Source organism: Schistocerca cancellata, chromosome 2 (assembly GCF_023864275.1).
Source record: "Schistocerca cancellata isolate TAMUIC-IGC-003103 chromosome 2, iqSchCanc2.1, whole genome shotgun sequence".
Classification (NCBI taxonomy): domain Eukaryota; kingdom Metazoa; phylum Arthropoda; class Insecta; order Orthoptera; family Acrididae; genus Schistocerca; species Schistocerca cancellata.
The window spans coordinates 1,140,318,489-1,140,423,105 of NC_064627.1; the positions used below are offsets into that span (position 1 = coordinate 1,140,318,489).

The 104,617-nt window shown below is 42.6% G+C and overlaps 1 protein-coding gene across 1 annotated transcript; it reads left to right on the forward strand.

The window, feature by feature from the left end:
* The first annotated feature begins 17,443 nt into the window (after window positions 1-17,443).
* Window positions 17,444-69,927, forward strand: LOC126161278 (UDP-glucosyltransferase 2-like). Its single transcript, XM_049917017.1, has 6 exons — window positions 17,444-17,617; window positions 33,210-33,385; window positions 50,520-50,979; window positions 60,908-61,130; window positions 64,016-64,235; window positions 69,642-69,927. The coding sequence occupies exons 1-6, from the start codon at window positions 17,510-17,512 to the stop codon at window positions 69,925-69,927; spliced, it is 1,473 nt and encodes a 490-aa protein (XP_049772974.1). The 5' UTR covers window positions 17,444-17,509.
* The last annotated feature ends 34,690 nt before the right edge of the window (window positions 69,928-104,617 follow it).

A 104,617-nucleotide genomic window follows, 5' to 3' on the forward strand; every position in this document is an offset into this window, starting at 1 on the left:
ACACATTCCTGGGGTCAGATAAATCACATGATCACACTGACAGAACCACAGGCACATAGACACAGGCAACAGAGCATGCACAATGTCGGCACTAGTACAGTGTATATCCACCTTTCGCAGCAATGCAGGCTGCTATTCTCCCATGGAGACGATCGTAGAGATGCTGGATGTAGTCCTGTGGAACGGCTTGCCATGCCATTTCCACCTGGCGTCTCAGTTGGACCAGCGTTCGTGCTGGACGTGCAGACCGCGTGAGACGACGCTTCATCCAGTCCCAAACATGCTCAATGGGGGACAGATCCGGAGATCTTGCTGGCCAGAGTAGTTGACTTACACCTTCTAGAGCACGTTGGGTGGCACGGGATACATGCGGACGTGCATTGTCCTGTTGGAACAGCAAGTTCCCTTGCCGGTCTAGGAATGGTAGAACGATGGGTTCGATGACGGTTTGGATGTACCGTGCACTATTCAGTGTCCCCTCGCCGATCACCAGTGGTGTACGGCCAGTGTAGGAGATCGCTCCCCACACCATGATGCCGGGTGTTGGCCCTGTGTGCCTCGGTCGTATGCAGTCCTGATTGTGGCGCTCACCTGCACGGCGCCAAACACGCATACGACCATCATTGGCACCAAGGCAGAAGCGACTCTCATCGCTGAAGACGACACGTCTCCATTCGTCCCTCCATTCACGCCTGTCGCGACACCACTGGAGGCGGGCTGCACGATGTTGGGGCGTGAGCGGAAGACGGCCTAACGGTGTGCGGGACCGTAGCCCAGCTTCATGGAGACGGTTGCGAATGGTCCTCACCGATACCCCAGGAGCAACAGTGTCCCTAATTTGCTGGGAAGTGGCGGTGCGGTCCCCTACGGCACTGCGTAGGATCCTACGGTCTTGGCGTGCATCCGTGCGTCGCTGCGGTCCGGTCCCAGGTCGACGGGCACGTGCACCTTCCGCCGACCACTGGCGACAACATCGATGTACTGTGGAGACCTCACGCCCCACGTGTTGAGCAATTCGGCGGTACGTCCACCCGGCCTCCCGCATGCCCACTATACGCCCTCGCTCAAAGTCCATCAACTGCACATACGGTTCACGTCCACGCTGTCGCGGCATGCTACCAGTGTTAAAGACTGTGATGGAGCTCCGTATGCCACGGCAAACTGGCTGACACTGACGGCGGCGGTGCACAAATGCTGCGCAGCTAGCGCCATTCGACGGCCAACACCGCGGTTCCTGGTGTGTCCGCTGTGCCGTGCGTGTGATCATTGCTTGTACAGCCCTCTCGCAGTGTCCGGAGCAAGTATGGTGGGTCTGACACACCGGTGTCAATGTGTTCTTTTTTCCATTTCCAGGAGTGTACATTTTGTCTGCGGTAAAAGTGGTGCAATATCGGCGGTAGCAGTGACGAATATTTTCCCGATTACTAACTAAGGTTCTTGAAGCTACATATTGAAAACGAAACTGCGAAGAATGATGAGGGGTGTGGTATTCCTGAAGAATGTCCATCAAACTTAGCATGGGCAGAGGTCATTGCTGGCAACCAGAATAAAATAATAATTGGATTCTTTTACCTACCTCCCAATTCAGATGATATAGTTACTGAAAGGTTCAAAGAAAACTTGAGTTTGATTTCATACACGTACCCGACTCATACGATAATAGTTTGAGGTGACTTTAATTTATCCTCAATATGTTGGCGAAAATACATGTTTAATTCCGGAGCTACGCATAAAATACCATCGAAAATTGTGCTAAAGGCATTGTCTGAAAATTATTTCGAGCACTTAGTTCATGAGCACACGCGAATAGTAAACGGTTGTGGAAACAGACCGGACCTCTTAGTAACAAATAATACTGATTTAATAAGGAGCATCAAAATCGTTTCAGAGATTAGTGAACACAAAGTTGTCGTAGCGAGATAGAATATTATATTCCCAAATCCTCGAAAAACAAGCGAAAAATATACCTATTAAAAAACGCAGATAAAATTTCACTTGACACCTTCCTGAGGGACAATCTCCACTCTTTCCAAATTAATAATAAACGTGTAGACCAGATGTGGCTTGGGTTCTAAGAAATAGTATCGGCAGCAATTGAGAGGGAGCTGATCCTCCTTGGTACACAAAACAGGTTAGAACACTGTTGCTGAAACAATAAAACAAACGTGCTAAATTTAAACAGACGCAAAATCCCCAAGAATGGCAATCTTTTACAGAAGCTCGAAATTTGGCGCAGACTTCAATGTGAGATGCTTATAACAGTTTCCAAAAACGAAACTTTGTTTCGATACCTGGTAGAAAATCCAAAGAGATTCTGGTCGTATGTGACGTACATTAGGCCCAAGGAACTATCAAAGCCGACTCTGCACGATGGCAATGGAGATACTACCGAACACAGTGCAGCCAAAGCAGAGTTACTAAACGCAGCCTTACGAAATGCCTTGACAAAAGAATTCGAACTAAATGTTCCAGAATTCGAATCGAGAACAGTTTCCAACATGATTAACTTAGAAGTAAATATCCTCGGAGTAGCGAAGCAACTTAAATGAATTACTAAAAGCAAGTCTTCTGGTACAGACTGTGTACGAATTAGGTACCTAACGAAGTATGCTGATGCATTATCTCCGTACTTAACAATCATATACAATCTTTCGCTCGACGAAAGATCCGTACCCAAAGATTGGAAAATTGCACAGGTCACACCAATATTCAAGAAAGGTAGTAGAAGTAATCAGCTTAATTACAGGCCCACACCATTAACGTTGATATGAAGTAGGATTTTGGAACATACATTGTGTTCAAACATTATGAATTACCTCGAAGGAAACGGTCTATTGACACACATTCAACATGGGTTTAGAAAACATCATTCCTGTGAAACACAACCAGCTCTTTACTCGCAGGAAATGTTGAGTGCTATTGACAAGGCAGTTCAGATCGATCTCGTATTTCTGGATTTCCGGAAGGCTTTTGACACTGTTCCACACAAGCGGCTCGTAGTGAAACTGCGTGCTTATGGAATGCAGGTATGTAGTGCCTGTTACTTCGGACGTGTCCAAAACAACAGGCACGACAAAGCATGTCTATGTCAAGAAGGTGACGTTCACCAAAGGTCAATTCTCTCAGTGCGGATGCACACCAAGCCCGAATTCTTGAGGGAATAACCTAACCTAACCTAACCAAGGCTAGGAATTGAGGTCACCTGTCATCGGTCAAAAGGCCGAAAGAAACAGTCCACAAGAAGGTTATGAGAAGTGATCTACAAAATATTGATGTCGACCTGTTGCTGAATCTTATAATATTTTATGAACTGAAACATAATGAGACAGCTGAACAGAATTATCTCCATGCGCCAACCTACACCGATTCAGAACTCGCATATTTCTCAGATGACGGCAAGAAAAGCAGGAGGCTGTAGTACACTACTGGCCATTAAAATTGCTACACCACGAAGATGACGTGCTACAGACGCGAAACTTAACCGACAGGAAGAAGATGCTGTGATATGCAAACGATTAGCTTTTCAGAGCATACACACAAGGTTGGCGCTGGTGGCGACACCTACAACGTGCTGACATGAGGAAAGTTTCCAATCGATTTCTCATACGCAAACAGCAGTTGACCGTCATCGCCTGCTGAAACGTTATTGTGATGCCTCGTGTGAGGAGCAGAAATGCGTACCATCACGTTTCTGACTTTGATAAAGGTCGGATTGTAGTCTGTCGCGATTGCGGTTTATCGTATCGCGACATTGCTGCTCGCGTTGGTCGCGATCCAATGGCTGCTGGCAGAATATGGAATCGGTGGGTTCAGGAGGGTAATACGGAACGCAGTGCTGGATCCAAACGTCCTCGTATCACTAGCAGTCGAGATGACAGACATCTTATCCGCATGGCTGTAACGGATCGTGCAGCCACGTCTCGATCCCTGAGTCAACAGATGCGGACGTTTGCAAGACAACAACCATCTGCACGAACAGTTCGACGACATTTGCAGCAGCATGGACTATCACCTCGGAGACCATGGCTGCAGTTACCCTTGACGCTGCATCACAGACAGGAGCGCCTGCGATGGTGTACTCAACGACGAACCTGGGTGCAAAACGCCATTTTTTCGGATGAATCCAGGTTCTGTTTACAGCATCATGATGGTCACATCCGTGTTTGGCGACATCGCGGTGAACGCACATTGGAAGCGTGTATTCGTCATCGCCATACTGGCATATCACTCGGCGTGATGGTATGGCGTGCGATTGGTTACACGTCTCGGTCACCTCTTGTTCGCATTGACGGCACTTTGAACAGTGGACGTTACATTTCAGATGTGTTACGACCCGTGGCTTTACCCTTCATTCGATCCCTGCGAAACCCTACATTTCAGCAGGAAATGCACGACGCATGTTGCAGGTCCTGTACGGGTATTTCTGGATACAGAAAACGTTCGACTGCTGCCCTGTCCAGCACATTCTCCAGATCTCTCACCATCTGAAAACGTCTGCTCAATGGTGGCCGAGCAACTGGCTCGTCGCAATACGCCAGTCACTACTCTTTATGAACTGTAGTATCGTGTTGAAGTTGCATGGGCAGCTGTACCTGTACACGCCATCCAAGCTGTGTTTGACTCAATGCCCAGCCGTATCAAGGCCGTTATTACGGCCAGAGGTGGTTGTTCTGGGTACTGATATCTCGGGATCAATGCACCCAAACTGCGTGAAAATGTAATCACATCTCAGTTCTAGTATAATATATTTGTGCTATGAATATCCGTTTATCATCTGCATTTCTTCTTGGCGTAGCAGTTTTAATGCCCATTAGTGTATTTGTAGACTTTCAAAAAGCATTTCACTCGGTCCCTCACAGACGCTTATACTAAAATCACATATGGTTTCCAATGAAATTTGTGTCTAGGCTGAGGATATCTCGATAAAGAGCACGCAGCATGATATCTTGCATGGAGAGTCCTTACAAGATGTAGAAATAACTACACTGAGTAAGTGTTTTCGTAACATTACTGTTCATGTCGCCTATTAAAGACATGGAAAACATTATTAATAGTAACCGCCGACTTTCTGCGTATTATGTAGCTGTTTATAATGAAGTTATGCCGGAAAAAGGCTGTCCAATTATTCAGGCAGATATTGGTACCCTTTCAGTGTTGTGCAAAAATTGATCACTTTCTTTAAATGTCCATAAATGTAAAGCTATGCCTTCCACAAAACGAAAAACCTCTTGTATCCTATTACTTCAATATTGACAAGTGACACCTGGAATTAGATAACGCGTACCGGAATGTGATACTTTGTGTTGTGAAATTGAAAGATGACGAAGCCTCAGTCGTAGATAATGCATATGCAGGCTTCGGTTGTTTGCTATGATACTAGGAAAATGCAGTTAGTTTTCAGTGAGGACTACTTACAAATATTCGTGTGATCTGTTGTATAATATAACTTAAGTGTGCGGAATCTATACCAGATAATAATGTCAGGGCATACACAGCGTATACAGAGTAGCACGAATGGTCACAGGCCGACCGGTGTGGCCGAGCGGTTCTAGGCGCTACAGTCTGGAACCGCGCGACCGCTACGGTCGCAGGTTCGAATCCTGCCTCGGGCATGGATGTGTGTGCTGTCCTTAGGTTAGTTAGGTTTAAGTTGTTCTAAGTTTTTTTTTTTTTTAATGGTCATATATTCGATATTCGAACTGTCTCTGAGATGCTGAAACCTGAACTGGATGTCGCTGGAATATCTTAGACAACTATCTCGCAAAGACGTACACAAACAAGTTCAAAATCCAGTATAGACCGTATAATGAATTGCTCCAATAAGAACCACGAAGTATTATCTGAAGCCATTTTCAAAATCCTTCTTCTTGCGCATCTTACGCGAATAGGATACAACTGAACCGTAACACGTATACAGGGTGCTCCATTGATCGTGACCGCGCCAAATATCTCACGAAGTAAGCGTCAAACGAAAAAAGTACAAAGAACGAAACTTCTCTAGCTTGAAGGGGGAAACCAGATGGCGCTATGGTTGGCTGGCTAGATGGCGCTGACATAGGTCAAACGGATATGAACTGCCTTTTTTAAAAATAGGAACCCCAATTTTTTTATTACATTTTCGTGTGGTACGTAAAGAAATATGAATGTTTTAGTTGGACCACTTTCTTCGCTTTGTGATAGATGGCGCTGTAATAATCACAAACATATGGCTTACAATTTTAGACGAACAGTTGGTAACAGGTAGGGTTTATTAAATTAAAATACAGAACGTAGGTACGTTTGAACAATCTGTTTCGGTTGTTCCAATATGATACATGTACCTTTGTGAACTTATCATGTCCGAGAACGCATGCTGTTACAGCGTGATTACCTGTAAATACCACATTAATGCAATAAATGCTGAAAATGATGTCCGTCAACCTCAATGCATTTGGCAGTACGTGTAACGTCATTCCTCTCGGCAGCGAGTAGTTCGCCTTCCGTAATGTTTGCACATGCATTGACAATGCGCTGACTCATATTGTCAGGCGTTGTCGGTGGATCACGACGGCAAATATCCTTCAACTCGCCCCACAGAAAGAAATCCGGGGACGCCAGATCCGGTGAACGTGCGGGACATGGTATGGTGCTTCGACGCCCAGTCCACCTGTCATGAAATATGCTATTCAGTACCGCTTCAACCGCACGCTAGCTATGTGCCGGACATCCATCATGTTGGAAGTACAATGCCATTCTGTCATGCAGTGAAACATCTTGTAGTAACATTGGTTTAACATTACATAGGAAATCAGCATACACTACACCATTTAGATTGCCATCGATAAAATGGGGGCCAATTATCCTTCCTCCCATAATGCCGCACCATACATTAACCCGCCAAGGTCGCTGATGTTCCACTTGTTGCAGCCATCGTGGATTTTCCGTTGCCTAATAGTGCATGTTTTTCCGGTTTACGTTACCGCTGTTGGTGAATGACGCTTCGTAGTCGTCATGCAATTCCTGGTGCATAGAAATATGGTTCAGGTGCAATCTATGTTGATGTAGCATTCTCAACACCGACGTTTTTGAGATTCCCCACTCTCGCGCAATCTGTCTGCTACTGATGTACGGATTAGCCGCGACAGCAGCTAAAACACCTACTTGGGCATCATCATTTGTTGCAAGTCATGGTTGACGTTTCACGTGTGGCTGAACACCTAACTATCCGGCGAACGGTCCGGACACTTGGATGATGTCGTCCAGGATACCGAGCAGCATACATAACTCACGCCCGTTGGGCATTTTGATCACAATAGCCATACGTCAACACGATATCGACCTTTTCGGTAATTGGTGAACGGTCGATTTTTACACGGGTAATGTATCACGAAGCAAATACTGTTCGCACTGGCGGAATATTACGTGATACCACGTACTTATACGTTTGTGACTATTACAGCGCCATCTATCACAAAGAGAAAAAAGTGGTCCAACTAAAACATTCATATTTCTTTACGTACTACACGAATATGTAATAAAAAATGGGCGTTCCTGTTTAAAAAAAATGCAGTTCATATCCGTTTGACCTATGGCAGCACCATCTAGCGGGCCAACCATTGTGCCATCTGGTTTCCCCCTTCAAGCTAGACGAGTTTCATTCATTGTAGTTTTTTCGTTTGATGCTTATTTCGTGAGATATTTGGCCCGGTCACTATCAATGGACCACCCTATATAATGAGGAGCACTCGCTGCCATTCATTTCACATTAGATTGCAGACTACAGGTATGAATGAAATTATACAATGAAGAGATGTTACCACCTAGAAACAACCAGCAAGTTACGTATTACGCAGTGTGGAGGTGTAACCACAGAGGAAATGTTTTGCTTTTTTTAGCATTGGTTCTTCATACTACGCTCCTAGTATGTCTTTACTGGACAGCTGACAAGATGCCTTCATAAAAGGCCGCGTGGTTTAGCCTGATCGTTTACGGTTGTGGTAACTTTAACGAAAAAGTAAATATGGAAGCATAATTAATTGTAGTGCTGAAATCTAGTAGAATTAGAAAAACTGATGATAGCATCAGACCTGAACTGTCATATATCTGAGGCCAAACTCTTGAATCACGGTCGCTAATTCTATACAGGATATCACAAAAGGAATAGCCAATATTCAGGTATATGACAGCAACGATCATTAGAATCAAAAAATGTGTAACGTGTAAGTGCTCTAAAATGCAAGCATAGCTTAAGAGCCATGAGTACTTGTTCGGTGGAAGAGATGTGTTTCACAGTAGCGTAGATGAACAACGGCTCGTAGCTCACAAGGAATGAGTTTTAGAGCCCAGTGTTTGCATGACTTTTCGGCTTCGAATGATCGACCATTCCTCCTGGAACATCCTGCAAATAACGTAGACAGTTAAATTTAGCGTAATGATAGACTGAAACAAAATGAAACGCATTTCAGTTGTTAAGAAATTTTTAAAATGGTGTGACAAATGTTGGCAATACTGATTACTCCTGCATTCTAAAGCATGTAAATTTTACGTCAGTAAAGATTCACTGGTGATTTTAGAAAGCAGCGTGTTGTACAAATTAAGAATTCAATATGACGTAAAGCCCTGAAGTGTTGTATGTCAACCTCGCTGTAGCCACTCATAGTCATCGTAGCATTGAATCGAGGGGGCTTTAGCAACACATGGAGAACCTCCCTCATTGTGATCTGGACTGGGTGAAAAAGGCATGAACTGTCTGTAGACCATAACGAACAAATTGATTGCCACCAAATGTCAGGCCTGCCGTGTGACCGAGCGGTTGTAGGCGCTTCAGTCCGGAACCGCGTGACTGCTACGGTCGCTGGTTCGAATCCTGCCTCGGGCATGCATGTGTGTGTGTGTGTGATGTCCTTAGGTTAGTTAGGTTTAAGTAATTCCAAGTTCTAGGGGACTGATGACCTCAGATGTTAAGTCCCATCGTGCTCAGAGCTATTTCTTTTGAACCAAATGTCAGACTGGCGAAAGACGTACAGCTACCTTGCTTTCACAATCGCAAAACCGAAAAATCATATGTAAGCTATTTAATTAACTTTCTGCAACTTTAAGGGAAAGTTCAGTATGCTACCTCCGAAATCTCTGATTACTGGAATCGTAACAGAAAACGGATGACAGACAGAAAAAGAAATCTTGTTTCTAATCTGAAATCATGACTCTGGATGACATGTTCTGTACACTAATATATAAACAGCCGCTAATAGTGTAGGTAGTGTACTTCACAAACATGTTTACTTCATTGTTAAAATAGTTTCCCGGCCGTGGTGGCCATGCGGTTCTAGGCGCTGTAGTCCGGAACCGCGCGACTGCTACGGTCGCAGGTTCGAATCCTGCCTCGGGCATGGATGTGTGTGATGTCCTTAGGTTAGTTAGGTTTAAGTAGTTCTAAGTTCTAGGGGACTGATGACCTCAGATGTTAAGTCCCATAGTGCTCAGAGCCATTTTTTTCTAAATAGTTTGAGTACAGACAGAGATTAATGTTTTATCTTTTTTATAAAATTTAAGCTACTACTTTACTTACCAATCTGTAAACGGTCAGCCTGCACACTTACACACGAACCAATAAGGTATGTGCAAACTGCTAAGTGATTCGTTCCCCAACATTTCGCCGGAAAGGATCAAAATTATCTAAGACAGACGTAAGAAACTAATGCTGAACTTTCCATGATTTATCTTATCGCAATCCCGATATTTCTGGTAACACAAGCGAGAGTCCTAATGCCACTGCTTACACTCCGCCTCTCTGTTTTCTTAATTATTTATTGCTTTATCAATGCCCTGCGCATTTTCCAAGATCAGGTTCTTTGTGGCAATCCTTTAAATGATTGAAGCGATTTCATAAATTCACTGTAGCTCCATTCATTGACATATGGTCACGACACACTACAGATACGTAGAAAAACTCATAAAGTTTTGTTCGGCTGAAGCCGCACTTCAAGTTTCTGCCGCCAGAGCGCTCGAGAGCACAGTGAGCCAAATTGGCGACAGGAGCCGAGAAAGCGTATGTCGTGCTTGAAATGCACTCACATCAGTCAGTCATAACAGTGCAACGACACTTCAGGACGAAGTTCAACAAAGATCCACTAACTGCTAACTCCATTCGGCGATGGTATGCGCAGTTTAAAGCTTCTGGATGCCCCTGTAAGGGGAAATCAACGGGTCGGCCTGCAGTGAGCGAAGAATCGGGTGAACGCGTGAGTGCAAGTTTCACGCGTAGCCCGCGGAAGTCGACGAATAAAGCAAGCAGGGAGCTAAACGTACCACAGCCGACGGTTTGGAAAATCTTACGGAAAAGGCTAAAGCAGAAGCCTTACCGTTTACAATTGCTACAAGCCCTGACACCCGATGACAAAGTCAAACGCTTTGAATTTTCGGCTCGGTTGCAACAGCTCATGGAAGAGGATGCGTTCAGTGCGAAACTTGTTTTCAGTGATGAAGCAACATTTTTTCTTAATGGTGAAGTGAACAGACACAATGTGCGAATCTGGGCGGTAGAGAATCCTCACGCATTCGTGCAGCAAATTCGCAATTCACCAAAAGTTAACGTGTTTTGTGCAATCTCACGGTTTAAAGTTTACGGCCCCTTTTTCTTCTGCGAAAAAAACGTTACAGGACACGTGTATCTGGCCATGCTGGAAAATTGGTTCATGCCACAACTGGAGACCGACAGTGCCGACTTCATCTTTCAACAGGATGGTGCCCCACCGCACTTCCATCATCATATTCGGCATTTCTTAAACAGGAAATTGGAAAACCGATGGTTCGGTCGTGGTGGAGATCATGATCAGCAATTCATGTCATGGCCTCCACGCTCTCCCGATTTAACCCCATGCGATTTCTTTCGGTGGGGTTATGTGAAACATTCAGTGTTTAATCCTCCTGTACCAAGAAACGTGCCAGAACTGCGAGCTCGCATCAACGATGCTTTCGAACTCATTGATGGGGACTTGCTGCGCCGAATGTGGGAAGAACTTGATTATCGGCTTGGTGTCTGCCGAATCACTAAAGGGGCACATATCGAACATTTGTGAATGCCTAAAAAAACTTTTTGAGTTTTTGTATGTGTGTGCAAAGCATTGTGAAAATATCTCAAATAATAAAGTTATTGTAGAGCTGTGAAATCGCTTCAATCATTTGTAATAACCCTGTATGTTACAATGTTTACGAACACTGCTGTACTCTCAGACCACTTTGAATTTTCATCTTGATTTAAAGTATTCAAGAAAGCTCATGTCTGTGATTATGTAGAAACGTTCTAACGGGCAAGGTAGTGTTGGCCTATGTACTGCAAGCAGACGAAAACATTTATCAGGCTTTGCTGAGTGAGTAAATATTTCAAATGGCTGTCTGTTTTTGAAAAATAAGTCGTTTTATCTGAACAATTATTTTTTGTAACTATACAAGCTTCACAGGACTTTAATTGGCACTTTAAATTATCCCAAATTATCCGTTGTGGGTATCTGAGGCAAAAAACAAATGTCTTGTCACGTTCGAAGGAATCTGCAGTGTCAGGATGACTCGCGCATCCCTATCAGCTAAGTGTTAGCTGTCGCGGATTAAGATGAAGAGGGAAGCCGTTAAGTAATCGTAGATAACATGTTCCAATAAAATACTCTGCTCGTCTGTATCACACAGAGAATTCCGCTGCCGTACGTTGTGGATCTACAATTGTGACTTGAGGCTGTCATACAATACAACATGCGTTCATTTTACCGCCGAAGCCTGACTACAATGAACGGTAAGTCACAATTGCTCTCCAGCTTGGATTTGGTTTGATGTCTTTCATATATGTTCCTAACCATTTCTGCGTAACTACTACACGCAACAGCTTCTTTAATATAATTACTATATTCTAGTCCGTGTCTCCTCTACCGTATTCGCAGTTTACTACTACTTTTAGCAGATATCGTAGCAGAAATCACAGTAATTTGCCCCTTCCTTTAGTAAGACTTTATCGCAGACTCCTTCCTTAATCTGTTTAGTACCCTTTCATTTTACACCTTATTTGGTCACTCGTTTTTGTTTTTGTTTTGTTTTTTTCCTACAGAAGCACAACGTTTCAAACATTTCTTCTTGTTCTCCGGATTTGAAATTGTCGTCATTTAAATTTCATGCCATGTTACTCCAGACGGTCATTTCGGATACTATTCCTTAGATCTCTATTTATGCTGCCTTCATTGTGTTATAGTAGCTATAAGTCACTAAAATTATTAGAAAAGTGAAGAGAACCTTCGGTATTTAGGCGATTCGGTGTTTTACACGGGTTCAGATAATAATTTACAATATATTCATCTTTTCTCATGGCAATCCAGACAAACTTTGCTATCTGTCCCACTGATAAGCCATGATGGACAACATCCGGATTTGGTTTACCATTACGAGGCAGTAAAATGAAGAAAACGGAGGTTCTATACAGACTGCAGTGTATGCACAGATAATTATACGAGTAGTTATGTAAGGTAAATTAGCGTGAAGCGTTACATAAATCTTATCTTTGGACATCAAATTACAGAAAGATCCTGTTCTTAATTATTATATTTGTTTTATTATTGTCTCGATTTTGAAATCTCACAGTTAAACAAATCATTATTATTCTGAATTTCCTTTCTTTTAAATTGCTTTGGGTGTCCTGTGCCCTTTGTATGAACTCATCTGACTGAAACAGAAGTTGACTGGAATGAAAATTGACACATAAAAGTAACGGAGAATTAGAACAACGTACGTGTAAGGTTAGTGTAAAATACGGTAAGCTACAATGAAGATCTGAAAACGGTTGATGCAGCCTGCGAATCAACGTTTTTAAACCAACACGATAAAAAGTTCCTGCTGCCCCTAGGAATGGATGTCAATGATGGCAGCAGTTAACTGCCTAACATTACACATACAAATCAACCGTAAAATGTAACTTTGTCATATTAGCTTCAAAACGATGACAGGGAGCGCACAACGATGTCTGCATAATTTTCAACACCTGCTATAGTACCAAATCTCAAAGGCTTCGATTCTTTTCATTCCTGGTTTCCCCACAATCCATTATTCACTGTGCTCCGAACATACATTCTCAGAAATTTATTTTCCTAATTAAGGCCAATGTTAAATACCAGGAGAGTTATTTTGGCCATAAATTCCCTCTTTTTCCTGTGCTGATTGCTTTTTGTGTCGTCTTTGGTAACTGCATCGTACTTACTTCTGTTTTCAAGGAAGAAGAAATCCTTCACTTCATCTACATCGTGGTGCCCAATATTGACGCTAACTTTATCACTGATTTAATTTACGCTACTACTTTCATCACTCTTCCATTTACTCTCAGCCCGTATTCTGCACTCATTAAACTATTCATTACATTCAACAGACCCTGCGATTATTCTTCACGTCCCTGAGGACAGCGATGCCATGTGTGAATCTTATCACAGATATCCTTCCACCCTCAATTTTAATCCCACTCTTGAACCTTTGTTTCATTTCCGTCTGCATCTTCTACGTATGGACCAAACAGTAGGAGCGACCGACTGCATCCCAGTCTCGCACCCTTTTTAATTCGAGAACATCGTCCTTGGTCCTTTTATTCTATGGTTGTCTCTTGGTTCTTGTACTTATTGTGTGTTACCCATCTTTATCTATAACTTACTCCTATCTTTCTCACAATTTCGAGCACCTTGCACCGTTTTACATTGTGAACGATTTTTCCAGGTCGACGAATCCTATGAACATGTCTTGATTTTCCTTCAGTCTTGCTTCTACTGCCTTTACCTTTCCTAAAGCCAAACTAATCTTCATCTAATAGATCCTCAGTTTCCTTTTTTACTGTTGTGTGTATTATTTATGTCAGGAGAGTGGGTGCCAGACCTGTTGACATGATTGTCGCTGTTGTTCTCACACTTATTTGCTCCTGCAATCTTCGAAAAATGTGTGGATTATATTTTTCCGAAACTCTTCTAATATGTTGCCAGTCTCATAGATTCTACACATCAACTGAAATAGTCGTTTGGCTTGCACTTCCCCAAATGATATTAGAAATCCAGAATGAGATTTTCACTCTGCAGCGGAGTGTGCGCTGATATGAAACTTCCTGGCAGATTAAAACTGAGTGCCCCAGGCTGTGGCTAAGCCATGTCTCCGCAGTATCCTTTCTTTCAGGAGTGCTAGTACTGCATGGTTCGCAGGGGAGCTTCTGTAAAGTTTGGAAGGTAGGAGTCGAGATACTGGCAGAAGTAAGGCTGTGAGGACCGGGCGTGAGTCGTGCTTCGGTAGCTCAGATGGTAGAGCACTTGCCCGCGGAAGGCAAAGGTCCCGAGTTCGAGTCTCGGTCGGGCACACAGTTTTAATCTGCCAGGAAGGTTGATATTAGAAATGATGGAATGTTTTCTATCCCTTCTGAATTATTTGAGCCCACGTCTTCCGAAGCTCTTTTAACTTCTAATTTCCGGTCTTTTCCAGAACAATATATAGAAGAATAGAAAGAAAATTTCAAGACATATTAGACGAGAAGCAGTTAAGTTTCACGAAGGGCAAAAAAAAAAAAACAAGAGAATCATTTCAGACAAAGCTGTTAGTAGTGGTAGGCAGATTGAAGAAAATTCGACACCATGCCAGCATTTGTGAACCTGGAAACCGCCTCCAGTAATGTGAAATGGAAATCACAGTCCTTGGAAGAGTTTTGCTGAAGTACAGAGACAGACTAATAATTTGCAGCACAATCTAACCCAACATTCATGTATGATCACCGAAGTTAAGGACTGTCGGGCAGGGCTAGCACTTAGATGGGTGACCATCCGGTCTGCCGAGCGCTGTTGGCAAGGGGGCTGCACTCTGACCTTGTGAGGCGAACTGAGGAGCTACTCGACTGAGAAACAGCGGCTCCGGTCTCGGAAACTGACACACGGTCGGGAGAGCCGTGTGCTGACCTCTTGCACCTCCGTAACCGCATCCGAAGATGGTCCTGTCACCAGGTCGCCTCGTGTAACCTCCCCCTCACTTATCGACCTTAATGACAGTGAAAAATTAAACCGCGTGTACCTATTGGAAATTAATTTTGAAAAGGGGTAAAGTTAATAAAGGAAGTAAATGTGCTGCCGTTACGTTAACAATCAACTAGCGGTAATTAGATATTTGAGATTTCGGAGAAATTACGGTCGCCAGTCCTAAGGACAATTACTATAGTAACTGAAAAAGAAAGATTATTACACATATAATTAGCACTAGAAGCGTGGCAACTGAAGGTTGACACGTGTAGTGTGAAAACTGAAAGTTTGTCAGAAGTAATAAATTTCGCTTCACTCTGACTTAATTTAGCAAAAGAATTAATAAAACCGGAAAATCGAAAGTTAATTTAGTGACTGAAGTTAAAAGTGAGCTTTCTTTCTGAAGCACATCGAAATTCAGTAAAACACGGTTAGTCTTGGACTACCTCAACAATCATTTCAAAAGCTACTTGAATCTACGCAATTTAGAAATAAGAGATTTAACTTTGAACTTGAATTAAATGATTCTGAACAATAGTAAAATTTAGTACGTACCAAGCTGAGCTGAAGTCACAGGTAAGCTAAAATACGGTAACAAAACTCGCACTCTTAATTTGTGCTTGTGTAATCTAAATATTGTAGCCAGCTATGAATACTTTAACTGAACTTTGAAATTAAAGCAGTGAAATCGAATTATATTAATTTAATGCTGGCGTTTGAATATCAGCGACACTCGGGTTCATTTCGGAAAAGGAAGGGACCCTGCTTGGCAATGCAATTGAACAATGAGCAACAAAGGTTCATGCTACGTTGCTGTAATTTTGTGAGTTGAACAGTTTGAAAAGCTGAGGTCTGCCATACAGTTCTAAAACTTTACGTGCGTCCAGTCTTCCTTGTCGGTTGATTGAAGGTTTGAAGCCGTCGATCGAGGAGGTGGCGACAGTCACTCATTGTCGGCCGTCGCTGTTGCAGAAGCTGGATGTTGGCGCGCCTTCTTCTCGACACGGTCACCAGACGAAACGGGCTCTTGATGTGCGCCAGCTAATGCTTCCCGTCCGCGACACCATGCCAGAAACTATCATCGGAAGTCGAGCGCAATTACATGCTGCCAAACCCCGAAAGCGCGGCAACTCGCGGGAGCTTCACACAACACACCTGCTCCACTCGCTACTCCAGCCAGACTCTCTCTGCCAGCGCTCCACGCGCCAGAGTTAACACTACCAAAGATCCTACCCACTTTGATTCTTCACACGACCTATCGATGTAATCGTTCGATAGCAGTTTTCCCTAGGCAAGACCCAGTGTAAAAATACAAATAATATTTACGAAACAAACCAATTATACATCGACATAAATGCATATATATATATATATATATATATATATATATATATATATATATATATACAAACAGTAAAACAATTACAATATATAAAGGGACAGAAGTGTCATATCTTGAGGTAACAAAACAAAGAAAAAATAATAGCACAATAGATGGAAATAGGAGGATATGCATTTCCGGCGTTACAGATGGATTAGAGAAAGAAAAAAATAATCGCAGGCGAGTTTTCCTCATCAGGTACAAATTACTCGTACAAATGGGGCTACTCCTATCAGGCTGAGCATTTACATGTACTTGTATTATCTTGATAAACAGTGTATTCCTAGAGATTCAGCCATCAGTGTAATGTAGTGGGGATCCGCAGGTGTATACACTTGAATGCGCGAGGTAAAATATTTTCCTGAAAGCAGTCTTCATTGTTTCATCCGTTACATTACCATCCATTTCAGGCATACAAGTCCAATTCATCTGATAGTGGAACTACATATTCCGGAACCAGCGATATTCTTCAGGTGATATGCGACAGGTATTTAGAAAATAGTTTTTGTGTAACCAAGTTCGTTTACACTTAGTAAACTATGTGATGGGAAATGAAATTTTCTGCAAGAGCAAATTCAACGATTAAGAACCAATAAAAAATAAATGAAAAACACAGGAACCGGTAAGGACTGAATACGTACTCTGTGAGACTAGTGTCAATCGCAATGTGGCTTAACCACCAAAAGATGGACGTGGCTACTTCGTCGTAATTGAGTGTGAGACCTTCTGTACTTTGCTTTGGACTAACTGTCAGATGATACTGCCATATCTAAATATTGTTTAACTTTTACCTTCCGGTAGGATAGTATAAGCGTAAGATTAGCTACAGTTTCGTTTGGGACGAATGTAGTGTATTTGTAATATTGTTTATAGCTTTTCTCAATAATGGAAAATTACTATAATTGTTGTCTGTATCCTTCACGTGTTATTATGATGTGTTATGAGCTTTTTTGAGGTACTTACGTTATATTTAATCATTAGATGTGCGGAATATGTAATAAGTATTGGTTACATAGTATGTACCAAAAGCTGCAATGAAAAATATGAAAATAAATGAAATGTTATTTCAGAGGCCTTGTTTCGTGTAGTTCTCCTATTATTGGTGTCGCCAAATATCGCATCAGCCTCAAAAATACTGGTGATGGCTCCAACTGCGTCTATTAGCCACCAGAAGGCGTTCCACGTTGTGACAAAGGCGCTACTAGAAAGAGGTCATGAAGTTACCTTGTTTACATCGGATCCGCTCAAGGTGAGCTTCCCCAAAAGTTTCTTCAATAACTTTACAGTACATATAAAACTACCCAAAATGAACATCTGGCATGATTTCTGAATGCATAGATTCAAAACTGAATTATCTCTATCGATTATACCACAGAAAGCAACTTTATTCTCAAAGGATGGCAAATATTGAATTTTTTTTCTTCAGATTCCGAAAATAGTTCCAAGCTATAATCTGAAGTACAGATCGGATGTTATCATAACCATATTTATGTTTCTATGGCGAGATTTTCGTATCGGAGCTTACTGTGTATGAATTGTTATAGCGACTGATTTTGATGCTACAATAATACCATTTGCTTACAAGGAATTGTTTATAACATTAAGGACCCTTCAGTTCGCTCTGCAGATACTGGTTGCTTGAACAGAGCAATAATGCTGTAAACAGTTTAAAACAATCAGTTTCTCCAAAACCACTGTTCATTTTCTGAATGACAATTTCATAACCGCAGCACGTAAGATACCGTGCCGTTGCCAACCATATTTGCACTTGACACGTTTTTAGGATTCCGTACCTCAAATGGGGTCTATATAAAGAAGACAGTGTTTGCTTACGAAGCTCCGTCCCAAGTTTAGACATTTGCTCACAGAGATTACATGTGTATTGCCTCTACTCAGACACGCAATTGGAAGCTATGCTCTGAAATGAAAGTAATATCGAATAAAAATTCTCGCGTTTCGAACGACGTCAAGTAATTAAAATTAGGCAAGTTTGCGTCCAAGCACACCTTGGCAATTGCCAATTGGTATGACTGCCTGTGGGCTGCTGGTACGTTCCTTTTATACACTAACTGCCGTAAGTGACGTCACTGGTGCCTGCGGCATCATCGTATATTGGGGTATACTGGCTCAGCGTTCGATGCACCCGCTTCATCGACGCGATCTCTGGATCGCACGCCGTACCATGCTGCAGGTCACGGTCTCTATTTAGGGTGTTATTGGGGACTTTTATTTCAATGACTCCTTTAGTTAGTCAATCCCAGAAGCCGTTTGTACGAGCTACGACGGATGCTTCGCCAAATTTTATCCGATGTCCGCGTTCTGAAGCATACTCAGCTGAAGCAGATTTCTCGGGGTAGTGTAGGTGATAAAACCTCTCATGCTGCTTGCTGTGTTGTTTCACAGTTCGTACTGCTTGATCGACGTAAGACTGACCAGATTCGCAGGGTATCTCGTGGACTGTAGCTGTTCTGACGTCTGCCGCGTGTGTAACTGGTCTCAGTAAGGGAAGGATTTTCGTCGGAGGCCTGAAGATCGATTTCATCTTTTGTCGTTCCAGCAGGCGGCTTATCTTGCCCGACACGCAGCCACAGAATGGCAAGAAAGCAAGTTTCTTTTGCTGCTGCTCATCGGTGATCTAGTTGTGAGTCAAACTGCCTATCGGCTTCTGTCTCGGGTTCTTCGGCCGACGTTCATCTAATGATTTTTCTGACGTTTCGCCAGCACGAGTGGCTGGCATTGTCAAAGCTTCACCCTCCATTGCCGGTGGTGAACTGGAGGCGAGCTCGCGGTCGCAGACTATATGTACCTGGCGCGCCAACGTCCGAGGGCTTCTCCGCGGTCATTTCCGGTGCGGTTCTCCTCTTGCTACCTGCGACGGTCGTTCGCTGCAGTACGGGAAGCCAGGATCCGTTTACCTTAAGGCTTTCCTCTTTCTTGATGAAACTGTTCGCGTGTTTTTGGATTTCTACAGCTTCTCCACATGCCCCAACATGCAATGTCGCTTATGCTCTTTGATCCTGGTGTTAATGGATCGTCCAGTCATTCCGACATAAACTTTTCCGCATGTGCAAGGTGGAATGACTGGACGATCCATTAACACCAGGATCAAAGAGCATAAGCGACATTGCAGGTTGGGGCATGTGGAGAAATCGGCCGTGGCAGAGCACGCACTGAATGAGACCGACCACGTAATAAAATTCGCCGACACGGAAGTTCTGGCTGTAGAGAAGCACTATCACACGCGCTTGTTCAGAGAAGCTGTAGAAATCCAAAAACACGCGAACAGTTTCATCAAGAAAGAGGAAAGCCTTAAGGTAAACGGATCCTGGCTTCCCGTACTGCAGCGAACGACCGTCGCAGGTAGCAAGTGGAGAACCGCACCGGAAATGACCGCGGAGAAGCCCTCGGACGTTGGCGCGCCAGGTACATATAGTCTGCGGCCGCGAGCTCGCCTCCAGTTCATCACCGGCATTGGAGGGTGAAGCTTTGACAATGCCAGCCACTCGTGCTGGCGAAACGTCAGAAAAATCATTAGATGAACGTCGGCCGAAGAACCCGAGACAGAAGCCGATAGGCAGTCTGTCAACAAGTGGCCACGAAAGCCTCAACAATTTTGTACTAGTTGTGAGTCTTTCTTTAAATCACTTCATTTATTTGACGGACGTTACAGCCGTAGATCCTGAAGATTTCGCGTAGGTGGCTCAGCTTAAGAGTCAGGTTACCAACGTCTGATACATTCTTGCACGATGCACCAATGTTTGTGGAACGGTGCCCGGAGATGATGACTGATGGTGTCCAAGAGCAGATAGGTGGGTTTTGTGTAGGCGCTGTGGCCAAGGCGTCCATTTCGTTTACGGTGGACGAGAACGTCGAGGAAGGGTAATACATTGTCTTTTCTTACCTCCATGGTAAACTGGATGTTACTGTTAATGTCCTTGAGGTCTCACGTCCGTGGAGCCAAATGACGAACATGTCGTCAGTATGTCGTAAGAAATAACTAGTCTTCAATGGCCTCGTGTTTGAAGCAACATCCTCAAAATTCTTCATGAAGAGGTTTGCAACAGCTGGAGCTAAAGGACTGCCAATATCAATGCCGTCCCTCTGATCGTAATACTTACCGTTGTATAGAAAGTAAGAAGACGTAAGGCTGTGACTAAATAGAACAACCACTTCACTTACAAAGAACTTGGATACTAAGTCGAAACAGCCTTTGACAGGCACATTCGTAAACAGCACCACAACATCAAAATTGTCAGTAATGTCTTCCTCACTATCGAAGACAGTTAATTCGGTTGATATAATCTGCTGAGTTTCAGTTATGATGTTCGCAGTATCCCATATGTGGAACGAGGAGACTGGCCAGGTATTTCCCCCATCTTTTATGTTGGTGAACCAGTCGTGGATACGACGAGGTGAAATGGCGTCTCACCCTTGTGGATCTACGGTAAAGCATAAGTTGTAGTTTGACTAGGTGCCTGTGGGAGAAATTCTTGACCACTGCGTCTCCCAGCGAAGAGCGTTTGACAAGTTCAGATGTGTCTCTTATTATGCTCTATGTTGGGTAGCATGGGAGTTTCGGATAAATATCTTCGTCCAGTGAGTCACAGGTCTTCCCAATCCTCGTATTCCATAATTACATCTCCCACAACATATCTACTAACTCTATAAAACAACAGTCTTTCCATTGAAAATTGTAGTCGCTTTGTTCTCGGCCAAAACTGGCGGGCACTCAACCTCACTTTACATGACAGAATCCAAAACAGTAACATGCCGAATGTTACTCTGGTTGTCGCAATGCTTCTACTAGACCAATGGTCGAGCTATCAGAACAAGTAACTCTGCTGTTTTAGGCAATGATAGAAGATCACATAAAAGTGGTGATCATAATAGACTTATTAACAATAATGGACAAATGGAAGCTGCTAGAAGGAGGATTATCGTAATTAATAATTTTAGACAAAATGTCTGTAGAAATACAGCGAATAATTATTGACTGTAATAACACTTCCAGTCGTGCTTATTTCGTGTTACTGTTTTCAGCGCATTAGGTCAGTAGACTATCATCAGACAACAGTACAGGCAGCAAGAGATGTGCATCGAATGGTATCAATCAATGATGAGTACAGATAGACGTCTGATCAAGGTGCCTGCCAGCATCCAGTATTACCTCGATGCGCGCATCCTCACTGCCTTAAATATTATCTGATGTATCCTGTTTAGCGAAAATACTAACGACATGAATTTAAGAAAAGCACCATTGAAACTTTTTATACAAGCAAGATCCTAATTAGGACAATCAAATCAGCTGTAGGGGAGGCAAGATCGTAGGTGTAACAATGGTCACAGTAATGCAACCCGAATGAGTTATGGACAAAGTTTGGTTGGTAAGAAGAATAAAGATCAGTCAAGGAATTACAATAACTACAGACAGGTTGTAGCTGGTAGAAGTCACAACAATGAAGGAACGTTATCGTGATGAAGGAGCCAACCATTTGATAGTCACATAGCATTTTTTTTTTCAGCAATGTCTCACTCAAACGTTTTAACATTTGAAGGCAGAAAACCGGGTTAAATGCAGAACCTCGGTGAAAAACAGCTTCGTGAACTATCCATTAATGGTGGTAAAAAATCAAGCCTAAAGTTTTTCACCATAGTTATCATTTTAATTTCTTCGGCCTTGGAAGTGCACCGGCCCAATTGGTTCTTAAAAAGTGAAGCAAGGTTATAAGTTAACGACCCTTCCACAGTGTGGCCATTAGAGATGGAGCAGGAGCTCTGATGGGAAAGAATGGGAGAAGACATCGTCCATGTCCTTTGCAAACGAACCCTCGCAGCATTTATCTTAAGCGATTTGGAAAAATGAAATAGAACCCAAATTCGGGTGTTCAAACGGTGTAAAATGTCTTCTGGCTTATTAGTATATATCACGGTCCTCTGTAAAACCAGCTGTACTGACGTAACAGCTGTGATCGGACTAACGTTTATGCAGCACACCTTAGAGTGGGCACCTTACTCCCAAGAAACATGCACCTGAAGACTAAAAATGGTACCGTGTGCCTACTGGTAAATGCCCTATCATAATCACCAAAGTTGTCATTAAAAATCTTCACATTCAGTTCTAATAGATATGAAAAGGATTTGAAAGGAGACACTGACTTCATCGAACTGGAAGTTTTTTTGTGTCCAGTATAAGACACGGTACACGTTCCTAACGTTTCTACCTTCACGTACTAACGTTCACTCTTATTTTACCTCGACATTAATTTTCTGATGTAATAATAGCTTCATCCGATCTTTGCTAACGACTCGTTTCTAATATCGGTAAGTTCTCAATCCCGTGCACGAAAACTGCAACATTCATCGTTTTACTGAACTTCTTACGGTACGTGGGCACGTATCCTGCATATACAGGGTTATTACAAATGATTGAAGCGATTTCACAGCTCTACAATAACTTTATTATTTAAGATATTTTCACAATGCTTTGCACACACATACAAAAACTCAAAAAGTTTTTTTAGGCATTCACAAATGTTCGATATGTGCCCCTTTAGTGATTCGGCAGACATCAAGCCGATAATCAAGTTCCTCCCACACTCGGTGCAGCATGTCCCCATCAATGAGTTCGAAAGCATTGTTGATGCGAGCTCGCAGTTCTGGCACGTTTCTTGGTAGAGGAGGTTTAAACACTGAATCTTTTACATCACTATGCGTAAAACTTGCCCGCACGCGTTCAACCGTTTCTTCGCTCACTGCAGGCCGACCTGTTGATTTCCCCTTACAGAGGCATCCAGAAGCTTTAAACTGCGCATACCATCGCCGAATGGAGTTAGTAGTTGGTGGATCTTTGTTGAACTTCGTCCTGAAGTGTCGTTGCACTGTTATGACTGACTGATGTGAGTGCATTTCAAGCACTACATACGCTTTCTCGGCTCCTGTCGCCATTTTGTTTCACTGCGCTCTCGAGCGCTCTGGCGGCAGAAACCTGAAGTGCGGCTTCAGCCGAACAAAACTTTATGAGTTTTTCTACGTATGTGTAGTGTGTCGTGACCATATGTCAATGAATGGAGCTACAGTGAATTTATGAAATCGCTTCAATCATTTGTAATAGCCCTGTATGTCTGGCTTCCAACTGCGACTCCCCAATACACTCACTTCCGCACCATGCGCAAATCCTGGGGAAAACCGAGCTTTTCAATCTCTGGCGATTCCCCTGGTGACGATGCTACTGCGCTAGGCCGCTGCATGTAATATACGGATATCGATACTCCAAGAGTAAACTATACTTGCAACTTTACAACGGGGATTTGACAGACTTCATCTGTAATGTAAGTTCTGGCCCTTATTCGCTGCACCGCTTCGCTCCGTTCAGTTGTTTCTTGTTTTGTGGGTCACAGCCACAAAACAGCCTCACATCAGTGTTTTCTTTTCCAAAAGTTTATTTTTAGGTAATTGCTCCGGTTTGTCTGCAACGGTAAAATTTCTGACCACATGAACAATGTTTATGGAAACAATCACTCACAAGTATACTTGACTGAAACTTCCTCGTTGATGGCAACTGATGGGCTATCTCAGGAGGGACGCCTAGCAGTGGAGCCCTTCAAGGAATTCTAACAGCGTTCTCAGCCCTTCCACCCTTCTCCCTTTCTACTCTGGGCCATAAACAGATTTGTAGACACAGCTTGACATAAGCACACAGAAATGTCAAGAAGTAAAGGGTTCAGCAACCAGTTGCAAATAGTGTTTATAGTGTATCTAGATTTGAGTCACTGTGTGGCCTTCTTCAGTGGTAAAAGGCATAATGAACCAGTTACAATAAGGTAATACGTATCCTTATTAAATTTACAGTTTTACATGTTAGTCAATCATCAAATACATACCAATAAATGTAACCATTCAAACCCCATACATGCACATGGACTCAACAGGACTATTCACGTCGTAGGTTGAGTTTCCAAAGAGGCCACTGCTTACGATTAGAACACAACTGTTTTCAGTGTACGTTGTGCCAATCTACGGTGCCTTAACTAAACGTGCGATGCGCTGACAACATGGATTAACTTTATTTTACTATTAGTATATTTTTGATTAGTTTTTCTTTTTTAAAATGTAAATACGCAAAACAAAACTGGTGGTTGTAACTACGCGTAACAAGAGTGGCTAATGTTTCACGGTTATCCATGGTGGTAGTTGTGTGAATTAGTGGCATCCGTTATTGCTGCTCACTTTACAACTGAACATAGCTTTAAAAAATACAAAACATCTTCTTCAAAATACCTAAGTTACAATACTTATTAAAATTGTGTGACATACTAAGCACAGCCGAAGGAACTGGAACAGTCAAGATGGGTGTTGTAAGTTGTCGTACCAGCAGCGATTTGTCAAAAGGACCAGAAATCTTTTCGCTTAAATATTACCTCGTAAATTACATATAAAATACATTGTAATTTACACATCTTCGTGTTACAACTAGTAAACTTTCAACTACATCATGCAATAATGTCGACAATGCATCGTGTTTGTCTCCAGAAGCTTTGTACTCATAAGTGACCTGAAGGAGTATAATCATATCTAGATTGTTATTATAATTTCAGTGCGTCGGTTAGGACCCGACCGATGTGGGCGAATCCCGTAACTGGGAGTTCCTCGTGGCCTGCTCATTAAGCAGTGTTCTGCGTGAAGATGGCTGTTGACAAAAGATTTCCAATTCCTCCAAGAGGTCCATACGCCTTCCCTTCGCGCATTAATGGACCATCCCCGTGTTTGAGAACAAGACTGGTGCACTACGCCCACTTTCAAGATAGTGGGCAGCGAAAATAGATCTCTCTCTAGCTTCATTGCACACTTTATTGAAATGGAGCATAGTGTACCAATTTTGTCCTCAAACGGTTTTAATAAAAATTTTGTTGACTTGGGTATTTTGAACAAGATTTCTTGTGTTTCTTGCACTGTGCTTAGTCGTAAAATGTACAACAGTAACGGATGCTTCTGGTTAGTTCACACAACTACCAACATGTATAATTGTAAAATACTGGTCACCGTTGTTAGTTACAACCACCGTGTGTGTTTTGTATACGTAAGCTCTAAAAATTATAAACTAGAGAAATGCACGACTTGTAAAATAAAGTTAATCCATGTCGTCAACGGATCACATTTTTATGAGGGCGCTGCAGACTGGTATGACGTACACTGAAGCCAGTGTGTTGTATCTGTAGACAACGGCCCCATTGAGAACTCATCGTCTGACATGAGTAATCTAGTTTGGACAATTCACACGAATTTCCTTGAAACGTCTTAACGTACATTTAGCGGTATGTATTTTATGATTAACTCACATTAAAGCTGGTACAACTGCGCATTTGATAAGGCATCCACGTCACCTTATTGTAACTGGTTCTGTACGTCTTTTAGCACTGAAGGAGGCCGCAGAGTGACCGAAATATGGGTATGCAGTAAACATTATTTGCCACTGACTGCTCTGCCGTTTACTGGTTGATGTAAACACAGTCGCTGGGCACATCTGCTTCCCAATGGAATCAATCCTGACAACACAGAGATATAGCTGTCTTTTAGTTACATTTGACGTGTAGTGGTCCAAACTGGTCAATAAATAAACTGAAAATAGACGCTCGCGAAACAACTATTGCATTGTGACACGGTTAAGTCTGCAAAGGAGAGTGTTCAAACCCTGAAACATATTTTGTAGAAGTCACGGTGGAACACTTATTGATATCTACTGAGTAAATGTCTGTATTGTGTCAGCAGTTTCGATGTACTACATCACCACTAGGCCACTAGGTATCACATTAGCATTTATAAGCACTTCTGAGAAAAAGAGAGACATTCTGATAATAGCGTGTAACACCGTCTCTAGCTATAAAAATACACTCCTGGAAATTGAAATAAGAACACCGTGAATTCATTGTCCCAGGAAGGGGAAACTTTATTGACGCATTCCTGGGGTCAGATACATCACATGATCACACTGACAGAACCACAGGCACATAGACACAGGCAACAGAGCGTGCACAATGTCGGCACTAGTACAGTGTATATCCACCTTTCGCAGCAATGCAGGCTGCTATTCTCCCATGGAGACGATCGTAGAGATGCTGGATGTAGTCCTGTGGAACGGCTTGCCATGCCATTTCCACCTGGCGCCTCAGTTGGACCAGCGTTCGTGCTGGACGTGCAGACCGCGTGAGATGACGCTTCATCCAGTCCCAAACATGCTCAATGGGGGACAGATCCGGAGATCTTGCTGGCCAGGGTAGTTGACTTACACCTTCTAGAGCACGTTGGGTGGCACGGGATACATGCGGACGTGCATTGTCCTGTTGGAACAGCAAGTTCCCTTGCCGGTCTAGGAATGGTAGAACGATGGGTTCGATGACGGTTTGGATGTACCGTGCACTATTCAGTGTCCCCTCGACGATCACCAGTGGTGTATGGCCAGTGTAGGAGATCGCTCCCCACACCATGATGCCGGGTGTTGGCCCTGTGTGCCTCGGTCGTATGCAGTCCTGATTGTGGCGCTCACCTGCACGGCGCCAAACACGCATACGACCATCATTGGCACCAAGGCAGAAGCGACTCTCATCGCTGAAGACGACACGTCTCCATTCGTCCCTCCATTCACGCCTGTCGCGACACCACTGGAGGCGGGCTGCACGATGTTGGGGCGTGAGCGGAAGACGGCCTAACGGTGTGCGGGACCGTAGCCCAGCTTCATGGAGACGGTTGCGAATGGTCCTCGCCGATACCCCAGGAGCAACAGTGTCCCTAATTTGCTGGGAAGTGGCGGTGCGGCCCCTACGGCACTGCGTAGGATCCTACGCTCTTGGCGTGCATCCGTGCGTCGCTGCGGTCCGGTCCCAGGTCGACGGGCACGTGCACCTTCCGCCGACCACTGGCGACAACATCGATGTACTGTGGAGACCTCACGCCCCACGTGTTGAGCAATTCGGCGGTACGTCCACCCGGCCTCCCGCATGCCCACTATACGCCCTCGCTCAAAGTCCGTCAACTGCACATACGGTTCACGTCCACGCTGTCGCGGCATGCTACCAGTGTTAAAGACTGCGATGGAGCTCCGTATGCCACGGCAAACTAGCTGACACTGACGGCGGCGGTGCACAAATGCTGCGCAGCTAGCGCCATTCGACGGCCAACACCGCGGTTCCTGGTGTGTCCGCTGTGCCGTGCGTGTGATCATTGCTTGTACAGCCCTCTCGCAGTGTCCGGAGCAAGTATGGTGGGTCTGACACACCGGTGTCAATGTGTTCTTTTTTCCATTTCCAGGAGTGTAGTTTCATTTTCGCTATGAAGAGAGTGAAAAAAATTGCTTCAAGTATGCCACATCCAGATAGAGCCATTCACTGCTATTATATCTCGTGCAGCTACCCTGATTGCGAGGGTACTGATTGCTGCTTTCTACCCTCTTTTCCAGATGGAAAGAGACCTCTTCTATGGCATTAAGATCCGCTGATTTAGTGGGGCAGTAGATGTGCAATAGAAAGCCTGAGTTTTCGTCAAACCTAGAAGGTGCGCGCCCAGCCATTCTAGACACAGTCCAACTCTTGAGCATAGACTGAGGTGGTAAAAATCATGGGATACCTCCTACCATCGTGTCGGATCTCGTTTATCCCAGGTACTGCAGCAACTTGACCTGTCATGGTCTCAACAAGACGTTGGAATTCCCCTGCAGAAGTACTGAGCCAAACTCCGTAATTTCGAAAGTGATGCCGATTCAGGGTTTTGTGGACGCACTAAACTTCTCAATTATGTTTCACAAGTCCGCCGAAATAAAACGTGCGTTGAGGCAGCCACGCAGAAATCATACTGACGTACAGGCTACTGCAAAATCTAAAGTTTTCCTGCCGTTTATTAAAAATGTAACGGAAAGAATAGGGCGGATCTTGACGAAGCGGAATATTACCGTAATTTACAAGCCCACCAGGAAGATACAGGAATACCTTAGGCCTGCCAAGGACGCTCGCAAACCATTCGAAAAATCTGGAGTGTATAGGATCACATGCAGCTGTGGTGATGTTTAGTTGGGTACCACTAAAAGAACTGTTTCTAAACGTTTGGAAGAGCACAAGGGAAATTGTAGAAGAGGAGAAACGGAACGATCAGCTGTTGCGGAGCATGCTTTCCAGCCAGGGAACCACAATATTCGTTTCGAGGAGACGCAAGTACTAGCGGCCACGAGCGGATATTACGAAAGGCTCTACAGGGAGGCGATCGAAATCGCTAAACACCCAAATAATTTCAACAGAAAGGAGGAGGGCGTCAATTTAAACGGTATATGGATGCCGGTGTTAAAGAAGATGTGTACCACTCGTCCACTACTGGGTGATGGCAACGGCGATCGACGACGACGGACAGCGGCCAATTGCACTGACGTTTTCAAAACACGTGACGTCACGCCGCGGCGCGGGGGCGCGCGGACACGGAATTTAGCGGCAGTCAGTAGCGAGCCAGTGGGTGTGTTGGACCTTCCATCGAGCTACGGACCCCCCTGAAGATGTCTCCCGCAGTCGGAGACGAAACGTTGGGAATCACCACAGCATTCATCAGCCGACCACGGCATAACAGCCCGGATAATTATAATGGACAAGATATTTCCGGCCGTGAAAGTTTACATTTTAGTATCAGGTCCAGCAATGCATACCGCTTCATAGCTTCTGCACGCAATACTGCCACCATCTTTATTCGTGCCTACCGCTAACCCATTCTTTTATCACTTCACTGTATCGTAGAAATGGCAGCACTTGTTCACCCAGAATTTTGAAATAAACCTCTGGTTCAGTCTCCCGGTAACCATAATGAGTAGTTCCAAGAAATGGTACGAAAAATACTCTCAGAGCATAACAGAATAACCTGTATACTCCACACATGCGGTTTAAATGCATATGGGTCCCTCGCTACACTTGACACATTGCATCATCTGAAAATAGTGAATCCTCGGACCACGATGTATGCCCCCACTGAGCTATTGTCCGTTTTCTGTGTTGTTTAGTCCACTGAAGACATGAAATTTGGTTGTTTGCTGAGAGCAATGGCCTTTTTCTGGGTACCTAATATCCATTGCAAGCGGATCCTTTCGCAACGTTCGCTCGGAAAATGGATGACATAGAACTGTATCCACTGACAACAGTAATACTTGGCAATCGTCTCCGACAACTGTCTGTTAGAATACCTTTAGGGGCACTGTTCTTATGCCGTGTCACGTGGCCATACAGCAGTCGTTGTAGACAGTTTGTACATTCTGCATTGAAACTTCAAGGTGCTGAAAATGAGTTTTAACTGCAAAATATTCCAAAAAGCGGCACAATTAAAATGTACAGCTTGCTCTTCCAAGTTTGAGGCGTTCGAGAAGGTATTGGTTTCTCAAATAAAGCTGTTTTGTGTCAGCTGTCACATGCATTCACTTCGAATGTCTGCTCACAGCAAACATTTCAAAGATAGATACCCTCAATGAATTACGGTTCTGCCTTGAGAAAACACAATTTTTCTTGTTTTAGTACCCACACATGTTTCGGACAAATTTCTCCATCTCCAGTGGATTCATTTATTCTCTGTTAAATAACATATAAAGAATTTACGCATTGCAGTACATACCAGTTTTTGAAATTACAGTATTTACATTAATAAAAGTTCTGACGCCAATATTAGCAGGAAAAGTAAATGTACACCTCCGTGTTGCATTACAGTGTTCATGTGCCTATTTGACACTTGCAACACAGCTGTAATTATTGCCTTCCAGTATATCATCTGCTATTAATAAGTGTTTATGGATATTTTGCTACGTAACTAGCAAATTTTAGGCCCAATTTGAAATACCGATATAATTTTCTTTTCTAATGATTTTTCGTTTCTCTATTTCCTTTTGTGTGATATGACTGCTCTTAAATTATGTTGTGTTGTCAACACAGATTTGCTATTTTACTATCTGATTAGCGTTTCTAAGTTGCAATGCTATTTTTCGGAAAACGTTTACAAGAATGTGCTGATTTGCGATTAGGCCTTGTGAAATGGTGAGTGGGGATGGGGCAGACTACGTATGTCTGTGTGTGTGCCATTACTTTTGTAGATGTGGCCTCTTCGTGGACTTACTTCCTGGAGGACGACAGTACAAATTCGCGTGCAGCCATCCAGATTGAGATTTCCCGTGATTTCCCGGAATCTCTCCAGACAAATGTCGAAATGGTTCCTTTGAAATGGCGCGGCCGATTTCCTTCCCCATCCTTAACACAATCCGAGTTTGTGCTTCATCCCCAATGACCTCGACGAGACGTTACACCCAGTCTTCTTTCTTTCCTCCTAACAAACGCTCTTCCACTGTTTGTGTGATGTTCACTCGTTCCGACAACTGGTTCTGGCTGTTCTGGGCGGAGGTTTTGAATTCAGTAGTAACATTGGGCTTTGGGTGTATGTTTATTTGCTTGTTAATAGGTTTGTTTGTGGCTTTGTCTGAGTGTGTGTGTTTGTGTTACACGTGTTTTAGAGCTGAGAACAGGTTTTCAACGAATAGTGCTGTATATCCAAAATTGCCGCCCAGAACACCTAGAATGGAATGGCTGAAAAATACTTAGTCGCCCCTCTCCCCACTCACGATTTCACAACGCCTGGTCACAATCCGCATATAGGCCTGCTTATACACAATTTTCGAGCAATAGTTCTGTAACCTAAAAACGCTCGACGAACGGTGAAAGAGCGAATCTGCGTTGACAACACATCATAATATAATAATAGTAATGTTATAAAAAAGGAAACAGAGAAACGAAACAGAAGAAAACATCAGTAGATATTGGATCTAAAATTTGGCACATAACGTAACTGAAGATTTATAAAGGCTTATTAATTGCAGATGACGTACTGGAAGGCAATCACTACAGCCATGCTGTAAATATCAAACAGTCACACGAACACCATTCTGTAATACTAAGATATGTATGCTTCCCGTTAATATTTCTGCCAGTATTTTTATTAATCAGGCGACTGAAAACTTAATAACTCAGGTGTATCACAACGCATAAATTCTTTATATATTATGTAACAGAGAATAAATGAACATACTGAATATGGAGAAATTTCTCTGTAACGTGTATGAGTGAGAAAAATTGTGTTTTCTCGGGGTAAAACCACATTTCCTTATTAGATGTCAGGTAGAAAACGCGGGCATGAAAAGAGCTTCAGCAACAAAATGATAGATAGCCTCAGTTGTTTTAAAGCAAACACCTATCAGGGCATTTAGAACGTTTCTAATGCACTACTAGCGTCATATGCAACCACCAGAAGAGAGACGATAACTTCTTAGTGAAGAATAAGGTACATTACTGGCAATTAAAATTGCTACACCACGAAGATGACGTGCAACAGACGCGAAATTTAACCGACAGAAAGAAGATGATGTGATATGCAAATGATTAGCTTTTCAAAGAATTCACACAAGGTTGGCGCTGATGCCGATACCTACAACGTGCTGACATGAGGAAAGTTTCCAACCGAATTCTCATACACAAACAGCAGTCGACCGGCATTGCCTGGTGAAACGTTGTTGTGATGCCTCGTGTAAGGAGAAGAAATGCGTACCGTCACGTTTCCGACTTTGATAATGGTCGGATTGTAGCCTATCGCGATTGCAGTTTATCGTATCGCGACATTTCTGCTCGCGTTGGTAGAGATCCAATGACTGTTAGGAGAATATGGAATCGGTGGGTTCAGGAGGGTAATACGGAACGCCGTGCTGGATCTCAACGGCCTCGTATCACTAGCAGTCGAGATCACAGCCATCTTATCCGCATGGCCATAACGGATCGTGCAGCCACGTCTCGATCCCTGAGTCAACAGATGGAGACGTTTGCAAGACAACAACCATCTGTACGAACAGTTCGACGACGTTTGCAGCAGCATGGACTATCAGCTCGGAGACCATGGCTACGGTTACCCTTGACGCTGCATCACAGACAGGAGCGCCTGCGATGGTGTACTCAACGAAGAACCTGGGTACACGAATGGCAAAACGTCATTTTTCGGATGAATCCAGGTTGTATTTACAGCATCCTGATGGTCTCATCCGTGTTTGCCGACATCGCGGTGAACGCACATTGGAAGCATGTATTCGTCATCGCCCTACTGGCGTATCACCAAGCTTGATGGTATGGGGTGCCATTGGTTACACGTCTCGGTCACCTCTTGTTCGCACTGACGGCACTTTGAACAGTGGACGTTACATTTCAGATGTGCTACGACCCGTGTCTCTACCCTTCATTCGATCCCAGCGAAACCCTACATTTCAGCAGGATAATGCACGATCGCATGTTGCAGGTCCTGTACGGGCCTTTCTGCATACAGAAAATGTTCGACTGCTATCCTGGTCAGCACATGTTCCAGATCTCTCACCAACTGAAAACGTCTGGTCAATGATGGCCGAGAAACTGGCTCGTCACAATACTCCAGTCACTATTCTTGATGAACTGTGCTATCATGTTGAAGCTGCATGGACAGCTGTATCTCTACATGCCACACAAGCTCTGTCTGACTCAATGCTCAAGCGTATCAAGGCCGTTATTACGGCCAGAGGTGGTTGTTGTGGGTACTGATTTCTCAGGATCTATGCATACTAATTGCATGAAAATGTAATCACATGTCAGTTCTAGTATAATATATTTGTCCAATGAATACCTACTTATCATCTGCATTTGTTCTTGGTGTAGCAATTTTAATGGCCAGTAGTATAGATTTGTGTGGAGCACGAAAAGTCAATAGTTTAATTACAAGTTTCTGTTATAAATAAATTTGATTTTTGAAGTATTCATGTATTATCTTCACAGATAAATCACCAGAATCTAACCGAGATCGACCTGTCTTCTTCATATAAACTGATAAGGGAGATAGACATTATAGGCATGGCTAGCAAGACACCCCTGGACTCTCTCTCTATCCTGGTAACCATGCCATCGCCGGTTAAGGCCCAACTGAAAGAGCCAGCAGTACAGGATTTCATCAGGTGAGTCTATTTCTGCGGTTAAGTTATGTATTTCGGTAAACAGCTTTTAATTACTGACCGTTAGTTTGCATTAAATGTAATATCTTACGCTCGCGATATCGGTTCGGTGGAGATGGCAGAGATACTATTACGTCAAAGAATTTCCGACTGTCTCGTGAAGGACGGGCAGAACGAGCGCAAAATCAACGCCATTGATGCTCCGGACGCAGTAGAGGTTGCCTCAGGGTTGCAGCTCTCTCTGCATTGTTTCTGTGCAAAGTCGTTGCTAAGACCCATCCAGATGCGTGGCATACTGTGTCTTAGCTTTCGTTTCAGGGTCTTCTACCGACGTTTGTTTAGTCATTATTTCTGACGTTTCGCCAGCACGCGTGGCTGAACTTCTCAGAGACAAACTCTCCATTGCTGGTGGCGACTTGAGATGAGCCCGCGAGGACCTGCCCAAAATTTGCCAGAATATTGCCGCAAAAATCAGAAATCATACCTCACACTTTATTTTTCAATGCCACTTTCAAAATAGTCCCCTCTGGTTTGTAAACAACCAGCGATTTTTTCATTGTGGCAATCAATGAGTCATGTTCAAAATTAGTTGGGACTGTGTTTTAATCTCTTCTATAGAGTGAAAACGCGTACCTGATAAATTCAATTTCATTAGGACTAACATTTTATTACGTTCCTTTAATTACATGGTAGTATATCTTTTTTATGGATAATTCCATGGATGTCAGAAATGAAATCATTAGCACTGACTTTACACTGGTGCCAACTTGTAGTATTGGCGCTGTTTACAGCCACATGGACGATGGTGTCTTCTACTGCTATGAATGTTCTTTCCTTTTTCTTTCAATATCATAACCGTGCACAACGAATTCTTCGGCACTTAACACAATGAACGGGAATCTGGTATCATCTCCAATTGTTGTTTGTAGTCCAAAGCACATCTCAACTCAACGATATTATTGTTTGACGAACATCGTTGTAATTCGGCTCATGTTCAATTTATCAACTGCACTACTGGCCATTAAAATTGCGACACCATGAAGATGATGTGCTACAGGCGCGAAATTTAACCGACAGGAAGAAGACGCTGTGATATGCAAATGAATAGCTTTTCAGAGCATTCACACAAGGTTGGCGCCGGTGGCGACACCTACAACGGTCTGACGCGAGGAAAGTCTCCAACCGATTTCTCATAGACAAATAGCAGTTGACCGGCGTTGCCTGGTCACACGTTGTTGTGATGCCTCGTATATGGAGGAAAAATGCCTACCATCACGTTTCCGACTTTGACAAAGGTCAGATTGAAGCCTATCGCGATTGCGGTTTATCATATCGCGACATTGCTGCTCGCGTTGGTCGAGATCCAATGCCTGTTAGCAGTATAAGGAATCGGTGGGGTCTGGAGCGTATTACGGAACGCCGTGCTGGATCCCAACGGCCTCGTATCACTAGCAGTCGAGATGACAGGCATCATATCCGCATGGTTGTAACGGATCGTGCAGCCACGTCTTAATCCCTGAGTCAACAGATGGGGACGTTTCCAAGACAACAACCATCTGCATGAACAGTTTGACGACGTTTGCAGCAGCATGGACTATCAGCTCGGAGACCATGGCTACGGTTACCCTTGACGCTGCATCACAGAGAGGGGCACCTGTGATGGTGTACTCAACGACGAACCTGGGTCCACGAATGGCAAAAAGTAATTTTTTCGGAAGAATCCAGGTTCTGTTTACAGCATCATGATGGCCGCATCCGTGTTTGGCGACACCGCGGTGAACGCACATTGGAAGCGTGTATTCGTCATCGCCCTACTGGCGTATCACCCAGCGTGATGGTATGGGGTGCCATTGGTTACACGTCTCGGTCACCTCTTGTTCGCACTGACGGCACTTTGAACAGTGGACGTTACATTTCAGATGTGCTACGACCGGTAGCTCTAGCCTTCATTCGATCCCTGTGAAACCCTACATTTCAGCAGGATAATACACGACCGCATGTTGGAGGTCCTGTACAGGCCTTTCTGGATACGGAAAATGTTCGACTGCTGCCCTGGCCAGCACATTCTCCAGATCCCTGACCACTTGGAAACGTCTGGTCAATGGTGGCCGAGCAACTGGCTCGTCACAATACGTCAGTCACTACTCTTGATGAACTGTGGTATCGTGTTGAAGCTGCATGGGCAGCTGTACCTGTGCATGCCATCCAAGTTCTGTTTGACTTAATACCCAGGCGTATCAAGACCGTTATTACGGCCAGAAGTGTTTGTTCTGGGTAATGATTTCTCAGGATCTATGCACCCAAACTGCGTGAAAATGTAATCGCATGTCAGTTCTAGTGTAATATATTTGTCCAATGAGTACCCGTTTATCATCTGAATTTCCTCTTGGTGTAGCAATTTTAATGGTTAGTCGTGTAGTCCCCTCGCGTTTGCATACAACCAGCAAATTTCTCATTGGTGCAATCAATGAGTCATGTTGAAAATTAGTTGGGACTTTAGTCTCTTCTGTAGAGTGAAAACGCGTACCTGTTAAATTCAATTTCATTAGGACTAACATTTTATTACGTTCCTTTAATTACATGGTAGTATATCTTTCCTGTGACTGGCCATATGGAAGAAATTTTTTATGGATAATTCCAAGTATGTCAGAAATGAAATCATTAGCATTGGCTTTACACTGCTGCGAACTTGGAGAATTGGCGCTGTTTAGGACCACATGGACGATGTTGTCTCCTGCTGCGATGATTGCTCTTTTTTTTTCTTGTCGAAATTATAACCTTGCACCACCGATTCTTCGGCACTTAAGACAATGAACGGGAAACTGGTATCATCTCGAATTGTTGTTTGCAGTCCAAAGCATATCTCAACTCAGTGATCTGATTGGTTGACGAACATCGTTGTAAGCCGGCTCATGTTGATTTTATCAACTAGAATACGCTAGCATGTCCTTTATGATACTATATCGATGTCACAGATAACATGTATTGTCAGCCTTGTCGCAGTGGTAACACCGGTTTCCGTCAGGTGACCGAAGTTAACTGTTGCCGGGCTGGGCTATCACTCGGATGGATGACCATCCAGTCTGGAGAGCGCTGTTGGAAAGCGGGGTGCACTCAACCCTTGTGAGGCAAACTGAGGAGCTACTTGACTGGGAAGTAGCAGCTCTGGTCTCGGAAACTGACGTACGGCTGGGAGAGCGCTGTGCTGACCACGTGCCCCTCCATATCCACATCCAGCGACGCCTTTTGGCTGAGGAGACACGGCGGCCGGTCGGTACCGTTAGGGCTTCATGGGCTGTTCGGGTGGAGTTTAGTTTTAGTTTCTGTCAGTGGGAATCACTTGATGCACTTTCATGAGCGTTCCTGAGCTGTGCATGATGAAGGTTAACCTGAGTATTGGTCATCATCCACACACTCCATCCAGTCAATGTTATACCGCCTAGACCACTCAAGTGTTTTAGCTTGGCTCAAATCCTGCTCATTTAAAGCCAGGCTTACTATGCAGTGAGTTTCAGCTCCAGTTTCTTGGAGGTTAAAACAAAGCTTAACACAGATCCTATATTTTTTCAAACCAGCCAGCTCGAAATTCTTAGATACAGTAGAACACGGTGTACAGAAAATAAGTAAAAACGTTCACACTAACATGCTTAACATATAACAAGATTGAAAGGACCCACTAAGCGGCGGAACAGTCAACTTCCAGTTCTCCACCAAACGAGGCCATTGAGAGACTTAGACAACATAGTTCAAAGCCACATAATCTGCATAGGCTGCCTGAGATCCATAAAGAAGGTGTGCATCCGTGACTATTGTGAGTAATGTTGAGACAGCTACCTATAATGTAAGTTATTGGTGCCTTTAGTCATTCAGATTGTAGGAAGTGTCCATATCATATCAGAAATTCTAAAGATTTTATTTACAGACCTGAGTCACTTAAACTGAAATGCAACAACTTACTGGTCAGCAGTGATGTTTTCTCACTTTCTACAAAAATGCCTGTGGTGGAATCTCTACATCTCATTCGTGGGTAAAATCTATGAGACTGGCGACGTAACATTAGACTTTCGAAAAAGTATCAGCCATAAAATTCGAAGTAGCAAGGTCAGATAATCGCGAGAGCTATCGCACAATCAACAACTCATGCAGTCAGGGTGCTGACAAGAATGGAAAACAAAACTGAGCATCAGATGACGAACAGTTTGGCCATAGGAAATGCAGAGGCATCAGACAAGCAGTTCAGATGTTGTGCTTGAAAATGGAAGCAAGAATGAAGGAATATCAAGACACACTTATTGGAATAGTCAACCATGGAAATGAGCTAGATAATGTGAATTGCTGCACGATGTTCGAAATTCTGAGAGACACTGGAGTCATCTGTAGCAAAAGACGGGTGATACACAATATGTATAAGAATCAAAAGGGAACAATAAGCCTGGAAGACCAAGAGTGAAGTACTCATATTAGAAAGGGTGTAAGAAAGAGAGTTTTAAGATGTACCCAGGAGCAGATACAGACTCAGATTATAGTATAGCAGTCATAAAGAGTAGGCTGAAGTTTAAGAAAATAATCAGGAAGACTCAATATGTAAAGAAGTGGGAAACAGAACTACTAAGGGATGACGAGGCACGCTTGACGTCCTCTAACCCTGTAGATACAGAAATATAGAATAGCTGAATCAACAGTACAGTTGAAGAGAAATGGACATATTTAAAAAGGACAACAGCAGAAGCTGGAAAGAAAAACGTAGGTGCAAATAAGGTAACTGCGAAGAAATCATGGGTAACAGAAGAAATACTTCAGCTGATCGATGAAAGAAGGAAGTACAAAAACGTTCAGTGATTTTCAGAATACAGAGGTACAAGTGACTGAGGAATGAAATAAACAGGAAGTGCAGGGAAGCTAAGACGAAAGGGCTGCATGAAAAATGTGAAGGAATTTTAAAAACGAAAAAGAAAAGGTTTTCGGAAGGGCTGACTCAGCTGATTGGAAATTCAAAACAACTTTCGGTGAAATTAAAAGAAAGGGTAAGAGTGCAATAGGAATTGCATTATTAAATGCCGAGGACAGAGTGGAAAGGTGAAAAGAGTACAATGAAGTCCTCTTTGAGGGGGAAGATTCGTCTGATGTGATAGAAAAAGTAACAGGAGTCGATTTAGAAGAGCTAGAGGGTCCATCATTGGGGAGAAGTGGCAACAAAACGACTATTCACGTTGGTGTGTATGAAGTGGCAAGAAAACGACCATTCACGTAGGTGTGTGGAATCTATGAGTCAGGCGACATAGCATCTGACTTTCGGAAAAACATCATCCACACAGTTCCGCAGACGGCAAGAGCTGGCAAGAGTGAGAATTATCCCATAATCAGCTTAACAGCTCATGCACCCAAGTTGCTGACGAGAATAAAATACAGTAGAATGGAAAAGAAAATTGAAGATGTGTTATATGACGATCAGTTTTAGGACAGGTAAAGACACCAGAGAGGCAATTCTCACGTTGCGGTTGCTAATGGAAGCAAGACGAAAGAAAAATCAAGACACTTTCATAGGATTTGTATACCTGGAGAAAACGTTCGACAATGTAAAATGTTGCAAGAAGCTTGAAATTCTGAGAAAAATAGGGGAAAGCTATAGGGAGAGACGGGTAATATATAATATGTACTAGAGCTAGAGGGTGTAATAAGAGTGGACGACCAAGAACAAAGCACTCGGATTAGAAAGGGTGTAAGAGAAGGGTGTACTGTTCAATCTGTACATGGATGGAAATAATAGAAAGGTTCAAGGCTGGGATTAAAAATCAAGCTCAAAAGATAGAAATGTCACGATTTTCTGATGACATTGCTCTCCTGAGTGAAAGTGTAGAAGAATTACATTATCTGCTGAATGGAATGAACAGTCTAATGAATACAGAATACGGACTGAGAGCAAGTCGAAGAAAGACGAAAGTAATCACAAGTAGCAGAGATGAGAACAGTGAGAAACTTAAGACTGATGGTCACGAAGTAGATGAAGTAAGGAAAACTGATACGAAGGCAGCAAAATCACCAGTGACAGGCGGACCAAGCAGGACATCAAAAGGACACTAGCACTGGTAAAAAAGTCATTCCTGGCTATGAGAAGTGTACTAGTAGCAAACAAACTAGGTCTTTATTAGAGGAAATAATTTCTGAGAATGTACGCCTGGAGGACAGCATTGCATGATAGTGAAATATGGACAGTGGGAAAACCGAAACAGAAGAGAATCAAAGCATTTGTGATGTGGTGCTACAGTAGAATGTAGAAAATTAGGTGGGCTGGTCAGGTAAGGAATGAAGAGATTCTTCACAGAATTGTAGCGGAAAGGACTATGTGGAAAACAATGACAAGGAGGGACAGCATGATAGAACATGCGCTACGACATGAGGGAATGACTTCCAAGGTACCAGAGGGAACTGTAGATCTACATCTACATCTACATGGATACTCCACAAATCACATTTAAGTGCATGGCAAAGGGTTCATCGAACCACCTTCACTATTCTCTATTATTCCAATCTCGTATAGCGCGCGGAAAGAATGAACACCTATATCTTCCTATATGAGGTCTGATTTCCCTTATTTTATCGTGGTGATCGTTTCTCCCTATGTAGATCGGTGTCGACAAAATATTTTCGCATTCAGAGGAGAAAGTTGGTGATTGGAATTTCGTGAGAAGATTCCGTCGCAACGAAACCGCCTATCTTTTAATGATGTCCATCCCAAATCCTGTATCATTTCTGTGACACTCTCTCCTACATTTCGCGATACTACAAAATGTGCTACGTTTGTTTGAACTTTTTCGATGTACTCCGTCAGTCCTGTCTGGTAAGGATCCCACACCGCGCAGCAGTATTCTAAAAGAGGACGGACAAGCGTAGTGTAGGCAGTCTCCTTAGTAGGTCTGTTACATTTTCTAAGTGTCCTGCCAATAAAACGCATTCTTTGTTTAGCCTTCCCCACAACATTTTCTGTGTGTTCCTTATAGTGTATTTGTTCATAATTGTAATTCCTAGGTATTTAATTGAATTTACGGCCTTTATATTTGACTGATTTATCGTGTAACCGAAGTTTGACGAATTCCTTTTAGCTCTCATGTGGATGGCCTCACCCTTTTCGTTATTTAGAGTCAACTGCCAATTTTCGCACCATTCAGATATCTTTTCTAAATCGTTTTGCAACTTGTTTTGATCTTCTGATGACTTTATTAGTCGATAAACGACAGCGTCATCTGCAAACAGCCTAAAACGGTTGCTCAGATTGTCTCGCAAATATTTGATATAGATGAGGAACAGCAAAGGGCCTATAGCGCTACCTTGGGGAACGCCAGAAAACACTTCTGTTTTACTCGATGACTTTCCGTCAATTGCTACTAACTGTGACCTCTCTGACAGGAAATCCCAAATCCATTCACGTAACTCACGCTATATTCCATAAGCATGCAATTTCACTACAAGCCGCTTGTGTGGTACAGTGTCAAAAGCCTCCCGGAAATCCAGAAATACGGAATCGATCTGAAATCCCTTATCAATAGCACTCAACACTTCGCGTGAATAAAGAGCTAGTTCCATTCCACAGGAACGTTTTTTTCTAAACCCATGTTGAGTGTGTGCCAATAGACCGATACCTTCGAGGTAATTCATTATGTTACAGCGCAATATACACTCCTGGAAATGGAAAAAAGAACACATTGACACCGGTGTGTCAGACCCACCATACTTGCTCCGGACACTGCGAGAGGGCTGTACAAGCAATGATCACACGCACGGCACAGCGGATACACCAGGAACCGCGGTGTTGGCCGTCGAATGGCGCTAGCTGCGCAGCATTTGTGCACCGCCGCCGTCAGTGTCAGCCAGTTTGCCGTGGCATACGGAGCTCCATCGCAGTCTTTAACACTGGTAGCATGCCGCGACAGCGTGGACGTGAACCGTATGTGCAGTTGACGGACTTTGAGCGACGGCGTATAGTGGGCATGCGGGAGGCCGGGTGGACGTACCGCCGAATTGCTCAACACGTCGGGCGTGAGGTCTCCACAGTACATCGATGCTGTCGCCAGTGGTCGGCGGAAGGTGCACGTGCCCGTCGACCTGGGACCGGACCGCAGCGACGCACGGATGCACGCCAAGACCGTAGGATCCTACGCAGTGTCGTAGGGGACCGCACCGCCACTTCCCAGCAAATTAGGGACACTGTTGCTCCTGGGGTATCGGCGAGGACCATTCGCAACCGTCTCCATGAAGCTGGGCTACGGTCCCGCACACCGTTAGGCCGTCTTCCGCTCACGCCCCAACATCGTGCAGCCCGCCTCCAGTGGTGTCGCGACAGGCGTGAATGGAGGGACGAATGGAGACGTGTCGTCTTCAGCGATGAGAGTCGCTTCTGCCTTGGTGCCAATGATGGTCGTATGCGTGTTTGGCGCCATGCAGGTGAGCGCCACAATCAGGACTGCATACGACCGAGGCACACAGGGCCAACACCCGGCATCCTGGTGTGGGGAGCGATCTCCTACACTGGCCGGAGACCACTGGTGATCGTCGAGGGGACACTGAATAGTGCACGGTACATCCAAACCGTCATCGAACCCATCGTTCTACCATTCCTAGACCGGCAAGGGAACTTGCTGTTCCAACAGGACAATGCACGTCCGCATGTATCCCGTGCCACCCAACGTGCTCTAGAAGGTGTAAGTCAACTACCCTGGCCAGCAAGATCTCCGGATCTGTCCCCCATTGAGCATGTTTGGGACTGGATGAAGCGTCGTCTCACGCGGTCTGCACGTCCAGCACGAACGCTGGTCCAACTGAGGCGCCAGGTGGAAATGGCATGGCAAGCCGTTCCACAGGACTACATGCAGCATCTCTACGATCGTCTCCATGGGAGAATAGCAGCCTGCATTGCTGCGAAAGGTGGATATACACTGTACTAGTGCCGACATTGTGCATGCTCTGTTGCCTGTGTCTATGTGCCTGTGGTTCTGTCAGTGTGATCATGTGATGTATCTGACACCAGGAATGTGTCAATAAAGTTTCCCCTTCCTGGGACAATGAATTCACGGTGTTCTTATTTCAATTTCCAGGAGTGTATGTTCCAAAATCCTGCTTCACATCGACGTTAACGATATGGGCCGGTAATCTAGTGGATTACTCCTACTACCTATCTTGAACAAAACTGTAGAGGAAGACAGGGATTGCAATACATCCAGCAAATAATGGAGGACTTAGGCTGTAAGTGCTACTCTGAGTCCGGCCGGTGTGGCCGAGCGGTTCTAGGCGCTTCAGTCTGGAACTGAGAGACCGCTACGGTCGTAGGTTCGAATCCTGCCTCGGGCATGGATGTGTGTGATGTCCTTAGGTTAGTCAGGTTTAAGTAGTTCTAAGTTCTAGCGGACTGATGACCTCAGATGTTAAGTCCCATAGTGCTCAGAGCCATTTTTTGCTACTCTGAGATAAAGAGGTTGGAACAGGAGAGGGATTCGTGGCGGGCCTCGTCAAACCAGCCAGAAGACTGATGGCTCAAAAAATAGAAAAGGAAGACGGGGATACGATCTTTTGTTGCGTGGCAGTTTTTCACTCAAACTTTTTACGCAACATATTTCATAATTTGATCAATGTAGTCATTCTCTTATGCTGCTTCCTAACTGCAGACTAAACTGTGTCTTTGCACTTTGCACTTCTCTTATATTACGGTAAGGGACAGCAGAACTGAGAGTTTACGAGCTGGCTGGCTAATGACGAGGTTCCTTAAAAGGAACGAACAGAGACGTAAGCTTGGTTGTCCAGGGCTGAGTTGTTGTTGTTGTTGTTGTTGTTGTCTTCAGTCCTGAGACTGGTTTGATGCAGCTCTCCATGCTACTCTATCCTGTGCACGCTTCTTCATCTCCCAGTACCTACTGCAACCTACAGCCTTCTGAATCTGCATAGTGTATTCATCTCTTGGTCTCCCTCTACGATTTTTACCCTCCACACTGCCCTCCAATGCTAAATTTGTGATCCCTTGATGCCTCAGAACATGTCATACCAACCGGTCCCTTATTCTCGTCAAGTGCCACAAACTCCTATTCTCCCCAATTCTATTCAATACCTCCTCATTGGTTATGTAATCTACCCATCTAATCTCCAGCATTCTTCTGTAGCACCACATTTCGAAAGCTTCTATTCTCTTCTTGTCCAAACTATTTATCGTCCATGTTTCACTTCCAGGCTACACTCCATACAAATACTTTCAGAAACGACTTCCTGACACTTAAATCTATACTCAATGTTAACAAATTTATCTTCTTCAGAAACGCTTTCCCTGCCATTGCCAGTCTTCATTTTATATCCTCTCTACTTCGACCATCATCAGTTATTTTGCTCCCCAAATAGCAAAACTCCTTTACTACTTTAAGTGTCTCATTTCCTAACCTAATTCCATGAGCATCGCCCGACTTAATTCGACTACATTCCATTATCCTCGTTTTGCTTTTGTTGATGATCATCTTATATCCTCCTTTCAAGACACTGTCCATTCCGTTCAACTGCTCTTCCAAGTCCTTTGCTGTCTCTGACAGAATTACAATGTCATCGGCGAACCTCAACGTTTTTATTGCTTCTCCATGGATTTTAATACCAACTACGAATTTTTCTTTTGTTTCCTTCTCTGCTTGCTCAATATACAGATTGAATAACATCGGGGAGAGGCTACAACCCTGTCTCACTCCCTTCCCAACCACTGCTTCCCTTTCATGCCCCTCGACTCTAATAACTGCCATCTGGTTTCTGTACAAATTGTAAATAGCCTTTCGCTCCCTGTATTTTAACCCTGCCACCTTTAGAATTTGAAAGAGAGTATTCCAGTCAACATTGTCAAAAGCTTTCTCTAAGTCCACAAATGCTAGAAATGTAAGTTTGCCTTTCCTTAATGTATTTTCTAAGATAAGTCGTAGGGTGAGTATTGCCTCACGTGTTCCAAAATTTCTGCGGAATGCAAACTGATCTTCGCCGAGGTCGACTTCTACCAGTTTCTCCATTCGTCTGTAAAGAATTCGTGTTAGTATTTTGTAGCTGTGACTTAAACTGATAGTTCGGTAATTTTCACATCTGTCAACACCTGCTTTCTTTGGGATTGGAATTAATATATTCTTTTTGAAGTCTGAGGGTATTTCGCCTGTCTCATACATCTTGCTCACCAGATGGCAGGGTTTTGTCAGGACTGGCTCTCCCAAGGCCGTCAGTAGTTCTAATGGAATGTTGTCTACTCCCGGGGCCTTGTTTCGACTCAGGTCTTTCAGTGCTCTGTCAAACTCTTCACGCAGTATCATATCTCACATTTCGTCTTCATCTACATCCTCTTCCATTTCCATAATATTGTCCTCAAGTACATCGCCCTTGTATAGACCCTCTACATACTCCTTCCACCTTTCTGCTTTCCCTTCTTTGCTTAGAACTGGGTTTCCATCTGAGCTCTTGATATTCATACAAGTGGCTCTCTTTTCTCCAAAGGGCTAAGTATCAGCCTCATTCAGGCCGCACAACAACAGCGTTCCCCCTGCCCCTCACCCCCCCCCCTTACACGCACACCACGCCAACAACCATATTCCTCGCAATCCGGTCTGTTGACGGGGACAGCTATCTGCCAGAGGAAAACACAGAATTGTTCCATGAATCCCTTTTAAAAGAAAGAAATCTAGCCAGGTATCACTGTCCTGAGGCCACCGTGAGAACCGCTGTTGCCTCAGCGACCAAGTCTCATTAATCAGCTTCAGAATGGTATTGAACAGTGGAAGAAGTCTCCTGGCTTCTTACCCACGCCCCAACAGTATTGTGAAATAATAATTAAATCTGTAGGAGTAGGAGTTCGTTGAACATCATTACTAAAATTTTCCCCGGCTGAACTCGCAGCGTCTGCTTCTATTGGCTGGCGAGACTCCTGCTTCGACGAAAACAGCCCAGCAGCAGAACATTTAGAGAGAGAACACTTGCTGCTGGGCAATGGAAGAGAACACTTACCTCAATGAGAAAGAGTGGTAAATACTAGGCTACCGGTGAGAGGAGCCATGCTGTCGTATAGAACGTTGTCTGCTCAAAAATGGTTCAAATGGCTCTGAGCACTATGGGACTCAACATCTTAGGTCATAATTCCCCTAGAACTTAGAACTACTTAAACCTAACTAACCTAAGTTCCTCACACACATCCATGCCCGACGCAGGATTCGAACCTGCGACCGTTGCAATCCCGCGGTTCCGGACTGCAGCGCCAGAACCGCTAGACCACCGCGGCCGGCTTTAGTTCACTCCCTTCAGGGGACAACTGTACAGTGTTATCGTTTCACAGCCAATTAGTTGGTTCCATTATGCACCTTGATGTACTTTCTGCTGTTAGTACCTATTTTTCCGTATTCTTTCACTTATCTGCTAACCATTCTTGCTGTTACTGGTCATATCTACGATATACACTCATAACTGTGCTTTCATCACGCCCACCCACTTATACCAAAGTTATATTTTAAGTTCCAAACTCTTGTCCCGCTATTAATGTTTAATTAGTTACATCGGTGGGTAACTCATGTGTTGACATTTATGATAAAAAACCTGATTGTTATAGCGAGCACTTACATCCCTCATATCATTAATGTATCTATGTACAAGGTGTGGCACCCAAATTTTCATCCGCCATTGAGTCACCTCCATCAATCCTAGATTGCTAAGCCCTCGTAAAATGTACGATTCCAGTAGGGTATTAACTAGGACGTACTGTACTTAATTCAGTATGTGACATACCTCCCGCCGGAGGTTCGAGTCCTACCTCGGGCATGTGTGTGTGTGTGTTGTTATTAGCATAGGTTAGTTTAAGTTAGTTTAAGTAAAGTGTAATTCTAGGGACCGATAACCTCTGCAGTTTGGTCCCTTAAGAACTCATATACACTTTTTTGTAACATACCATCTGGTGAGCAAGATGTATGAAACAGGCGAAATACCCTCAGACTTCAAGAACAATATAATAATTCCAATCCCAAAGAAAGCAGGTGTTGACAGATGTGAAAATTACCGAACAATCAGTTTAATAAGCCACAGCTGCAAAATACTAACGCGGATTCTTTACAGACGAATGGAAGAACTAGTAGAAGCCGACCTCGGGGAAGATCAGTTTGGATTCCGTAGAAATACTGGAACACGTGAGGCAATACTGACCTTACGACTTATCTTAGAAGAAAGATTAAGGAAAGGCAAATCTACATTTCTAGCATTTGTGGACTTAGAGAGAGCTTTTGACAATGTTGATTGGAATACTCTCTTTCAAATTCTGAAGGTGGCAGGGGTAAAATACAGGGAGCGAAAGGCTATTTACAATTTGTACAGAAAGCAGATGGCAGTTATAATAGTCGAGGGACATGAAAGGGAAGCAGTGGTTGGGAAGGGAGTGAGACAGGGTTGTAGCCTCTCCCCGATGTTATTCAATCTGTATATTGAGCAAGCAGTAAAGGAAACAAAAGAAAAACTCGGAGTAGGTATTAAAATCCATGGAGAAGAAATAAAAACTTTGAAATTCGCCGATGACATTGTAATTCTGTCAGAGACAGCAAAGAACTTGGAAGAGCAGTTGAACGGAAAGGATGGTGTCTTGAAGGGAGGATATAAGATGAACATCAACAAAAGCAAAACGAGGATAGTGGAATGTAGTCGAATTAAGTCGGGTGATGTTGAGGGTATTAGATTAGGAAATGAGACACTTAAAGTAGTAAAGGAGTTTTGCTATTTGGGGAGCAAAATAACTGATGATGGTCGAAGGAGAGAGGATATAAAATGTAGATTGCCAATAGCAAGGAAAGCGTTTCTGAAGAAGAGGAATTTGTTAACATCGAGTAAAGATTTAAGTGTCAGGAAGTCATTTCTGAAAGTATTTGTATGGAGTGTAGCCATGTATGGAAGTGAAACATGGACGGTAAATAGTTTGGACAAGAAGAGAATAGAAGCTTTCGAAATGTGGTGCTACAGAAGAATGCTGAAGATTAGATGGGTAGTTCACATAACTAATGTGGAAGTATTGAATAGGATTGGGGAGAGGATAAGTTTGTGGCACAACTTGACCAGAAGAAGGGATCGGTTGGTAGGACATGTTCTGAGGCATCAAGGGATCAACAATTTAGTATTGGAAGGCAGCGTGGAGGGTAAAAATCGTAGGGGGAGACCAAGAGATGAATACACTAAGCAGATTCAGAAGGATGTAGGTTGCAGTAGGTACTGGGAGATGAAGAAGCTTGCACAGGATAGAGTGGCATGGAGAGCTGCATCAAACCAGTCTCAGGACTGAAGACCACAATAACAACAACAACCACTGGAGACCTAATAACGATAATTAACTAGTGTACTATCTACAAATTATGAGTTACTTCGAATAAATTGTGGAGTAGTGAGCTTTAAGATGGTTTAGAAGAAATGCAGCATTTCCCTCCTTCAATATTCCGGTGATAATTATCATTTAAGTAATACACTTCGTTTGGTGTGGCAGTATCATTCCCTTTAAATTAATTTCCATATTAATATGTGGTACTTCCCTTCTCTATAGGTCTCCAGAGATCAGATTATAGTGTCTTGGGGTAATCTAAATAGCAAAACCGATAACCCACTGGAATGAGCCGTCTAATGAATACAGAATATGGCTTGAGAGTAAACCGGAAAAAGAGAAATGAAACGAGAAATAGCAGAAATGAGAATAGTTGGAAACAGTAGAAGAAGCAAAGTAATTCTGCAAAATAACCCATGACGGACGAAGGTAGGTTGATATAAAAAGGAGATTAGCAAACGCAGAGAGGGCATTCCTGGACAACAGAAGCTACTGGTATTAAAAATAGGCCCTAACTTGTGGGAGAAACTTCTGAGAATGTACAGCATTGTAAGGTAGTGAATCATGGACAGTAGGGAAACCGGAACAGAAGAGAATCGAAGCGCTTCAGATGTAGTGCTGCAGAAGAATGTTGGAAATTAGGTGGCTTGATAAGACAACGAATGAGTAGGTCTTCTGCAGAATCGGCGTAGAAAGTAACATGCGGAAAACCTCTACAAGAGGAAGGGACACGTGTATAGGACACGTGTTATGGCATTGGGTAATAACCACTAAGGTACTAGAGGGAGCTCTAGAGGGTAAAATCTGCAAAGGCATGAGAGATTGGAGTAATTCCAACAAATAATAGATGTCTTAAGGTGCAAACGGAGCTCCAAGGTGAAGGGATTAGCGAAGGAGAAGAAATTCGTGGCTGACCGCACGAAAATTCACAGACGGAACACTACGTAGTCAAACACTAAGAAATTTGCAATCATTAATAAATGATGGCTTTCTTTTTGGCAGACACTAATGTAGGCAACGACGTAGCAGAGCGGGAGGTCAGCTGCGGTTACTGCAGACGTATGTAAAAAAAAAAAAATCTAGAACACTGGTCGCTCTCGACCGCTTTAGCTGCTGTCTGTTATTACTAGGTTGTCATGTGGGCCTCAGCTTATGTGTGAGGTGACAGGTGACAGTGAAGTGATCGGTACGTGCCAGTCGGTTTTATGGAATCACCGCACTAAGATGAAGGATGTAACAGAGAGCTAGGAACTGGAAATCGAGTTCGGACGTGCCCAAGACCACATTGTGAATGAAGTTACCTGGTTTCTATGTACCACTCACAAACATGTAATACGGCGTAGGACTATCGTCGTGCAAAGATTATAACCGAAAGGAAGTGGAGTTGAATGTCAGGGTCTGTCAATGACAATCGCTTTCAACGCCGACAGGAATTACTGCTATTGTTGAACGCCGGTACATCTCATCGAGTTTCGGGGGCGAACATTGCGAAGAGCGTGCAGTGAACATTTGGCGTCGACTACCTGGCCGTTGCTCACACTGAAACCCAGCCTGCTCATATCTGATTGGCCAAACAACATACAAAAGAAACAGTAAATGAATGGAGGCCTGTAGAACGGCGTGATGAGTAATGATTTTGCCTCTCTTCAAACGATTCAAGGCGTCGATTGCACCGACGGAACAATGAGGCGCTTAACACGCAGTTTTTGCTTCGTGTAGTTCAGGCAGGATGTTTATTTAAACTTTCTCAGTGACCGAATGTTGCCCTTCCTTCTACATTTTCATGATGAGTGTGCTATGGATACACATGCCTTCCAATATCATGATATCCATGTTTACAGGGTTCTTAGGCGAAAACGTTACTAATTTTGTAATTAAAGTTTTATACATGGTGCTTCAGCCATCTGTAGCTATAGGTTTTTTGCAACCAGCATCGCCATCAAAAACCACTCGCGACATATTCATATTCTGTCGTTCACTGTGTGTTAACTATTAGTCCAGCAGAAAAAAATTATGGGATCATTTTGTAGGAAATTTAATGTAGTTAAATTTTGTACTGGGAAACATTTTCGGTGGAGGCCACAGCTTTGGACTTATCCAAGAAAATCTTGTTAGACGGTTACTTTTGTACGTTTTTCTTCAATAATTGCGAAGCTTATTTCCAGTGAAAACGTATCGCAATACACAATTTAATTACATTAAATTTCAAACATAAAGGTCCTGTTAATTTTTACTGTCGCACTAATAGTTTGCGCGCAGCTAGTGAGAGAATGTGAAAATCAAGCGCGTATTTGAAGCCGTTGGGGGTTGCATAAAACCCATTGGTAGGGGTAGCTGAGTCATCCTGTATAATGATAGAGCTCTGTCGTTTCGATTGAGATGTTTGTTACGTTCACGCAGGAGAAACCACACCTCAACTGGCGCTCTGAATCGTCCGACAGAATTCCATCGAAAGTGACTAGGACCATTTGAAACAGAGTGTGAAACGTAGCAGTCAACATCCCCAAAATCTGACGGATCTACTACACAAAACAATTAACTAGGGCTTATGATGGACCTGGCATACCTGAAGAAATTTATCGTCTCTTTTCCTCGTCGAACTTCCATAATCTGTGATAGAGGCGGAGTTACACAGTATTAGTGCGATGTCTCCTGTTAGTTAAATTTTTCTCCGGTGTGATTTGCCGTATCTGACAGTTACTTCCGAGCGATCAGTGGCTACGTTTGATCAATAGCAATTATGACTTTGTATAATGTTTAAGCTCTATCATTTCAATTGAGACATGTGTTATGTTTACGCAGGAGAAACCAAACCTTTGACTTGATGATCATCGAGCGTCTGCCTTACCAAGGCTACTATGGACTGCACCACAAGGTTGGTTCACCACCGCTGGTCGGGTTCGTGACGTTGTCTGCGTTCTCGCCTGTGTATTACGCCTTGGGGAACCACATGAATCCAGCCTACATCCCTGAAATCTGGGAGGGCTTCTCTGATCACATGAACTTTTGGCAGCGACTGTACAACACGTACTTTGCACTACGTTTCCACTATATGTGGTTCTACGAAATACTTCCGATACAGGAGACGATTATGAGGGAACATTTCGGAGCGGAACCACCTTCTGTTTACGAAACGGAGCGCAACTACAGCCTACTCATTGTCAACAACCACTTTACCACGGAGTATCCGCGGCCTCATCTACCGAGCGTCATAGAAGTCACGGGACTCCACGTATCGACCAAGGTTGATCGATTACCAGAGGTGAGTATCGAAATCATCAAGGCTACTTATTCATGTCAAAAAATACTGTCGCATTGACTTGCTGTTTCAGGTATGTACTTTTGCTCGCATAACTAGAGCTATCATTTAGATCAACACTGGTTCCCCATACCAGCGTCAGCAAAATCATCTGCCACTGGCGCTTCTGGAGACGCCATTTTATAATGTAGTCGAGTACACCATTCCTGTCACATATCACAGTCCTCACCAAAAGATGCGTTTTACAAACTATGACTAGAAGTCTAAAATCCAGGTTGTATTGATAAACGAAGAGAACATCGAAAGAAGAACAGTCACAGTATGTTCGGTAGGTGCGAAAGTCTCATGGAGAATCCTTTACAGCTCCAGTGGCAGATGCTACACTAAAGGCGTAATCCATCACCGAGTGGCTTATTGAAATTCCAAGTACGCAAATGCCTAGAAAATTTTCCTTCCTCCTACGTATATTTGTTGAAAAGCCCGTGAAGGTAAAATTAGATTCTAACTCATGCAGAGGCTTCCGGACAATAGTTCGTTTTTCGCACCATTCGCCACTGAAGTAGCAAAGGCGTGAAATAACAGTGAAATACAAAGTACCCATTGCCGTCCAAAGGCGTGAAATAACAGTGAAATACAAAGTACCCATTGCCGTCCTTGCACAGCAATGATGTAGATTTATCTGAAGAACGCGTTCGTTCTTCCTGAATAAAGGACATACGCAGGCATTAATATTTGTAGTGAAATTGCTTCACTAAATTTCCTCCACTTTTCGTATATGAATCATTACAGCTAATAGACCATACGTCTATACTAAGATGCCCATGAATCTATATTGTTTCTACATTAGGTTTTTTTTTGACATCCTTGGAATTAATGCGTCATTTACAATTGCACACAATGACATTTATTAAAACACTCCATCTTCAGGCCACAAGTGGCCCATCGGGACCATCCGACCGCCGTGTCATCCTCATATGTGGATGTGGATAGGAGAGGCGTGTGGTCGGCACACCGCTCTCCCTGTCGTTATGATGGTTTTCTTTGACCGGATCCGCTACTACTTGGTCGAGTAGCTCCTCAATTGGCATCAGGACGCTGAGTGCACGCCGAAAAATGGCAACAGCGCATGGCGGCTGGATGGCCACCCATCTAACTGCCGGCCACGTCCGACAGCGCTTAACTTCGGTGATCTCACGGGAACCGGTGTAAGCACTGCGCAAGGCCGTCGCCTCCAGTGACAGTTATTAAGAAAGGTTCTTAATGAAACCCATTGTATAGGGACTGTGTCATATTCTACATTTGGGTTGTACAGGGCCTGAGTGAAAATTTGGAAACAATGCATGCATGCATGCATGCATGCATGCATCAACACAAATGCAGGCCTGCAGTGTGCGTGTTTGAGCAGACAATCTTGTATGTGGGGCAACCGCAGCTATAAGTATTCATCTTGGGTATTAATGACCGCTTCAGCTGTATTTAGTCCTTTATTACTGAATCACTACCGGTCCCGTGGCACTAAAAGTCACATCTTCAGGTGAACGTATGACTGAAACATTAGAGCGGAAATGCTCAGAATCTTTGTATCCAACATTCGTTGTCCGCCGAAACAAAACACCGCTAAAAGACGGCACATCATAGATTGAAAACTGCCAGATTCCAGTATAGTGGATAGGACTAAAACAAATCGTTCCGTAGTGATCATTTCTCCGATCTACACGGAACTGCGTTTGTGTGGGCTTCCTAAGCCAGGTAAGCGAGGTGTACTCATTCGTCCACTTGTCATTCACAGCTCCATCTTACAAAAATTGAATACCTTAGTTAAAAGCAAGACTAAATTCAATTCAAAAGTATCGTATTTCAGACTCAGTGATTAGTATAAATAATACAAAAATTTCTCTCTCTCAGAAGAGCTAAATTAGTATCCTTTGACGTCTGCAGTTTGTATTTCATTATCAATAGGGAAATGTGTTAATATTCTGACAGAGCTGACGTACAGAGTCTCCTTTAGCCCACTTTTGGCTGAAATATTGATAGACCATTTCGGCAAAAAATTAAGTGAAATAGTTTAGAGTGCAAATATTACATACTTATTCAGATACGTAGACGATGAAATGTAAGCGTGGACAGCCACCACAAAACAGCTCAACACATTTTTTCGCAACTTAAACAGTCAATACAAAAATACTTAGTGCAAAATGAAAATTGGTAATAAATACATAAACGTCCTAGATCCAACCATTGACAACAGTACAGAAACCCATTGTTTCGTAACTTATAGGAAACGACATTTACAGACACAGATACGAACAGCCAGTAACTCACAAAGTAGCTTTCCAATCAATGGTGGACGGTCTCATATCTCTCCGCATGTTCGTAGAAGATTTCAAAGCAGAGTTGGACGCTATAATTTTTTTTGCCTCAACCAGTAGTTACAGTCCTCTCCTGATTTACCACATCTTGCATACGAAACAAACATTTAAAATTATACCCTTCCTCTATGCTGCTTCTGCTGCTCCTTTCTCTGTCTACAGGAAGTGGTGTATAATACCATACCTAGCATAAGTATCAGAGCGTACATCAAAAGCACAGAAATCCAGCAACTATAGCATTTCCTACTACGTGAGGAACATCAAAGCCCAGCGTCTTTCCAATGGCAAAGATAAGGCCCAGTTACTAGCCAACAGTGTGGAATACATAATTACTGGTCCTGACAGTGATAAGTTTTATACTGGTCAATGAGACAGAGACATAACATCTATGCTGCCTGAACATAAATGTAGCTAGATTCCACACTATCTGAGCGTGTACTGAGGAAAAGCCACAGCTACAGTCCCTTTTCCTTCACTTAGGAAACAAAGGCCAAAAATACAACCTGCTGGAAGTCCTGGAAATCAAAAAACATCTGCCTCACAATCCCGATTTATTATTAAATGACCAAAGGCAGTGCAATACTTACTCTTCTTAACTTCGCTCAATCCTCTCAGGTTTCCATTATTTCTCGCTCTGTGTAATACTATTCTTCCATTTTTCAGAATTTACTTATTATACTATTATTGCCTATTGTGCCATATTTGGCACTATGTCATAGATGGAAGCATCCGAACTGTATTTCTATGTTGGCCATGCTCCCGCTCGACGCTGCTTCATCTACATCTACATACATACTCCGCAATCCACCATGCGGTGCGTGGCGGAGGGTACCTCGTACCACAACTAGCATCTTCTTTCCTTGTTCCACTCCCAAACAGAACGAGGGAAAAATGACTGCCTATATGCCTCTGTACGAGCCCTAATCTCTCTTATCTTATCTTTGTGGTTTTTCCGCGAAATGTAAGTTGGCGGCAGTAAAATTGTGCTGCAGTCAGCCTCAAATGCTGGTTCTCTAAATTTCCTCAGTAGCGATTCACGAAAAGAACGCCTCCTTGCCTCTAGAGATTCCCACCCGAGTTCCTGAAGCATTTCCGTAACACTCGCGTGATGATCAAACCTACCAGTAACAAATCTAGCAGCCCACCTCTGGATTGCTTCTATGTCCTGCCTCAATCCGACCTGATAGGGATCCCAAACGCTCGAGCAGTACTCAAGAATAGGTCGTATTAGTGTTTTATAAGCGGTCTCCTTTACAGATGAACCACATCTTCCCAAAATTCTATCAATGAACCGAAGACGACTATCCGCCTTCCCCACAACTGCCATTACATGCCTGTCCCACTTCATATCGCTCTGCAATGTTACGCCCAAATATTTAATCGACGTGACTGTGTCAAGCGCTACACTACTAATGGAGTATTCAAACACTACAGGATTCTTTTTCCTATTCATCTGCATTAATTTACATTTATCTATATTTAGAGTTAGCTGCCATTTTTTACACCAATCACAAATCCTGTCTTAGTCATCTTGTATCCTCCTACAGTCACTCAATGACGACACCTTCCCATACACCACAGCATCATCAGCAAACAGGCGCACATTGCTATCCACCCTATCCAAAAGATCATTTATGTAGACAGAAAACAACAGCGGACCTACCACACTTCCCTGGGGCACTCCAGATGATACCCTCACCTCCGATGAACACTCACCATCGAGGACAACGTACTGGGTTCTATTACTTAACAAGTCTTCGAGCCACTCACATACTTGGGAACCAATCCCATATGCTCGTACCTTAGTTAGGAGTCTGCAGTGGGGCACCGAGTCAAACGCTTTCCGGGAGTCAAGGCATATGGCATCCGTCTGATACCCATCATCCATGGTTCGAAAGATATCATGTGAAACAGGGGCAAGTTGTTTTTTGCAGGAGCGATGCTTTCTAAAGCCGAGCTGATGCATGAACAGCAACTTCTCTGTCTCAGGGAAATTAATTATATTCGAACTGAGAATATGTTCGAGAATCCTGCGACAAACCGATGTTAAGGATATTGGTCTGTAATTTTGAGGATCTGTTCTTCTACCCTTCTTATATACAGCCGTCACCTGCGCTTTTTTCCAGTCGCTCGGGACTTTACGTTAGACAAGAGATTCGCGATAAATGCCTCTCCGACAAGAGAAAGGATTTATCTGCATGAGCGCAGTGTAGAAAGAGGGGGAATGAGACGGGGGAGGGGTTAGGACAGCGATGGCGGGTTGGAATGAAAACTGAGAGTAAGCAGAAAGTTGTCTCTGACTGTGAAGGAATGCTTGACTGTGCCTAAGCAAACGTTACTGTGGTCTGTCGCACAGAGGACTGTCATTGTGTACGTTTGGTGTGAATGCAGTATGCATTTACGGAATGTAAGCAACCCGGCTGCCTAGAAATTGTGTGTCACCACTGTATCAGATATCAGTTCTTCAGACATACAGTTCATTGAGGTACTTTCTACTGATAGTTGTGTCTCTGTTCCATGATTTCCCATTCTTATGTCATTTCATTCACAAAACCGTTTCTCTATATTTCACATGCTACGGGAAGTACAGAGATACAACAATTTGTAAACACACTTTAAAACAGAAGTATTCGCCTGATTTAAACTACTCATTGGTATATATATGCCTTCTGTGTATGATATTGGATATAGATATTTCAATACAAGGTGCAAGGTATATGAGTTCTCATTTCTTAGTTAATGAAAATCTTGTGAGGAGTGCATGCGACAGTTAAACCTTGTAGTATTTATTTCTAACACTGGCCTGTATCAAGTACACTACGAGTTTTTGAACTCTATCTGTAATACGAAGGAACTCGAAGGTTGATGATATAAATACTGGATATAATACAACGCTTCAAATCCAAACAAGCTACTCAAAAAGGGAAGGAATCATTCCAAATATTACTTTTATGTTAACTAGTGGATGATATACCAAGCCATTTCGAATGTTTATTTGTAAGTAAGGCATAAAGAGCTCTGTACAACTTACTGTTATCATTGTTGTGATTTTCCTGAGAGTACACAGTGGTGGAAACCGCCTGGTCACGTAACCCAGAGGTCTACTGATTGAAACCACACTCTGCTACTAGTCCAGAATTTTCCGGAGCCATTGGAAAAGAAAGTATGGAAACAATTGATTGTGTCACGGCTGCATTTACATTCGCACATGTACTAACATCCTCACAGTTTTAACAAATTTACAACCTGTGCTCTATTCAATAATTTCTTCTAAACTTTATATAGAATCCAAACAATTGGCAAATTAATGGAGCTGAGCCATGACAATTACTCTGTTGAGGAATCCAGAAGTAAGAAAACTCTCAAGATTGGTCAAATAACTAAACCTGACACTTACTCTGGAACCTAACAGATTTATGGGAATTAAAAAAGTTACTTAAATTGCCTGAAGGCCATAACAATATGAGACGTACTCTTACAAAACCTACAACAAGGATTACCGTAAGTTGTACACAGCTCTTCAGACTTCACTGAACTCGCAAATAAACAATCTAAATGGCTTCGTACAGCATCCACTAGTGAACATAAAAGTAATATTTTGAGTGAGTCCTTCCCTTTTTGAGTAGCTTGTTTGGATTTGAAGCGTTGTGTCATGATATCCACTATTTATATCTTCAGCCTTCGAGATCCTTCACATTAAAGATAGAGTACAGTATGTCATAGTGTACCTGAAACAAACCTTGATAGAAACAAGCAGTAAAAGGTTGCTCTGTTACATGCACCCTGCACAAGGGTGTTATGAACTAAGAAATGAGAAAGCATAAACTGTGCACCTTTTAATGAAATATCTATATCCAATATCACACACAGAAGGCAGATATACCACTGAACAGTTTAAATCAGGCAAATACTTCTGTAATAAAGTTTGTTTACGAAATTTTTGTATCTCTATAGCTTCCGTAGCACATTAAATATACACAAACGGTTTTGTGATCAAGTAAATGATTAACTAATGACACAGCTATCAGCACGCAGTACCTAAAGGAACTAAATGTCTGAAACAGTGGTGACACACAATCTCTACGCATCCGGCTTGTTTACACTCGGTAAGTGCACAGTACATTCATGCCAAGCATAAACATTGACAGTTCTCCGTGCGACAGACCAGTCACTTCTGCTTAGCACAGTCAAGTAAACACGCCATCGATCCCAGTCGGGTTTTCCTTCACAGTCAGCGACAACGTCCTGCTCACTCGCAGTATGCATTCTAACTCGCCACCACTGCCACCCCATTTCCACCCTGCACTCGTGCAGATGAACTCCTCTTTCAGTCAGAGAGAAGCACCATCGATAAGGAGCATGGCCAACGTAGAATAACGGTTCAGATGTTGGCAGCCTAGTCAATAGTGCTGGACACGGCACACCTTGTACTCCACACATTCTGTTGTCAGAATTGTCAGTTTCAGATTTTACTCTGTTTTGTAGCTCTTTCCATGTAAAGAACCTCTTGAAATTTGTCTTTAGTAGTCTTGTTAATTACTAATTTATAGTACTGGGATTGGTAATTTAATGCAAAATGTTATACAGGCACTTCGTTTCCTGTGTTAGTGTGAATGCTTTTCCTGGTTTGCTCCCTTTTACATTTATTTACTTTTCAGCTTTTTCCTTTTGTAAGTGCTCGTGATGATGTGGTCTTAATCCAGTAGAACATTCACAGTATTGTGTTTTTCATTTATTGTTATTCTGTTCTACCAAGAAGAGACGAAAGAATCAGTTGACATAAAATTTTATCTGATGTCTGTATACAGTATACTAGGAAACAAACAATAATAAATTGTATATGTTTTGGAGAACTCAGAGTGCGAAAATAAGTACACACAACTGCTACTTCTAGCAGCAGCAAAGGCTTCAACCCTTCTGGCACTGAGTTGTCCTTAGCTTATTTGAGCCTCTGATTCAGACCCTCCACTCGGCTCTATACCAGAGGTCCGCAATCGGTCATGTTGACTATGCTGCAAGATGGTCAGATCTGTTTTCATGTTGCAAGCAAGGCTGGCAGCCTTTACCACTTCTGTTAGCCGCTCGAAACCAGAGAGAATCTCTTCTGATCCAAAGTGACACACGTCATTGGTACCGACGTGTGCAACCACCTGCAGTTGGCTGCACCCTATGCTCTTCATGTCATCCGGGAGGATCCTTTACACATCTGAAACGACTCCACCGGGTATGGACACGGAGTGCTCATTGGTTTTCTTACCCTTCTTGTCAGCCAAGTCCCTAAGAGGCCCCATAACGCGCTTAACGTTGGAGCTCCCAACTACCAATAATCCCACCCACTGCAATTGCCCGGATCTTGCAGGCTGAGTGGTTTCCTCTGAAACAGGAGAGGCGACAGCATCTGGCTCAGCGACAGTGTCAGCCACAGCACCTGGAACTTGTTTGTCAGACGACTGGGGAGGCCCGACTGGGAAGTCTTTCGTCACCTGCTTCACCCCGGGGGCGACCTCCCGCTTGACCACAGGTGAGGGGGCAGCCTCAGTGCGAGCAGTAACTGGGTTGGCCACCGGTGAGGACCGATCGGAGGGCTCTGGCGTGCTGGACGTCCGTTGGATCCCTACGGCCAGCCCACAACAGTGGCGCCGATCCACTGCAGCCTCAAGCTGTGTAACCGAAGCCATCACAGCCTGGAGCTGAGAGCGAAGTGTCACCAACTCGGCTCGCATCCGTACACAACAATGGCAGTCCCTTTCCATACTAAAGACCGTCGAAAACTAAACTGTGCAGATAAACGGACTATCAGCACGTGCTGGGCAACTCTACTGTAGGCCCTGACGAAAACGCACGATCTGTGTCTAGTAATACGCAGATATTCAAAAACCTAACTATCGAAACACTCAGGTGAAACTAAATAATTCGTCCCTGATCGGGAACTTGTAATATATCACAAAATCGGTTTACTTTCCGACTCAAACGAAAACGCCAGAACTGTGGCTATTAGATGTTAAATTTACACGCAGAAACTTAAGAAATTAAACTATTAAAGCACACCGATGATGTAATAAAATTCGCTCGTGGTTAGGAACTCGTAAAGGACACAAAAGCGGTTACTTCCCTGTTGTTGCCTCTGTCTCGGTCGGCTACTACTGAGTGATTATGGCCACATGACGAAAATCAGCATATTTTCAACCCAAATAATAGTTGGAGGTAAACGCACTAGGCATTCCATTTCGGAAATCGTTAGGAAATTCAATATTCCGACATCCGCAGTGTTGAAAGAGTTCCGAAATTACCAGATTTCAGGTATTACCTCTCACCATGGTAAGGCAGTGATCTACGCTCTGCACTTAACGACCGAGAGCAGCGGAGTTTGGGTGGAGTTGTCAGTGCTATCAGACAAGCAACACTGCATAACATAACAGCAGAACTTACGACAACGTATGTTGTTAATTTGACGCGGTTAATTTGACCTCAACAGAATATGGCAGCAGATGACCGACGCGAGTGCCTTTGCTAGCAGCATGACATCTTCTACAACGCCTCTTCTGGGCTTGTACACATACCTGCTGGACCATAGATACCTGGAAAACCATGGCCCGGTCAGATAAGTCTCAAATTCAGTTGGTAAGAGCTCACAGTAGGTTCCGAATATGGTGCAGAGCCCACAAATCCATGGCACCCAAGTTATCAACTAGGCGCTGCGCAAGCTGGTGGTAGCTGCATGACGATGTGGCTGTGTTTACATGGTACAGACTGGGCCCTCTGGTCCAAATGACTGGAAATGTTTGTGTTCGGCTACTTGGAGACCAATTTCACCCATACGTGGACTTCATATTTCCTAATACCTATGTAATTTCAACGTGCCACAATAGTTCACCATTAGTTCGAAGAATATTCTGGTCAATTGAAGTGAATGATTTAACCACCCAGGTCGCCAGACAAGAATCTAATTGAAAATGTATGGAACATAAGCGAGAGGACAGTTTGTAAACAAAATCCTGTACTTTCTCAGTTATACACCACAGCTGTAGAGGCAGAGTGGCTCGATATTTCTGCAAGGGACTTCCAACCGACCGGGAGAGCGGTGTGCTGACTCCACTGAGGATGACATGGCGGTCGGATGGTCCCGGTAGGCCACTCGTGGCCTGAAGACGGAGTACCCCATGACTTTCGTCACCTTAGCGTGTCTGTCCTGTTGGGCGGTAGAAGCCAGAGTTGCTGAGGCCCAGCATGGAGTTGAGTACGGCTCCCCTGAAATCATAGTTTCCCTCTTCCATTGATGGTAATGGAATCCAGACCACACTGAGCACCAATAATGTGGAACGATAAACCAAAACGTTCCTGCCGTTGCCGAGTTTCGGGCCGCTGCCAGAAGACATTTTTCGCTCTTACACCTGCCATAACACACAACAACTATCTCCCACTGCAATGCCAGTGGGTGAATGTTGATAGCTGCATCATTCATAGGACAAATGTCAAATGTGAAGTAAAATAAAAAATTAATAAATTAAATTTTGTTGCAAGCAGTTGCCCGTTTCATACCGAGTTAATCTTCTGTATTGTAGAACCTACAGAAATTCATAGACGGAGCCGAACACGGCGTCATCTACGTCAGTCTTGGATCCAACGTCCGGAGCAACGCACTGCCCCGGGAGAAGTTCCAGGCTTTTCTGGAGGCGTTCAGACAGCTGCCGCAACGCGTCCTCTGGAAGTGGGAGAACGACACACTGCCTTCCCAGCCGGAGAACGTGATGGTCAGCAAGTGGATGCCGCAACAATCCGTGCTGGGTGAGATTTCATCCCGCTAGTTACATCAAAATTTAAAGATAGTTATCAGTGGCAGAGGGTTAGTGTTTTACATTCCTTTGGCGAAAAGGTCATTACAATGGAATACAAGATTGGACAGAATAAGGATGGGAAGTTAATGGATTGTGTCCTTCTGTAGGGAGTCATTCCGGTTTTCAAGTGAATTGTGTTTGGAAAATCAGCGAACACCTTGCAACGGCACTTTCGCGTTCTCGTCAATACGGTACCAGAACGTTTAAGTTCTACCACTGTAAAGACGGAACACCCGCGGTTCGGAATGTCAGAAAAGTGTAAGAAGTAGTGGCAGGAACACCACCACAAAATTATGCAGCTCTAACACTCCAAACCATCGACTCTCGGAGAGAGATTTTAAACGTGTTCAACCTAATGGCAAAGTATCGAACTATTTTTTTCCGAATCATACAGTTTGTGGGAAAAGCAGTGAGAATAATTACTTTTGGAAACCTTTTATCAGACAAAGCCTGTTATAACAATAAACTGTTTCGCTTGATAAAACGGCCGCCAGCCCAAATCGGGCCCAATGTCTACCCAAAAAGATGAAGTTAGTTTTCAACACTGAATAAACAACTACTTTCACTTACTACGGTCACTTGGCAGTAAATACTATTAATCCAACTTTCTGTTATTTATGGAATTTATCACTATACTTCAGTAATTATTTAAAGAAGACACACATATGTTTCAACAAAGATACAAAAAAAAATAGTAAACTTATAGCTATCATTCATATGACCAAAACTATTATTTAACACGACTAGATTTCATTTCTTTAGGACGGTTATTTGTTAATGTTTAACTAACACCAATATTTGTCTGGCTTTCTTTGACATGGATAAGCAACACGAATAATTACTGTTAAGATTGTTGCAGTTAAATAATTATGTTACTTTACTTTCAGAAATGCTATTGAAAACTTATCCTCGTGGTCACGCAAAGCGGTGGCCGTTAAACTGATACGTGCAAACTTTAGTATTTGATAATGATTTTCAGAATTTACTACCAAAACAGTACTCTTTCAAGTGATTTACTATTATTCGAGCTTCAATAAACATAAGGATACTCGGAATTAATTCCTTTATGTAAGGACCCTACTGAGGTGAATGACATAGGAAAATCACGGTTAAACACAAAGGTACATTTAACACCTATATTGCACTGATTGAAGATGGATGTTTCATACTGTGATACACTTCTAAATAAAGTACTTTGCCTGTTACTGATGTCGAAGGTGGCGTGAGGCGGTGCTGCATAGTAGCATTGCGCAGGTACGGCTCTTGATGTACATACCTCTGTCTTCCTCTTGCTGGCGACGATAAAATTGCAAATTTCTTAGCTATTAATTTATTGCCGTACTGCACCAATCATATAGAACACGTCCGAGGCCAAAACCCAGTCTTGCAGGTAAATTCGGGGCCTCTAGTGCTTGACCAACGTAATGCGTGTTCAACACTTGCAGGGCACCTACCGACTATGTGAGCCACTTGCGCCCCAATTCTCATTCGCGCGCCTCACCACCTTTTCCATTCCACTACAGAACGGAGTTCCGTTCTATCTATGATCCCTACACCTTTTAAATTTACACTTCTGCTTACAAAAACCCTAAGTACGAACCATCTATAGTTGCATGACAGCATATACATACGAAATTGACATAATTAATTAGAGTTGTACTTGAAATATTTATAATTATTTACAAAATATGTTTTAATACATTTATTCCACCAACGTCAAAGAGGTTATTTTAAACAGATAAACTAAACTTAACAAGAGCTTGCTCTCGTTATAGTATTTTCTTAATTTTTCAAAATATTATGGAACAAAAAAATTTTTAAATATACAGATTAATGGCAGTATTATATTTACAATAGCATTAAAACCTGTATCTGGATGTCCGAACGGGATTTGAAACCCATGTCTCTCGAATGCCAGTCCACTGGTTGAAGGCCGCTCTAGTTCACACGGCCTTCTTCCTTTTCTAAGGCGACGTATTGTCAAAGATTCAGCTGTCCGTCTGTCTAGCTGAAATCTTGTCGAAGGAACCATCCCGAAACTAGTCTTGAAAAATTTAGGTAACACTTTCATGACACAGCCCTCCTACTCGGTTCTAGGATAGTCGTATTTTTGCTGACTCATCTATACTGAATTGCTAACTCTCATATGTATGACAGCTGCAGATAAACGATTGTTAAAACTGTTCGAGTTTATCACATAGATAATAGAAGTCACAGATTAAACTCATCTTGGACATAAATATCTTTTATGATACGTACCTCCATTTTACAAAAGTGAAGACGAACTCATTTGTAAATGTCAGTGGAAATCGTACTTGCACTACTGTATTAAGATCTTGATAAAACTTGTAACATTTATTTCTCAATGTTTTCAATACGTCAGGGGAGCTCAAAGATAGTCCCTTCCGATAGAACAAAGGCGATTTCCCTCCTTTTCCAAGGAGGGAAAATGTTCCACCAAGCGTAACACTGTAGTGCAGTAAACAAATATGTGCCTACAGAATCAAACATACGCGAGATATGGATTACGATGGAATATTTTTGGGAAGGACTATGATGGCAAGCCGTTGTAATACAATGCGAAAGATACTGCATTACGAGGGCGCGGCAAAACCTTCTCGTACAATAATGTGCTTACATCCTTTTCACATCGAAGTGAAGGTAATTAAACGAAAACAAAGGTCTATATCTAAATGTATGATTGGGTTCGAAATTTAGTCGGTTCTAAAACAGTTTAAAATGTGTCATTTATCCTCGTGTAGTAGTTGAAGTTCTTTGTAAGCATGTGGAGTTCCACACCATGTCACAGTGCAGTATGGCGTTCTTTGCCCACAGCTCATCCAAACGTTCGCCTCTTCATAACGCAAGGAGGTCTCCAGAGCATGAATGAGGCGACGTACCACGCTGTTCCACTTGTGGTCATACCTTTCTTCGCCGACCAGCCGTTCAACGCCGCCAAGGTTTCGCAGGCGGAGATTGGAGTCAGGCTGCACTACCATGACGTCACTAAGGACAACCTGCTGGCCGCCGTACGAACCGTTCTGGAGGAATCAAAGTAAGTTACTCACGGCTCCAAGGCAATATACTGCCACATATGTTATTTCAACGATGTGACACACGGTTCATCACATCTAAACTTGTGAATAATAATGCTTAATCTCACCGATCCCGAGGAAAAAAAAAATAGCAGCAACTTTTCTTTTCATATTTTGGAGCACACTAATAAACAAACTTGGCATAGATGCAAATGAAATTTTTTTTATGATTTGGTAAGGTATAAATGGAGGTTCACTTACGTGGACCTCAAGTTTCAGTCATCATGAAAACGTACTAGTTTTTGTTTTGTATTTGCTTTTCCGCTTCTTCGATGAAAACATTTTATCCAGCAATACGTGTTTTTCATTTCAAATAGTAATCTGTGCGTGCTAATACACACAGAAGATAGGATTCTTAATTTGATATTTCTGAAGTGTAGGAATTCCAATACAGATCTTCGTTAAGGCTCTCAAATATCTTCATAAACGCAAGACAGTAATAATCACACAATAATTTCTGCCAAGTAATAGTTTGCTACTGCCAGTAAATAAACCTTTACGTTTTGCGATAAATCTTAAAAATAATATTTTTTACAGTACATAAATACATTCCACATCCATCCAATGTCTCTCATATCTTGTAATTGCAGCCAGGTTCCCTGCATATTGAGGAATTCCTTGACTCAACAAATTTTGGCATTTGTCCAACTTTGAAAGACCTAATATTTGAAACTGGTTGCAGCACATTTCTGGTTGCCTTTTTATTCACATTATCTGCATAAGCTACTACTTCACTCATGGAGGAATTCACTGAACAAGGAAGTCCTATTCTCCTAGCTACTGGAACCACATTTTAACGTTCTTATTGTTTATCGATCTGTTTCATCCATCCCGGCAGGACAATCTTTAGTCAAAATGAGAATTCGTCATCTTACCAGTCAATTCCGCACTGATGTCACTAATAAGAGCTTCTAATTGTTCATCAGTTAATACTTCATGCAGTGCTGTAGAGGTCAGAGAAAACAGTTATTTCAGTATCACCTTACAGAAATCCAAATAGAAATTAGCAAATCTTCGTTATAAGCTGAGCTCCACACACGAGATCCTCTAGAAAATGTTTTATTTCATAGTAACGAACAAAATTTGTGCAAATCTAAACTAATTCTCAACTCCCAGAGAAGGAGCGAACGTAGGTAAGACATACAGATTGTCATTCTAAAATTCATGCATAGTAATTAGTTACCTGCCGTTTTACCTCGTAAAAGTAACCATTTTGTGCGTACGACCACAATATATTGGTGTTGTGTTGCTGCCTTCAACAGTGGTGTATGGAACTCTCTCACACTTGTAAACTAGGCTGTTAGCATTGTACGGATGCACATCAAGATCGACGCGTTGTCGGGGCATCAGCAGCCGACCGAACATCTACCAGGGATTAAATCTGGGAACTTATGGCACCTGATGTTTCGCCAAGAACAACGGGGAAATCTTTCAGCAGTACTAAGATTTCGTGTACGTGTGGTCAGGCTATACTGACACCGCGATACCACCAAACAGTTGAAAGCGTCGTCTGCAGAGTAGAATGGCAGTCTTGTTGTCTTCAGTGATACGAGTAGATACGGTAGTTTTTGTATGGAGTGATGGACGTGACCAGGCTATTCCGGAGGTCATTCGCTCACGACACACAGATCCCACCCAAGGCTTTATGGTGTTTATTTGGGGGAAGGGGGCATCAGTTTCAACTCGTGGTCATATTTGTTACACTACTGGCCATTAAAATTGCTACATCACCAAGAAGAAATGCAGATGATAAACAGGCATTCGTTGGACAAATATATTTTACTAGAACTGACATGCGATTAGATTTTCGCGCAATTTGGGTGCATAGATCCTGAGGAATCAGTACCTAGTACAACCACCTATGGCCGTAATAACGGCCTTTATACGCCTGGGCATTGAGTCAAACAGAGCTTGGATGGCGTGTACAGGTACAGCTGCACATGTAGATTCAACACGATACCACAGTTCACCAAGAGGAGTGACTGCCGTATTGTGACGAGCCAGTTGCTCGGCCACCATTGACCAGACGTTTTGAATTGGTGAGAGATCTGGAGAATGTGCTGGCCAGGGCAGCAGTCGAACATTTTCTGTATCCAGAAAGGTTCGTACAGGACCTGCAACATGCGGTCGTGCATTATCCTGCTGAAATGTAGGATTTCGCAGGGATCGAATGAATGGTAGAGCCACGGGTCGTAACACATCCGAAATGTAACGTCCACTGTTCAAAGTGCCGTCAGTACGAACAAGAGGTGACCGAGACGTGTAACCAATGGCACCCCAAACCATCACGCCAGGTGATACGCCAGTATGGCGATGACGAATACACGCTTCCAATGTGCATTCAACGCGATGTCGCCAAACACGGATGTGATCATCACGATGCTGTAAACGGAACCTGGATTCATCCGAAAAAATGGCGTTTTGCCATTCGTGCACCCACGTTCGTTGTTGAGTACACCATCGCAGGCGCTCCTGTATGTGATGCAGCGTCAAGGGCAAGCGCGGCCATTGTCTCCGAGCTGATAGTCCATGCTGCTGCAAATGTCGTCGAACTGTTCGTGCAGATGGTTGTTGTCTTGCAAACGTCCCCATCTGTTGACACAGAGATCGGGACATGGCTGCACGATCCATTACAGCCATGCCGATAAGATGCCTGTCACCTCGACTGCTAGTGAGACGAGGCCATTGGGATCCAACACGGCGTTCCGTATTACCCTCCTGAACCCACCGATTCCATTAGTCATTGGATCTCGACGAACGCGAGCAGCAATGTCGCGATACGATAAACCACAATCGCGATAGGCGATGGTACGCATTTCTCCTTCTTACACGAGGCATCGCAACAACGTTTCACCAGGCAACGCCCGTCAACTGCTGTTTGCGTATGAGAAATCGGTTGGAAATGTTCCTCATGTCAGCACGTTGTAGGTGTCGCCACCAGCGCCAACCTTGTGTGAATGCTCTGCAAAGCTAATAATTTGCATATCACAGCGTCTTCTTCCTGTCGGTTAAATTTCGCGTCTGTAGCACGTTATCTTTGTGGTGTAGGAATTTTAATGGCCAGTAGTATATTTGTGCAGAATAAATTAACCAGTGCCCGGTACATTGGACAGGTGCCATTTGCGGTTAGACAATACAATAATCGCCTCTACCAACAGTTGCTGCAACGCAACGCGCCTCTCATGCTGTGCAACCACCCTCGTCAACAAGAACACCAGATCTCACCAACTGGACGCTGCGTAGCGGGAACCTACCCGCTCTGCAGAGTCAGAAAGAACCATCGCCGAAGTGCAGCAAAGTGTTGAAGGTGTTTGATACAATGTATTACTCAATCGCATTCAACATCATTTTGATTATTTGCCTGTCAGAATACACGTGTGCGCTGCTGCCAGGGGGGGATGCACTGTGTATTGATGTGACTGTTGAGGCACCCGTTTCTGTGACGTGTGTTTCATTTGGGCTGAATTAGTTATGATATACTCCTACAATAATGACCAACCTGTCACAGTACTTTGGCCTTGTCCTTGAGGGTGTTGCAGTTCTTTTTTCAGGGTAGTGTTTAAGAAGTACCCTAATCTGAGGAAGAAATTTCCGAGAATGTGCCCATGGAGCACAGCACTGTAGGTAAGTGAATCATGGACTGTGATAAAACCATAAGAAGAGGAAGAGTAGTGAAACTCTGGAGATGTGATACTCTAGATGGCCGTGCGGTTCTAGGCGCTACAGTCTGGAACCGCGTGACCGCTACGGTCGCAGGTTCGCATCCTGCCTCGGGCATGGATGTGTGTGATGTCCTTAGGTTTAAGCCGTCGGCACACGGACCGTGCTGTCGAACGTTAACGTTGAGCGTGCCAAGTTCAACGTGCTGCTGAACGCTCAGGAATGATGCGACTTGTGCATACGGTACGTGGGCCCCAACGTGGTATACGCGATTGCAACGCACTCCAGCGGCAGTTGAGGGATGTTTCTAGTTCGTAAATCACACTGTTTACTCAACTGGCGCGCGTAAAATTCCCACGTTAGCTCTATTAAAACGCACATTTCCTTCATCGTCCACGAAAAGGAAAGTTCCATGTCCAATCAGCAAGGACAGAGACATATAAAAGTTCCATTATAAACAGTGCGGTACAAATTTGGAATACTTCTCAGCATGAGATAAACATTATTCATCATTTCCACATTTTAGTAAAACCCCAAGGCCAGTGTTACTTAATCACTGTTCCTACCCAGTAGCAGAATCTTTGCAACATGTGAATTACAAGGCGTAAAAGAAAAAGGAACAAAATATCTTTATACAAGTAGCGCAAACTCTCCTGTAGATTAAGCCTATCTAACAAAGTCACCCCTCAAAAAAAGGTGAACTTACATTAACATAAAATCAAATATTATAGTATAAACTTATATTAAACTAATAATGAATTGTCAGAACCTAATAAAAACGCGAATGTTAGGAAATAAAATTTAAGAGTGTCAAGTGTCAAGACGCGAACCTCCGCCCCAACTTTCAAATCAATACAAGACAATGACGCTAATCATTACGCTAAAACAATAACACACACATTACGAGTAATCAAAGTGTGTTACCCGTTGCAGTAAACCTTATCGTAGGTATGTTACTAATTGAAATTTAATTATAACAAATTGTACCAAGAACAATGCGTTTTCGGTGGATCTTCCGTGTGTCGCTGCCTTCAAATAGTCTACTCTCATACGAATATGAAGCTTCTCGTTATTTTATTGGAACGAATCACACAGTTAACAACGGGTTTGCCAGTGATTCTGAATTTGCTGGTGCTCAGAAACGGCACATATACGTATAAACTTCAAATGAATGCCAATATGGCGCCTCACAATTCTGTACTGGAGGGAAACGGCGTGCGTGTGACGTAGGTGGCGTTGTGCCACCTCGTTGGTCAACGCTCAGACGCATGCTCAGAATATCTGACATGCCAGATATTGCTCTGCACGTTCGGAAAGACTCCCGAACGTGCTATTCCACGCTATGACGTCAGAAACTCGGCACGCTCAACGTTCGGAAGACACGGTCCGTGTGCCGACGGCTTTAACTAGCTCTAAGTATAAGGAACTGATGACCTCAGATGTTCAGTCCCATGGTGCTCAGAGCCATTTGAACCATTTGTGGGTGCTACTCGTCGATGAGCAGACTGGCGCAGAAGAGTAAGTCATGGCGGATCGCATCGAACCAGCCTGAAAGTTCTCGGTCGAAAACTACTGCATTGGTCAGTGATCGTATATTCTTCGATTTTCCATCTACTGTTCTCGATTTTAGCGTAGTTAGCAATTTAGAATCATGGTGTTTTTGAGCAAGTGCTTTTTTTTAATGTCATTGTGTATTATCTCCACAGATACAAAAATAACATGAAGAGACTGTCGGCCGTGTTCCGCGAGCACAAGGCGGACTCGCTGGAGCGCGCCGTGTGGTGGATCGAGTACGTGATCCGCCACAGGGGGGCCCCACACCTGCGCAGCGCCGCCCTCCACCTGCACTGGTGGCAGCTGCTGCTGCTCGACGTCGTCGCCTTCCTGCTGGCGGTCGCCGCCCTCACGCTCTACGTCGTCTACTCCGTCTGGTGGCGGATACTTTCCTTCTTCAAAGGCAGCAAACCCAACCAGAAACAGAAGAAACAATGATGTTCTCAAGACAATGTTTAAGCAGTCACTGAAGCTTAGCCAACCTTACTACATTTCTGACCATTTCAAGACGTTTGGAGAGTGAAACCGTTACATGCGTCATATGATAGGCATGTTGTTGTTGTGGTCTTCAGTCCTGAGACTCTCCATGCTACTCTATCCTGTGCACGCTTCTTCATCTCCCAGTACCTACTGCAACCTGTATCCTTCCGAATCTGCTTAGCGTATTAATCTCTTGGTCTCCCTCTACGGTTTTTACCCTCCACGCTGCCCTCCAGTACTAAGTTGGTGATCCCCTGATGCCTCAGAACATGCCCTACCAACCGATCCCTTCTTCTAGTCAAGTTGCGCTACAAACTCCTCTTCTCCCCAATTCTATTCAATACCTCCTCATTAGTTATGTAATCTACCCATCTAATCTTCAGCATTCTTCTGTAGCACCACATTTCGAAAGCTTCTATTCTCTTCTTGTCCAAACTATTTATCGTCCATGTTTCACTTCCATACATGGCTACACTCAATACAAATACTTTCAGAAACGACTTCCTGACACTTAAATCAATACTCGATGCTAACAAATTTCTCTTCTTCAGAAACGCTTTCCTTGCCATTGCTAGCCTACATTTTATATCCTCTCTACTTCGACCATCATCAGTTATTTTGCTCCCCTAATAGCAAAACTCATTTACTACTTTGAGCGTCTCATTTCCTAATCTACAGGTAGTAAATATATCTTATTGGACAAGGTATGTTGTTGTTGTGGTCTTCAGTCCTGAGTCTGGTTTCATGCAGCTCTCCATGCTACTCTATCCTGTGCAAGCTTCTTCATCTCCCAGTACCTACTGCAACCTACGTCCGTCTGAATCTGCTTAGTGTATTCATCTCTAGGTCTCCCTCTACGATTTTACCCTCCACGCTGCCCTCCAATACTAAATTGGCGATTCCTTGATGCCTCAGAACATGCCCTACCAACCGATCCCTCATTCTAGTCAAGTTGTGCCACAAAATTCTCTTCTTCCCAATCCGATTCAATACCTCCTCATTAGTTATATGATCTACCCATCTCATCTTCAGCATTCTTCTGTAGCACCACATTTCGGAAGCTTCTATTCTCTTCTTGTCTAAACTATTTATCGTCCACGTTTCACTTCCATACATGGCTACACTCCATACAAATACTTTCAGAAACGACTTCGTGGCACTTAAATCCATACTCGATGTTAACAAATTTCTCTTCTTCAGAAAGGCTTTCCTTGCCATTGCCAGTCTACATTTTATATCCTCTCTACTTCGAGCTTCATCAGTTATTTTGCTCCCCAAATAGCAAAACTCATTTACTACTTTAAGCGTCTCATTTCCTAATCTAATTCCCGCAGCATCACCCGATTTTAATTCGACTACATTCCATTATCCTCGTTTTGCTTTTGTTGATGTTCATCATATATCTCCTTTCAAGACACTGTCCAATTCGTTCAGCTGCTATTCCAGGTCCTTTGCTGTCTCTTACTGGCATAGGCCACTGATAAAGGACTTTGAAATTTATGTAGCGTTAAATGAAGACAGCGGTGGTGCGAAAATCAGACACCAGTCGTGACTGAATAAACAGTGTAGTCTTCATTGTTTTCAGTAATATTCTTAACTTACTTTTATTTATTTATTTTTCTTTGCTAGAATTTAACTTGCTTCGCTAGTCATTCAGTTTCAAGTACAAAGGAAATGGCTATCAAGATCTCTGATACAATTCACAATTACTTTGTTACCAAACTGTACAGGTTTTATAAATACAAAACAGTTAAAACTCTGCATCAGAAGAAATTTCAAATCATCACGCAGTTAAAGTTCTTTTACAGCAATAATACACTACTTATAAAAGAAGACTGAATTATTAACACAACACGAAACTTTCTTATAAAATAAATGAATTAAATACAGCCATTTTGTCAGATCTTTGCCTTATTTTCAGGTAACTATATGGAAAGAGATAGATACACTTCTTGTCTAGAGAATGGTATAATTTCTCTTTCTGTCACTAACGAGACATATATTCGCCTTTCTGAAGTACTTTTTTCTAATCTATGTGATCAGTTCACAGGGAAAAAAAAATTTTTATAATGAAATTTTCACTCTACACCGGAGTGTACGCTGATATGAAACTTCCTGGCAGATTAAAACTCTGTGCTGGACGGACACTCGAACTCGGGACCTTTGCCTTTCGCGTGCAAGTGCTCTACCAACTGAGCTAACCAAGCACGACACACGCCCTGTCCTCACAGCTTTAATTCCGGCAGTACCTCGTCTCCTACCTTCCAAACTTCACAGAAGCTCTCCTGCGAACCTTGCAGAACTACCACTCCTGGAAGAAAGGATATTGCGGATACATGGCTTAGCCACAGCCCGCGGGGTTGTTTCTAGAGTGAAATTTTCACTCTCCAGCGGAGTGTGCGCTGATATGAAACTTCCTGGCAAGGTAGGAGACGAGGTACGGGCGGAATTAAAGCTGTGAGGACTGGGCCTGAGTCGTGCTTGGGTAGCTCAGGTAGTAGAGGATTTGCCCGCGAAAAGCAAAGATCTCCAGTTCGAGTCTCGGTCCAGCACACAGTTTTAATCTGCCAGGAAGTTTCAAAAAATTTTATATTTCGATCCTTCAGTGAACTATTGTCATAATCATATAAACTGAATTTCTTTATTCTCTCGTAACGACAGACATTTTGATCTGAGAGATGATATTACCTCTCAACAGTCGTTCCATAAAAATTAATCGTTTCAGCGCTTCCGCTGTGTACAAATATGTCTGAGAAGGCGCCCGCAAGTTATCGCGCTTTGGTGGCAAGGAGACGGGAGCCTGATGCTCGATTCTTACATGAGCTAGGAAAATGGGGTAAAGTTTTCGGTTTAGCCTGAACCAGAGGGCGTTTGCATATCCAATCCAGCACCTTAACTGTAGCAGTGTTACAGAGTATTAAGCAAGGTTCGAGAGGCGAACTGGAGCTTGTGCCCAAACAAACTGTGCTAATAGATTAATTTCTTTTGTAAAGGGCCTTAACTGGGCTGAAATAAATGCTCACCTAATGGCTCCATTTGTATGTGCACTGTTAGGATTTTATGTGCAAATGCGTGCAAAAAAACTCATTTTTCTGGAAGGTTTATGAAGCGAGCCGCTTCTGTACTTTAAAGTCATACGATTCGGTTTTTCGCCGGCTCTCTGCTTTGTTATTGCTCGCGTAACAACTAATATGTGAGATAAAATATGTTTCTACGAAAAGAGACCTGAAATACTTTTTACGGATGCTGTGCTGTGGCTTTCTTTGGATCATTAATTTTCAACAAAACAGAACATACTATGTTCTTATTACTCTGGATCTGGCTTTCTATTCAAGGAACATTGTTTCGTTACTGTAACTCGCTGTAAAGTTCAACATATCTTCCTTACTTTACAGTTATTGAAAAGGTTACTGAAAATTATTTCGCTATCAATACTGATGTTACAGTAAACAATGTTTGTTCAAAACATCAAAATTTTGCACAGTAAAACACCAATAAGTACCACGACCAACACGAGAACATGAGATTATTGTCAGAGAAAAAGATGCTTTTACTGTAACGTTTGCGAGACCAGAACTACGCACAGCAAGATTTCTTGTATGTTATGAAGGTAAATTATCTTTTTGCACTGTTAATAATATATCATCCGCAGCCCGCGTCCACCTGTAAAACACATCATAAAATCTGCTGCTCTGCCCTGCAATTCCGAAAGCTGAAAGAAATAATTTTAGTCCACTATTACCTGTCCGCTTCTTTGCGGTATGATTGGTTTCATTTAATGCAGTTTGAATGCGCCGCGGCAACGGCTCGTTCGTTCGTAGCGCAGCTCTGCACCACGAATAATATTTAAACAGCTGAAAATGTCTTAAAAGGATGGGATAAAATACCAGGCAAGCTTGTTACAAATCATAATGTAAGTTTTCACTAAGTAACTCTATTCAAAACATTTAGACAGATTAAATTCTTACACATCTTTACAAATCAATTCCTAATGGCGTGTTTCTCTCAATCTTCACAAAAGAATGCTACACAAGCATTCAATATAATGCCACAGGCTATTCCTACTCCATAGGTAACAGAAGAAATACTTTAGTTGATCGATGAAAGACGGATGCACACAAGTGTGCAGGGAAATACAAGTCACATAGGAGTGAAATAAACAGAAAGTATGAGGAAGCTAAGGCGAAACGTTAAGAAATCGAAAAAAAGTTATTGTTGGGAGGACTCATTCAGCGTATGGAAAGGTGAAAACAATCTTCGGTGAAATTAAGAGCAGGGGCGGTACAAATAAGATTGAAGTGGGGACTCCACTGTTAAATGCAGAGAAGAGAGCGGGTAGACGAAAACATTAAACTGAAGTCCAATATGAGCTGGAAGACTTGTGTGATGACGTGATAGAAGAAGAAACAGGAATCGACAGGCAAGAGGTAGAGGATGCAGTATTCGAATCGCAATTTAATACAGCTTCGGATGACCTAAGCTCAAATAAGACGGAAAGGGTAGAAAACATTATATCGGCGTTTCTAAAGTCATTGTCAGTAAAACGTGTGTAAAATGTATGACACTAGCAACTACCGTATTATGAGCCGACAAGAGAGAGAAATATCGCGCAATCAGCTTAACAGCTCATGTATTCAAGTTGCTGACAAGCACAATATATACCAGAAAGGGGAAAAAATTGAGGGTTCGTTGCATGTCTATCAGTTTGGCTTCAGGAAAGGCAAAGACACCAGATAAGCAGGTCCGACCTTGCAACTCATAATGAAAGCAAGACTGAAGAAAAGTGAATACACGTTGATAGAATTTTTCTCTTTCTGGAAAAAGCTTTAGACAATGTAAAATGGTGCAAGATGTTCGAAATTCTGAGAAAAGTCGGGGGAAGTTGTAGGGAATGTTGGGTAATAATACGTACAAGACCCAAGAGGGAAGAATAAGACTGGAAGACTAAAACTGAATTGAACAGATTAAAAAGGTTAAAGGTTTTGAGACAGGGATGTCGTCTTTCCGTCTTTTATTGCTTGTTTTCAGACGTGCCCACTCCTCTTCAACTGAACTGCCTACTGTGGTATTCCTTATAGCATTATTCACCTCCTTAAGGAACTTCAAACTCGTTGGGTCATTCCTCAGTACTTCACTTTCCCACTTCCTTCCATGCTGGTTTTTCAGCACATTTTTCTTAACCTTCAGTTTACTAGATTGTAAATTATAATATTACAAGTCTAGCTTGAGGTGAAATGGTTTGCTTCATGACCGTTTTCGGCACTAACCATCTGTCATCCTCAGATTCTCAGATTTACAACTTACGAATGAAATAATGTTAATTTAGTTATCAGTATGATTGCATGACTATTAGATACAAGGAACCATGTTATCAGACTCATAAAAGTTTCATATCTCCGAGAAATGTAATTACACATTAGTCTCGTCGACGAAGTGAAAAGTTGCTCCAATTACAATAATGAAGCTTATCAAAGACATAAAATTTGCTAAATAAAATATCCGTAGCATCGATAAGGAGTACAGGAGGAAAACACATCAGAAAGATTCTGCGTCGACGACAGCTCAGAAAGGCTGAACTGGTGTGCTTCAGAGCTCTTGTTAATACAACTTGTCTAGCGAGAATGGGCATCAACACCAGACGATGTTGTTCCCAGCTGGTTGCAAGTGGCAAAGACTGGAACGTTTTATTTTGCTTTTGATTTGAACATAGCTGCTCTAAATTCTGACCACTGCTTTTTAGAAATGTAATTTTACGGTTTATCAAAATTTCATTCTGATGAATACAGCCTTAGTAAGTGTCGAAACCTAGGTCACTGTACCTAACAGTTATGTGCAACACTTTGGCTGTACAATCCTACGTTAAAACTAGTTTACGGTTGCTGAATAACAGGCATGTTTAAAACTGTAATGTTTCGTTGTGTTTGAAACGTTTTCGTAAACGAACTAAAATAATTCCAATACGGCGATGGTTCTAAAGGACCCACTTAAACAGGACCACGTCGTCCCCCATGGCCAACCACCTCCGCTGTCTTTATGTAAATAAGCAGTCGTATTTAAGGGGAGGTTTACTATTTTTGGCCCGAAAAAAGCATGTTCTTTGAGAATTTTTTTCTCGGGCTATGTTATAGATATCAGTGTCAAATTTGGCCATAATGTTTATTGATATTTTCGCTACAAACTGGAATTTGTTTGACCGGAAATGTCGAAGAGAAAAGGCAGACGTGGCGTCGGAACGAAGCAAAATTTCAATGTAGACCTCCACGCGCGGTATGCCACTGGTCAGAAGGCCCGTCTGAAATCAAAATTGAGTTGACGTTAGCGAAGTATATAAGATTCTTTAGGAGTTGTACCTAGCTTAAGTTATTTGAAACATAGGAAACAAAATGGCGGCCATTTGAAAGCAATAGGGTTTTTTTCATCGATTTTTCGACTTCGTCGGCCAAGTAAAAATATTTATAGTTGATGGATCGGAATAAAAGTGGTATCACTCCTAGAGAATTTATTTCGCTTCGCCGGAAACAAAGAATCATGCCAATCGGTTCAGTAGATCTGGTTACCATACCATGCGAAAAAAAAGTCATTTCGAGAAAAACGCGGTTGAAGTTTTGACTACATATAAATGCAATATTATGGACCTTGCGTTCAATCTGCTGTTCCGGATCCATAAACTAGTCCTCCCTCTTCCTCATAGAGGGCGTTCTGCTCGATCTGGGCTATCCTGCGCTGCTCCAGAGCCGCTCGTACGGCCGGTGACGAGCGGTTTTCGGCCGCTATGATCCGGTGTTCGTCCGAATGCTTGACGAACAGCGTCGAATAGAGTCTCAGGGTGACGTCCATTGTTGTCATGCTCTTCAGTATTGCTGAATACCCTTCGCTGAACCTGCTCACTGCGCCAGGAAAGTCGCAATCTCAACAGTCTTCTCACCAGAATACAAATGCAGAATGCAAACACACGCGTTAAAACTTCCTTTTGGATTTTGTGTGTTTCCTCCCAAGCACCGGTACAATAACGCGTCCTCCGCAAGAGCCTCGTAGATCGGATGAATCACTTTTTGAGCGTCTTTGGACAGCGGCTGCTCGTGTTGATGTTCGCCCAGATGTCCGGTAGCCTCTGTAATGCGCCACTTGTACCAACTAGTATCCCCAGCCGGACAATTTTGGTGTTGTGGGTGGTCATTCTTCGAATACTTGTTGAAATTGTTGTTGTTGTGGTCTTCAGTCCTGAGACTGGTTTGATGCAGCTCTCCATGCTACTCTTTCCTGTGCAAGCTTCTTCATCTCCCAGTACCTACTGCATCCTACATCCTTCTGAATCTGCTTTGTGTATTCACCTCTTGGTCTCCCCCTACGATTTTTACCCTCCACGCTGCCCTCCAATACTAAATTGGTGATCCCTTGATGCCTCAGAACATGTCCTACCAACCGATCCCTTCTTCTGGACAAGTTGTGCCACAAACGTCTCTTCTCCCCAATCCTATTCAATACTTCCTCATTAGTTATGTGATCTACCCATCTAATCTTCAGCATTCATCTGTAGCACCACATTTCGAAAGCTTCTATTCTCTTCTTGTCCAAACTATTTACCGTCCATGTTTCACTTCCATACATGGCTACACTCCATACAAATACTTTCAGAAATGGCTTCCTGACACTTAAATCTATACTCGATGTTAACAAATCTCTCTTCTTCAGAAACGCTTTCCTTGCCATTGCCAGTCTACATTTTATATCCTCTCAACTTCGACCATCATCAGTTATTTTGCTCCCCAAATAGCAAAACTCCTTTACTACTTTAAGTGTCTTATTTCCTAATCTAATACCCTCAACGTCACCCGACTTAATTCGACTACATTCCATTATCCTCGTTTTGCTATTGTTAATGTTCATCTTATATCCTCCCTTCAAGACACCATCCATTCCGTTCAGCTGCTTTTCTAAGTCCTTGGCTGTCTCTGACAGAATTACAATGTCATCGACGAACCTCAAAGTTTTTATTTCTTCTCCATGGATTTTAATACCTACTCCGAATTTTTCTTTTGTTTCCTTTACTGCTTGCTCAATATACAGATTGAATAACATCGGGGAGAGGCTACAACCCTGTCTCACTCCCTTCCCAACCACTGCTTCCCTTTCATGTCCCTCGACTCTTATAACTGCCATCTGGTTTCTGTACAAATTGTAAATAGCCTTTCACTCCCTGTATTTTACCCCTGCCACCTTTAGAATTTGAAAGAGAGTATTCCAGTCAACATTGTCAAAAGCTTTCTCTAAGTCTACAAATGCTAGAAACGTAGGTTTGCCTTTCCTTAATCTTTCTTCTAAGATAAGTCGTAAGGTCAGTATTGCCTCACGTGTTCCAGTATTTCTACTGAATCCAAACTGATCTTCCCCGAGGTCGGCTTCTACTAGTTTTTCCATTCGTCTGTAAAGAATTCGTGTTGCTATTTTGCAGCTGTGGCTTATTAAACTGATTGTTCGGTAATTTTCACATCTGTCAACACCTGCTTTCTTTGGGCTTGGAATTATTGTATTCTTCTAGAAGTCTGAGGGTATTTCGCCTGTTTCATACATCTTGCTCACCAGATGGTAGAGTTTTGTCAGGACTGGCTCTCCCAAGGCCGTCAGTAGTTCTAATGGAATGTTGTCTACTCCGGGGGCCTTGTTTCGACTCAGGTCTTTCAGTGCTCTGTCAAACTCTTCACGCAGTATCGTATCTGCCATTTCATCTTTATCTACATCCTCTTCCATTTCCATAATATTGTCCTCAAGTACATCGCCCTTGTATAGACCCTCTACATACTCCTTCCACCTTTCTGCTTTCCCTTCTTTGCTTAGAACTGGGTTTCCATCTGAGCTCTTGATGTTCATACAAGTGGTTGTCTTACCTCCAAAGGTATCTTTAATTTTCCTGTAGGCAGTATCTATCTTACCCCTAGTGAGAGAGGCCTCTACATCGTTACATTTGTCCTCTATCCATCCCTGCTTAGCCATTGTTGAAATACGTTGCCCAAAGTGATACTTCATCTGTTCCACCGAATTGGAATGCCGTCTGATTGCCGAGCAGTAGTACGTCGGAAGTTCCCTGATCTCTTTATCAGTTTTAGTCGTGGACAAGCACATAGAATAATCTTTCGCGGATACAAAGTCGAAATTCCCGAGAAAACTGGTCTTTTAAAAAGGCCGATTTCAGGCAGCTGCATTTTTTTGTTCAACCGTGAATGACAAACATTTCCGTTCCGTATTCGGAAAAAACGTTTCAGGGGTGCATTATTAATACTTTTATGGATCCAAAAATGCAATTTTAAAAAATCTATTTTTTGAACCAAAAATAGTAAACCTCCCCTTAAAAGACACATTAGTAATCAAAGTCCAAATCATATCCGATGCAATTTTTAAGTAAGCAGATTGTGTATTGCAATCATTTTAAACCGGAATCTATAAGTGGTTTTGAATTTTATCTCCTCTTAGTTCTTTTGATTTTTGTTGATGACTTCGAACATAACAGACAGACCTGATCCTAACGCTATTGCTTGTCGGTTCATTGGTGAAGCTGGCTCTTCAACCGCGCAATAACACAACAATAGTCCTTTGCTGTTAAAATAACGCCGATTAAGTTGAACATGAGCTGACTGGCCTTACTACCCAACACATGAAGAATCCAGACTATTTGAGAAATGGCAACCAAGAAAAAAAGGCAGAAAACTACGACAAAAACTGACAGACACTCCAGTGAAAGATGCACTGCAATGCGAACAAAAATCATCCACAAACTGAAAAGAAAATTCTTTAAAGGGAAACGTGTGTGTTCTGCGTAGAAACTATTTTCTAAAAAAACGCCCATGGCCTAGCTAAATCACATGATAAAATTCCTCAGGTAATACGCGGCAAGGAAGTAGGAAGATGAAATAGTGAAGACAGCAGAGGATCAAGTAGGTAAAAAGACGAGGGCTAGTAGAATACCTTGGGTAGCACAAGAGATATTGAATTTAACTGATGAAAGGAGAAAATACAAAAATGCAGCAAATGAAGCACGCAAAAAGGAATACAAATGTATAGAAAATGAGATCGACAGGAAGTGCAAAATGGCTAAGCAGGGATGGCTAGAGGACAAATTTAAGGATGTATAGGCTTATCTCACTAGGAGTAAGATAGATACTGCCTACAGGAAAATTAAAGAGACCTTTGGAGATAAGAGAACCACTTGTACGAACATCAAGAGCTCAGATGGAAACCCAGTTCTAAGCAAAGAAGGGAAGGCAGAAAGGTGGAAGGAGTATATAGAGGGTCTATACAAGGGTTATGTGCTTGAGGGAAATACTATGGAAATGGAAAAGGAACTGCATGAAGATGAAATGGGAGACATGATACTGCGTGAAGAGTTTGACAGAGCACTGAAAGACCTATGTCGAAACAGAGCCCCGGGAGTAGACAGCATTCCATTAGAACTACTGATAGCTTTGGGAGAGCTAGCCCTGAATAAATTCTACGACTTACCTTAGAACATAGATTAAGGAAAGGCAAACCTACGCTTCTAGAATTTGTAGACTTACAGAAAGCTTTTGACAATGTTAACTGGAATATTCTCTCTCAAATTCTGAGGGTGGCAGGGGTAAAATACTGGGAGCAAAAGGCTATTTACAATTTGTACAGAAACCAGATAGCAGTTATAAGAGTCGAGGGGCACGAAAGGATAGCAGTGGTTGAGAAAGGACTGAGACAGGGTAGTAGCCTCTCCCCGATGTTATTCAATCTGTATATTGAGCAATCAGTGAAGGAAACAAAAGAAAAATCCGGAGTAGGTATTAAAATCCATGAAGAAGAAATAAAAACTTTTAGGTTCGCCGATGACATTGTAATTCCGTCAGAGACAGCAAAGGACTTGGAAGAGCAGTTGTAGGGAATGGATAGCGTTTTGAAAGGAGGATATAAGATGAACAACAACAGAAGCAAAACGAGGATAATGGAATGTAGTCGAAATAAATCAAGTGATGCTGAGGAAATTGGATTAGGAAATGAGACACTTAAAGTAGTAAACGGGTTTTGCTATTTAGGGAGCAAAATAACTGATGATGGTTGAAGCAGAGAGGATTTAAAATGTAGACTGGCAATGGCGAGGGAAGCGTTTCCGAAGACATTTGTTAACATCGAGTATAGATTTAAGTGTCAGGAAGCCGTTTACGAAAGTATTTTTATGGAGTGTAACCATGTATGGAAGTGAAACATGGCCGACAAATAGTTTGGACAAGAAGAGAATAGAAGCTTTTGAAATGTGGTGCTAGAGAAGAATGCTGAAGATTAGATGGGTAGATCACATAACTAACGAGGAAGTATTGAATAGGATTGGGGAGAAGAGAAGTTTGTGGCACAACTTGACTAGAAGAAGGGATCGGTTGGTAAGACATGTTCTGAGGCATCAATGGATCACCAGTTTAGTACTGGAGGGCAGCGTGGAGGGCAAAAATCTTTGAGGGAGACCAAGAGATGAATACACTAAGCAGATTCAGAAGGATGTAGGTTGCAGTAGGTACTGGGAGATGAAGAAGTTTGCACAGGATAGAGTAACATGGAGAGCTGCAGCAAACCAGTCTCAGGACTGTATGGAAGTGAAACATGGACGATAATGGTTTTGACAAGAAGAGAATAGAAGCTTTCGAAATGTGGTGTTACAGAAGAATGTTGACGTTTAGATGGGTAGATCACGCAGCTATGGAGGAGGTACTGAATAGAAATGGGGAGAAGAGGAATTTGTGGCTCAACTTGACTAGAAGAAGGGATCGGCTTGTAGAACGCGTTCTGAAGCATCGAGGGACCACCAGTTTAGTATTCTAGGGAAGCGTTGAGTTTAAAAATAGTAGAGGGAAACGAATACACTAAGCAGTTTCAGAAGGGTGTAGGTTGCAGTAGTTATTCGGAGCTGAAGAGGCTTGCTCAGGATAAAGTAGCATGGAGAGCTGCATCAAACCAGTCTCTGAACTGAAGACCACAAACAACAACAAAGAAGTAGGCAATCCTAAGAAGGTTCTTCAACAAGAAGAAGATAGGGATGAAGACGCATTATATCTTAGGTGTCTCAAACCGTTTTCTCACAGCAATCCAGGCGATGAAAGGATTTAATAGATAAGTTGTAAGAAGGGTGCACACCGGTGATGTATTTAAAACGATGTGAAATATCTTTTGTTAAAGAAATTTTGGGCTGTGAAGATCTTATCCGGCGTTCAGGCGAATACTGATAAAGGTTCTGGACATACTTCTCTCTCAAACTGTTGTTACATCAATGATAACACGAGTTACGGGTGCAGTTTTTGTCATAAACCTGTAGGAATCTGTATTAGAATAAAACTAGCAGTGAAACATATATGTTTTCAGTTAATTGTCGTAACTAATCAAATAATAAAGCCATGTGGACCAACTTGCCCCAGCTGCTGGGCCAACGTACCTCTGCTAGCTTTCTCCAGGACGTTTTAATGCACTAAACATGTTTTTTGGGAATAAACTATCAGTGGGATGTCACAATCATTTGGTTGTGAAGGTGCTGGAATAATTTACTATAGTTTGCACATAAAAAGACCAATGGAAACATTTAAAATATAAGCGGAAAAAAAATCAAGCAAAAATTTGGTCAATCTGCCTCGGTCTTCCTTGATCGCAAATATGCGTAATCTGTTCGTTCCTACGCGTGGCAGTGTGCTTGTTTTATACTGCGAGCCGTGTCTGTGATATTTTCCAGTTGCAACTACGTTCTTGTCTACAGCTTTCGTATGTAACACGCTTTTAAAATTTTTTTACGTAAATAGATGGTTAGTATAATCTTCGAAATAATCATGTACACATAGTTTGCTTAATGCGCTGACGTCGCCTGACGAAGTTTGAAGGCACTCATCGACTCAATCTTCCTGAGTAATCGTCAACGCACCATCATGCCTGAATTACCTGTACTTCTTGTTTAGCGAGTTTTTTGTGTGAAATTTTCTAATATGTGTGAATTCCTGATGGACCAAACTGGTGAGGGTATCGATTCCTCGAACCTCCGGCGGGAGGGGCAGCGCAGTCGTTGACATGGCGCCTCAAACTTCTATAAATGTGGCAAACGAGCGTCGAGCTCTGTTATATTTGGAACACGTTCTCAGTATGTCGAGGTACAAGTTTTATTATTACGTAGTTTGATTCTTTGAGTATAATTGTTGTATTGTCATGCAGAATGCTACATTAAAGTTATTCTATCCGTACGTTGTAGATCTGAGTATCCGAGGATGACAACCATTTATTGTCTAAACTGGTCGCGAAATAAACTATTTCACCCCAAGCTTCTAATATTATAAACTAGTTTAGCGCCCGCTGCTTCGCTCGTGTAGACCGTAAAGTCTGCACAACTATTTTGTTTTTCTTTAATCTAATTTGTATGATTTTCTCAAATTGCAACACCTTCTGAACTTTTTACCCTAATTAAGGCTATAGAAGAGTAGTCTTTTCCGAATGTTCTTCTGATCAAAAAGTGATACTGGTAGTTGGAATTCAAGGTTTTTGTTATTCAAGATTTGCGTTTTTATCGTGATAGTTCCACAGAAACTCTCATCCCCTAACACATATTTCTTTATATCTAACCGCGAACTGGAGGACCAGTTTCCATAGATTTAGCTTCAAAACGTTTTTAATACGAAGAAACATTTTCTTAAACGGATTTCATCCTCCATTTCATCCCCTTAGAAGTCGAATTTCGAACGATCCCTTCTTAAACGTCACCTATAGCATAATACACACACGGTCTGATATTTCAGTTTTCTATCCTAGGAGATTTGGGAAAGGTGATGATATGTCAAGTCAGCCAGGACATTTAGGCTTGTCTGCTACTATGTACGCCTTAGAACCCAATTTCCGATTTTGGATCGCCTGTCTATCGTTATGTAATCCAGCTAGGTTCTTCCAGCGTATCTGGGACTCTTTCAAACATACGTCCTCCTCTTGTAATTATTGAACAGAGTATTCCCTATCACTAGGTGAAGTTTACTCCAGAATTCGTCCTCTCTGATTCCTACTACGAAGCCCATATTCTACCTGTTCTCCCTCCCATGCAAATGCGTTCCAGCCCCATTCGAGATTTACACTTTCATCTCCCTTTACGTGCTAAAATACCGGTTCAGTCTGCTCATATACTTTCTCTATCCCTTCATCTCCTGCTTGCGACGCCGGAATTTATACGTGAACTATAGTAGCGGTGTCGATTTCCTGACGATTCTGATGAAAACAACCCTATCCACTGAACTGCTCACAGTAGCTCATTTTCTGCCCTAGTTTCCTATTTATAACGAATTACAACCCGTTTATACCATTTTCTGCTGCTGCTGATTTTACCGCATACTCGTCTGAGGAGAAATCTCTGCCTTCTTTCAGTTTCACTTCACTGGCTCCTACAATATCTCAGCTGTGCATCTGCACTTCCCTTTTTAGATTTACTAGCTTCCCTACCAGGTTAAGATTTCGAGGCTGCGACTCGTACCCTTTCTTTGCTTATTCCATCTCTCTCTCACTGTCACCTCCCCATTGTCATTTTAATCCCTGAGACCCTGTAACCTCCCCCTCACTTATCGACCTTAATGACAGTGAAAAATTAAACCGCGTGTACCTAATGGAAATTTGGGAAAAGCAATCGTCACCGAAGTTAATCTGTCGCTAAATAGGGAGGAAATGGTTACATCTAAATGAAAGGAAAAATGCAAATGAAATTGAAGGAAATTAATTTTGAAAAGGGGTAAAGTTAATAAAGAAAGTAAATGTGCAGTCGTTACGTTAACAAGTAATTGGCGTTAATTATATATTTGAGATTTGAGGAAAATTACGGTCGCCAGTCGAATGGACAACTACTATAATAACTGAAAATGAAAGATTAATGCACATATATTTAGCACTAAAAGAGTGGCAACTGAAGATTGACACGTGTTGTGTGAAAACTGAATGTTTGTCAGAAGTAATAAATTTCGCTACACTCTGACTTAATTTAGCAAAAGAATTAATAAAACCGGAAAATCGAAAGTTAATTTAGTGACTGAAATTAATAGTGAACTTTGTTTCTGACGCACTACGAAATTCAGTAAAATAAGGTTAGTCTTGGGCTACCTCAACAATCATTTCAAAAGCTACTTGAATCCACGCAATTTAGAAATAAGAGATTTAACTTTGAACCTGAATTAAATGATTCTGAACAATTAACAATAGTAAAATTTAGTACGTACCAAGCTGAGCTGCAGTCACAGGTAAGCTAAAATATGGTAACAAAACTCGCACTCTTAATTTGTGCTTGTGTAATCTAAATATTGTAGCCAGCTATGAAAACCTTAACTGCACTTTGCAATTAAAGCAGTGAAATCGAATGATATTATTTTAATACTGGCGTTTGAATTACAACGACACTCGGGTTCATTCCGGAAAAGAAAGGGACCCTGCTTGGTAATGCAATTGGGACAATGAGCAACAAATGTTCATGCTACGTTGCTGTACTTTAAAAAGGCAAATGGAACATTTTTAAAAGCTGAGGTCTGCCATACAGTTGTAAAACTTTACGTGCTTCCAGTCTTCCTTGTTGGTTGATTGAAGGTTTGAAGTCGTCGATCGAGGAGGTGCCGACAGTCATTCATCGTCGGCCGTCGCTGTTGCAGCAGCTGGATGTTGGCGCGCCTTCTTCTCGACACGGTCACCAGGCGAAACGGGCTCTTGATGTGCGCCAGCTAATGCTTCTCGTCCGCGACACCGTGTCAGAAACTATCATAGCAAGTCGAGCGCAATTACATGCTGCCAAACCCCGAAAGCGCGGCAACTCGCGGGAGCGTCACACAACACACCTGCTCCACCGCCCTTTTCCAGCCAAACTCCCTCTGCCCGCGCTCCATGCGGCAGAGTTAACACTATAAAGACACAGAAATGTCATATCTTCAGGTAACAAAATAAGGAAAAAAAATTTATAGTACAGTAGATGGAAATAGGAGGATATTCATTTCTGGCGTTACAACCCCGATGGAATCTTTTATCAATGGAGAGGTCGTCACGACACTTTTTCAAATACTTGCCCCATGTCAAGTGGCTATACCTTAAGTGTCTTTAATGCAGTGGTTCCCATTGCTTTCTACATCCTCTTGCCGTTGGTCATCGGTGATTCTTCCAGGGCATCGGTGACTCTGCTAAGGGCAGGAGAGTCTCCTGAACCGTTGTCCGCTCCTCTGGTAATCTTTGGAAAAATGTGGAAAATTTTGGTACGTTCCTATGGGACCGAACTGCTGAGGTCAACGGTCCCTAGGCTTACACACTACTTAATCTAGCTTAAAGTAACTTACGCTAAGGACTGGAAACTCCGACGGGGGGAGCTTCGCGAACCGTGGCAAGGCGCCCTCGACATCGCGGCTACACCACGCGGCGGTGACCTTTATTCAGAACTTAAGAAATATCCAGGTTCGAACCTGGGATCCATGAAGTTTTGATTACTAGTCAAATACGTTACCCCTAGAGCACGCCGGCCGGCGTGGCCGTGCGGTTCTAGGCGCTTCAGTCTGGAACCGCGTGATCTCTACGGTCGCAGGTTCGAATCCTGCCTCGGGCATGGATGTATGTGACGTCCTTAGGTTAGGTAGGTTTAATTAGTTCTAAGTTCTACGCGACTGATGACCTCAGAAGTTAAGTCGCATAGTGCTCAGAGCCATTTCAACCATTTGAACCTAGAGCACGTGTCTACAGAGGGACTTTGGCGCTCCACACCTGATGACGCACATTTAAACAAGTGCTTCACCAGTGGAAGCTGCACCGTGAAGCATTATGAGTGGTACGTGTTCTAGTATGATAAAAAAATTATTAGGTTAAATATATCTCAATTCCTTCAGTTTAAATCTGTGTTTCATACTAGAATGTCGTGTTCCCAGTCTGGCACAGCTTTGCCACAGGAGACACGAAAGCGGTCGAAGACGTCCGTCTTCTGGTCGGCTCCTGATCGTTGTCAGAAGGAGGCTAGTTTTTGATTACGCAAAGACTTCTGTTTTTTTGAAAAGTACAACCCGGATTGCTTTACGTAATCAGTATGAATTTTATAATTACCTAAGGGACCTTTAACAATGAACAGTAAAAAAAATTGCATTTGCAAATGAAATCCTTCATAAATGGGGCAGCTATGAGTTGTATAGAAGACAAGGGGCGCCCTTCTGTACACGACCAGGATGCCGCAGTATTCTCTGCTGTAGTAAAGGCTGTTTGACATTTATAAAAGTAATATGGCATGGAGGTTAAAAAAGTATAAAGGAAAATAACAGAATAAGAAATCTGGTAAATACTAAATATATTCAAACAATTCTCACTAGCAAATTAGGGCTTATTTATAAACAATATAAGTTACATAAGTACTTTTCTAACTGTATGGTGCGATCAGATTTCAGCCTGTCCTGTGCTGTCTCCTTGGTTTACGTTTTTGTCACAAATTACAGTCATTACTTTTCTCCTTCGTTAAAGACAATTCTTGCACTGTTCAACACCTTTATAACAATAACTTGCCGATTTACAGTTTCGAACATAAATTACTTTAATTTTATTAATTAATAATGTTGTCTGCACGCCGGCAAGACCGTTCACTTTTATAGCTTAAAAACGGCCTTCTTTACGCTTTCAAATTACAAGCAGAAGTACATTAAAATCTGAAGATCTACAAAAGTTTTTTTTTACTGTCATCTTCTATTTAGATCGAAGCGGAACGACAGTTCAGCTTCTGTTAAAGTGTTTCTTTGACTGCGCAATCGATGTATTAGCGTCCGCGCTAGATGCGCATCTTTACAGTTCGTAAATTATATAAAACAAATGTCTTTCAAAGAATAGGTCTCATCTCATAAGTTGATCATTTAAAATAAAGATAGGTGAATGCCTTTCCAAGAGTACTCAAATCTTTCATAGGACGGAAATACCAATAATATTACAGTGTGAAGAGGCTCCAACATTACAAACATGGAATTTTTGCTCTTCACGAGAAATACACATTGAACAATAAATTTACGTTACTTAAAATGAGAGAAATTTAAAAGAAAAACATAGCTGACACTGTGTTGGGGCATTACATTGCACAATCAAAAACAATGGTAGTTTCCTCCTACCGGCGATTTCTACGTGCGAACAGGAGAAACCAGATAAACTGGGATCCACTTTACTTATATCATTTGTCTGCAGAGAAACTTTAGTCACACGTCTGATAATGAGAGCTGACTCATGGTTACTCGATGCACACCTGCTGAGTATTTCATCCCGTCCAAAGTGGCACAGTCACACTGTTGTATAACATACACCGATCGCCTTGAAAACTGCAACGTAATGAAGGTGGAATGGCACAAGCTTCATACAGAAACGAAGATTAGCATTTGAGCGCAATAGCACACACTAGGTAGCAGAAGTACCATTTACATTCTGTACAGAAAGAAAGATTACACTGCGGGTTTGTCATCCAAAAATCATATTTGAAGTAGGTATTTTGTGAAGAGGTTGTGTTACGCCTGTTGTAAGAAGGATAAACGCAACCCGGCGGGTGTCGGAATTCAAGAGTTTGTAACGGAACTTATTAAAGGCTTTACTTTACCGAAGTATGCGATAGCCTCCAAATTCAACCAGTTTAACGAGTATTTATGATTGTAGAAAAGTTATTGTGTATGTTAACAATGATTGCATAACATGTCTCCATAAACAGTCAACCCATTAAATTTCACTGAACAGCTGACCCACACAAAAGTTAATATCACTTGATCACTGATACAGAAAATATCATCATGTAAAAACACTAAGTTCATCTTAAATAATTAATATAAAGTACGAAAAATAGTGGCCAACTTACGTATTTTGGATCTCCTTAAATAAAAATCACCCAGTGAAACCTATTTGTTCACTAGGACCGTTTTCACTCAGTATTTACGTAAACTTTCCTATTTTAGACGAAAACCAATGTAATTCTTAATAATTCATGTTATTTACATATTTATGCAAATTAGAGAAGTCATTGACAAACTTCAAGAAAACGGCCTTTTTGTAACAAAGAATTATTCTGTCAAGTCAACAAATCTGTCTGTCATTTTAATGTTGTTGTTGTGGTCTTCAGTTCTGAGACTGGTTTGATGCAGCTCTCCATGCTACTCTATCCTGTGCAAGCTTTGTCATTTTAATAACCTGTTAATTTATGTCACTCGATATAAATTAATTACTTTTCTGCACAAATTACAATAGCAGAAGTACATGTGACTTATAAACTATATCTCTTTTTAGTAGTTCTTTGACAAGGGTATAAATACAAGCAGCAAGAAGGGTCGGGAGCGGAGTCTGAATGTCACTTTGGTAAAGAGTGTATGTGTGTTATTGTTCGAGGTGGATAAACGTTGCAAAGAACATGTAAAAGAAGTGCTACTTTGTGTTGTGTCATTGTCTTTGGTGGACAGTGGAATTAAGATGGCCACCAGAGTAATAAATATTTGAAGTTTATATATTTGTTGGCGTAAAGACGATTTTCAAACCGACAAGGAAGATCAAAGAGTGTCTTAGATCGGCGAAGGAGAAAAGAGACCCACTTGCAATGTCGGGAAAATACCGTATACCATGCACATGCGGAAAAGTTTATATCGGAATGACTGGACGATCAATTAACACCAGGATCAAAGAGCATAAGCGACATTGCAGGTTGGGGCAGGTGGAGAAATCGGCCGTGGCAGAGCACGCACTGAATGAGACCGACGACGTAATAAAATTTGCCGACACGGAAGTTCTGACTGTAGAGAAGCACTATCACACGCGCTTGTTCAGAGAAGCTGTAGAAATCCACAAACACGCGAACAGTTTCAACAAGAAGGAGGAAAGCCTTAAGGTAAACGGATCCTGGCTGCCCGTACTGCAGCGAACGACCGTCGCAGGTAGCAAGAGGAGAACCGCAGCGGAAATGACCGCGGAGAAGCCCTCGAACGTTGGCGCGCCAGGTACATATAGTCTGCGGCCGCGAGCTCGCCTCCAGTTCACCACCGGCAATGGAGGGTGAAGCTTTGACAATGCCAGCCACTCGTGCTGGCGAAACGTCAGAAAAATCATTAGATGAACGTCGGCCGAAGAACCCGAGACAGAAGCCAATAGGCAGTTTGTCAATTTTTTCTTCTGTCGAATTCTGTGCCAGCAGTATCACAGTTATGATTTCGGAACCACTCACGCTCTTCAGGGTTGTCAGTAAGTTGACGGCTCTGTTCCCACAGGTCTCTCACTCGGGTATTAGCGGCATCTATCTGTCCTGCTTGCCGTAATGATGTCTTTATTGAACGGAGTCTATTTCGTCGCAAACTTGGTACGTCTTCCTGTGTGGGCAATTCCAGGTTCTCCTATAGCTTAAGAGATTCCCTAAGCGAGGCGTCATTCCTGTTGCTCAGCAGAGGAACAATAAATCGGTGTTGGTCGGATTGTCCCAGTTATTAACCGTCTATCATTCTGCGTGGTGTCTGTTTGTTATATATCGTGTCTCCCTACCACTTTCGTGCAACGACGCTCTGAGCGTGTTTTTTAGGGAATTGACTAGTTTGAACCTGGGACCTGTGGCTGGTAAGGAGACGCCAGACCACACATGACATGTAGAATTCAGAAGAGTTCAGTGAGACTAGCGATGATATAACCAAATACTTAATGATTTCAGCGTCAGCTCCACTGCACTTCCTGTAAAAGAATCTTAATACTAACTAAATTTAGTGGAAGGGGTTCAAGGCTTTCCTTTTTTTAGTTTGCTGGTAAAATAACTTCGAAAAAGCAGTTAAGTTTACCATTGGAAATTTTATTCTACTCACAAAACATTGTTTATAAATTGCACTATTGATAAAAGGAAATGTTTTAATACAGGATGGTATAAACCATATGCGTTCGATAAAAATGTGAACGAATATTCCCTGAATGGGTTTCCAAGTTCTACAATGGATCGAAGGATGACCTATGCCATATCACATCTATAATCTAGGTTTAAATTAAGTTTCACAAAAGAGAAAACTATCAAAATGGTCTACAGTGACCCTCAATTATCTTTAATTACTTATCTAACTTGTCGTAAATTACAGTGGCTGATGTGGCTTCTCAATAACTATATAACAGAAAAATCATCGCGTTTCAGATTTTTTACTTCAAGTGGCAAATGTGAACACCATGAGCTTTAATTGACGATCGACACTAGTATTACGCAAAAAGGGGGTGTAACAGATGAGACTTCTACAGTTCTGAGTGAAGCTTTATGCGCTGTCATGCGGCATCGCGTGCGTTCAGTACCTTGTCGATGTTCGTCAGGGGGCGGCGGACAGCACAGCTCCACTCACCTCACCGTCTCGGAAGCAACTCTCTCCTAACTTCTCCTCTGGCTGTGTTTTCATCTGACCAATCAGGGTCTCAATGTTAACCTTAAGCTCCGCCTACAAAAATTCTGACTATCCAATGAGAAACGTTATACTTTTCGTGGTGGGGCAATGTTTTTAAAGTTCGCAACGTAACAGAGACGCGAAAAAGTCTCACGCTAAAACTTGCAGCTGGTGAGGTCCTTTTAGCGTTATCGTAAGATCTATACTGTTCTTCTGGAGGGCTCTATCTTTTAACATGGGCTGGGGGGTGGTCCTAACGTAACAGAGACGAGAAAAAGTTTCACGGTAAAAACTTGCAGGTGGTGTGGTCCTAGCGTTTAGCTGGCGACGTGGGTGTCCATCCCTTATCGTAGGGCCTTCTCGCTTAACACGGTTCTGCTCTCCGCTTCTGTTCTCGTTTCTCCCCTCGGAACTGCGTCTATCTCACAGTGGGAAGGTATGACATGCATTTAGGCATTCTTGTATTAGTCTGTGGTATTCCATTTGCCCACTCGTTACTCGTATTACTTTGGTTAATTTAATGTCACGATTTATTCGGAGCTATGTGACATACTACTGGATTTGCTTATCATGTCAGGGTTTTCATGGAAGGTGTTGGATTTGCCTGACACCTTACAACCGCATAATGTGCTTTCACTAGACGTCGATCAAGCTGGTGTGGCAGCTGTTTAGCCACACTGTGGCAGAATACTCGGCTGTTGAGAAGACCAGCGTAATGGATGATGTGTGCAGGGTATCTGCTGAAGTTCTCCACGTTATGAAACTTCCTGGCACACTCCGCTGCAGAGTGAAAATCTCATTCTGGAAACTTCTCCACGTTATTCTACACAATTTTTGAATAATATTGTTACGAGTTTCTATCTTGGCAGCAGTATTTTCTAGATTTTTTTCTATATGAAAGGGTGCGGTCAAGGGTGACACCGTGGTATTCAGGGTACTTGTTATGACAAAGATTGTTTCCGTTAAGTCTCACTCTGAGCTCCGCATTATCTTGTTTGTTTGTCAGATGGAATGTACATACTTCAGTTTTACTTGTATTGGGTTGAAGTCACCACTTTCTAAACTAGATCCTCATAACGGCTAGATCTTCTATGAGAACTGTCTCCGATCCTGGATCTACAAGCAAGAGCGATATCGTCCGCGTAGCGATTTTTGTTGATCTGCTATTGGCGAGATCGAAGATATATAGGTTGAATAATAGGGGGCCAAGACAGAGACCTGCGGTGAACCATTACTTCCTCTCTTTGCTCACATTTTCTCCCAAGTAAACACGGACATATCTATTGTTTATTACGGTGTTGATGAGAGTTACAGTTTTTGGGTATCGGATTGTTTTTAGTAATTTATATATCATCTCTTCTGTCCAGACTATGTCGTATGCCGAGGTCTACGAACACGAGAGGTGTCTTCATCTTTTCTTGGAAAACAGCGTCTATAAAAGTTGTTAGGGCCAGTACCTGGTCGCAGCTACTTCACTGTGGCCTGAAACCCGCTCCCTCAGCTTCGATATGTTCCAGGATGAAGCCGCTAATTCTGTTATAGATGAGCCTCTCCAAGAGGTTATAAGTACAGCTCAAAGGAGAGATTTGTCTGAAACTCCGAGGGTGGTCAGCTGATTTACCTTGTTTCAAATTTGTCACTATTTTTGTTCTCTCTAGTTCGATGGGCAGTGATCCATTATCTAGGATGTTGGCGAAGAAGCGATCCAGCCATTTTCTTCCAGCATTACCCATGTTTAGCAGAAATACCTGGTGTGTATTATCCAGACCAGGAGCTTTACCATGTTTAGTTCGTTTCAAGGCACCCTCCAATTCAGTCAGTGTAAATGGTGAAGAGAAATTGGATTCCTTTGAGCAATGAGCTTTTAGAGAGGTTTGTGAGTTATTGTTTCATTTTGACAGTATGTTGTTTGTCACAGGAAGGTCTAGATGTTTCAACTGTATGGTTACTTGAAATGCCAGGTTTATGCACCGGTTTATTGGAGGTTCCGTCAAGCTTACGCCGAAGACTCCATGCTCTTCTTCTTAACATTTTCTCCCATCTCACACCATCGTACTATTATGGCAGCGTCAATACTTTGGAGGAGGTCGTCTGCAATATTGTTATGCTGATCATAAAGTTGTTCACAATGACTATTCAAATGGTTCAAATGGCTCTGAGCACTATGGGACTCAACTGCTGAGCTCATAAGTCCCCTAGAACTTAGAACTACTTAAACCTAACTAACCTAAGGACATCACACACATCCATGCCCGAGGCAGGATTCGAACCTGCGACCGTAGCGGTCGCGCGGTTCCAGACTGTAGCGCCTTGTATATATTCCTTTTCGTACCCATGAGGGCCAGAGTTCTTAGCAGCAGTAAGAACAGCCCCGACGAATCGAGGGTAGTTTTTAGGTTCTGTTGGCCATGGTGGCCGAGCGGTTCTAGGTGCTACAGTCTGGAACCGTGCGACCGCTAAGGTCGCAGGTTTGAATCCTGCCTCGGGCATGGATGTGTGTGGTGTCCTTAGGCTAGTCAGGTTTAAGTAGTTCTAAGTTCTAGGGGACTAATGACCTCAGAAGTTAAGTCCCACAGTTCTCAGAGCCATTTGAACCAATAAAACAGATACATTTATCTAGGTGGTCAGAAAAACTCCGCCATTCAGCCCTGCGGAAATTCCATGTGGGTTGTGGTACACATCTCGCTATTGCGACAGAGAGCCCCATATCGAGGATTGCTGACCTGTGCTGGCTGTGTGGGAAATTAGGTACGACTTCTCTGGATATATGCACTGGGTGCCCTCTGCTGTTCCGGGACACGAAGCAGAGATCCGGGTCGTAATATCTTCGCCAAGCGGGCGATCTGAAAGTTCCCAAATCACTGGCATCATAAATCAGGCATATACTTTCATTTTCAGCCCAGTCGTTGTGCGCAATACCACACCCATTGTCACGTGCATAATTCCAGTGATCGTGGTAACTATTAAAATCTCCAGCAAAAATCGATGTGTGGGCAGTAATTTGCAGAAAATCCAATGGCCACGGCATATTTGGTGACTTGAAAATATTATTTATAATGGTCTCCTCCACTTGTGTAGAGTCATAATGGATCTCATTTTGTGTATTTGTCGAAATGAGGCGAGCATGCTCGATATTGCTCCTTACATACGTGACAACACCATACACACTGTAATATGTAGCACCCGTAAGATCATAACCATGGATTCGACCTCTTGAACGCAGATCTTCCATAGTTGGAGCATGTGGTTCCTGGATTAGAACTACGACAGTATCATTATCTACAAGGAATTTAGATAGATACTCGCTTTTATATCGGCTAATGCCTTCTATGTTTAAATAGCATAGTCGGATTGAAGGGCCAGGCCACTTAATCTGCTGGTCCTGAAAAGGTCCATTTTGTAAAGCTTTTTCATTTAATTTGTCTGCATGTTTGTAGCCAGAATATCCAATATCTGGTCCGGCTGCCCATTCGTTCTTGCTCATTTATCGTTACCCGGGATGCACGTGTGGTATTCCATTATGGACGCGAGGTAGTTTACACCCCGCTAAAGATATTCCTGGCCCATTGGGATCATGTACATTTCCGACTTCCTGAGGAGTTATGGAAAACAAAACACAATGTGATTTGATACCTAAAGTTAGACGTTAAGAAAATGCTTCAAATGTCATTTTTATCCCACCCATTGAGCGGTATTAAAACTCATGTCGATTACTATATGCTATAGCATAAATTACGACACAAAAAAAAGAAAAAAAACAGATCTCGTGAAAGCACATTACACAGACTCTTATGTTCAAACATTCCTTACGCTACAGTTATTTATTACTCATCCGCCCACATAACACGACACACAGCCATGCAACAGACCGCTTAGGTAGACGGCAGTCGTAAACCTAAGTCCATATGTACCGATCACAACTTCGGAACGGAGCTCAGCTGGTGTTGGTTATAATGTTGCTGGGAGTCGTATACAAAATACAGTCGTGTGTGTGTGTGTGTGTGGTTTGAGGTTTTCGGGCGCTAAACAGCGTGGTCATCAGCGCCCAAACGCATAGAAACAGGAACACATGCAGTGAAGGGACGAAGACGGACACCGAACAAGGAGAACGGCTAAAAGACACAGACCTGACGCAGTTGCAAATCCTCACATACAGAGGCAAAACAAGAGGAGAAGAAACGCACTAAAAGAGGAAAGGAAACACAAGGAAAAGAGAACAGAAATCGAAGTGAAACAAGTAGGTAATCGTGACTGGCGAACCTCTTAGCTAAAGCCTGGGTTAGCCAGTCACCCAGCAGCACATTAAAATCCTCTCCCTAAAATCCGAGGCAACAAATTGGACAGGACACAAAACCGTAAGACCTTAACCACAGTCGTTGCGTCGTCTTGCAAAATAGAGGGCAAATCCGGTGGCAAGGAAACCACCGCCCTCTGGTCAGCGAATAAAGGACAGTCAAGTAAAATGTGGCGGACCGTAATCTGGACGCCACAAGCACTGCAGATTGGGGGGTCCTCCCGCCGGAGTAAAAAACCGTGCGTTAAGGGACTGTGCCCGATGCGGAGGCGAGTGAGGAGAACCTCACCCCGCCTGCACGACCGGTAGGACGTACGCCATGGCCGCTTGGTGGCCTTGACCAGACGCAGCTTATTTTCACCGACTGCCAGCCACTCCTCTTCCCACTGACGCATAACGCGAAAACGCAAAAGGGAGGTGACAGCATGGAGGGGGACGGCACATTCAACAACGTGAGGGAGGGAACATGCATCTTTGGCAGCCACATCCGCCAGTTCGTTTCCCCTAATTCCCACGTGCCCCGGCACCCAGCAGAAAGAAACCTCCTTCCCCTGCCGTTGCAGGTGGAGTAGGGCATCATGGATGTTCTGGACGACCGTATCCTAGGGTACAAGTGTTGCCGTAACGTATCTCACACACACACACACACACACACACACAGTAGCTCATCCCACGCCACTGTCCATTGCATCGTACTGAGCATCCGAACACCCACACTCACGTTCACTGGCGCCGCTGCAGCTACGTCCAGAATTAATACACGATTCACTGCGCCCCACCGCCCCCCCCCCCCCTTCCCACTAACCCCTTGCCGTTGATTGAGAGGCTTGCGCTCCTCAGCAATACAGATAGCCGTACTGTAGGTGTAACCAGAACGGAGGGCTATCTGTTTAGAGGCCACAAAAACGTCTCGTTCCTCAAGGGAGGCAGCAGCCTTATCAGTAGTTGCCGGGGCAACAGTCTGGATGATTGGCTGATCAACCAAAACGGCCTTGCTATGCTGGTGCTGCGAACGGCTGAAAACAACCTACAGTCGATATTTTCCCCGAGAGCATGCATCCTCTACCGCATGATTAAATGATGATGGTATCCTCGTGGGTAAAATATTCCGGAAGTAAAACAGTCCCTCATTACGATCTCCTGGCGGGGACTGCTCAGGCGGAAGTCGTTATCAGCAGAAACAAAACCGGCTTTCTACGCATCGGAGCGTTGAATGTCAGATCCCTTAATCGGGCAGCCAGGGTGGAAAAATTAAAAAGGGAAATCGATAGGTTTGAGTTTGATGTAGTGGGAATTAGTGAAGTTCTGTGTGCACGAGGAACAAGACTTCTGGTCAGGTGAATACATGGTTATAAATACAAAATCAAATAGGGGTAGTGCAGGAGTAGGTTTATCAATTAATAAAACAATTGGAGCGCCCGTACGCTACTACAAGCAGCGTAGTGAACGCATTATTGTAGCCAAGATAGACACGAAGCCAATGCGTACAACAGTAGTACAAGTTTATATGCCAATTAGCTCGGCAGATAATGAAGAGATTGAAAAATGTATGATGAGATAAAAGAATTTATTCGGGTAGTTAAGGAAGACGAAAATTTATCAGTCATTGGGGACTGGAATTCGATAGTAGGAAAAGGAAGAGAAGGAAAAACAGTGGGTGAACATGGACTGGGGAAAAGGAGTGAAAGAGGAAGCCACCTGGCAGAATTCTGCATAGAGCACAATTTACGCATGGCCAACATTTAGTTTAAGAACCGTGAAAGACGGTTGTATATGTGGAAGAGGCATGGAAACACCAGAAGGTTTCAGATAAATTACATAATGACAAATTGCCTATTTGCTTCTGTCTCGGGTTCTTTTAGTTCCTTTAGTTTTATGAGCCAAGTTTTCCTACTCCATTTAACTATTGGATTGTAGAGCAAAGATAATTCCCGGTCTGTGCAGAGAATTAACTCTTACAGTGTTCGGCACCACATCTTGTTCCATGCACAAGGCCCTTGGAGCCTTTTCACTCTACTCATATACATCCTAAAGGGTTCTCTATCACCCATTAACGACCGAAGTACATATCAATCAAACGCCGTATTTCCCTAGCGGGGATTACTTTATGGCAAAGTTGTCTATGAAACCTTCCAACTGTTTGTCGCGATACTACGGTCGTAGCCAATCATTGTATAAAATTCCCCTTTACGTGTGGATGCAACATCTTCTGTAGTCCAGTATCTCGGAGCCTAAACACATCTTTCTGCTCAGCGGGCAGTACCAAGCAATACTAAACTTCAACAGAATCTGAAATCATATCAACCGAATACACTTGACCTTCTTTCATCATTCTCGAAGACAAATGAGGGTCCATGAAAAACTGGGGCCTATATCACTACGCGCACCCGCTCTTTCATGATCCTGGCAACCTTCACCATCCCGCTCTATACTACAGACATGTTGCCCTGTATGGATACTGCCGACAACTCGTTACTGAACGTTAACTCTGTTAGTGCAATCGTTACTTGGAGACAATCTAGAACATCAGAGTCCTCTCCTTTTTCGAGTCACTCAAACGATTGGCATAATGTGCTACCCTTCCCCGGAACTTGCTCGTATAGGACCTTGAAGAGATTGTAAGTAGGCTGCTTAGGTTTTCTTATTGGTAACGCCACGTAGCGCTCTGTATGAAAAATCACTGGCCATGCTGTGTGCAGTCTGTGGCTAGTTTGCATTGTTGTCTGCCATTGTAGTGTTGGGCAGCTGGATGTGAACAGCGCGTAGCGTTGCGCAGTTGGAGGATTAGCCGCCAGCAGTGGTGGATGTGAGGAGAGAGATGGCGGAGTTTTGAAATTTGTAATACTGGATATCATGAACTGCTATATACATTATGACTTTTGAACACTATTGAGGTAAATACATTGTTTGTTCTCTATTAAAATCTTTCATTTGCTAACTATGCCTATCAGTAGTTAGTGCCTTCCGTAGTTTGAATCTTTTATTTAGCTGGCAGTAGTGGCGCTCGCTGTATTGCAGTAGTTCGAGTAACGAAGATTTTTGGTGAGGTAAGTGATTTGTGAAAGGTATAGGTTAATGTTAGTCAGGGCCATTCTTTTGTAGGGATTTTTGAAAGTCAGATTGCGTTGCGTTAAAAATATTGTGTGTCAGTTTAAGCACAGTCATGTATAATTGTTCTAAGGGGACGTTCCATATGTCGACCCTTAGCCGAGGATACCTCACTGGAATCTACTGATTTTTTCTTGTAGTTTGTGTAATTAGTGTAGCTTTTGTTTATTGCTAGCGCGTAATTATAGAGAGAATTTCCTTTGTAGTTGTAGTTTTTCATTGTTGTACAGCAAAACAGTTGTGGAATGCATGTAGATTTGCAGCAAGTATTTCGCAGCTGCGCTTGCAATTAACTAGATATTATTTTCAGTGCTATGTTAATGTGTTCTCTTATTTTTGCTCTTCAAATTGTGCTTTTCTGTGTTATCGTGTGAAATATTGTGACAATAATGGCGTGTGAAAAACGTATCACTAGGCTCCAAAGTAAACTGAGAAATAATAGTGACGACGAGCGTAGCTTATCAGCACCACTGTGTAGTGAATTAACTAATGTTCAAACTAGTAATTTGGTAATTGTGCATAGGGAAATGGAGCGGGCTGCAAATAATGGTGTAGACAGTGAAACGGGTAGTGAACAGGGAAGCATTATCGTTCGATCGGTCGGCAACAGCTTGCCTCAGGAATCCGAAATGATAGGACACAATCTTGCAAATACTGTAGATTCAGGTTTTGGGGCCTCACCGTTTTCTCAAATAAGTCAAAACACATTTTCTGCTTGTCAAAATGTGAATGCTGCCGGTGCAAATGCACTGCCGAAATGCATAGAGGAACAGATTCCAGACACTAATACATTATTACTGCAATTAATGCAGCAAATGAAACAAAATCAGAGACAAACACAGCAACAGTTAGACACAATGGAACAATATCTTCAAAAGTTAGACACGATGGAAGAAAGTCTTCAAAAGTTAGACACAATGGAACAACACCAGAGGCAAACACAGCAACAGTTAGACACAATGGAACAAAATCTTCAAAAGTTAGACACGATGGAAGAAAATCTTCAAAAGTTAGACACCACACTTAAACAAACACGTGAAGATTTGACTACTGAGTTACATAAAATCGAATCGAAATGTCAAAAAGTCTGTAATGACGTAAAAACACAAATTTGTGAGCATTTCCAACCTATTTTTTCGCGTCATGAAAATGCATTACAGAATCACGAAGCAGCTATAAAAGAACTGCAAATTATTGTTCATGAAAATCACGACACCTTGCAAGCTAAAATTGACTCAGTTGCATTTACCGATTCGGTTATGCAACTTGCAAAAACTCAGGAAAACTTAAAGGACACAGTAGATACGATTTCAACACAAATGGACACTCTGAAACTTGGTTCAGAAAAACACACAGAGGAAATAATTTCACTAACGGATAAAGTAGCCGAACTTTCAGATCAGTTCACTAACTTATATACAAAGGTAGATGATGATCTGAATGACACAAGACCTGTAGCCATCACTGACACAGAAGAGTATGAACAAATTATGAAATTCAAACAAAATCAGAATCAAATTAATACGCAACACAAAAGAGAAATCCGGGAAGTAAAAGATCAGTTGGCACAAGTAATACAAAAATTACACATTTCAGAGGACACTCGCGCTCCAACACGGGAAGAGGGACTTAGAAATACGGAAAAACCACAAAATAATAACACAGGACACTTCGGAAATTATGAAAGAAATTTGCAAGGTGCACCGAATTTTGAGATGGAACCGCCGACACGACGTAACAATGACCGATATGCTACTCGCTGACACGATGATTTTGACTATAAGCTGTTCATCACTACACGTAAATTTAAAACATTTAAGAATTCTGGCAACGACATTCATCCACAAGCATGGTTCCATCAATTCTTTCATTGTTTTCCTCCCAACTGGTCATTAGAGCACAGATTAGAATTTATGTGTGGCTACTTAGAGAATGAACCAGCTGTAAGAATGCGATCGGTCATTCACGATTGTAACAGTGAAGGAGAATTTTATCATGCGTTCCTCTCAGGATATTGGTCTCAAGCTACACAAGACCGAGTAAAACATAGCATCATGATGATGAAACACTTTGAACAATCTGAATTTTCCAGTCCTGTCAAATATTTCGAAGACATGTTGCACAAGAATCAGTACCTGTCAAACCCATATAGCCTCTAGGAATTTAATAAAGGAATGAGTCTCGGCCAAAACTACTTCAACTGCAGCACTGCCGTTACTTTCAGTACGCTGTCCCTTCCAGACAACTGAACAGGTTTTCCCCAACACCTGGTGAAGATGTTGGGTCAGTTCAGGTACCGTATCTGCAGGGGCTTCTCCACAAATAGCAACTTTGTAGGCCAATTTGTCACTCTGCAGCCATAGTACCCTGGAAATAACTCTCACGGCGATACCACCACAACAGCAAAGACGCGAAAAGACAAATTTCCAGACTTGTACTATACAATATCCACACGCCTTCACAACACTTAACCAAGCTCTGCATTCATTTGGCACAGTAACATTCGCAGCAGTACAGGCCGAGGCAGAAGTGATGGATGACATTCCATCGGAATTTCTAAAATCATTGGGAAAAATGACAACTAAACGAGTATTCACGTGAGTGTGCAGAGTGTATGACGCCGACTCCATACCACCAGACATTCAGGAAAACATCATCCACACAGTTCCAAAGGTAGCATGAGCTGATAGGTGTGACACAACCAGGTTGGTGATAAGAATTACATACATGAGAATGGAAAAGAAAACTCAAGTTCTACTAGATTACGATCAGTTTGCGCTTAGGAAAGGTGAAGGCACCAGAGGAGCAGTCCTGATGTTGAGATTGATAATGGAACCAAAATGAAACATTCATAGGATCTGCCGACCAGGAAAAAAGGTTTGACTCTGTAAAATGGCGCAAGATGCTAGGAATTCTGAGAGAGATAGGAGTAAGCTATACAGAAAAAGAGGTAATACACAATTTGTACAAGAACAAAGAGGGAACTGTAAAAAAGCTCTAGGACAGGGATGCTGTTTTTCTCTTCTCCCGTTCAATCTATACATCAAACAATTAATGAGAGAAATAAAAGCAAGGTTCGAGTGTAGAATTAAGATTCAGGGTAAAAAGAAGTCAATGGTAAGACTCGTTGCTGACATTGCTATCCTCAGTCAAGGTGAGGAAAAATTACAGGATCTGTTGGACAGAATGAACGGTCTAATGAGCACAGAATATTGATTGAGAGTAAACTGAAGAAAGACAAAATGAGAAACTCGAAATACTTGAGAAAAGAACAAGTAATTGCGAAGTAAAAGAAGATAAGGAATTCTGCTATTCCAGAAGCAAAATTGCCCATGACAGATGAAGCAAGGCGGACAGAAAAAGCACCTAGTGCAGGCAAAAAGGGCATTCCTAGCCAAGAGAAGTCTGCTAGTATCAAACGTAGGCCTTACTTTGAGGAAGACATTTCTGGGTGGTCTTATGCCAGAATGAACAAAGCGGTATTTTTAAGAAATTGAGTTATTCACAGTTTTAAAATGATGGGGTCTCATTCCGTCTTATGCCAAAACAAACTATCTGACAACTCGACTCATTTCGTTGCTGCAGCAAGGGATTTCTTTGGCAGTAAGTTAGCACTATTCATTCTCTTATACCATACGACATGACAGGGTAGCTAACACGGTACATAGCTCGGTAACACGTTTCCGCGCAATGGCAGAAAACGATGCTAATTGTGAAGTCGAGCCGTTTATTTCTTGTTCGTCTACTGTATATGAACATAGTGATGGCCCCTTTCAATCATCAGATGATAAGTGAATTGTAATAACTAGTTACACTTTCATTTACATAATAAACTGGTTTATCTGACGTTACGTTGTTTATCTCACATGCCAGAATGAACTATGACCACGAGTGGTAAATCTACGGTCACTGCACAATCAGTAGTGAGTGGATTTCGTTGTTGCGGCCAGTGTTTCCACATAATAATGAGGAGAGAAATATTGACCTTGTTGAATTTAATACCTTTTTATTTAGGGCAGGAAGCATGCTTTACTGTGGAGATTGTTCACTCTGTCAAAAGAGTTCCTTAAAGAATTGTATCTCGCATATTCGTCAGCCACCAAAGTAATGAAATGGAATATCTTAACTTAGTCTCATAACTGGAATACTTAAGAAGTCAATTTTTAAAACCGATTTGTAAATCTAAGTAATTTGTTTTTCAGATGAACATGAAATTTCCGGGAATAAAAGAGACAAAGGAAACAGGGAACAATGGAAGAGGAACCTAAGGAAGAATTACCGAAATAGTGGAAACACTTATGTTAACAGTAAAGGGAAGACTGTCCCAGGAAAGACATTTGTTGATTTTAATTGATCCTCTAGAGAAAAATACTGGCAAGAAATAAATTGTGAGGAGAAAAGAAAGTTTTTTGACACTTTTTATGAAAGTGGGTTTTGGGATGTGCAGACATCAGTAACATATGGTTCAGTTAAAAATGCTCCCATGAAAAGAACGCATTCTAAAACCGCCAAGAAGAAATTTTCTAGGAAGTATTAGATTCCTAGTGCGGGTGTAAATGATGTGAAGTCATGAAACGAAACTTATCTAAAGGCACTGCAGATTTCTGGCAGCAGGGTGCATCGAGGCCTAGCCAAAAGAAAGACAAGTTCTATATGTGATCAGCGCGGAAAACACGCACCTCATAATAAAAGTGCTGATTCAATGATTATTCATATCCAAATCATATTAATAGTTTTTACACTACGTCGAGTAACAACTGCAGAAGAGATTCGACAAAAAAGTACTTGGATAGCAGACTTAATCTTAGTTTAATGTACAGATTGTTTATTGATAAGCTGAAAAAAGAAGAGTCCAATGTTAAACCTCCTAGCCAATCACTCTACGAAAAAGTATTTAAACGAGACTTCAATCTCAGTTTCAAGCCTCCTCAAAAGGATACATATCCGACATGCGTCAGGCTAAAAGCGCTAATTACAACAGAGGAGACACTTAGGCTTGGTGAGGTAGACACTGACATACTACGAAGATAGAAAGGTGCAGGAATTGCACCACAGGAAGGCTGAAGCTGCAAAAGATTGTCTGAAAAGGGATATGGGGAACTCGAAGACAGAAGATAATCTTACGTTTTTTTTTTTTCATTAGATCTGCAGAAAGCATTACTGCTGCCAAGATTACAACAAGTGTTGCATGCTATAAACGTCACTTCTCTTGCTTTAATATTGAAATGCATGACTTTAAAAGTGGAAAGGTAGCAATAAATCGCTGGAATGAAAGTATTGCTTCAAGAGGAGCTATAGAGGTGGTTTGTTGTGTATTGAAGTAATATCGAATCTCATGATATTGGTCGAAAGATGTTAGTATAGTAGAATTAGTGTGGAGGACAAAACAGGATTTTTAAAATTACGACATTTGGGATGTATTTGGTTCAGAATGGCATAAATAACATTAAGGAAATTACCCACAAATCTGGTGAACCTGGTCACTCTTATCTTCTGAATGACAGTCATTTTGGGGGTACACAGAGAAAACTACAGCGTTGTCCAGAAATATTTCCTCCACAACAGCTTCACTGTATTATTGAGAATTCCAGAAAGAAGATAGGTAAATTTTAAATTATAAAAATAGATTGTAGTGACTTCAGAAGTATTATGGTACTGCGATAACCAATGACTAACAGAAAAGTAAATCTTTCTGAAGGAAAGGTGGAGTGGCTTAGGATTAAGGAAACGAGACTTTCAAAAGAGAAGCCAGGGATAATGGAATAAAAATACAGCCATAATAAAGTTGAAGAATACTCTTCAGTGAATTTCAATAAACGACTAAACGCTCACCTCTGTTGTCTCAGTCAAATCGCACTGCATGCACCGTATTCATCAG

What these genes read in the sequence shown, in the direction of transcription:
- LOC126161278 (XM_049917017.1), top strand. Translation starts at nt 17,510, where the DNA reads ATGGCTCCAACTGCGTCTATTAGCCACCAGAAGGCGTTCCACGTTGTG. An exon ending in GCAGTACAGGATTTCATCAG is followed by an intron (nt 33,386 to 50,519) that starts GTGAGTCTATTT and finishes ATGTTTACGCAG; the next exon opens with GAGAAACCAAACCTTTGACT. An exon ending in AGGTTGATCGATTACCAGAG is followed by an intron (nt 50,980 to 60,907) that starts GTGAGTATCGAA and finishes TCTGTATTGTAG; the next exon opens with AACCTACAGAAATTCATAGA.